The sequence below is a fragment of the Podarcis erhardii genome (assembly GCF_964252035.2).
Source record: "Podarcis erhardii genome assembly, chromosome: 5".
NCBI classification, from domain to species: domain Eukaryota; kingdom Metazoa; phylum Chordata; class Lepidosauria; order Squamata; family Lacertidae; genus Podarcis; species Podarcis erhardii.
In genome coordinates, this window is record NC_138509.1 from 74,367,758 (window position 1) to 74,488,632 (window position 120,875).

The following is a 120,875-nucleotide window of genomic DNA, read 5'->3' on the forward strand; positions in this document are numbered from 1 at the left end:
TCTAGACCACATGTTGAAGTGTCCTAGAAGTCATAAGCTAACTAACTGACCAAATGCTTATTAGCTAAAGGTCTGTCTGATGGTCTTGAAACTAGCTATTGCTTTTTCTAGCTATTTCTCACTTCATTTTTTGGCAAAAGGTTTGCTACCCCCTGCAGCTGCTCAGTCTCATAGAACAATGCTGATTGAAATCAATTATAGGAGTTTGACATGCTATATTCAGGATGAATGGCAGTTGTAGAATAGTCACCTTAAAGAGAAACATGTTCTTAACATCAAGGCAGACTCTGATCATTGCTTTACATGACCTAACCTTTTACTTATGTCTCATTCTCTACACACCCACAAAAATGCATCAAAGCCAAAACCATAATTAGATGTGGGTTGAGAACTGGCATTATGCAGGGAACATTTTAGCATAGTACTGTACAAGTATTTTGAAAACAAAAGTTGTTGGGAAAACCAGAGAGTTCTCTAACAATGCCTGCCTTTTTTTGCACCAGCACTAAAGTCTACTAAGTACCGCAATGAGCTAGAGGCCAACTGGCAGACGTACTTTGGATTCTTTATTCTGGAAGGACTATGGAAATAATATTTTATCTTCCTGGGCTCACAGTTTGCCTTTAAGCCAAGCCTTTAGAATATGGGGTCCACTTCTTAATCTCTTTCCCCCTCCCTCAAATTTGTCTGTTTTTTAAGGATAGAAAATGGTGGACGTGCCTTGGTGTGACTCTCATTATTTTAGGACCCAGCCCAGCTGTGGGTCATATATTTTAGCCTGACATGTTAATAGCATGTTTAAACCTCATTCTTAAAAAACAAAGAAACCCCAAAACAAAACAAAAAAACCCATGCCTGCATCAAACCTGGCACTGTGGGTTAAAATATTTTATCTGTACCATTTCCCTGCTGAAAATTGCTCCTAAAGCTGCTACTTGCTACAAGAAGCATATTTTGAAGGAGGGTTAACTTGGCAAGGAAAATTATTTAGAATAAAAGGGTTAAATCTCCCATCTGGATCAGGGCAACTTTTATTCTTGAGTGTTAAAATCTTGCCAACTTAAATTAGAAAATTGGGGTTTGGAATGTCTGGATTTCTCTAGACATTACCAGGATTTCAAAGGCAGAAATGACGTCTGGGGGGAATTTCCAAAATATGGCGCTTTGTCCTGGATCTTAAGAAAGTCAATAGAAAAATCACATTATTATTTTTTTGGCGTCTTTGTAAAATAAAAACTCAACAACCTTGGGATTTGTACAATAAAAGCCCAACAACTTTCAAGATTTCCTTAAGAAAAGCTCAACAGTTTTGGGGGGTTTCCTGTCTCTTACTTTTTGAAATATGGCAATGCTACATAAAGTCAGATAAGGGTTTGGGTTTTCTTAAGCGACAAGCTTGTAATTGGAGTACTTCCAATTGTTTTGAAATTTCAGAGGGATAAACATGTTTCAATGCCAGTAGTACATGTGAAAAAGGTCTAGGGGTCTTAGCAGACAACAATGTTAAATGCCAAGAAAAGGAAGGAAACTAATTGGAAGGAAATAACTCTCATAGGATTTTAAAATGGGACAAGACAGGTGTCCCACATCTTATATGTGTGCAGCTAGTCATTCCTGCCTAAGTGTAGAACTCAACATTTTGTTTCAGCCCAGTTCCCCAATCTGTTAAGGTCATCTTGAATCCCGATTCTGCCTTCTGTGGCATTAGCTATTTGATCGATATGCTGTTCCATTATAGTAAAATCAAACTTCAATTGCTGGAGGAAATTGCTCCTTTTTAAATGCTGCCATTTAGATAATAACAGTTCTTTTCGCTCCTCATCTCAACACATTACATAGCAACAAACCTGGGCTTGCCACTATGTGCACATTCAACAAGGAACCACAGCCCAAGATCAGCTGCCGACCAAGGCTATCTGTATAATATGTGTGTTTTTGAATACTCATTTTGTCAGTTATGTTCACGCCTTACATTTTTAGTTTTGCACCTAAGAATGTAATGTTTGACACCAAAGGACCAGATTTCATATTACATTAATAGTGTGTTGAAACATGCTTGAGACCAGCTTCCAAAACTAGAAACAGGAAAAATGCACATAAAATTACCAAGAGTTCCACATCTAAAAATAAAATATTATAATAAAATCAGCTGGAATTATGCCCTAAAGACTTGTTGAAAAAGCTAAAGCTTTGTGACTGCTGATTGATGTTTTCATGCTATGCTTCTTTCGCTGCAGTTGCAATGTGGAACAGAGATGTTGCATCCAGCCTAAATCATTTACATTGAATCTGGACTTTCCAGACCGAGACAGGAAAGTTTCTCTGTAGCAATCTTCCATGCCACAAGCGCAGTGGAAAAAGTACCTTTCACTGTTGTAAAAAAGAAAGTCTAGATTCTCAGGAGTCCAAATTCTCCGTCATGTTCTCTGCGAAATCCCAAGAAAGAACGGAATGGTAGGGAAGGGGCTTGGAGGGAAGTTGGAGACCACATACAGACAGTGAGGCACTTTTCTTACTCTGCACATTTTTAGGTCTTGCCCTGCTTACTGCTGGAGTGGAGCTCCTGACAGATTCCCACAGAGGTAATTTAAACCTTGGGCTAAAAAAGGTTCCCCAACCCCAAACCCTCCAACATTTCTCTGATGAAAATAGGGACATCCCATTCCATAATGATAATTTTACTATTTATACCCCACACATCTTACTGGGTTGCCCCAGCTACTCTGGGCAGCTTCCAACATATACAAAAGCATAATAAAACATTAAACATTAAAAATCTTCCCTATACAGGATTGCATTCAGACAGCTCAGGGGTCAGATAACTCCATTCCCTCTAACATAGGCACGTCCAACAGGTAGACATTTCTCCAATGAAAATAGAGAAATCCTAAGGAAATGTGGATCACTGCAGATGGTGACAGCAGTCACAGAATTAAAAGAAGCCTGCTTCTTGGGAGAAAAGCAATGACAAACCTAGGCAGCATCTTAAAAGGCAGAAACATCACCTTATCGACAAAGGTCCGTATAGTTAAAGCTATGGTTTTCCCAGTAGTGATGTATAAAAGTGAGAGCTGGACCATAAAGAAGGATGATCGCCAAAGAATTGATGCTTTTGAATTATGGTGCTGGAGGAGACTCTTGAGAGTCCCATGGACTGCAAGAAGATCAAACCTATCCATTCTGAAGGAAATCAGCCCTGAGTGCTCACTGGAAGGACAGATCCTGAAGCTGAGGCTCCAATACTTTGGCCACCTCATGAGAAGAGAAGACTCCCTGGAAAAGACCCTGATGTTGGGAAAGATTGAGGGCACAAGGAGAAGGGGACGACAGAGGACGAGATGGTTGGACAGTGTTCTTGATGCTACTAACATGAGTTTGACCAAACTGCGGGAGGCAGTGGAAGACAGGAGTGCCTGGCGTGCTCTGGTCCATGGGGTCACGAAGAGTCGGACACAACTAAACAACAACAAAGGAAATGTGGGACATTGTGGGTTCAAATCAGAAAGTGGGATGGCTTCTCTAAATCAGGGACATCCCTGGAAAATAGAGACACTTGGAGGGTCTGCAAACCTAACGTAAGCTTGTCATCTTTTAAAAACGTGTTATTGTGGTTACCCATGCTCAAAGGGTGTAGCAGAAAAAGAGAAGACAGCAGTGTAGGCCTGGCCACAGGATAAAGTGTGGGAACAGACTAAATAAATGTAGGAAATGTAGGTTATTTTTCTGGAGCTCATAATACAGTATTAAGTAGCTTAAGGACTGGTAGCACAGTAAATATTTACACTGACAATGTCTTATGGTGAGACAGATGCCTTATTCCTCTCTCACACATGCTGCCACATTACTGCAGAATTCCAAGTGTAAAACATCATCTAAGAACTAAATTATCCATTAATTTTGGAGTGATATCCTGAGGCAGGGGCGGGGATGAAGGTTTTTAGCTCATCATGAAAAGTTCTTTTTAACTGAGATTTCACAAATGAGTTAAAGCCTCTCAGTGACAGTTCAGTTCACTGATGACTAATGCATCTGTTCTGCCATTCGTCTGGGAAATTTATTTTGTCAAAAGCAGGGACTATTATAGCATATGTGCATTTAAAATACTGGTTCTTTTGCATAAGTGAAATTATTCTCCTGTCTTTTGCTCCTAGGGATAACAAAAAATAGAGCATTTCTTTTTCTCAATGGGGGAAAAAAGCACCTATTGTGACAAATGTCCCTGCATTAAAAGCTTAATCGCAGGGTTCTGAGTACTTGTGTGAAAGTGATATTTTATGTATTGTCATGTAGAGTTACTAAGAATAGGTGATTAGATGTTATAGTGATTTCCAGTTTTTTCTTTAAGGGAAAACATTGTATAAATGCTGCATTATCTCTTTTTCAAAAGCTCTCCTCTCTACTCAGAAATGTGAGTCAGAGCATCCTTAAAAACATTAAGGTAACATGTACATGGATTAATGCACTGGTACATTTTAGCCTTTACAGAAAATTCAAATGAATGCTCAAGACAAGCCCTGGTGAAGCACATTAAACATTGAAATCTCAAACTGTGTTTTGACACAGCAAATAATACTGTGGTTCAGGGATGAGGGACCCTATAGCCCTCCAGTTGTGGTTGAATTCAAACTCCTGTCAGTCCAAGCTGGAATGGCTGATAGTAATGGATGATGGTAGTTGTAGCGTCACAATGTCTGGAGAGTCACAGATCTCCAGCCCTGCTCTAGTTTCTTTGCTGAATCATGGCGCTTCTTGTGTACCTTGTCATAATTATAGTCTCCACCTCAAGTTACGTCACTCATCGGTTACCTCAAGTGACTTTACCATTTGTTTTGGATACTCTTGAAATGCTTGCTTCTATTGATTTCCTCCAAGGATTTGAGGCAGAATAAACATCAAACATACTGTAAAACAAAAAATATTGAGAAACATGCTTTTGAAATCTTTCCATTAAACAGAATTGCTTACGCAGAGCTTCCAAGGAAAACACAAGGCCACACAGACTAATATTTCAGAATCAGATCTGTTGTCAGGTTTGGGGGGCTCGGTTTGTTTCCTCACCCCCTGTTCCTTTGTGTCTTCCACTTGCCACAGCCTGGTTCACTTTAAGATGTAGGCCTTTTCCTTCCTGCCACTGCCAGGGTTATAAGCAACCTTGGCCAGTCTGAAGGAAATAGCTCAGCGGTAGAATAATTGCTTACATGCCAAAGGTCCCAAACCCACCCACCGACTCACCAGTGGGTTAACTAGCCCAGTGGTTGATGAACTTCCCACCTTTGTGGAACACTTTCTCTTATGTGCCAAAGAATCCCTGGAAGACCCCTGGAATTGCACAAATGGTATTGGGGCATGCTGTAATTTTATTGATGTGTTTTGTGTTTGTGTATTGATCTTACTAAAGGATTTTATTATTGAATTTTAGTATGTCAGCCACTTTGAGCCCTGGAATATAAAACCCATACACACTGGACTATAACACACACACATCTAGGGGGAGCGCCTATTTTACACAGGTCACTAACCAACCCTGCAGATGGAGCTGGGCAGATCTGTCATTGAGTTTCTCTGTTTTCCATTTCTTTTCATTTCATTCAATCTTACATTCATCTCTCTTCATCTCCACATCAGTTTGTGAATTTATTTCTCTAAAGCCCTTGAAAATTGTATGCATTTTCATGAGTGTTTCAACTAATAGACAGATTTTTGCAAGCTAGTGTCCCTAATATAATGCATTTTGTACATTTTTTTCACCAGTATATGCATTCTTGTGCACATGTACCCCCAAATAAATGTTTTATTATAGACAGATTTTTGACTGGAGAACTATTGTTTTATGGTGTGCTTTTTTGGTTTTTGTTTGGTGAAATCCATAAAAGAGCATGTTCCAAAGGATATCTGTTTTGATTAGTGCATTAGTTTGGAAAATATTAAAATCTGAACTAAAAATATTTCTGCACATCCAGAGAGCGGGCTACAGAACACACTCGACACTTCCCTGTGGCTGCTCATCTGTGGATTAGTAGTGGTAGATTAGTACCTTTCAATGAAGCTTATTGTATTTATTATGATTACAGTGGTACCTCTAGTTATGAACTTAATTCGTTCCGGAGTTCCGTTCTTAACCTGAAACTGTTCTTACCTAGAGGTGTGCTTTCGCTAATGGGGCCTCTGGCTGCTGCTGCATCACCGGCACACAATTTCCATTCTCATCCTGGGGCAAAGTTCTCAACTCGAGGTAACTCTTCCAGGTTAGCGGAGTTTGTAACCTGAAGCGTTTGTAACCTAAGGTGTTTGTAACTCGAGGTACCACTGTATTACATTTATATCTGCTTCCTTCCATGATGGAACTCCAAGTAGCATGCATAGAATTCTCAGCTGGTCTCCCATCTGAGAACTTATCAAGTGCAGGCCTACTTAGCTGCAGCAAGGGTTTTGCATTATGTGCCTTTAAGACCATTCATTGATAACCCCCCAATAAGCTTCCATAGATCCTGGGACACAGTTAGAAAGTCACTCATGTATGTAGCTTGCCTGCAGTTGCTCTAATGCAGCACATCTCCTTCTGATACACTTTCATGTGATGTTGACAAACAAATAAAGCAGATATAACTCAAGAAGAAGAAGAAGAAGAAGAAGAAGAGGAGTTCGGATTTGATATCCCGCCTTTCACTCCCCTTCAGGAGTCTCAAAGCGGCTAACATTCTCCTTTCCCTTCCTCCCCCACAACAAACACTCTGTGAGGTGAGTGGGGCTGAGAGACTTCAAAGAAGTGTGACTGGCCCAAGGTCACCCAGCAGCTGCATGTGGAGGAGCGGAGATGCGAACCCGGTTCACCAGATTACGAGACTACCGCTCTTAACCACTACACCACACTGGCTCTACTTGAACTTTAAAATTGACTAGAACAAACAAGCAATGGCCAACTGCGCATACCTTTCAAACAGGATGGAATTGGTCTGTGGCAGCTTTCCCCAACCTGCTGCCCTCCAGAAATTATTGGATTCCCTTCAGACCCAGCCAGCAAAGCCAATGCTCATGAATGATGGGAGCTATAGTCCAACAGCATATGGAATGTATCAGATTGAGGATGGCTGATCTGGTTAGCAGGCTGCTGCCGATAGCAACCTGTGAGATGCTTTGTTCCAATATTGCCGATGTGGTTTTTAAAATGGCTTCAGGGCTAGTTTCCTTAGCAGGTAAAGTCAGGAGGCTAGAAGCATCATGGAAAAGATGTCAAAATAATGATGTCACAGGTTATGCGCACAAAACACAGCTTAGATAATGCAATCCAATCAAGAGTCTAAACTTAATTATACCAGTGCCCATTTGTTTGTTCCACTTGCAATAAGTTTTACAAAAGCAGGGATAGTAAAACATTTCCAGCAGTTGCACTGATAGTGGCCTACAGTGGCATATGGACAGGTTTGAAAATGTATATTTTGCACAGCTTTATAGATTTTTTTTTTAACCAGACAAATATTTCAAATACCCAGATTATTCGAGCTTCCAGCTATCAAAACCAAAATGCTATATTTATATGAGGTGCTTCACGGGGTAGCACATAATGAATTGCACAGATCAATATTCTCTAAAACTTCAGACAGATGGGTTACAAAAATACTTATTACCATTATCATCATCATCATTATTAACTTCATTAGATCCACATTGGATGGCCAAGCTGACAACCCCCTCTCCTTCCCAGCTTCACTCACTTAGGGAACTACTATCTCTGGGAAGGCTTCTGTATGGGGTAGAGAGGCTAAGACAGTGCTATCAGTAGTAAGTTGGGCAGCTAGCAACAAGTAGGCCTGTGGGAAAATATTCTTCTTGTAGCTTTTCCATAAGAATCTGGCTGGTCATGTTAGATACGGGATGTTGGCATCAACGATCTAGCAGGGTTGCCTTTGGGGATATATTTTTTCAGTCTTGCAAGTTGTGAGTCACTTGAGCATCTTCTAAGATCTTAAGCCACAAATATCAATGCATAGCAACTAGTGTTTTTTTTGAAAGGCATCCCTCTTAATGCCTTATATTCTGCCAATTTAAACATTTCTGCTACGAAATTTTCTACCCCATGTTTCTGGAAGTCTGCCAGTTCTAAGGCCAGGCAAGAGAGCAGAAGTTTGTCCAGAAGTTTGTCACTCCATCTCCTACTGAGTTTAAATCCCAATCAAAGGCCTCGCTGTTTACTATTGCATTGGGTTGATAGTTGATATTCTCTGTGAGATCGGGATCCTTTCCCATCAAATATGAGCTTTGATTCACTTTCTTGAATGGCATTACAAATTACACAGTTGATAGCAAGGTGACTTTTTACATTTATTCTTTTAGTCTAGTTAAGATCATTTATCTTTTTATCCTATTATTTCTTTATTTCTAACACTGGAATCTTTATTCGGTTCAGGGAATAAATTAATCATCTCAGGCTTTAATTGATTGATTCATGGTCAGTTTTAGAGCTAAAATGTTAAAATGTGAGGCTGCAAGTTGAGGGCACCCTTGTTTGTTTTGAGGCTGTTTTGGTTCTAGGGTGCTAATGTAACAGGGGATGAAAGAGTAATATGGTATATTGGTAGGTTGTTTTTTTTTTGTTTCCTTCTTAGCAAAATAAAATTAAAAATGTATTTTCATTTGTTGTTAGCAAATAAGTAAACAGGTGTTACCCCTACCTCAGTATGGGATAATTATATTATCCCAAGCGACACTGATGCAGTTCTGCCCCTGTACCACAGGTTTTTTGGAACACTGTGGACTCTTTCCATTGACTTGTATAGGAGAAGACATAGATCAACATGGAAAACAGTTTTGATCCAAATCACTGTAATTGGAGTGCCCTAAAAAAACCACAATTCACTCAGATTAAAAGCTAGACATGTCAATCAAAGTGAAAGATCTCCCCACCCCCTTCTTTCAGTCTCTGGGCATTTCCCCAGTCAGCTGGGTTTCATTTCTCGGGGAGGGGGAATAAACAATAGCCATGCATTTTATTTTATTATTGGACAGCTAGGGTCACAGAGGAAACTGGAAGCATTGGGAGTCCTGATCTACCTTGAGATGCCTTATTAATGGGGAGATCTGACTTGAGAATACAAGAACCTTGAATTATCCCTGATTTGCCACGTAATTCTGAGTCACAAACAGGACCAACAGGACCCTTATTGCCCTTTATATTATCAAACAGGTAATTCACCCCACTTCTTGCCTGCCAGTATTAGGCCCCTTCTCACACTCTCTCCAAGGATTATCCTTGGGCATCAAACACCCTCAGAACAAAGGACTTTGTGAGCTTCACATCCAAACAGCAGCTCTCTAGGAATACTATGAGCTCAGTGTCTTTCTCCAAGGGAAACCAGATTTGACACCACAAGCCATCATCTTCACTGTCCCTCAAGGTGAGAGCAAGTCCCCAGAGATTCATGGGCCAGAAAGACAGTCTCAAAAGGGGAAGGGAGATTGGGGAAGATGACCCAATTTTTTTTCTTTTTTCTGTGCTGTGCATGAAGCATTTTTAGAAGGGGTTTATTGAAATGCAATTGTCTAACAATGGAAACGACAGCTGATATATTGACAAAGACTTTATCAAAAGAAAGCTTTGAAAAGTTATGTGCTAAATTAAATTTGATTAATTCAAATTAGGCACAGTGAGAAGGGGATTTTTAGAAAAACACTGGGGCCTAATTGGAATAGTAGAATGTCTGGCATCTGGTGGGCGGAGCTCTTGTGTGGTGCTCTGGAATTGGCCCCTCCCTTTGGGTGTTCAGTTAAGTTCAGTTAGAGAAACCAATTATCATTCTTGCCTCATTCTTACCTCATGATGTTGTTTTAGTTTCTCTCAGATAATATGTTATTGTGTTACAATTTTCTTTATTATTAAAGCTTTGTTTGACATATACATGAGCCGCTTACTTTGCTAAATGAAAAGAAACTGCTGAAGAATGGTGGAGTATCCTAAACTGGGTGAGTGATATTCCTAATTTTACAGGAGGATTGCGTTTTTTTTTTAATCACCCCACCCTCCACAACACTTTTTCTTTTATATAAAGCTTTTTAATTATTGTAATTGGTAGATATTTGGTTATTGAATGGCACCTTGAGCTCCAGTTATGAGGAAGAGTGGGTTAAAATGTTTATTAATTGTTGCTATTATAGGGAATTGCACAAATGCATTATTATTATTGTTGTTGTTGTTTTCATTTCTATACTGTTTTATATTTTTAAGAAAACAAAACTCAAAGCATTTTACATCCTACATTAAAACATCAAATAAAACAGTCCAGAACAAAACATTAATGAAGAAAATCAAATATAAAACTATATCCAAAGCAACATAATTAACGAGAAACGAAAATATTATCCTAAAGATTTCAAAAAACAAAGAAACACATTGCAAAGGTCAGCTACAGAATGCACATTTAACACAGCAAGTTAACAAAAAAAAAACTTAAACATTTCAAAAGAAAATATGACTCAAGGAGGTCAAGTATAAAATGCACAACAGCATAAATAGTCTTTTTAACTATCTTTTTAAAGAATTGTTTTAATTTACTTTGACTATGACAGACCAACACGGTTACCTACTTGAATCTAGCATAATTAGCAAGAGAATAAAATATTATCATAAGCATAGAACATACCTGCTGCTGCTGTTGCTGCTGCTCATCCTGCCACTGGTGGTTCATTGCAGGTGGTGGCTGTGGAGGCTCAGGCTCAGTGACCTGACTCTGCACTAAGAGACAGCCAAGATGGCATCTAGCCTTATCAGCAGCCTCAGCTTTTGTAGCTTAATCACCCCTTCCTCGTGTGCACCCTGCACTGTCCCCAAATCTGTTCCAGATTTAGGGGGTGCTTCGGAGAAGAGGAGTGGAAGAACAACCTGTTGTGTAATGAGAGATAGGCTTAACACTACATTGAATACAACCCTATATTAATTAAGTAGCAGAATTATATTAGTGGGACGCGGGTGGCGCTGTGGGTTAAACCACAGAGCCTAGGACTTGCCGATCAGAAGGTTGGTGGTTCGAATCCGCGTGACGGGGTGAGTTCCCATTGCTTGGTCCCAGCTCCTGCCAACCTAGCAGTTCGAAAGCCCGTCAAAGTGCAAGTAGATAAATAGGTACCGCTCCGGAGGGAAGGTAAACGGCATTTCTGTGTGCTGCTCTGGTTCGCCAGAAGCGGCTTAGTCATGCTGGCTACATGACCCGGAATCTGTATGCTGGCTCCCTCAGCCAATAAAGTGAGATGAGCGCCGCAACCCCAGAGTCGGCCACGACTTGACCGAATGGTCAGGGGTCCCTTTACCTTTACTTATTATATTAGTGTAATAATAATAAATCCTGTGAGGTAGGTTAAGTTTGCACAGAATGACTGGTCCAAACTCACAATGTGACCTGAACAGGGCTCATTGCAACCTGGATATTCCAACTCTTCTCAGTCCAACATTTTACTCCCTGTAGCACACCAGGTATTTTTTGTGCTTTTGTTTCCCTTGAGTAATAAATCTGAGCACATCTACTGTGTTTTGTGTTGCTACAAAATCAGAGCAAACTCCTTTCTGCTAAAAACGATTTGTCTGGAATAAGTTTAAAAACTAAATGGAAGGTTTGGGCAAAGAAGGAGGTAGCAACCAAACGAGATTTATCGTTTGCAGTCATGAGTAATATGCAAGTCTCTTTAGCAATTCTTCTGAGTGGAAAGGATTATATAGTGTTTGTGCTCCAGACTTGAATGTAGTGCTTCAGTTCTCCCATAATTTCTGATGCTGGAAACCAAAATAATGTTCCTCACTCCCCCCTTCATCCTTAGCATACGGCGTGATCTTGCAAAGACTATTTCATGGTCTGCTAGATCCTAATGGAGGTTGCAGGTAATGAGATAACATTTATTTATAAAGAAAAACGCATTTACTACCACTACCTAAAACATGCCAGGAGCTGTAAGCAAGCATTGCTTTTATTTTGTTAGTATGTATAATGTCTTTGGAGATGGTATATCTGATTACAAAGGGCTAGAGACAAACCACAGGGATACAAACTGGTATAAAGGGCACTAAACCAGTGGCAAAGCTTGGGAGGAAAGATTGCCAGGTTGTGAGAAAGATGTCTTGCACCAGCTGAGACACTAGGCTATGTTCACCCAGTTTCTCACATGCACAAGTAAGCAGTGGGAACCAGTGCCAGAGCTACAAATTTTGTCATATGAGGCAAAAGTCTGCATTGCTGCCCCCTTCCCTGGTTGTGAAAGCATCCCTCACTAGTTTATAACTATTTCACATGCATCCCCAGAAACTCCCCTGTTCCTCCATAGACAGTGCTGAGTCTAGGAACACTCTTTCACATGTCATGATTTTTAAATTTAACATGTTCCTCAAATACTTATCCCATTGCTAGAACACTTAACAATAGGTACAGGTGGTAGAGTCTTTGTGTGGTGTTCTTAGAAAGCTCTGGAAGTGACCTTGAGATCAGACTATGTCAGTAATATTTCTAACTAAGAATCTGCAATGATTCTTGCCTAGAGCCATATAGTGAATTGCTTCTGCAATGTGGGTTATGGTTTAATTCAAACACTAAATCTCTAGTGGGGCTTTCAAGCAGAGCAACCAATATCACTCTCGGCAATCTATTGTCAGCATTGGGAAAGTGTTGTCCTTGTAACAAGAAGCATATGCTATTGTAGAGGCCCAGTGAATGTAGGGCAGAAGTCCTGTGCATCTTGTGTGGTGTTCTCTAATGCTGAGGCATCCATTTTCGCCTGACCTCTGTCAGAAACAAAGTCTGGTATACCAGCAAAGGTATCAAGTGGAATGTGCTCCTATTGTAATGCGATGTTTGAAGGAACAGGGAGTTGGCTGGTCTGAATGATCGCTCAAGGATTACATGACCCTCACCATGCGACTCTGATTGCTGAAGAGGTCAGAACAAATGGACAAGTTTTACCTGGTTGATTCTTGGCTGTTTGGGGAATTAGCTGAGTGATGGCTGTCCTCAGCAATGGCTGTGGTCTGTTTTGGAAGGGGACTACCTTTCTCTCTTCCTACTTTCCCATGTGCTGATTTGGTCTGTGTAGGGTGTAAACAAAGCACTCAGCTAGGCAAAGTTGCAGCTGGAGTCAGACAGAGCTGAGCCTGATGCTCTAGAAGCACCTTTAGAGCGATGTTTCCCTCTGTACATGCAATGGAGAAACAGTATCTGTATGACAGTCAATGTGGGAAACCTCCACATTATGTTCAATTTGTATATTTGTAAAAATATACATAACTATTACCAAATGCCACAAACCTACCTCAAAGTAAACTGAATGACTGCTGTACCATTGAAATGTCTCACTGCTCTAAAGTGGTCAGAACATGCATAGCACTCTTTTTCTCTGATCGTTGGGTGGTTCAAAATGATTGAACCCCTGCCCACAGCCACTCCAACATTTGACCAATCTAGCATATTCCACAAGTTTAAGTGCAACACTTCCAGAGGCAAAACTTAAATACATATGCAGTATAATAATCCGAGGCAGTAATGTTTTGAAATCTCTGTTGCTGGAAAGCACAGGAGGGGAGGGTGCTCTTATACTCAGGTCCTCTTGCTTGAGGTTTGTCCACAGGCATCTGGTTGGCCCCAGATGGGTCATTGACGTCATTCAGCAGGGCTCTTCTTAAGTTCTTGTAACCCACAATTTCTCTACCTAAGGGCTGGGAATTTTTGGAACTAGGTATACAGAGGATGTGGGGTCAATATAAACAGCCCCTTGGTTACATCAGATGCTATAAATCATGTAACTCAATCACAAAGCCTGTAAGTTAGGAGCAAGATGTGGTAGGCAAGCATGCCAACGGTAAGGGATAATGGGTTTGTACTCCAGCAACATCTGGAGGGACAGAGTTTCCCTAGTCCTAGACTACATAGAGGTTATGGTGGCAGAGAGAGAGAAATGAATAATACTGTTGGGCAAGGAGTAAAATGGACCTACTGCTCAGAATAGGGGACGCGGGTGGCGCTGTGGTCTAAACCACAGAGCCTAGGATTTGCCGATCAGAAGGTCGGCGATTCAAATCCCCGCGACGGAATGATCTCCCATTGCTCGGTCCCTGCTCCTGCCAACCTAGCAGTTCGAAAGCACGTCAAAGTGCAAGTAGATAAATAGGTACCACTCCGACGGGAAGGTAAACGGTATTTCTGTGCGCTGCTCTGGTTTGCCAGAAGCAGCTTAGTCATGATGGCCACATGACCCGGAAACTGTACGCCGGCTCCCTCAGCTAATAAAGCGAGATGAGCACCACAACCCCAGAGCCGGCCACAACTGGACCTAACGGTCAGGGGTCCCTTTACCTTTACCTTACTGCTCAGATTGCATGGTACTGTATATGTTTTAGTCCAATGAGGGCTGCTAATTATATATATTAGCAGCCATTTAAGCTACACCCCTAAAAACAGTTCATTAAACTGGACAGAATCCTAAAGACGCATGTCACTATGGCATGTTTAAGAATTTTAAGCAATGGAAATGTCTATTTTCTTTAACTATGCTATAGTCTGTAAGCCTTTCCCTTTGATTTATAGGTGTGTGTCCTTGTGCTTGGCATTTTGCTTGAACTACAGCATAAAAATGTATTCTACCCAGCCATAAATCAAAACAGCTTTCGGGGAATGCAAACTGCGACATGTAAAAGGCTTCCATGAGCTACTGCTCTAGACCACGCAGGGAAAAGAATATCCTTAATCTATCCTCTATTTCTTTGCTTGACTACCCACCCAGCAATTCGGTTGTTTATATACTATTTAAATGCTTTACATGATCATTTTCACTGTGGACCTCTGTAATGTTTGGTTTTTGTAAAATTTTATGTCACACAATGATAATGTGTATAACTTGTGAGCATGTGCCCTCATCTTAATCTAAACAACAAGAAACATCTGGAGAAGGGCCATAGCTCAGTGGTAGAGCATCTGCCTTGCAAGCAGAGGGTTCCAGATTCCACCTCTGGCATCTCCAGGTAGGATTAGGAGAGATTACTGCCTGGACGCTTGTAGCCAAAACATCGATTTGGCCTTGTAACTTTCCCAAGCATCACAACTCTGGTCTTAGCAGCAAATAATATTGTTGAAGCTGATAAGGATTTGAAGCAGGAAGCCTATACAATTGGACAAATAGAGAAACTTGAGAGCCATGAGAATATGGAGAAGGAGACATATGTTGCCCCGAAGAAAAGGAAGGAGGAGCTGTAATTTCGCAGATGCTAAAGGAGAGCTGCAATTTGTGGCCTGCCATGAAGGCAACAAAGGAGAATAAAAATTTGATGTGGAAAATCTGGCTGGAATTGGAGAGTGCAAAACTGAGAGATCTCCTCATGTGGAGATCTGAAGACCGAAGGATTATAAATTTGACCAAGGTGGAAGTTGGAGCTTTGGGGACATTTGGACTTGAAAGGAGTATGAAACAAGATTTGGAGTACCCCATAGGCTTTACCTTTAAGTATGGAGGGCTGGCTTGAAAAAACATGGATCCTGTTGGGTCGGAGCCTCTCCGAGATTTGGGGTTTAACATTAAGGACTATCAAAAAGGCCGGCAGAGAGGAACTGAAAGAGATTTAAGAGCCTCGGATGTGAGATCTCCAGGCTAAACAGTATATTAGACTGATGAACACTTGTTGGGGACTGAAACCGGGAAAGGGGTGGGTGGAGTCTGGGAATCCAAAGGTTATATAACTATAACTTGCTTTGTTTTTATTTTGTTTTGCTATCTGTATGGAATTGGGGAAAGCCGTGGAAGGGAAATTTTGGCCGACTTTAGGAAAAATGTTTACGAATGAGTAACGATGTATAAGTATGGATGTTTAAATTTGGATAAGTTAAATTGGTTTTCAAAATGGTTTAAATTAAATGAAAATAAGGTTAAGGATTTGCTGAATTAATATTTTAAATTGGAATACAAGAAGGGGAGGTGTGAGAAACAAGTTAAATAAAAATAAGTAATTGAAATTTTATGTGTTTTTAAATTGTTTTTTAAGTTTTGGATTTTTGTATTTCTGTTATTTTTTTTGGTCTAATTTTGTTTTTGTGTGGTTTTTGAAAATGCCAATAAATATTCATTAAAAAAAAAAAAAGAGATTACTGCCTGGAAGCCCAGTGTAGACGGTATTGAGATAGATAGACCAATAGTATGATTTAGTATAGGGCAGCTACCTATACATTTTGGTGAAGACTCCTTGGGGGGAAAGGAACCAACAGCCTGTGGTTATTACTTGGTTTGAGTATTCAGGATAGGCTTAGTAGTAGGGGAGAGACTCCATCAGGCAAGGCCTCTTTCCACCTGCCTTGCCCCACCCACTGGCCCTAGGAGTCCTCATAAGGAAACTGTGCATGGAGGAAGAACTGTGAGGGGAGAGACTTCGTCAGGCAAGGCCTCCTTCCACCTGCCTTGCTCCACCCTCTAGTCTCTGCTTCTCAATTTGTATTGTATTATTTTATGTACTGTGGCTTGCCGTTGTTTTGTTGGTTATAGTTTAGAAATTATTTATTGTAACTGTTGAATGGATTTCTGTTTAACTTTTATATGTTGATATTATGTTATACTACTCTAATTGTTGAATGTTACTTTTTGATGTAGGTTGCTTATTTTAAAGTTTTGTTTTATTATCACATTTTTGCATTGCATTAGATTGTTATAAGATGTACATTTTTTGTTTCTTCAGCTTGTAATCCGCCTTGAGTATTGTAAGATAGAAAGATGGTATACAAATAAAAAAACGATGGTGATGAAATGATGAAAGAAGCTACTGAGGACAAGGGAAACTTTTATTTAGCGAACTTGTGTAAGCCAGTTTATCTTAGGATCCAAACTAGAATAATTATTCCCAAAGCTTGATGGCAGCAAAGCTACTGAAGCCCAGTGCTAGATTGAAAAGCGTACAGACATTCAATTCCACATGGATGATGAATTTCAGACACCTCTGCAGAATTCTTCCATAGAGTTCCACTGACAGCTAAACTTCATTTTCTTGACTGCGGATTGCTAGCGTTGGGAACTGGCAGTCTTGAGGAAGAAGGAGCCAGAAACATGAAGAAGGGAGTGACAGGGACTTACAAGGACTAAGCTACTCAGGGAGTGACATCTGTGCATACAGTATATGGTAAACACCAGAGGCCTTCTGGGGAGATGGAATTCTTTGAAGGAATCATGTCATATTTACTGCAAAATAAAGTCAGCCAGACTTGTCTGTCAAATTGCATTTATCTTACTTAGCTTTCCTTGGTTTTTGCTGGAGTCTTAGGCATCTTTTTGTTTCCTTTCTTGACATCACTGCATGTCTGTTGTTAAATGAGAAATTTCTCATAGAAATATGGCTGCCTAGCATTTATTTTTATTTTTTAGAAATTCGGTCTGCAAATTGGAGCATTAGTGGAAGCCTCTTAATCAGTCCACTTCACACATCTGATGAAACAGGTTGCAGCTTATGCGTTGACCAAACATAATAACAGTTATTTCCTAAACTGCCTCTTCTCTTTTTTTTACAGCACAGTCAAGGCTCCTCTTGTGTAGCCCTGCCTAGATTCTGAAGCCAACAGACCCCCAAAGCCATATTCCATTCTTTTTCCTGTCACCCACAATAATATCAGTACATTTTCAATGATCGAGAGGTTTCTGTCCATCTTCTCAGCTTAGCCTGGCATTAAAAAATAAATAAATCACCAGAGTCCTACCTTTTTCTCCAAAGGAGAAGAAACAGCTGAAGAAACCCCCCAAGCAACTATCTCACCAGCTACAGAAGAAAGGCAGATAGGCCTTTTTATCCTGCTGTTTGGTCCCTCAGAAACCACTTCTCAAGGCCCCAAGAGATAAACCGCTTGCAGAGCTGTTTGGTCACAGCCCTCTTTCTGCCACCACGTGACTGCTTGCTCTGTTTTGTCTGCATAGATCGTTCTCTTCCAGCAGAGTGTGTTATATATGTGTGTGTGTGTGTGTGTGTGTGTGTGAGAGAGAGAGAGAGAGAGAGAGAGAGAGATCTGTTTTTATTTCTTGTCTTATGTGTAGGACAGAGGACTTGGGAAGAAGATAATTCTATTTTTCTCAACTGGGGATGGCAGTGAGGTGAGGGCAGAGAATTCTGGAGGCATGTGTTGAAATTGCAGGCTGTCCTATAGAATTGCAGTCTTTATATGTTACCTATGTAGCATTTGAACATATATGGCCTCCTTGATCCCTGCCATTGTGAAATTAAATACTTTGGACACAAAGGACATTCTCTTCTGCGAATTTCTCCTGCACTCACCTCAGTGAAATTGGGTTTGCACAGCAGTCATTCCCGAAGGGTGTGCCCTTAATGAAATATTTTCAAATGTTTTAAATGTGCTCTATTAAATATGTTGTGAATCTTCCTATTTCTCCTCTCAGACAGTATCAAGATACAGAGCACATCTTGATACTGTGAATAATTTACATGATGATGTATAGAGTAGGATTAAAACTTCCTCCTTTTGTTCACAAGTTCCAGTCCTTAATTCAATAAGAGAGAGGAAAAATATGCATTTGCCTTTATGTGCAGGAACAATCCCATCCTCCTCCACCACAAGGTACATTATTTTGCTTAAACCTTTCTGGATGTAAAAAATCAAAAATGCATTTTAAAAAGTTATTGTAGGGCAGAGATTAGCCTAATACAAGGTTTATGTTTACCACCTATTAATTATAAGTGCTTTCTTGCTTTTCTTAATCAATACCTCAAGGACAATGCCTTCATTCCATTTAAAACTAATAAAAGCATCACAAAAATAAACCCAGGAGTCCCAGCTAATGCATGCCTTTGACTTTGGCTCTGCACTAAGGCAAGCTGAAATTCTAAGCAGGGTCCTTTGAAAGTCCTTATCGAGTTAATTAATCTCAACTTTCATATTATGCAGGCTTTTATTAGAAAACCACAGTCACATGTGCTTCCTTCCTGCAGGTTGATGATTATGCAAGCACAGGCAAGGATGTGTTATTTACTCTCTTTGGGATTCAGTACACCTTTCGCTTACTCTCTTCTCACCTTTAGAACTGGCAAGAGGACACTCAAACCCATCAAAACCCCACTAGCCATCTCTTCAACATAACCTTGGCTTGTGATTAATTATGCACCAAGCCTGTTAATGAATTAAGCCTCAGGACATCCTACATAGATCCATCTCCTCTTTCATGGGCTTGTTCCCCTTGCACAGCTTAAGCATAAATCATCAGATTTGCTAGATGCTCCCTGAGCACTTTGGGAAAAGCAATCAAATGTAGCCCACTCCAAACTCAATCATAGGAGATGAGGTTCTGTGATTGGAGGGCAATCAGTTGGCACAGCACAGATGAACTCAGCATCGCACAGAATCAAGTCTGCCTTGAAGCTTCAGCTATAACCCCAAGGTATTTTTTACAGATATTCTCAAGCTTTAGAGGTGGCAGGTGGAGGAAATGGCACCCTCACCCAAAGAAATATAGCATCAAGAAGGATAAGAGTGAACTAAATCAACATATGATTAATATATGTGATCTTTGGATGAAGAATAGAGTATAAATAATAATAATAATAATAGTCCAGAATTGTTTGTACACACAAAAGCCAAACATATAGTTGTGATCAGTGCTATTTTTTCTAGAAAAAGGGGTGCCGGAACTCCCCATGAAGACCTCTCTTGTTCTCTTATAACAGCATTGGTAGCCACTTGAGAGGTGCAGGAACTGAGTTCCAGCAAGTTCCAGCTGAAAAAAGCCCTTCACCCCCTACCTGTGAGCTTCCTAAGAGCTTCTACTGTAAGAAACAGGATGTGGTACTGGATTATTATTATTATTTTAATGTGATCAAGTAGGCCTGGGATGGGGAGCCTGCTGTCCTCTAGATGTTGTTTAACATCAACATGGCCAATGGCCAGAGGTGATGGCATTTGGAGCCTCCAACATCTGGAGGCTCCTAGACATCATGTCCCTGCAAGAGGCCTCTTCTTTTATGCACTGTTGTCTAAATAGAAAATGTGTCCCCTGCTCAGCCCCACTCTGGGTTTCAGATTCAGCGTTAGGCTTAGAATTGGATCCCTGCAGTGTTGAGCAAGTCAAAAGTTAGGAACATTCTGTAATTTGTATCTTCCATGGGCCCTAACCACAAGATCACCCATTTAATTGGATGGTATTTGGAGACATCACTTTCAAGATGTGGTAGTGCTGAAGATGTATGCAGTGAATGCCTATGGTTCAAGATGCAGAGGTGTGCAAGGCTTTGGTTGATCCTAACCAGTGGTGAAGCATGTGGAGCACACAGGGGCAGTTTTCCCGGGTGCAAAATTTCAACATCCAGTGCTGCCTCAATGCAGCCATGAACTTCCATTGCTGGGCTCTGTTGAAAATGGCTTCTCCTTTCTATGCCACTGATCCTAACTTTTCTCAAAATGAGCACTCACACTGTTAAGTTATGGGTGAACATATCAGACGACACAGCGATTCTTCAAACAGCTCTTCTTTATTCACAGGCCAGAACAGAACTGAACTGAAGGGCTCAGTCAGCCTGCTTATATAGAGCTCTAGTACAACGTTACTGTAACAACTTTCTAAAACTATCCAATCACTGAACGTCACTTTCGATCCCTTATTTGCATAACAATCTACAGTATCCCCCTGCTGGCCCAGGATGAGAACTTCAATACATAACACACACTATATTGTGGGTGCCTTTTGTGGGATCGCTTGCGGTGCTACAGTTCCCAGGGAACTTGCTAGTAGAAATGGGCTGGCCTGCTTCTCAGTGTATTATTCAGAGGTTCACGCCCAGCCTCAGCTTTAAGTTTCGTTTCCTGGGAAGTAGGGCCAGACCCATTATAAATAGGGGGAGGAGCCGGTATTAGCCAGGCAGTCAGCTCTGGAGATTAACCCTCACTTTGTTAATGTTTCTTGTTTACAGGTTAACTTTTTCTTCCTGTTTAGTGGGCACTGCTACAGTCTTTGACTGGTTGTTGTTGAAGGACCAGGAAGAAATTTTCCTGCATTGCCAGGTTTTGTCTTCCCCATAGCAATTCATCACAACTTTGGCAGTTATGGCCTTGGATGAAATCCTTTAGTCTCTTCTTCCCTATAATGGGGTGTGTGTGTGAAGTGGTGACTCACCCCCCTGCGGCAGCGATTCCAGGGTCCTCTCTTAAAGGGGTTACATAAATGGGTGTCTGTTAAGTTGTGGGTGAACATATCAGACGACACAGCAATTCTTCAAACAGCTCTTGTTTATTCACAGGCCAGAATAGAACTGAACTGAAGGGTTCAGTCAGCCTGCTTATATAGAGTTCCAGTACAACGTAACTGTAACAATTTTCTAAAACTATCCAATCACTGAACATAACTTTTGATCCCTTATTTGCATAACTATCTACAGTATCCCCCTGCTGGCCCAGGGTGAGAACTTCAGTACATAACAGTGTCACTGGCCATACACTGAAAGGTTTTCAGTGAACTACCCTGCATGCGGGGATATGGGCTCGCCTGCCTGTCTACACTTATGTCGTGCAGAGCACCCCCAAATCCCATTTACCCTGATGTGCCCCAGTTCCCCAGCTAGGGGACTGGGAGGGATACACGCCCAAGGCCTAAGCCAAGGTCTTCCTACATTCAGAAATTTAATAAAGTTGTGGCCTAATTTTAATTCCATAACATTGTCAGAGTCTTTATTTCCTTTCCCACGTTCCCTGGGGCTGGGGCTGTCGTGCCTGGTCACGCAACAAATTGTGTGTTTTATTCTGCTTTGTGAAAGAGAAATTTATATTGGGCCTGATAAGTTATGCTTTGAGAACAAGGTATACAAAATGTTAAACGAAGGCTGGAGCTGATTGCCAAACTGTGCTGGCAATAAAAGTTTTAGCATCAGAACACAGCCAGCAATTTGATTGCTGATGTATGAAACAGAATAAATTACAGTTTAGTCTTCCACAGCTATATTGACTCTGGAACACTGCAAGCAATAAAAGCATGTTTGTAAACTAAGGGGCAGATTAGAAGTTACACACAAATGTGTAATGAAGCCCTAACAGGTGTTGTTGTTGTGATTTTTTTTTTTTTTTAAGGAAAGCAGCCTCAGGAGGCTGCAGGTTTTTTTTTTGTGAGCAGTGGAGGGCTGGTGGTTGTGGGAGAAAAAGGCTGCTTCATCCTTTTCTTACTGGCCATTTTCCTATCCTTGATCTGCTTTCCTGTGTGTGTAGCTCTGAAGCTGCTTTTTATTAACAATAGAAAATAGTAGAGACACACACATGTAGACATTTTGAATAGATATGGTCTCAGCATACTGCATCCAACTGATCAATACTAGTAGCAATCTGTGCTTCCACTTGGATGATAAATAAAATGATACTTGGTTTGATCTTTTTTGGCATTCCATTCTAGTGCACTTTTAGAATATTTAACTATTCTGAACCCATTTTTTAAAAAAATCTATTTGAAATATTTTTTCACCTCCCTTCTGATCTCTACATGTAGGACATCTTCACTTACAGAAATCAATTATAACCAGATTTACACCTCATTGACTTTGAAGCATCTCTGTATTGGTCTATTGAATTGGCACTCCATCAAGAACATTCAGTTATCCATCAGCAAATATGTAAGTTTCCCAAACTAACTTACTCCTGCATGCTGACAAATAGATTTGTAACAGGTTTTCCCCAGTAAATATTCTGGCCAATACTAATGGCTTGAAGTTATCATTTGTAATTGATTTAAAGGACAATAAAATATAGAAATGAAAATATATTCATGAAAATAATGCACTTTATGTGACATTACTTGCATTGTAAAATTGCGCTGTTCCAGCAGACCTGTGAGACAATTCTATAATAAAACACTGGAAAGAGTTACTTAATGTGAAACATAAAGCGAATGAAAAGAGGAGAAAGCCACATATAGATGTCTTAGTGTGAATAAAAGTGTGCCATTTTGAAAGCATTTTAGTATAAATTAGTACAAGCCTGCTTTCATACAAAAGAGGAGACTTCCAGCTCAGGACCAGTATGTAATTTACAAGAACTGGCTAATAAATAGGCATTTTAAGCCATTTATTCTGTCTCATGTTGCTTAGTTCCACAAAAGTCAATGTGGCTATTCTCTATTAAAGACAGGAATATAGGCTGAAGTGATGTGATGATTGTACAGATCAATCTGTATACATGCAGGAGGCCTGTAACAGAGAAATATTTTATGCCTGCTGAAAGCCCATGAATACCCAATGTGATTTTCGGCCTTACAATTTAGAAAATAATGCTTAAAGCTGCATTAAAATGACACGCTCAGAGTGAATTTGGATGACATTTTTGCCAAATGGACAGGGGAGTTGGTAACATTACATCAGAATTGAGTCTTGCACACTGTTACCTTAAATGGTCTGAAGGAGGAGGAGGAGAGAGAAGAAGAATTTGGATTTGATATCCCGCCTTTCACTCCCTTTAAGGAGTCTCAAAGCGGCTAACATTCTCCTTTCCCTTTCTCCCCCACAACAAACACTCTGTGAGGTGAGTGGGGCTGAGAGACTTCAAAGAAGTGTGACTAGCCCAAGGTCACCCAGCAGCTGCATGTGGAGGAGCGGAGACGCGAACCCAGTTCACCAGATTATGAATCTACCGCTCTTAACCATTACACCACACTGGCTCTTTGTCCAGGACACCACTATGTGGAGCCTTCCTACAGCCAGGGTCTCACATCTGGGTGGGTATCTTTAGTGATTCAGGTTACAAACCTATACAGTATTCTAAACATAGAAGACCTGTGGCTCTGTAGAGAGAGATGTTCAAGATCAGGCTGTAGGGCTCCTTCACGCATGCAAGAACATCACTTGGTTTCTCAGTGAAAGCAGGACCTGAACACAGGAGTGGGCTTTCCTTCTGTGATTTCCAGCAACTGGTATCCAGAAGCAACACAATTACCCTGTCCCCACAACGAACTTATTTATTCCAAAACAAAACAAATTCCTTCCAGTAGCACCTTAAAGACCAACTAAGTCAGTTCTTGGTATGAGCTTTCGTGTGCATGCACACTTCTTCAGATGTATCTGAAGAAGTGTGCATGCACACGAAAGCTCATACCAAGAACTGACTTAGTTGGTCTTTAAGGTGCTACTGGAAGGAATTTGTTTTGTTTTGACTATGGCAGACCAACACGGCTACCTATCTGTAACTTATTTATTCCATTTATTTATTATTGTATTTTAGTGCTTTGAAAAATAGCTGCTCCTCTATCGCGGTGTGGGTGTCTCTTCAAAATTATTATTAAGTGGGTGAACAATAGTACATCAATTCACTCTCCCATCCATTATCTGTGGGATGGAGAGCAGGCTATTAAAACTGAAATACAACTTGGGGAACTATTATGCAAAGATTAAAATGCAATTTGGGAAAGCATCTGAATCAGTCTTAAAAGGATGCTCTGTGGCTCACTCTCTGCATCTTCCAACTTTCGAATCAGCACTCATTAACCACAAACCAGACACAATGGGTGGGTGCTATATATGACTGTAACAAATGGAGATAAGTATAAAATGGTCATTAGGAATGCAAATGGTTAAAAGCTATGCCCTGTGAGATACGCTGCTTTTTTCAATGGGCACAGCTTTGTAGAAATGCTTGCTGGCAGCCCATTAGATTTTGCTGCTTGGAGTGAATGACAGGATTGTGACCCTACCAACCCACCTCTTTTCCACGTACAGAAAAGGAAGTTCTTAGTTCAAATCACATGACAGGATAGCATTCTCACAGCACCTGAAGGCAATAGGGCTAGCTTAGGGGATGGAGGGCGGGTCATATGGCGCTGCCCTCCAACACCTTGCCACCATTCCCCATCACCAGAATCTGCTGCCGACACTGGTTACCTCTGTAAAGGTAGGGCTGGCACAGATGCTCTGTACTGTTGAGGAAGGAGAGAACAACACAGGAGGAATTGACTATTCATAGTCACCAGGGCTCTGATCCAATAAGCATCAAGTCGATGGAAAGTTTCTCATAACACATGAACTAACACACCTTCTCGACTGTGAGCATTCGAAGCAATAAATGTGCCGAGTTTGCTCTGCTGTGATTCACAGGGTAATTCGGGGGGGGGGGGTGTTTGTTTAGCAAATGGTTCAGTAAATTTGTCCCTCTTTCAGCACTCACTTAGAAGGCAGGTTCTGTTTTCCCTTCCCGTGTTTATCCTTAACCGTGGCACACTGAAAATGCAATATTTGCACAGCATTAATGCACAGAGCTACTTCTTATGCAGCTTTGAGGTCAGGTGGTATGGAAATCTCATATTGCTTTCACTGCCTTAAAGTTTATTAACACTGGGAACATTTTTGTGCTTCCTAACCCACACCCCATAGTGCCACCCAAGGTCAAGAAGATCTTATAAGATGGGTCGGGGAACCTTTTCCAACTGGCGCACAAGATTCTCACCTCCCACAACCCCTACAGGCCATTTTGATATGTGGATGTGAGCAACTGCCTACCGAACAACTGGCCTCACCATGGCATCAAGTGATGAATTTTTTTTGCTCACACAATTTGATCGGCAGTGCCTTTACCTGCCCCACATCTGATATATTATTGTATTAAAGCATTTAAATGCATTGTTTTATTTTGTGTCATTCCAACATAATTTCTCAATTGAAGTATTAAAGTTTGTTCATTCATCTCTTGACAATATTTTAGCAGTGGTACTTTTCAGTTTTTATCCGTGCCCAACTCATTGATCTTTTCTAGTTTTGGAGGTTAGAACCAATATCTCTTGTTTTGGTGCTAAATTAAGATCCATGCTTGGCTCATTTAGGCCTGTGGGTTGGAGGTGCCTGTTCTAGGAACAAACAGTGAGCAAACTGGGTCAAAGGATCACGTCATACGCTGCAACTCAAGCAGATTGTTCTATTTATCTTCCAAGTGTTACATTGGGGTGTTAGAAACTGGGCAAGAGGTTGATTGGGAGATTTCTGTGCTCTCTGTGGATTAAGACCAGAGAAAAAGCTTTAAACATAAAAGGTATTTCATCATATAAAAACAGAAAGGCACCCACAGGCACAGCATACACATTGCATGCCAATGGTTCCAGGTTCTATCTCCTTCCAGTTATGACTGAAAAAGTTTTTAATGTTTGAAGTTTTTTTTTTTTAGTGTTCTGCTGGGAGCTGCCCAGAGTGGCTGGGGAAACCCAGCCAGATGGGTGGGGTATAAATATTATTATTATTATTATTATTATTATTATTATTATTATTATTATTAAGACCCCTGTCTGAAATCTGGAGAGCTGCTGCCTTTGTCAGTGTACACCAACCTTTGTCAACCTGGTGCTCTCCAGATGTTTTGACCAACAACTCATATCAAACCCAGCCACGTGTTTTCATCCACAACACCTGGAGAGCACCATGATGTCATGGCCCACCTGAGTCCTGCTGCCGAGCAAGCAGGCACTAGGAGTCTCCAAGGAACTCATGCCTGAGAGCAGAATCCACATATGAAGTCAAGACAGTCCAGAGGTCAGGGAATCCAGAAGATCACAGAGCCAGGGGCCCAGTCCAGAGATCAGGGAATCCAGATGGCAAGCAGCAAGGTAGGGCTGGAAACTACAGGCCTTGCTTCCAGCATCTGACTGCTTCTGAGAACTGTTTAAGATGGCCACAGCCAGCTGGTTCTCATCAGTTTCTTCTCCTCTGTGAAGGTTGATCAGCTGCTGGTGGAGTCACTCTGCCTTATCCCCCTTCAGGCTGCTGTTCAGGAGGCAAAGCTCATTCCTGTCCCATGACACATGCTGGTGAATGCTGGCACAGACAGTACTGAGGTACAGTGATACCTCGGGTTACATACGCTTCAGGTTACATACGCTTCAGGTTACACACTCCGCTAACCCAGAAATAGTGCTTCAGGTTAAGAACTTTGCTTCAGGATGAGAACAGAAATTGTGCTCCAGCGGCGTGGCGGCAGCAGGAGGCCTCATTAGCTAAAGTGGTGCTTCAGGTTAAGAACCGTTTCAGGTTAAGAACGGACCTCCGGAATGAATTAAGTACTTAACCCGAGGTACCACTGTACATGGAACAGTGGTCCGACTCTCTGTTTCTGTTTGATTTCTTTCTTTTACATGTGTTCAAATGCATCATAATTACTGGGGTTGAGTGGGGAAGGAATACAACTAAGTAGTAGTGTAGACTTTGTTCTGATTACTGTGATGGGTTCATCCCCTCTCACCCTAGCCATACTTTGTTTTTGTTTTTTTATAATAATATTTATTAAATTTTTAACAAGAAAAGGGTTACAAAACAGTTAAAAAAGAAATACAATAAAAAATACAAAAACCAAAATTAAGCATAAAAATAAAAAATAAAAAATAAAAATCCCTCTTTCTGATATCTTACCACTCGTTTACTTGTTTTCATGACTTCCTCACACCTCCCTTTTTTTTATTCCATTTAAAAATTTGTTCAGCAAATTCATACCCTCCTAGTTTACCCTTAATTATTTAACCTCACATATTATAACTTCAAATTTTCATCTAATATCAATCCACTCTTACATATTCTTATTTTACCTTATTTACTAGAACCACTTCGTTTCATTCCAACATCATTAACATTCAATAATTTTACAGTGTTTCTGTAGATAGATTTTAAATTTCTTCCAGTCTTCTTCCACCAACTCTTCTCCCTAGTCTCTGATTCTGCCAGTCATTTCTGCCAATTCCATGTAGTCCATTACTTGCATCTGCCATTCTTCCAAGGTGGGTAGGTCTTGTGTCTTCCAATGCTTTGCATTGAGTATTCTTGCTGCTGCTGTAGCGTACATAAAGAAAGTTCTATCCTTCTTTGGCACCAATTGGCTGACCATGCCCAGGAGAAAAGCCTCTGGTTTCTTCAAGAAAGTATATTTAAATACCTTTTTCATTTCATTATAGATCATCTCCCAGAAAGCCTTAATCCACCCTAGCCATACTTTGAAGTGGGACTTGCCACTTGTGCCATGGCCTCTGTGAAGGCAGTTTTCCCATCTCCAGTTTCTGTCTATGGTGAGTGGGTGTTAAGAATTGTACCTGTCAATGGTCTTGACTCAGGTGGTGAGTTCTGAGTCCAAGGGTGGGAAACTTGCCATGGGAATGTGCAAAAGTAGTTTCTAAAGCAGTAGCTAATCCTGGTTGCCTTTTAATAATGTCAATTTTAGTTGGGATCCTTTTGCCTGTTACCTAGCTTAGACCAGGAATGATGATGGCTGAGTAAGAGACACTGATTTTCCAAATTCAAGAGGTGGTAGCTGTGCTAGTTTGTTGCAGCAACAGCAACACAGAGTGGCACCTAAAAAACTTAACAGATTTATTGCAGCAGCAGCCAGTTTTTCCTGTCCACTAAAGCTTATTTCACAATAAATCTGTTAGTCTTTAAGCTGCCACAAGACTCATTGACCCACTTCATATGTCATGGTGAACTGGAGTGAATGGTTTACTGTAAATGTGCCTAAGAGGGCTTTTTTCACTCCTGCTTGCTTGTGCACAGAGAAAACAAACCGCAGCCCTCATATTTGTGTTACATCTGAACCACGGGTCATGGTTTGTTTTGCTCCCAGCAAACCATGATATGTAGCCAAGGTTTGTTCTTGGCTTACTGACTGTGATTTGTGATATAAACCACAATCCCTGATTCAGGCATAATACAAAGCTAGAGATTGCAGTTAGTTTCTTCCCTGTATGCCCTCTCAGGCACACGCACAGTAAACCATTAACCATGGCTTATTGTGATATACCTGTGCATCCTATGCTGGTTTTTTTTTAATTATTGCTAGGCCTAATCTATACATGAACCAAAATTGAAACACAACTTGATGACATGGATCTCTTTGTAGATGTCAATAGGCTACTGTGGGGTAAAGGTACAAACTATTAGGGGGTTTCACTCCCCCCCCCAAATATGGCATATTGTTCAGCTTTAAAACAATAGAACAATAGTGGAATGTTGGTTTGGAAGTTTCAGGGTTGCTCCTTTCCTGTAACCATGTTTTTAGTCTATGCTTCTCTCATCCTGGGATGTTCTACCAGAAGCACCTATGGGGATTTTGACACATCTCTGTCATTACTTTTAATGAAGGAGCATGTCTAGATTCCCTGGATGGCTCTGAAAAGCCTAATTACATAACTACACAAGCTTGGATGTAGTATCCATTTGCAAGCCTGGGTAATTATTGCACCCAAAAGGAAAGTCAAGGAAGAAAAGGAAGAAACTTAGAAACACTGGGCTGCATCTTCCGAAAATGAATGGAATCTCCACTCTCAGGAAAGTTCCAGCTTGACATATGAATCCTATGTTTTCCTCCACTTTCTTTGCCTTGTATTATTATTTTTAATACCATTTCCCCCCAAAGGAGCTCAAAGTGACAATACATGGTTCTTATCACCTCCACCATGTTACAGTGGTACCTTGGTTCTCAAACACCTTGGTACTCAAATAACTTGGAACCCAAACACTACAAACCTGGAAGTAAGTGTTCCAGTTTGCGAACTTTTTCCGGAAGCTGAACGTGCCCTGTTTTGAGTGTTATGCTGAGGTCTATCTGTTTTTGCTATTTATTTTGCATTTTTGTGGCTCTTTTTGTTTTGTTTTTGTAACTGTGTGGAACCCAGTTCAGCTACTGATTGATTGTGTGACTACAGTACTTTGCTTATAGCTTTCATTTTATGGATCAATGGTCTTGTTAGATAGTAAAATTCATGTTAAATTGCTGTTCTAGGGGTTGTTTTTAAAAGTCTGGAATGGATTAATCCATTTTGCATTACTTTCTATGGCAAAGCGTGCCTTGGTTTTGGAACGCTTTGGTTTTGGAACGGACTTCCGGAATGGATTAAATTTGAGAACCAAGGTACCACTGTATTCTCACAATGGAACTGTGGGACAAGTTAGGCTATGGTATCATGACTGGTCCAAGAATACTTGGTGGGCTTCACGGCTGATTGGGGATTTGGACCTGGGTTGATTGGGGATTTGGACCCAAACAAGAAATGGTGCAGTCAACCATTCTCAGATTACTTCCTGTTTAGTTTTTAACTCTTATGATGTCCTGATTTCACCTAGTGTACATGAGATGCTGCTAGAGCTATAGAAAAATGCAGTAGCGTCCATAGATAAAACCCAGATTAGTATCTGTGGATTCCCCCCTCCCTTGTGTTTTATATTTGTGTGTGCTTTCCAGGAGAATCTTACTATGCTTGGATGGAAGTGTGTGCACTAGGTGTTCCTTGGCTGCTGTCACCATCTTGATTGTAGTGTGCTGTACAAAATAAGCACCTTCAAGGGAACAGCAGCATGAAAAATGCTCATGCTGCAGGAATGCCATAAGAACCCAATAAGAGCTTTCTGGATTAGGACACTGTCCAGTCTGGTCCAGCATCCCATCTTCGCAGTGGCCAACAAAATACCTATTGGAATAACCTTAACTTTGGCTGGAATATGACATAGGTTCAAAGGACATTCTGCATGATCGCTGCTGAATGAATGAATGAAGGGATCAGTTCTGTAGTGCTGATTGCTTTTGTTCTGACCTTGATAATGTCCTGTGAAAACACTCAGTCTTGTTTTAATGTGCATTTTTAATGAGCATTATTTACTTTTGGACTGTAATAAGAGTTGGGTAAAGTGCCTTTTTTATTAAAGAAAAAAATGGCTTTGTTTTTTAATGGCAAACTTAGAAACTGCAGTTGGTGCAAAAGCTGAAATGCACTTTTTTGCATCTTGTAATGTGGCTTTTAGCACACTTCCCCCGTGTTGTTAAGAAGGTTAATTAGAGGGTTCTTTGGATTTCCCATTCCCTTGCTGTGCCACATTGTTTCCGTATCAAATGTGCTCACTTTACAAGGATTTTCATCTGTAAAATCCTGTGTAGATTATGTAATTATATAGAATCCTAGAATGTGGTCTGAAGGCACGGGATGCCATCTTGCTGACACTAAGAAGGTCTGAGTCTGATCAGTGTTTGGCTAGGTGACTTCTTGGGAAGCCCATAGATGCCAAAAAGATGCCATCTGGATGTGATATATTTATATGATATATTTCCCTGGTCTGTTAAGAGGTATAACCCACCCCCTAAAACAAATGGTATTTTTAAATGCACTGCTTTTGTGCTTTCATCTTAAAGTACATATCGGCATTCCTTGAGCCCCTTGATAAGTCTTCCTACCCCTGCCTGCATGTCTTCTCCCCGCAAACCTAGAGTGGCATAGCATAGCATTCCCACTATTTCCAAAGTTCAGGCTGAGAGTACCATTGCTTATGAGACAAACACAGCATCTCCCCCATAAGAGGTACCAAGTGAAGGTTTCTCCAAGGTTTGCAGAAGTACCAAAAGTATTTAGGAAAAATGAGGATTGAATATGCTCAGTGAACATGGAATACTGACTGACTATTAGGGTAAAACCAGGAGAAGGAATAGAAGAGAGAGGCTGAAATCCTGGACCCCAACAAGCCACACTGCCTCCTTCAACCTGTTGCAGGGGCCCATCGCATATACAGAACAGCAATGAGAAAAGGGGTTTTGAATAATCATATTGTTAAAAGGGGCTAAAGACAGGTGCACTTATTCATTTCAGTTTCTCCCAACTTCTATTCTCCCCCCTCTTCAATTCAGCACTCCATATTTCCACATCAGTTTCCAAATTTTAAATAATAAAATTCACCAGTGTTTTAGTGTAGATTTCTCTTAATAGTAAATTTTTAATGCATTTTTGTCAAATATATACACATTTCCGCAAAACATATAATGCCTTTTTATGCCTCATTTTCAGTACTATATGCATTGAAATGCACACTTCACCATGGTATATGTATTTTTCTACACATTATTTGGCTTGAGAACTCGATTGGATAATTTGGAAACAATACAGATATCTAAGGATGGCTCCGTGTCGGTTCTTGTTTCGTTTCAGAAACTGCAAATTAGGGCAGTCTGCCTTTAATTGTGAACTGAATCAAATTCCTCCCCCATCTCCTAGAATTGGCATAGGGTTTTTCCTGTGTGTTTCTTGAATTTCAACAGTATATTTCAACAGCTTAATGCTGCAGTCTCTAACCAGTGTGCAATAAAGGTCCAGAACCGGAAGGCCTTTTCCCATCAGACTTAGGCTTTATAATGGCTTTGGCAGTGCTAACCACAGCTTGTACCATATACAGCAGCTACTGTGTTGCTCCATAAAAGGAGACTCTTTAGAGTAAAATGATATTTGGAGGAAATGCAGAACCCTCTATTGGCTGCCTAAGGCACCAGCTTGAAATCTTTTAATGCAGCCATCATTGTGCTCCTCAAAATAGCGCAGCTGGAAAGTGTCCTCTTTAACAAACTGAAGCCTCCTTCTGGGTCGAATGCATTTGTTTAAGTACATGTTTGCCTACAGCTGACAGGATGCTGTTCATTATCTACACATTTTGCTCTATAACCTTGGCTATTTCTTTTGACAACTTTCAGCAAAATCACTCTTAAGGAAAATATTATATTCAGACATCTACTGGGGAATATATGGAATGTAAATAGCAAAGAGATACTCCCTCAAGGTTGGCACAAGATCTTCTTTTTATATTGTGTCACAAATTGAAGGCACCTTTCTGCATCAAAAAACAACATCATTTTACCACTTGACTCAAACTGAGAATTCTTCTTGTTTGGATGTGGTCTCCAAAACCAAGGCTCACTGTTCTGCGTAGCTTTTTCATTCTACACATGCCAAACAATTTCAAATCCTATGTTTTATTTTCAAAATCTGAAATAAAACATAATAGCCACTAAATAAGTCTACAATCCTATGCCCTCTTACCTGAGAGTATGCCTCAATGGTCCAGTAGGACTTACTCTGGTGTAAGGATATAACTAATGCTATACATGTCTACTCAAGACCAAGCCTATTAGATTGAATACGACTCACTCCTGTCCAGGTAAGTGTGTACAGGGGAGAATGCTCAAATCATGCTTGTGAGTTTCCCATAAACACCTGGTTGAACAATGTGAAAACAGGATGCTAGACTAGATGGGCCTTTGCTATGGTCAAGTAGGGCTCTTTTACTGTTGGTAGATTTTGCTGTCAGTAGATCTCTCTTCACACCCCAACTTCCAGAAGTAATTTCTGTGTAGCCATATAGATGAGTTAGGTATTGACACAGTCAAATATGGAACACAGTTGTACTTGTTTCTCAACAATTGACAAAATAGGAAGTGCTGCTGTTCAATATCCCACCCATTTCCCTCCTATCACCTTCCAGTTTCATTTTCCCCATCCTGTCCCAGCAGTCAGCATTCTATGGCCATTGAGCATGTTGGCCCCATTGGCCTGTTTTGGGTGGCTTTCTCTCACACCCCTAGAATTCCACCCTTGTTATAAAGGTACTTTTGCAAACCTGGGGGTTTCTCCAAGCCTACTGTTTCCCCTTCTTTGTGTATGCTTGGTGAGGTTTTGACCACATAAGCACTCGCAGTCCGAACAACAGAATTAGAAAGAATGATAAATGGGCAATCTTATGATCAAGAAGACTAAAGCCAAACTATGTGTTACAGTGGAAACCCATAACTCACAATTCCATGTTTTCCTTGAATTGCTGATGTGTGGAGCTCACATTATGGAATGCTCCTCCCAGGAAAGACTGCCTCCCACCAACCTTGTCACTGTTTGAGTGCCAGGCAAAGATGTTTTGTTGTCATGGTAATTAAATATGTTTTTAGCATGCATATCATTTTTTACATTATTGTATTTTTTTATTCAGTTGTATATCCCTTCAGGATATTTTTTGGGTGAGGTTTAGCAATAGGTTAGGTTTATTAAATTTATCTCACTATTGCAGGAGAATATTGCCATGTAGGAGGGAACTTCTTAATCCTTCACGATTAAAAGATTTTTTTTTTTTTGCAAATCCCTTTCCCCCCATGTTTTTTCTTAAAGTCCAGTCCCCAAAGGCACTTCAAAACTAGAAATGAACTTGGTTGAAAGAAAATGGCACCCGGAGATCAATTTCAGGGGAGAATTGATGTATCCAGGAGGAGTTAACCCTCTCTTTCTCCCATGGAGAGTTCCTTGCAAATATCCTTTGCATTTGCTATTATCATGGCAAAAATGAGGATGTCCCTATTTTCACTGGAAAAATGTTGGAGGGTATGGAGTTACCCCACTCCTGAGCCATCTGAAAGCAATCCTGTATAGGGAAGGTTGTTTTTTAATGTTTAATGCTTTATTTTATTATTTTATATGTTGGAAGCTGCCCAGAGTGGCTGGGGCAACCCAGTAATATGTGTGGGATATAAATGGTAAAAGTATCATCATGGAATGAGACGTCCCTATTTTCATTGGAGAAATGTTGGAGGGTATGTTATTATTTGAATTGCTTGTTTCTTTTGGCACATCCTTCCTTTGCTTTGAGCCCCACCCGCCTTGCTATTATGCAGAAGGAGAGTCAATGTATTCTAACTACCACCTCTAAACAGCTACAGTTTGCAACATTGTCTTTTTTGGGTAGGAAATGGATGGCTCCATTGTTTGTTTTTGGTTTGAATACGCTTCTGATGTTCTGATCTGCCAGTTGGCTTCATCTAGCTGATTGGAGACCATTTCTACACTGTGGGTTTTAAATGCAGCTTTTAACCATGATGAATAATGCATTGTGCTGTGTGTGCTATAACTCTGATGAAGATCTCTCACAAAAAACGAGGATGTCTATGCTCGGATAGAGAATGAGAATATGGGACTTTAGGTTCCATTTGGGATAGTGTGTGTGTGTGTGTGTGTGTGTGTGTGTGTGTGTGTGTGTGTAGTGGTCCAGATCCAAATCTTGCCTTGAGGTTCAGCCCAAAGGACCTGATGCCAGTTTCCATTTTCCCTGCCCATTATCATGGTGATTCAACAGCAGCAATGAAAAACTCTTATATGAACATTCTAAAGTAACACCATGGATGCGGGTGGCACTGTGGTCTAAACCACTGAGCCTCTTGGGCTCGCCTATCAGAAGGTTGGCGGTTCGAATCCCCGTGACAGGGTGAGCTCCCATTGCTCGGTCCCAGCTCCTGCCAACCCAGCAGTTCGAAAGCACGTCCAAGTGCAAGTAGATAAATAGGTACCTTTCCAGTGGGAAGATAAATGGCATTTCTGTGTGCTGCTCTGGTTTTGATGTTCCGGCCACATGACCCGGAAAAACTGTCTGTGGACAAACGTCAGCTCCTTCAGCCTGAAAGCGAGATGAGCACCCCAACCCCAGAGTTGTCTGCAACTGGACTTAACTGTCAGGGATCCTTTACCTATGCCTTTAAATTAACACCAAGTGGGACTAATGGTCTATCTAGCACAATATTGCCTACTGTGAAATGGACAGTGGTTCTTCAGTGTCCCAGGTAGAGCCTTTCATAGCCCTTACACTTCAGAGCCTTTGACTGGCAATGTCAGGGATAGATTCTATGCATGCCGGCATGTGGTCTGATACTGAGCTATGGCTCTTCTTAGAGCAGCAGGTCACAGAGTGGCTACATCACCAAAACAAGAAGGCAAGACAGGGCACGGATTAGAATAAAATGTGCACGTGCTGATTTTAATATATATACATATGTGGTATATATTTGTCTCGTAAATAATGGCTGCAGTTTAAAACAGAAATTGAACACATAGTGGTGCGGCAGTAAAACTGCTAGCACATTTGCAAGCTGAACAGAGTCCGGTATGGTTTCAAATTGGGTGGGGGACTGTGTGTTGAGACTCCTAAGTGCAGGGAGTTAGACTAGACAATCCTCAAGGTCCCTTCCAATTATTTCTTCTGTGTTCCCATCTGGTGACCTGTGCACCAGCTCAGAAGTGTAGCGGCTGGTGGAAAGGTGGTGGCTCAGTGGTAAAGGACATGCATTGCATGCAAAAGGCCGCAGGTTTGATACACAGCATCTCAAGGTAGAGCTGGGGGCATCCCTTGTCTGAAACCCTGGAGAACCACAGCTGATCGGCATAGACAGCACAGAGCTAGACAGACCAATAATTGACTCAGTATAAGGCAACTGCCTGTTTTTCTAGACTGTACTCAAGTAATGCAAGATGCATGGACATCCTAGCAGATCATGATGTGACATGATAGAATTCAAGGGGAACTGAAATACAGAAAACTCATAATTGCAGTTTAGGCACACCCAGTTGCTTAGATTGGGACAACCTAGAGTATCTACAGTGGTACCTCGGGTTCCAGATGCTTCAGGTAACAGATGCTTCAGGTTACAGACTCTGCTAACCCAGAAATAGTTCCTCGGGTTAAGAATTTTGCTTCAGGATGAGATCAGAAATCGCATGGCGGCAGCAGGAGGCCCCATTAACTAAAGTGGTACCTCAGGTTAAGAACAGTTTCAGATTAAGAACGGACCTCCAGGACGAATTAAGTTCTTAACCCGAGGTACCACTGTATTCACAGAATCTACTCAGGGTTTTGTGGAGGAGGCAGTTATAAATAAGCACATCCTTGGTCACTCAGCAGAGTTTATGCTAGCAAACTAAAATCTCAGCAACAGTGCTGCTCTACCTTCTGTTATAAACTCATGTAATTCAGGCCGCAATCTGATATCCCATGTCCCTGGGATTAAAGTCCCACTGAAATGAATGGCAATTACTTCTGAGTTGTCACATTTAGGGTCACACTGTTTGTCTTCTCCACATGGGGCTTGCATTTATGAAGGCTCTGGTAGCTAGTATAGTCTAAATGTAGTTTCTGAACATTGGATCTGTTTCAATGCAACACTCCAGTCTAAATCTTAATTATAGAAGCAATACCCAACCACAATTGTGAACACCCTCCACAATAAAAGAAAGCAAAGCTAAATAAGGATCTTAGTTGGACATTTGCCTTAATCCCACAGTTAGCGCTATTTCTGTACTGGGAAATCTAAGCTGTCCCATTTCTCCCATCATAAAAAAGAAGGTGGAGGACTAGAATCAGAGAGAAAGAGGAGACTGGGGAGGAGATTGCTTTCAGCTCCTTAACCACACTATTTCCCTAGTAAACAGCTTTGCTCATTAAGTGGAGCTGTGTAGAAAAGGTAAGTGTGCCTGTGGCAATTCAGCGGGCAGTGCAGATACAAGGAGACTGCCTGAAGATGTGCTGGGGAGGAGAGAATGCAGATGCTGTGATCCATACAACTATTCTGAATTCAAATGAAGCATCTTTCCCTAAACCCCCTGCCCTGTGTGAATGCTTCAGTATGAGTCAAAAATAAATTAAATATCATTCTGTTGTTGCACATGGTTGGGGAGACATCTGAGTGATTCCCACTTTGACATGCATGCTGACAGGGCCGGATTTAGGTTTGATGAGGCCCTAAGCTACTGAAGGTAATGGGGCCCTTTAGATGTCCAGCTGTCCTTTGTCAACAACAAATTGTTGCTGTTTTTGTGTGTTGAATATATGCTACATGGTAATCTATGGACCTAAAGCCATTTGCACATAACAAAAGATGTATTCTATCAAAGTAATTGTTGAACTGAAATACAATTAAGAAGAAGTATATTAATAGTGAAATAATTATTAAGCTCTAACTTAAAATGTTTTTTTTTATCCACAACAAACTTAATAATGCAAACACTTTTTTCCTTTGAATTTTTTGGGGCCCCCCAAGAGAGTGAGGCTCTAAGCTATAGCTTGTTTAGCTTATATGTAAATCTGGCACTGCATGCTGACTTTGAGCATTGCATCAAATCATATTGTTACATACAACTCTAATCTCTGAGTGGTGTGAGATTGAGGGATTCTAGGTGCTTGCCTAAGATCTGTGTTTCTTTTTGGAAATGTGGCACAGTGGAGACTGTGGTGGTGTATTTATGAAATATTGTGTGTGTGTGGAGACAGAGAGAGTGAGAGCGCCTGCGATAGAGGGGCTCACAGCACTCACATGCCAATAGAGTCCTGCTTCTCCCATAGCCACATGGACCTTGGTTTCAAACAGAAACCAACCATCTCTCTCTTTCTCTGCTTCCAGTTTGCTGCCTTTAACTGTCAGTCCCTGACACTCAGCCACCTTTGGGCACCTGTCAGGTGTGCGTGCAGAAGCCAGGCCCTGTGACCAATAGGACTCTGCAGGACTGGGGCCTTCCTAAGTTTGTTCTGAAGAGGCAAGGTGCGGCCAAACAGGTGAGGACGATTGGTAACTCACAGCACCTGGTGGCAAGAGCCGGGAAGGGATATAAGGTCAGCATTTTCCCTTTGGCTCTTTTCCAGAGCAACACATTCACTGCCTTGCTGCGTTTGACTCCTTGACTCCTTGCTTCTTGATTCTTGGACCCCTGTCTTCGTGACTCCTTGCTTCCTGACCCTCAGACCCTTGGCTTCTTGACTCCCAGCTCTCTGACCCTCGGACTCTTGGCTTTCTGATTCCTGGCTTCTGGACTCCCATTCCTGTTCCCACCCTGCCATCTTGCCCCCGGGCCCAACGTCCCCAGCCGGGACTTCGATCACCCATGAACTGGACCGTGACAGCATCTTTTCTGGAGACACATTTCCCTTTTTATTTTATTCATTTCAGAAAAGTTATATACTACCTGATTGTAATAAAACCTTTCAGCAGTTTATAAGAAGTATTAAAATGATCAGTAAATGCAGTGAAAAACATAAAACATTGGAATCAACAGCAAAAGGATTAAAATGTATCAACAGCTACATGACTGAATACGCTTTTTCGGGAGGCGGAGAATGAAATGTAACCTGAGATGAGCCCAAAGGTTAAAATTTAATGGTAGATTTAGCTCGTAGTCAAGCCAAAAGGATAAATGAAGGGTTTAAAGCTAAATGGATAACTCAGTACAGCCAAGGCAAATTGCATTGCACCACAAATCATAGGTAATGGTGCTTAGATGTGGTTTCTGTTGTTGGAAGTATCTGCCAAGGATCTGCTTTGGCACTGGGGATTGTGGAGAATTTTGATTCAGGTTGCATTTAAAAGCAAACTGCATCCACACTTGTCCAAAATTTCAGAATTTGCACTCGTCCAAATTTTGCATTGTAGTACTCCTGCCAATAACATGTACAAAAATGCACCCACTAGGTGCAGAGAAATGCATATGTTGGTAAAAATTAGATATAAAATGTATGTATGTTTGCTTTTGGAAAATATGTGTCTATTAGGGGAAATTGCCTATAAAATGAGTCTAGGAGGAGGTATTTGCACAAAAGTGTTGACAAAAAATTTTGAGAACTTTTTTTTAACGCAAACTGATGTGGAAATGTGGAATGCAAAACTGGTAAAAGGAGAAAAAAGGAGAGAAACTGAAATTGACAGATTCACTGACCCCTAATTTGGCACTTAGCCGGGAACAAAGTGGTGGTTCCTGAGGATCTTTGTGATGATGCAATTTGTGCTAAGAACATGAGAATTGCCTGCTAGATTAGGCCACCAATTCCAGCATCCTGTTCTCACAGTGACTACCCAGATGCCCATGGGAAACCTCCAAGCAGGGCACTCCCCCCTCCTGTGATTTCCAGCAACAGACATCCAGTAGCATGATGGAGGCAGAGCATAGCCATCATGGCTAGTTACCCCATCCCATTAAGCACATTGGGTGTGAAAGAAGCATGGCTGCTTAGGGCAGCCTTATAGCCTAAGCATCTCAAGCTGCTTTTTACAGGGCAGCATACGATCTGAGAATTGCACTGCAGCATCTCTGTGCTGTCGCAAAAGATCCATGGGGAGTCAATTTCCGACTGTGCGCTGCAACAGCATGAGCCAAGCAAATGTATTGGACTTGACCAAGTCTCTGTAGGCCCCTCCTTTTAACTGTGTGTGTTGTAGCAATCAGGCACACAGAAATAAGCCGCACTGTGCCTGGTGATGTCTTAGGCAGGAGCCTCCTTTGAAGGGAGTTAGGTGCCTTTCTGATAGCATGTTTGCTTGACATCCAACATCCTGGGAAGCCAGAGTTTCTTTTTACAAGCCTTGTATTCAAAGCTCACGGCATGATGGTACATTTTTTTTGCCTCCCTTCTCCCTTCCTTTCCAGCGAGGAAGCCACAAACACAGTTTCTTTATTTTTGTTTTTCCAACTTTGAAAAACAAAGACATCCAAGTGCTTCTTGTATTCCATTGTTTGCTCACGCTTGACAGATCCCGAGATGTTGTACTCATGACAATTTTATGCTGGGTTTGAAGTGTCTGTATAGCAGATCAGAAGGGGAAGAGCATATAATCTCACATTCACTTCAAGGGGACAGGGAAGGCTCATGATTCTTTTTTAAAAATAATATTTTTTATTCATTTTCCAACAATTTTTTATACAATCAACTCACATTTTATCACACATTCATTTCTTTTTTGACTTCCCTCAGCTCCGCTGCCGATCTTTTGTTTACATCTATATTATTAACACATTTCTTAACTTAGTATTGCCTTTAGATATCTCCTTCCCTCCTATTATTCTCTTTTTTTACAATATTTCTCTATTTTTCACAGAGTCTCTTGAAAACTGACAAACGTTATCTGTTCATCACATATGCCTTTCAGATAATCTTTAAATCTTCCCCAGTCCTCGGTGAACTTTTGGTCTCATTGATACCGAATCTTCCCCGTTAATTTGTCCAATTCTGCATAATCAGTCAATTTCAATCTCTGTTCTTCCACCGTCGGTATTTCTTCTTGTTTCCATTTTTGGGCCAGAAGTATTCTCGCTGCTGTAACTGTGTATTGAAAAAGTTTACAATCTTTCTTACTTATCTCATTTCCTACCAATCCCAATAAGAAGGCCTCTGGTTTCTTAATAAACGTATATTTCAACATCTTTTTCAATTCATTATATATCATTTCCCAGAAGCCTTTCACCTTTTTACACTCCCACCACATATGATGGAATGTCGCTTCTTTTTCTTTACATTTCCAACACTTGTTACATGTTTTATACATTTTAGCTAGTTTTACTGGCGTTATGTACCATCAGTATACCATTTTCATTACATTTTCCTTTAACGCAGTGCATGCCGGAAATTTTAGTCTCTCATTCCATAATTTTGACCACTCATCATATTGTATATTATAACCAAAATCTCTGGCCCAATGTATCATTACTGATTTAACCTCTTCATCTTTTGTATACCACTCCAAAAGGCTCATGATTCATTTCTCTGACTTCATTCGAATCCCTTAAATAAACAGACCTTAAATAAATTCCCGGCTCTGGCAGTTCAAAATGCTGTATTTTATTCTCAAATTTGGGGGACCAGATGCAGCAGATGACTGGGATCCTTCACCAATTTGCCTAAAACTTGCCAGGTCTCTTACCCAAGGACACCACTCACTCTCACTTCTGCTCAACATAGTAGGAGAGAGTAAATACTTCCTTTTTTTACCCACCCCAAAACTGGAAAGGCCAGCCTTGTGGGAGAAACGTCTGAATTTTGCAGCTTTCCTTCTGAAATTTGTCATGAGTTATCTATGATACCTTCAAACATTTTCAAAATTTGTCAAAAATAGGTTAAAGATGCTTCTTTGTTTTTTTTTAAAAAATCAAACTTTAAAGGTGTTCAGTGTGTACATGCACACACACACACACACACACACACACACACACACACAACTTATTTGCCTGTAAATGGATCCACTCTGGAGGGGCTGCTATGCCTGCAAATGTCCACTTCTGTCAAAAGGGGGGGGGGATAGTAATTTTTTAAAATGTCCCATTACTGAATTTGGGGTATGTGTAGAGGTATGAAGCCCTGATTTTCCCAAAGCAGCCTTGGCTATGGACCCTGAATTGAACTGAGCTGCTTCTGAACAATCTCAGATCGATATTTGCTGTTTTCCAAAGCACCAAATTTTGGTCCAAACCAAATCCTGTGTTTGGCACGCACTCCTTGTATACACTCATTTTTGGATGGTTCTGTTTAAACTGCTGATGCACTGGATATCTCATATTCACAATGTCTTAATTTAAAATTTCCCATTTCATGTTCAAAACATGTTTGCTGTGTGCCAGCCAGCAAGAACCATGCAGTCCATTGGGACACACAACTATCGGTTTAAAAATGACCTGGAATTCTAGCAGAAGCCACTTTGGTTTTCCTAAAAACTGCACCTGAGTTTCCCATGTAGCCTTCTTAGACTTTACCAGTCTTAAAGTGGTGGGGTCTGCGTTGCTCCCAGAAGGGAGAAAGGAAGTCAAATGACACTGAGGTTGATTCAGAGAAAGAGTTTATTCTGCTCTCCGGATAGCAGAAGGCACTTGCATGGTCAGCTCACAGCAAATCCAAAGAAATGAGAAATTTAATGCAGTATATATATCCTCCAGGCACCCCCCACTTCCCCAGGAATCCAACCACGTCAGCTTATACATGCAAGTTGACATCACAGATGTTCCTGCTCCGGTACTCTTAACCATAAAAGGGTGTTCCTCTTCTTGTACTCTTGACCATATAAGGTTGTTCCTGTTCCTATACTCTTATCTTGGGGCAGGAGGTCACCAACTCTAAGAACACTCCTGGCACCATTCCCGGGTCTCTTGTCAGACCTGACAAGGTCTGTGCGTCTTTGTGATCAGGATGTAAGCTAAGACCCAAACATGCCATCCCTGCTCCACTTTGGAATGGGCAAGGCCATTCATTAGGCGTCACGGACTGATAAAGGAGAGAGCTTTGTTTATACAGCTGTGTTCTTGTTATGCATTTGCTCAAGTTAATGGTTTTTAGCTAATGCACCCTTGGAGAAGGAAAAATGGATTTTGGGTCCCGTTTCAAACTGACTGCACAGAAACCCATTCCTTCACCCATGGTAGACTTAGGTAATTTTAGACCCTAGACTTAATGATCTTATAGAGGTCTCTTTCTTTAGTTGATAATGCTGATTCAAAATGTAGAGTTATTTTGTGGAGCGTGGGAGGGTGTCCCATCTTGCTCATTTTTCTGAGTGGGGCCCTGGACTTGTGCCATAAAGTTGTGTCTTGATGGCACCATTTTCTGTTTCTTGTAGGCAATTTTTTTTTTTTTTTATGTTGCCTATGCTATGTTGCTGGAAACTACAGGCGGGGAGAGCGCTCTTGTGCTCAAGTCCTGCTTGTGAGTTTCCCACAGACATCTGGTTGGTCACTGTGAGAACAGGGTGCTGAGCCAGATGGACCATTGGCCTGATCCAGCGGGCTCTTGTTATGTTCTTATGTTCACCCTCCTCACAACTACACTTGTATGGCTAGGTGTAAAGATCTCTCTCTCCCCTACCCCCATGTTTTTCCTCCTCTCGGCTCTCCTCTGCTCTCCCCGGCCCCAATATCCAGGCTTGATTCTGTCTGCTCCACTTCCCCCTGTCTCACAAAGCTTCATTCTAATCTCAGCGCCTCTGGCGATATTAGTGCTGTTGTCTGGCTTTAATAACATTGCCAGCATCCCAGCAGTGCACTCATGCAGGGCTGACTCGCAACTTGCTACGGTGACTCTCAACACATCAAGGTCACTCAGCCGCCCGGCTCACTTCCTTCTTTCCCCTCCTCCTCGGGGAGAAGGTATATTGCTAAGATCTGGAAGATTGTCACTCATGAAGATTAATGATTTCTGACCCAGCCAGCAGCACTTGTGGGTTCTAAACGTCACTCGCAGTGCTATATTTTACAGGCACCATTTAAGTTCTTTCTTTAAAAAGAGGAAGCAGGCACTGTAAAGAGCACTGAAAGGTGGAGTAATTGAAATTGTCCTTCATTTAAAGTTCTTTACAGGTCAAAGGAGCCATCAATAACATAAATTGTCTTTATCTAATCACTGTTTTTTCGAGTGATTTGTATGGGCCCCTCAGGGCTTTTCTTTTTCTTTTTGGCAGGAACAGTAACAACATTAGTTCTTCCACGGAAGGGAAAAATGACACATTGGAAGTGGCAACTTGCACAGAAACATATCTATTTTTTTCTTCCAAAAAAGAGTTTGCATTTTGATTTGATTGTCTGTGAATACGATCAGGAGAGAGGTTGTGCATCTATATTTGTCATCTGAGTGCACACATAGCCCAGTTTTATTGTAATCAGTACTTCACATGACTAAAATGAAAGTTGCAATAAAGGTTAGGTGGAGGCTCTAAAAAGCTGAGATCATTCGAATACATGCTTGTGATTAAAAAAGAAAAAGCTGCAAGTATATGGGCAATGTCAGAGAGGGAGGAGTGAAAGATAAGTTTGGGAAAAACTCAGAATGCTTCTTGTGAACCCATGTAGTTACTTGATGGGAAAACACTTTCTGTTTGCAAAATAGCTTAAATACTGCAGGTGGAGTCCAGAGAAAAAATGAATCCCAATAACTGAGGAAAACTGAACAAAAACAGTATATAATTTGAGGAGAAAAGAACAGAGAGGTTGTGTTTATCTTACTTCAACCAGACAGAGATGTGACTTGCTTCTGCCCTCTGTATGCAAAGCCTGAAGGTCAACAACCTGCAGAGGGTCATTCATGGTGGCCTCTACTCAACTTAGGACCTCTCTTCCTCTTAGAGGGTGACAAAAGCAAACCTGAATGATCCTTTCAGGGGGAATGGGGGGGGGGATTTTACGATGTGATGACTACTGGCTTAGATGGCTTCAAATGGGGATTAGACAAATTCATGGAAGACTGGTGTGCCATTGGCTCTTAACTATGGTGACATTATGCTAACAGACAGTTGACAGGAGTCAACAGAGATGAGGGCTACTGACTGCTTGTTCACTTTTTGGAACAACAAACAATACAAGCAACTCGAAGACCAGTATACTAGATAGCACTGCAATTCTTATTGCAGGATATACATGATTTAGTACAACAAAAACAAAATGTGTACACTTGTAAATTCTCTAATGTATTGGAAATCAAATGAACACACGTCTGTCAATCTTTGAAAGTCCATAGAAGTATAATAAGTCTATAGTTGAAACAAAGTAATAGATGCTATCCTGTGGGCCCTCAAATATATTAGAGAATTTACAAGTGTACACATTTTGTTTTTGTTGTACTAAATCATGTATAAGAATGGCAGTGCTATCTAGTATACTGGTCTTCGTGTTGCTTGTATTGTTTGTTGTGTTAAGTTTGCAACACAGGGGTTTGTTGTTCTGTATTGTTCACTTTTTGGAAGCAACTGTGAGAAACAGGATGTTTCCACCCTGCAAAATATCTACTGAACTTATTGGAAGCAGTGCAACATCACCACAGGGTGCTATACATTTTACACATTCTTGATTATTGATTCTAAATGTGTTTCCTGCCCAAAGCCTTTGGCAATCATACAGGCTAAAACCCCCGAAATAAATAAATAAATAAATAAATAAATAAATAACGGCATTAATCTTTGCAACAACATGGAAATGCAAGGGATCTTCCTCTGAATTAATACTTAGCATTTACATAGCAGAATTCAAGCTTTCCTATTTTATCTCAGTAAGCCTGTAATATTTGCTGGTATTATTATGCTCAGACTGGAAATGGGGCTGAGCGGAGAAACAGCTATTCCTCCTATGCTCCCCTAGCCTAGCCAATGTGAGATTTGTACCCGAGTAAATTCACAGCTCACCTACGTAGTGACTGCTCTGTCAAAACTGACTGTGGGATAAGGACCTTATGTAGTGAGTCTGTTAGAAATCCAAATAAGTGGATTTGGCAGTGATTGCTTGATAATCTGTTAATGCAAAAGATGTTGGCGTTACCTACTGAAGAAGAAAAATGACAAATTAAACATCCCTCCTTCCCCTTGAAGGCATAGTTCAGATCTAAATAATAACAATACAGTGGTATCTCGGGTTAAGAACTTAATTCGTTCTGGAGGTCCGTTCTTAACCTGAAACTGTTCTTAATCTGAGGTACCACTTTAGCTAATGGGGCCTCCCGCTACCGCCGCCATGTGATTTCTGTTCTCATCCTGAAGCAAAGTTCTTAACCCGAGGTATTATTTCTGGGTTAGCAGAGTCTGTAACCTGAAGTATCTGTAACCTGAGGAATTCAAAACTTGTTAATGTCAATATAAAAGAAGACATTAATGCAACTATATATTGTGGAATGTGGCAGGTAAACCTTATCCACTGTAGACAGTACTGAGCTATAAGGTCCAATGGACTGACTTATCAATATAAGGCAGTTTCCCATGCTTCTGTCCTGTGCCCCTGAGGGTAGTCTGCTGCCCTCAGGCACAGTGGATGATGCTGTCCAATCACCAGTGCTGAAGGAAAATTCTGTGTGTAGAATCATGGAAGCTGTAATCCTGTCATTTGCCCCAGGCAAGAAAGCATCTTGAGCCAGCCATGACTTTAAGATCATCATAAGAGCAAATCTACAAAGCAGATCAATCATTAACAATGCAGCCATTTTGTTAGTCCCAATGGATAAAATCCAAAACGTCAGCTCTTAAATGAAACTTTACAGTCGACTGCACTTGGTTCTGTTCCACTTTACTTTCCATTTCATGAAACACACTCTAACTTTCTTTCACTGTGTTTATTATTGTACTGTTTAATTCCTAAACTGTTATGACGGCAATTTCACACTCCTTCAGAGGCTGATTTTCTGGCTGGTAGAGAGTGAAGGGCAAACTGTTCTTAACTTAGATATTTTTAAGCAGTGTCATCGTGAGCCTTCAGCAGCAGCTTTCAGAAATCAAGAAAAAAAAGCTGTGGTGGTCTTAACACATAGAACTGACACTCTGATCTGGAACACATTTACAGGAACTGAAACCTGTTGTCATGGACTAGTTGGGCACAGAGGAATGGTGTGAGGAACCAGCTGGAGAACCCCTAAGAGAAGAAGGCTCATAATCAGGGGATTAGTAGAAGGACGATGATGAGTGGTCAGAGGGAGTAAACTGGGAGGAGGTGTCAGAAACTGAAGAGGTAACAGGGCTTTGAAGCAGGGGAGGAGGTAGGCTAAGAGGCAGAGATGAGTCTGGCTGGTGAAGAGGCATGGGTGTCTGCTCCTCCTGCTGTGACAAACTCGCCTCTCCCTTGGTCTCCAGGAGATGAATAAAGAAGGCAGAGGAGACGTTAGCTCTAATAAGTATTTACTCCCCTAATAGTAGCCACACTATGAGTTTTCATAGGTAGCAGCCTCAGCAAACTCCAAACTTAACAAATAAGTGTACCTGCATAAAATTTATCTGTTTCTCCTAGTATAGAAAAATCTCAATATAAACATGTCAATCAATACCAGGGAAAGAAAAGTAAGGAGCAATACAGGCAGTCTTCTTAGTGCTCCGCTGAATGAATGGCCTTGCAGACAGACTTAGTCACCTATAATGAAAGTCGTCTTCTTGACTCTGCTTTACCTTTCCAAGAATTTGTGTGTGTTTTAAAAACATATTGCCTTTGGCTTAAGGAAGAAAATAATCATTTGATTGCTTCTGGATTGTAAATGAAGAAGACTGTGCAGCTCCTAACCATTCCTCCCCGAAGTGTATTAGAAGGCATTTAGTCGGCTCATCTCAAGTTTATAAATGTGAACTTTTAAAAAGTCTTAGCCCAAGTAACCTGAAAAAAGTGTATTTGTTTTTCTTTTGCAGATTTCAGCTAGGCAAAAGGACGTTGTGGGGGGGGGGGCAGGGAAGAGTACCAGTGAAGGGTGTTGGCTGGGAGAGGAGGTGTAATCAGTGGAGGGTCATGACTTAGAGTGAGCCCAAGGGCCAGATAAAAAAGTCCTGGAGGGCCACATCCAAGGTTCTTCCCCTATGACATAATGTATGAAATGGGCTCTGATGTGTGTTGTTTTTGGGGAAGGAGAACCTGTACATACTGGTGCTTTCAGTGTTTTGTATGAAATCATGCACCTGACTGTTTTGCAGGGTGTCATTTTGTTGGCAGATTCCCAACAAAATGTACGCCCACCAAAAGAGCATGGTGCATGGTGCTGCCATTTTGTCAGGAGGACAATTTGGAGGTATGCTTTCTTCGCCTTTGGCTCACTCATCGTTCTTTATCCAGATGAAATCCTGACCCAGCTTTCTTAAGTCCTTGTTTGCCACAGCATGTTTTCAAATTGGGTGATTTGGGCGAGCTTCCAGCCCACATCTGTCAGCTTGAATAAAAGGTCCACTTGTTCAAACTTGCCTGCTGAAAGGAAAGCTGAGGGAAAGAAGGCGAATCTTATGCTCTCCTTCTTCTCTTCAGGCTAGGGCAATACATAGGAACAAAGGCTCCATTATAAGGCAACTGCTTATGGCAGCCTGATTAGAATGAGGAGAAGCGCTTTAGCTCAGTGGTGCAATATCTGCCTTGCACTCAGAAGGTCCCAGATCCAGCCCTCAGCATCTCTAGTTAGGGTTGGCAGACACCCCTGTCAGAAATGATGGCAAGCCACTGCTAGTAAAGCCACATTCACACTAAACATTTAAAACACTATCATACCACGGTATGTAGCCATGGCTTTCCCCAAAGAATTCTGGGAGCTGTAGTTCATTTAAGGTGCTTAGAGTTGTGAGGTGGCTCCTATTCCTCTTACAGAGCTACAGTTACCTGTGAAGAGAGATTGATTGCTAAACCTCTCTGAGAATTGTAGCTCTGTGAGGGAAATAGGGGCCTGCTAACAACTTTCAGCTCCCTTAACAAACTACAGCTCCCAGAATTCTTTGGGGGAAGCCATGGCTGTCTAAAGTGGTATGACAGTGCTTTGAATGTATGGTGTGAATGTGGCCTGATATCTCAGTGACAGTTAAATAATCCCTAACAGATGGCCATTCAACCTCTGTTTAAAACCTCCAAGGAAGGAGAGTCCATCACCTTCTGAGGTAATCCATTTGAGGCTACAGGAAGCTGGCAAGAAAAATCTGACTAAACTAGATGACGTCCAAGGTCTCTTCTTATTCAGTAAAACTATGAATGCAGATAGGTGCCACGAGAATATGCAGGTGAATGGCAAATCTGTGGAGTGGAAACCTCTGGAGTAGTGTGAATCATTGAGAAACACTATTGGTCTGTGATATTTTTTGTTTCATGCACATTTTTGGGGGGAGGGGAGGGGGAATATACCGAGACCCTTTGAGGACATGCTCATTAGAATGTTTCAGAATGTGAAATTAATCATTTACTATGACAAATAGTTTATCTTGCCTTCTGGGTGGTAGAATTGCTCCTGCCTTTTGCCTCACTGTGTTGTATCTTTGTGGGACTGCAAGGTGGTTTTAGTGGAATTTGTTACAGAACCTTGAAAGAGAGTCTATGACTTTTTCAAGAGGAATGTGCTGCAAGGGTTCCCCTGCCGCCCAGTAACTGAAGCTTATAATGTGAGGTAAACAGTAAAACAAGAACTAGCTTGTTTGGCCCAACCTATGTCAGACCCAGCCTACGATGTAAAATGAAGCCATTTCCCAAGAACATCTTCCTGTAATCCTGAGAAAACTGTGTGTATCTGTTCTTTCCCATTTGACTTATTAAAAAGGGGTTTCTAATCTAGGCAGCTTTGCAAATATACATCAGTTTGGACATTTGGAATGAAAGAAAAAGGGGAAATTTCCGAAACACTATAAGTATTTCCATTTTATTTTTCAGTTTCTGAAAACAACTTGCACTTAAATATAAGACTTCATGACTGCTTTATGTTAAAGCACAGATTTTTCCATCTTTCATGTACCAAAATAACCTCATTAACAATGTAGTCCACCCGTATTTCTGGAACAGATGACTCTCAATGAATAAGAAGAATATGCAGATATTTATAATCCTAGAGAAACCCCTTCTTATCTTACTTTGTGTCAAACCCTCGAAGCACAAATAATTAACAGCGAGGAATAATCTTATTAAACCATACACTGAGATCCCATCATTTTTAATGCCACTGAAACAGAATTACCATATGGCAGTAACTACAAAATAATTAAGATTAACTTAGGTTTCTATTAAGAAGTACCTTTTAACTTTTGCTGCTGCTACACAGAATCAAATATACAAGTTCAGCATTGCAAGCATGGTGCTATTTCTTCCACTTTTAATGTGTTTCTTAATTAAGAAGAATGTGCCTGGCACCTTGATGGGGGAAATTACATTTATGATCACCACAGGGCTACTACTGAAAACAGCATCTCTGTGTTGACTTCTCTTCCTCCCTTTCTATAACATGGAAAAGCTGTGCACTGGTTACTGAACTGAATCAGGCTGATGCATGTAAATCCAGGATTCAGTCGGCTTGGGTTGAGGCAGCCCCAGATCACCCCAGGTCGAATCAGGTTCACTTGGAGTGATGTAGGGCTGTCAAAAGTGAGGGACTCTTAAAGACTGATTAAATATGTGGTTGGGAGTGCGGAAGTACATATGCATGCAGACCACCTGCATGTCTCCATCTTCCCCCTCTCCTAGCTGCCAGTCCAACCCTTTCTGATATCTCTCTCTCCCTGCCCTCCTGCCCATAGGTCTGTGCAAGGCTTCCCCCATCCAACAGTCTGGATCTGATTTGGGTTAGCTCCATCTCAGATCAGGACCACTCTGTGGCACCTTATAGGGTCTCAAATTGGAGCAGGGCACCCATGCACCTTAAAAAAGGACCCCTGACCATTAGGTCCAGTCGTGACCGACTCTGGGGTTGTGGCACTAATCTCGCTTTATTGGCCAAGGGAGCCGGTGTACAGCTTCCGGGTCATGTGGCCAGCATGACTAAGCCACTTCTGGCGAACCAGAGCAGTGCACGGAAACACTATTTACCTTCCCGCCAAAGCGGTACCTATTTATCTACTTGCACTTTCACGTGCTTTCGAACTGCTAGGTTGGCAGGAGCAGGGACCGAGCAATGGGAGCTCACCCCATCATGGGGATTCGAACCGCCGACCTAGGCTCTGTGGTTTAACCCACAGCGCCACCCATGTCCCTTTTCCCATGCACCTTAGTAAATTACTAATCTGTATTTCATCTTGTATTTAAACACTGACCTGGTTGACCTTTCTCTGCCAGCATCCAGCAGGCTAGTTACATATTTGTTGGCTAAAAATCTTTATGCCAGGCCGGCCCAAAATATTTTGCTGCCTGAGGCTAAGGACAAGATGATGCCCTCTCTTCTCTGCATTCCACATATAGAAGCTGACTGGATTGACAGTTTAAACTTAATTCTACATTGTGGAGAGGATAGTGTATTCCACCATACCTACGGCAGCAGGCCATATTAGGAGCAGCAGCAGCAGAGGCTACATGGTAACAAAGCAGAATGGCTGGAGGGCTTAAAATGAACATCCGGGGGTCGCTGCTGTTCTTCTGTATATGCCACCTTAGGCAGTTGCCTCCTTCTGTCTAATAGTAGGGTTGGTCCTGTTTTATGGGATTATATACAAGGCTAGGTAAGTTTACCTGTGCCCTCATGTCACCACATCTCTGCCCACACCACCAGTAGCCCCAACCACTAGTGCAGTGTGGGAGCAGGGAAACATGACCTCAGCTCACAACTATCATTTACTCTATCCAGGGGTCAGTAAACTTTTTCAGCAGGGGGCCGGTCCACTGTCCCTCAGACCTTGTGGGGGGCCAGACTATATCTTGAAAAAAATAATGAACAAATTCCTATGCCCCACAAATAACCCAGAGATGCATTTTAAATAAAAGCACACATTCTGCTCATGTAAAAACACACTGATTCCTGGACTGTCCGCGGGCTGGATTTAGAAGGCGATTGGGCCGGATCCGGCCCCCTGGCCTTAGTTTGCCTACCCATGCTCTATGCTATAGAATGGGGAGGAGAAAACTCAACCCCTGATTTGCCCTTTTTGTAACATGTAACTTAGTCTCTTATCTGAAGAATCTGAAGAAGTGTGCATGCACACGAAAGCTTATACCCAGAACAAACTTTGTTGGTCTCTAAGGTGCTACTGGACAATTTTTTAAATTTATTTATTCTCATGGGTATTTATTGCTTTGGTTTGAGAAACCTCGCTTCTTTGCAGAACAGCATTTATTCATTTATTTCATCATTCTCAAAGAAGTGTGCTGTCCAAGGTTCCTCTGGCTGTTATTGGGTAATGCATTGTTGTGTGTACAGTATGTTATGTTGTGTATGTTGAATTGCGGGTGTTTGTATGAGAATGTTAATGTTTTTTAATGGTACAATGAATTTATGTCTTTCAATATAAGTCACTTGGGTACCTTTTAGGCAACAAATGACTACTACGACAACAAGAACAATAAGAACAACCATAACCAGCAAGCCTCACAGAGAATAGAACTAAGAGTTTCCAGGAAAACACAGAGTTCATAAGCCTGCTATTTCTTGTAATACCAAAGCAGTTTCTGGGAGGCATTTTCAGGTGGGTGAGGAGAAAGTGCTTAACCCTCATATGACCATTTTTATTCAGCAAAATGACATACAAATCCTTGCCTTCTAGGTGACAATCCTCCCTTATGTGTGTTCAATCCTAACATTTCCATTATGTTGGATAACCAGGGAGTGGGAAGACTATGCCTTTCATAAGGTAGCTTGACGTGGAAGCCACTTTCATTCCTAGTTTCCATGGCCACCCCACCCCCCACATAGCAAACTGTTTGCATGCAGCTCCCCAAAACACCAGCGGATTTCCTTCACATCCCTGCAAACCTCTGTGGCATCAAGAAAAGTCCCCTGATCTGTGCAAGAAGCTCCTGCTTATAAATAGCTTGCTGGTGAGAAACAGCTGTCACGGAGAAGAATTTAATGTGATCTCTCCCCAGTGGCCATTTTCTCTTAACAGGCCTTAAGAGTCATTGCACAAACCACCTCCTGGGCTGGAGACATAGAAATATGACACTTTGTGGCACACCCATTCACTATAAAATGCTCTGGCTATCCCAAATTATTCTGGAGGACCTATTTCAAGAGGTGGGATCACATTACCTCTGCTGATGTAACCTGTAGCAAGTAACCCACGCCTGCTAAAAGGGATGGGGGCAACTAGCTGGGAATCTCCATGTTTATGCATCCCACCCATTCATGCTGAGCCAAAGGACCTTGTGTACCTTTGACATCCTTGATATGAGAACATTCAGTTCCTAGAAGACAGTGGGCGGAAGTAGCTCTGCAAAACCCCAGCCCTAATTCTCACAGTGCCTTTACAGCAGGCACTGTTAGTACTAGCTAAGGCAACGAGTAAACTCACTCCTACCTCCCTCAGATTCCTTATTTGCATGGGGTTTCCTCTCCCTTGTCAGCATTCGTTGCTCATGGGCCTTTGTGAGTGCAACCATCCCACGGTGTCCTACTCCTTCCTTCTTTTTTTGCCCTTCCTTTCCCACAATTAGGTATTGGAGTGAATAATGTCAGTAGAGGTAGCCAGCTTATTGTGTCTTCATTAAGAACGTCAAGACATGGCCATGAAATTAGGGAGCTAAAGTAGGACAATTTGAAGGGCCAGTATTTATTATTATTATTTTATAGAGCCAGTGTGGTGTAGTGGTTAAGAGCAGTAGACTTGTAATCTGGTGAACTGGGTTCGATTCCCCACTCCTCCACATGCAGCTGCTGGGTGACTTTGGGCTAGTCACACTACTCTGAAGTCTCTCAGCCTCACTCACCTGTTTGTTGTGGGGAAGGAAGGGAAAGGAGATTGTTAGCTACTTTGAGACTCCTTAGGGTAGTGATAAAGCAGGATATCAAATCCAAACTCTCCGCCTCCTCCTCCTCCTCCTGCCCTTCACCCTGAGGTCTCAAGGTAGGTTACAGCATTAAAAACAATATTCAAAACTATTCAAAACAACTTAGAGCCATAAAAATAAGGTAGCATTAATATTAATTCATTCATACATACATACATTGCATTAAACATATTCCTTACAATGTTCTGGTATCACCAGGTGTGGTTTACAGCTGAAGTTTATAGTTTGGTTGTCCTCACAGTGGTACTTTCATCATCTGACTTGTTTCACAGCACATAGCTGCTCAGGATACCAGGTAGCCACTTATGCTCTGAGGTATCAGAGAGGGTGCTCAGGAAGAAGAAGAAGACGAGTTTGGATTTGATATCTCGCCTTTCACTCCCCTTCAGGAGTCTCAAAGCGGCTAACATTCTCCTTTCCCTTCCTCCCCCACAACAAACACTCTGTGAGGTGAGTGGGGCTGAGAGACTTCAAAGAAGTGTGACTGGCCCAAGGTCACCCAGCAGCTGCATGTGGAGGAGTGGAGACGTGAACCCGGTTCCCCAGATTACGAAACTACTGCTCTTAACCACTACACCACACTGGCTCTCAGCATTTGTACCAATGGCTCTCCACATCTTGCCATTCCACAGGGAGACAAGGCTTTGGCAGGACAGCCAGCTCTACCCAGCAGAAATTCCTCCAGAGCAGGTGTCTGCAACCCGCGGCTCCGGAGCCGCATGTGGCTCTTTTATACCTTTGCCGCGGCTCCGGGGCGGATACTAGCGAGGGGAGGAGGCGCATTGTGCGCCCTGACACTCCCCACTGTGGCGGGCGCTGTACTGGCTGTGATGTCGCATGGGGGCGGTGCGTGCGTTAGTCACGCACCGTCCCGGCGTCACCTTCCCGCCCGCTGTCAGATCGCGGCTCCGGAGATATATTTGTTTTAAATGTCGCAATGGTTTTGCGGCTCCCAGGTGTGTTTTTTTCTGCGGAAACGGGTCCAAGTGGCTCTTTTTGTCTCAAAGGTTGCAGACCCCTGCTCCAGAGTATTCAGGCATCCATAAGTCTTTGGGGTAGCACCATGAAAATCGATTCTCTGACGGAAATTGGAAACTCTGACAGAGGGTAATCTTACCATGAACAGGGGGGCACAGATCCCCTCTCCTTATTTCCAGACCACTAAACACAGCACCAGGGACCGAGTAAAATTGAGGGTCAGTCCTGCTCTATGTGTCTGGTCAATGATTCATCAAGACAGCCCCATGGTTGCCATGGAGGCCATGTAGTCCCAAATGGGACTGGTGAGATAATACAAGAGTGCATCAGTGTTTTTAAAAAGTGGCATATTGAAACTGTCCTTCTGCCCCCTTATAACTATTGCTTTCTGCCTGAAAAGTGCCTCTGAAGAGGTATTTTTAAATCAGCTGGAGCGCTATTGCTTAGGGCTTTAGTTGTTGAAGCAGGATCAACCTGCTATCATTGATCCCCACCTCTCACCCTGGGATTCTGTCTTCTTCTCTCATGTCACCATTTTCTGTCTTGGGAATTGAGATTCAGTTTATGTGCACTGAAGGAGAATCGATTTATACTGAGCAGGGGATTTGGGGGTAGGTGGGGAAAATCCCTCAGACAGATACAACATTTAAAAAGAAGCAAACTGAACAAATGATCTTTCTTAACTCGGGTTTGCTTTGAGAAATTTCTTTGTTAATGTGTGATGATTTTTGGTCTTAGGAAACTCAGTTACCTCTAAGTTACATTGAGAATGCCTGTTTTAAAGAACTGCAGGTGGTGGCGATGAGGACACCACTTTCGAGTGCAGTTTTCATTTAGGGTGGCATATCTGGACTGATGGAGCAGACTGGTGACCAAATCATACAGATCTATCTATTTGTATTTTCTGTGGAACAGTTAATGGGTGTTTTAGTTGATGAATACAAACAGTGTGGTATTATTATTAAGACTGCTGGTCAGTGTTCTGTGGGTTTCTGATGAAATTGTTCTGGCAAGGAGCTGAAAATCACCTAAGGCATTGATCCTTTGATTATGGAGTAGTTAAAGAAAGCACTGTGCATTACTGAAATGGAAAAGTTGGCTAGTTTAATTCAGTGTTAAAACAGTAAAGAAGTGTAGGGCCAATTCATGATAAGTGACACCAATTTATTGATATTTATTGCAAAAGGATACTAACAATTTTGTACTAGTAATTTGCCATGAATAAGTCCAAATTACCAGGTAAGTCCCACTGTTTTCAATGTGGCTCACTTCCTAGGAACAGTATTAAGGACTGCAGCTTCTCTTCTTGGATCCAAATATAATATGGAAGAGGCTTTTCAGTTATTAGCTTTGGATTTATTTGTGCATCTTTCATTTACTTACTGCATTCATACCCCACTTTTGTAGACATGATAACCAATTTGGATTGCCAAAACAATGAAACCACATATTACATTTGAAATTCACAATTCACAAAAGGCCAACTTTGAGAGGCCACATCTCTCACATCTTCCGAATCCCACTGTTTCTGTGAAGAAGTATCTCTCTCCAGGGATGCAGAAACTGTGGCCCTCCAGATGCTGTTTGACTAGAATGCCAACCACCCGGACTATTGGCCATCAACTCAGCACCTATTTGATCCATTTACCCTGGATTTACCATGGATAAAACAAAATGCTGTCCATATTAAAGGTAAAGGGACCATTAGGTCCAGTCGCGGACAACTTTGGGGTTGCGGTGCTCATCTCACTTTATTGGCCGAGGGAGCCGGCGTACAGCTTCCGGGTCATGTGGCCAGCATGACTAAGGCGCTTCTGGCGAACCAGAGCAGCACACGGAAATGCCGTTTACCTTCCCTACTTGCACTTTGGCATGCTTTTGAACTGCTAGGTTGGCAGGAGCTGGGACCAAGCAATGGGAGCTCACCCTGTCGTGGGGATTCGAACCGCCAACCTTCTGATCGGCAAGTCCTAGGCTCTGTGGTTTAACCCACAGCACCACCGTATCACTAATTTGGCAAAATGTAATTGAAAAGCTGTGGCATGCAATTTCTTTTGCTTCTTGTCCAAATATTGCTATTTTCTACCCTTCCAATTTTGGACCTTCCTGTTTAAAAATTAATAAAAGGAATATATATTTAATCATTTCCCCCCATCCTTGCTGGATCTCCAAATGATTTGTGGAATGTTCTTGCACTATCTGTCAGCCACCTGCTCTTTTGGTCATAGATTAATAACACCTGAGCAAGCATGAAGGCATGCTGAGGCCATCTGCCTATCCAGATAGGAGGGTGCTTTTCGGCTTTCTTACATGGTCCAGCACTGAGCTCACAACTTGCTTTAAGAACTAACTTGTTTGCTGCATTTATTTGGTAAGACATATGTCTAATAAAAAGCTAAATCCAGATGCACAGGAGCAAGATTTACCTCAGGTGCTATTACAGCTCCTCAAAGCAATCTATTCTTATGTTAAGAAGTGCTGCCAACTAACATTATTTAAAATTGTCTGTTGCTTGCTACATAAATAAGGTCTCTAAGTGATTTACAACATATTTAAAAATGTAAACTTAGGTTGAAATGCGTTATAATAAGAATACATGAAATTTGTTGTATCCATCAAAGCTGTATATTATTTGTGAGCATTCAAAACATGATTCTAATAACAGTTCTAGTTGCATCTTAATGCATATCAGTTATACAAAATGAGAATTGCTGGTAGCCCATGAATAGTTTGATTCAATATACATTTGGGTCAGGATTAGGACCTACTTAGCTCCATGGGATTTAATCTTTGATAAATATGTTTAGGATTTCAGTTATATTTTCTTTATTTTTAAATCAAAGCTCTGTTTTCTTCCACCTACTAAATATTTTCAAAAGCGTTTTGTCTTTCTGCCTGTCAATTTGTTCATTCTCTATATGTTTGGACACCCCTCAAGATATCATCACCAAACTTGGCACAAGGCTTCCTGAGGTGTGTGTGGCAGTCTTCATTGACATTTGGATGTGGCTGCAATTTAGAATCAAGATGGCAGACCAAAACATCACTTTGGCATGACTTTGCCAGTTTTTTGACATAGGTTCGGTCACCTCTTAAGTTATCATTGCCAAATTCAGCACAAGGTTTGCCAAGGTGGAGGGGCAGTCTTTGTCAAAGTTTGGATGCCAGGAACCATTTTGAATCAAGATGGCAGACCAAAATATGGTATTAGATTGATATCACCTGATTTTGGGTGTGACAGGTCCAACTCAAATCAACAACATTTTTTGGTTTCGAAAAATACCTGGGCAGTGCCAAACACTCCTTGCTATTGACTATAATGGGGAATCTAAAAACAGCTGTAACTTCCTTCCTTCATAGATGTGGATAGAATTTCATTATACAGCTTTCGGCACCAGACAAAAATGTTCCTCTTCTACTAGGCTTTTGGCTGATTGACATCTGATGCCCTTTTAAATGGGATTATCGGTCTGTTGTTGTTCTTGTTTTTACTATGTATTTTGTGGTCTTTATATTGTAATTTTATTTTGTGATGCCCTGAGCTCTATGGATGAAGGTGGCATATACATTTTGTTGTTGTTGTTGTTGGTGGTGGTGGTGTTGTTGTTGTTAATTTCTAGGCAAAGGGCACCCTCATCTCCCCATGGGATCCATGCAGGGGTTTTCATGCAGGAAACCTTTCAATGTTTTGTTTTTAAAAGAAAAAATCTCTGACTTTTAATTTTCTGCCAGAATTGGATACAATTTTCAGGCATGGTTGTCATTTTTGAGGGGATTAATTCTGCCAGTTTTCTGCATTATTAGTGCAATCCTTCTCAAGCAAGGGCAGATTTTGCCATTTGCGGGTGAGTAAATGCCTATGTTTATGATTTCACTATGCACAAAGGAGGCCGCCAAAATCTGCTGTGCATACTGATTGAATATCTTAATTGATCTTGGAAATGAATGTGATGTTTTAAGGGGAAGTGCTTTTCTTTTCTATGCTTCAATAACTCAGGTAGTGATTATTTGGTGTTAGGTATTACTTGCTGGTGGACGGGTTTGCTTTATGGATTCTCCTCCCCCTTCAAAGTAGTCATTTAATTTAGCTGTCAACTGTGTGCTAATGGAAGGCTTAATCCAATGGGACAACTCAGATACTTAAAGTTAAAAATGAGCTGAAGTGCTTACTGAGTTTGACTATTTTCAGTTGGCATAAGCCAGGCATTTTAGGAATGAATATAATATTGAATTAGCATACAGTTTACAACAGAGTTCCCCAACCTCACTACATTCAGGGTTTGTTATTATACCGATTTGTCTCAGAAGCTCAAGGGCTAACATAAGTGCGACAAGAATTCCCATTCTCCCTCCCTCTGCAAGTGACCTTCACCCTCCTCAATCGAGATCTCCAGATCACATGGAGGCTTCTACTATTTTTCAAGGGAAAGTGGGTCTAAGTCCCCTTGATAACCTTATTTGTACAACATGGGATAGCCTGACAATGGGTGGACAGAGATGACGTTGTTATTATATATGAATTTATAGCCCACCTTTTCCCCTGACTGGGACTCAAGGCAGCTTACAGGTAAAAATAAGCTAAAAACACAGGGGGGAAAACAATAATGAAAACTAATTAAATATAACACACCCACATACACACATCTATGCCTAGCACCAGCAGTCAATTCTCAAAGTCTGTTGGAACAAGGAAATCTTCACCTTTCCTATGGAAGGAGAACAAGGGAGGGAGCCAGTTTAGCTTCTCTAGGGCATGGGAGCAGCCATTGAAAACGCTCTCTCCCTTGTCTGTATCATACATGCCTGTGAGGGTGGGGGGGGGGACTTAGAGGAAGGCCTCTCCTAAAGATCTCAAAGACCCATATCCAAGGACATGAGCACACGACTAGCACAGTCCAAAAAGAAGCTGAGCCTTGAGCTGTAACATCTAAGCCTAATTTATTGCGCACAAAATCAAACGTAACAGAACAAAGAAAAGATGGCTTTTCCCTCTGTCTTTCTTCCTTGGAGAGAGAACTGCAAAAGCAATAGCTATATTGAACAGCGTATCTCAATTTTCGCTCACGAGACTCCAACAATCAGTGCTGGAATGTAAACAGACATGTGACTTGTAAGAATCCCACACATCTGCAGCAAGGGTGGAATGGAATTCCCAACATCAGCTTGGACTGATATTTCCCACTCTGCCATGATGCCCAGTATGATTCATACAAATGTGCAACATTGGATGAGGTCTTATTGTTTAGTTACTCAACAGAACTTGATGAGTTGCTGACCCTTTCATTTGCAAATACTGTGTTTGAGATGATGTTAGGTGACAGGAGGACTCTGATATTTGATCTGTAATGACAGCTTCACATATGCAGGGCATTTTAATCAATTGATGAACCTTCATGACAAAATGAAATTCTTTCAACTGCAGAATGACAACACGGCATCTGACAAGGCAGTCACAGAGTGTGAAAGGGAAGCTCAGAGACTTCCGGGATGTCACTATCCCCAAGTTGTCTGTAGAGTGCCCTCTGATTGACCTGCATTTCTGGAATTCCCATGTGAATATCAACATTCCATACATTCTGGACATTTACTTTTGAAACTACATTAAACAGGTGAGTTAGATCTTAAATTAGGCATTTGGTATGACTCATGCAGTAGGAAGTTGAAATCATTTGCCTAATTCTAAGAAAAGTCATGAGGCATCCCATATGAGTGACAGGAGTCTTATGAACTTTTCTCAAAATTAATTTATTGGAAACATATCCCTTCCACTGAAAGTCAAATAGTGAAGGTTGCAATGCTTTGTCTTTTATTATACAAATGCCTACACATTTATGCCATCCAGGACTCTATGCTAATACCTGTATTATAAATCTTTTTTCGACTCCTATGGCTTTCTCCAATGAATCCTCGATTGAACTCACTGGGACTTACACATGCATGGGATTGAACTGTGAGTCTTTCTAAGGTCATTAAAACAGGCCCCTTATATTTCACTTAGATTTTTTTACTCCAATTCTGTATTTTAATTAAAATGTACCTTCTAGACCAAAATGTCTAAATCAAAGACTATTAACAAACAATAACCCCCAAACCACAATGTAGTACTACTGTACAGAAATTTCATTAATCGGATTCCCTACAGTGTGTGTGTGTGTGTGTGTGTGTGTGTGTGTGTGTAGGAAATGCAATGTTGCGAGGGTGGTAGATTGGTGGGAGATATGTGGAGAAGCTCTTAAAGTGAGTGGCAACATTTTATGGAAGCTGTTAAGGGGATGTTTACTTATGTCACAATGCAGGAAGATTTTAGCAGAGATAATTGCTATGCCGCCTTCCAAATTTAGGATCCAGGAGGCTCACATGAAAGGATATATTTGGAAGTATTCTTAGTAACCTATTAGCAAATGAGAAGCACAATAAGCTGTAGGGTGTTTAAGGACAGGCACATTTGAGGGTTCAGATATCTACTGCTGCAGCAGAAATAGCAAATTAGGGCCATTCTAAACCTTGATAAAGGCCAAACTGGAGCCCCCACACAACATTTCTGTACAACATACTTTTGATATACTGTATTGGCCCGAATATAAGCTGCACTCCCCCCCTAAATTCTGAACGTGAAAAGTTAAACTGCGGCTTATATTTGCAACCTTATTCCGCCAGCAAAGCAGCATGGTCCCCTCCCAAGAGCAGCCCGGGAGCGCGGGGCAATGGCGCATAGCCTGCCTGCCGCTCCCAAGCCTCCCCCAAACTGCCAGAAAGAAGGGGGAAGGGGGGAAGGCTGCTGGCAAAGCGGAACGCCCCCCCCCCAGGAAGCAGCCCAGGAGTGCGGGGGAATGGTACCCATAGGATTTTCTTCTGCATTTGCCAGTTATGGGTGTGAGTGTCTGCAGAATTTTAAGGGAATGGCTTATATTCAGTATTGTCTCCTCCCCCCCTTGAATTTTAAAGGTGTGGCTTATTTGTGGGTGTGGCTTATATTCGGGCCAATACGGTACAACATACATCATTGACTGAATAAACATGGCATGTAGACTGCAATTCTATGCATAACTTACTAAATATGATTGTACTGCTAGGCCCTTAAAGATTTTATTTTATTACTTTAAGCCTTAGCTAGTTTGAGGGTGATAAACTTCCAGCTAAAACAAATAAATGTGACCATAGGTAGATGACCGTATGAACCAGCCCAGAGATATATTTGTTTGGAAAGACAGTCGATTTGGTTTAGCACTGGCTAGTGACGATGCTAAGATGATTGGCAGGTTAAGCAGGGTTTAAAGGATATGAGCATACAATTTATCAGTGATAATTTCTGCAGAATCTCCCTCCACCCCAGCTATGCGTTTCCCTCAACCTTTCTCTCTCCAATTCGCATCATCCTTGGCCTTGCTGACTGATGGAAATTGTAGTTCAAGACATCTGCAGGGTCACAGGTTCCCCATCCCTCATCTAATACTTTTGAAAATTATATTTGAGATGGCCTGCTGGCAGGCTCCATAGAGCTTGCCAGCATTCAGATCTCATGTCATATGTGATGCGATACTTGAAGGCAATATGTGTAAGCCAACTACTTCCTGTGTCATTGAGTGTGTAGCAAGGAGATTGTGAATTGCCACATTCCCTTCTAAACTTCAATTTATACAATAAATTAGAGAAAAGTTACTTGGTTCCTTGTCTCCTTCCAGATTTCCTCATCTTCATGAACAGCAAAAAGTTATACAGTGGTTAAACAGAGATAATTCTGTCCCTTGTAAAGTCTGTAAGTGCTGCAGATAAGAGATACAGTGTTTAAAATGCCGCAGGCTGCAACTGATAGATGGTGATGCTACCCAAATTGCATATATATATATATCTCCTTAGCAACTTAAGTGGCCCTATCTCTTTTACTACGTTTTATTTGTATGAATGTCACCCATAATTCTTGTTTTTTAACCACTATGACCTAAGCCCTTAAGTGGTAATAAATTACTGTTGTTGCCTGTTTGCATTCCAAGCTGCTAAAACTGTGTAACGGAGGTGACTGGAAACTGTTTTTTGTTTGTTTATTTTGCGTAAATACCTGTATACATGTCTAATCTATTGCCTCCTGAACACCACTTTTGTTTCTAGTCCCACAATGCTTTACTTTCAATATGGCAACAGTTATATTAGGATGTCCCTGGCTACCCTTGTGTGGATCCATGGGCATCTGTAAACTCTCTGTGGAGTCCTTAATCCCTAGCCCTTTCATTCATTGAATTGTCTACAAGACCTGCAGAATCAAGAGAGGCACACAATTCACTGCCTTTGCCTCCAGTCTAGTCTATTTCTTTTTGATTCAGGAATTGTCTTTCCATATCCCCATTGCCCATTTTGGAGCTTCCTTAGGAGTAGGTTTGCATGGACCATACGTCCCTGTCTTTCAAAGAGAATTATGGTCTCTATGCTTTGCTTGTATGTGTTTTATATTTCTTGCTGGCCGTAAGTTAAATCAGAGCCTGATCTGCACTGTTCCTCCTTTCAACTGGTTCTCCGTATTTTTCATTTTTATTTATTTTAACAAACTCTGATCCTACTGGCTGAGGAATTCAAGGCAGCTAACAAGTCACAATACAAAGCAGTATTTCAAAATAGAAAACAAAGGCCAAAATAAACACCTTAATTAAAAAGCAATTAAATGGGGGGAAAACACTATAGCAATAATTCTAGCACTAGATCCCACCACCAAAAAAAGCTTAATCAGCCAAAGACCATTTTGAATAGTCATATTTCTATCAGCTGCCTGAAACCATGTAGTGTCAGGGATTGACGTACCTTATTTGTTGCTTTCTCTTACTTGTCTTACCCAGATAGTGATCCCTGATGTACACACGTATATCAAATCTTTCTCATTGTGTGGCTATGTAGTGCAGTGAAGACTGATCAGTGACTGACACTTTCAGAAAGGGAACACAGCATTAAGACATCAACATTTGGATCAAGTTGATCAAGGTGAAGTTAATCAAGGTGAGGGTTCATTAGGTTTTTAGCTCTGGAACCTATGAAATAACAATACAGAAGAGAGTATTTTTGAGACTGTGAAAAGTGTCCTCACCATCCCACTGAACGACCATAACAAAGCCCCATATATTGAGGAATGAAATAGAGGCCCCAGACAAGGGTATTTTGACTTTTAGGTAGGCTCAACAGTGTCCTAGGGGCAAGGGACCCTTGGTGATGCATTCTCTTGAATTTCTTTAGGCACCCTGGGAAGATTACATTGATCAGGTTTTCTGGGATGCTACCATAGAAGTAGTCAGTTCTCCAGGGGGAAAGTGAACTGGCTTGGATTATGATCTAAACTGGGAGGGAGGCAGACTTTTTGTGGGATGGACAACACTTGCTTCCTTTTCTGAAAATAAAAGTGAGCTACTGTTGAGGAGGTAGACTTTGCCTGCTTTATAGCATTTGTACAATGGTTTGACCAACCTGAGTTGCTCTGGAATAAAATTCAAGGTATCTGTGCATCTTGTCCTCCTATAACGTTTGCTAATTCAGATAAACATTGGGCAATTTGGTATTCCAAGCCAGGTGAGTAAGAACATCAGTTAGTACCACTAACATTTGCACAGTGATTTTCAGAGCACTGCTATAAGGAAGAACAGGGTTGTCTTTTTCCATATTAGAACAGGAAGCATGAGCCTGACTAGCCAACTGAATTTGTGGCTAATCCTTGCTTTGCACTGGAGACATTCTATATTACATGTATAACTTTTCACCACCTTGTTGCAACTGCTATGCACTGGTGGGCAAATAGTAAAACTATAGGACTTGGCGGGCAATTGGTGATCATATATGACAGATGGTGATTCAACCCCTGCTTAAAAACCTCCAAGGAAGGAGAGTCCATCACCTCTCATGGGAGCCTGTTACCCTATCAAACAGCTCTTAATGTCAAGAGTTTGTATTAGCATGCACAGGATGGAGCTGGGGGGCATTAAGAGAAGGCTGGATGGAGAGGACGTGGCAGAATGACAAAGCTGGAAAAGAGAAGGTGGATCCAACCCTTTGGCCGCTAGTCCTCATTGCAATGCAGGATGGGTGGAAAGGGACTTCAGATGATTTCAAACAAACCCCTCTTGTTTTGCCATATTTTAGTTGTTTTTGTATACTGCAATATTGCTTAGAGAGAGAAGACCTGCACGGAGAAGGCCTTTGACAACATTTCTTGGAAGTTTATGAAGAAAAATCTGGAAGGGATGGGAGTGGGACGGGGATTTGAAAATGGGATAGACGCAATATATTCAGAACAAAAGGCTAAATTGATAGTTAACAATGTGGTGACAGAAGAGTTTAAAATTGAAAAAGGAACACGACAAGGTTGCCCTATTTCCCCTTTGTTATTCATTTCGGTCCTGGAGGTGCTCTTGAATATGATTAGAGGGGACCGGTTGGTGGAAGGAATTCAGGTCGGAGTGAAACAATACAAACTTAAGGCTTTCGCAGATGACCTAGTTTTGACCCTACAGGAGCCAGAATCTAGTACGAAAAGGGCATTACAATTAATTCAAGACTTTGGTCGGGTGGCGGGTTTTAAACTAAACAAGCAAAAAACCAAGGTACTGGAGAAAAATTTGACAGTTTAAGAGCCAGAAAGGTTTCAGAAGGAGACAGAGTTGAACGTGGTTAAGAAAGTAAAATATCTAGGGGTGAACATAACAGCAAAAAATCTGAGTTTATTTAAGGACAATTATGAAAAGTGCTGGTCAGAAATTAAGAGAGATCTAGAAAGTTGGTCAAGATTGAAACTTTCCTTGCTGGGTCGAATTGCTGCTATAAAAATGAATGTATTGCCAAGGATGTTGTTTCTTTTCCAGACTTTCCAGATTGTGGATAAAATGGAGTGTTTCGGGAGGTGGCAAAGAGATATTTCTAAATTTGTCTGGCAGGGCAAAAAGCCCAGAATTAAGTTTAAAATATTAACTGATGCTAAAGAAAGAGGGGGGTATGCCCTGCCAGACTTAAGGTTGTACTATGAATCAGCAGCTTTTTGCTGGCTGAAAGACTGGCTGCTTCTTGAAAACACTGATGTGTTAGACTTGGAAGGATTTAACAATGCTTTTGGTTGGCATGTATATCTGTGGTATGACAAGGTCAAGATTCATAAGAATTTCAAGAACCATATTGTAAGGAAAGCAGTGTTTAATGTCTGGATAAAATATAAAGACTTACTAGAAAATAAGACCCCAAGGTGGCTATCACCTATGGAAGCTAAGGCTGTGAAAAGACCCAATATGGAGGTCAAATGGCCGAAATATTGGGAAATACTAGAAAGAGATGGAGACAATTGGAGATTGCAGAGTTTGGAGAAATTAAAGGATAAAGTGCGAGACTGGCTACATTACGCTCAGATTAAAGAGGCTTTTAAATTGGATAAAAAGTTAGGATTCCAGGTGGAAAAATCGAAATTGGAGACAGAATTGTTAAAACCTAAGAGAAAGGTACTTTCAAGAATGTATAACTTGCTGCTGAGGTGGAATACACAGGATGAAACGGTTAAATCAGCTATGATAAAGTGGGCACAGGACATTGGGTATAATATCATGTTTGCTGACTGGGAAAAGTTATGGACCACCGGTATGAAATTTACGGCATGTAATGCCTTGAAAGAAAATATTATGAAAATGTTATATAGGTGGTACATGACCCCAGTCAAGCTTGCAAAAATATATCATCTGCCAGACAATAAGTGTTGGAAATGTAAGGAAACTGAAGGAACGTTCTTTCACCTCTGGTGGACTTGCCCCAAGGTTAAGGCCTTCTGGGAAATGATATATAATGAGCTGAAAAAGGTATTCAAGTATACCTTCCCTAAGAAACCAGAGGCCTTCCTTTTGGGCATTGTTGGCCAGAGGGTGTTAAAGAATGATCGAACATTTTTTATGTATGCAACAACAGCAGCAAGGATACTTGTCGCTAAACACTGGAAAACTCAAGATTTGCCCACGCTGGAAGAATGGCAGATGCAACTGATGGACTACATGGAGCTAGCAGAAATGACTGGCAGAATTCGAGACCTGGGAGAGGAAGCAGTGGAAGAGGATTGGAAGAAATTCAAGGACTATTTACAAAAACACTGTAAATTACACGAGTGTTAAGAAGGATGAGGGATTTGAAAATAATAGGGCACCATAAAGGTTGGTGAAAGGACTATGAGATGGAGTGAAGTTTATGAGAAAAATAAATTTTGAATAAATATATGGTAAAATTAGATATTTAAGATCTAGATAAAAATATTCAAAGTTAGGGACAAAACATTGGAAATGTGTACAATAAGAATGGAAATAAGGAGATAAATTGCTGATCAAAGTTTTATAAATTTGGAAAGTAGGAGCGAGAGGCGTGAGGAAGTCCAAAAATGAAGAACAGTCGGTCATTATACGATGATAAATTTTATGTTTGTTTTCTTTTTTGTTTGTTTTTTGCTTATGCTATTTTTCTCTGTTTATTGTATTAAAAAACTCTTAATAAAAAATTCTAAAAAAAAAAAAAAGAGAGAGAGAGAAGACCTGCTCGCCAAAACAGCGCAGGGAATGAGTTGACATAGATATATATTGTTAAAACTGAAAACGTATATTCTGCAGTTTATAGATGGGAAAGACTACTGAGTGCTTTCTTGGCTCCTCTGCCATCGCTTGAATGGAGGCCAATAATTATCTGGAGCGACTGAGATGATCTACACATAATTCAAGCTGATGAGAAAGCGAGATGTGCCAAATGATTTGGCAAAAATGCCAGGTAGCTCTGAACATGACAGTTCCTGCTGACCTGCTACATAACATGACATAATGTGGGATGACCGGCGCTGCATAACATTAGGCGGCATCCAGGAAACGAGAGTGAACACTGTTCTCAGGGCCAAAGAAATATGGGTTTGACAGGTGTTGGCTTGGAAGTGAAACTGCTGACTGCTTCAAGTCCTCCTGAATGGTGAAGAGAGAGCACAAGAACATAAGTTGCCTTCTACCTTGGTCTAGTGTGCTTAGTATCATCTACACTGACTGGTCTCAGCTTTCCCGCGTTTCAACTGGGGTCTCTCCCAGCCCTAACTGGAGATGCTGGGAATTGAAACTGGGATCTTATGCATACAAAATGGATGCTCTACCACTGAACCGGAGTCCTGCCTCAGATAAGAGAGAGGGTGCTATGACGCTACTACCTTGAGGCAGACTAAAGAATCCAGCAAAGCAAAGGACCCAGCCTAGCCAATCTGATGGCTGTGTGTTGTTGCCTCTTGCTTCCCTTATGCCAGCATGTTTTATTTATCTATTCAATTTCTTATAAGATTTCTTACTAGCCCTTCACCGTATGGTCCCTGGATGGGCTACAGCAATAACCATACACTTAGAAGTAAGTAAAAGAAGCAAATCAGGTTATATACAATTACAATGAACAAGTGAAACAATTCTAAGCAAAAGTAGCACAGTTCAGAGTCAACAAAACAGAAGAGGTGGGGCTCACTACACAAAATACCTTGGCTGTCAAAGGCCAGGCTAAAGAGGTACATCTCCAGCATACGACAGAAGCTCTACAATGAAGATGTTACATGGACTTCTGTGGTGAGGGCATTTTATAATTTAGGGGCTGCCATACAGAATGCCCTTTTCTAGGCTGCCATTCCGTGCATTTTTGAGAACAGTGTAACCACTATTGTCGAGTGAGGCTTAATTTTCTCATAAACCAATTTTCTGTTTTGCCAACCTTCAAAAAATGTTGGACAATTTCTTCTCCAGCCCTTACCCCCATTAGAGAATATTTGGCAAAATGCTCTCCCCCAACTTTCCTGTCTATGAATAGGGTAGAAAATTTCAGATAGGATTGTGGGTTCAAATATATATAGGCTACAGTCGTTTCAGACTCACCTGTGAGTAAGTGTCACACAACACAATGGAGCTTATTTCTGAGTGGTCATATATAGAATTGTGATGCTAATGTTGCTGAAAGAAGTAATGGGCTTGGTTGCTATTCCTTCCAGTCCTCCTCTGCATAAACCAACAATATCATTTCATTGAGTTTTGCCTGAGCTAAACTTTCCTAGACAAGAATTTTGTGAGATTTTTCTCCCTCCCCCACTTCTCCCTCCCCCTTCCCCCCCGTACCTCAAACTGTTGTGGAGGAGGTGAGAATGCATCACACAAAAAGACATGAGAATATAAGTTTGGATAAAATTTGCATAGCCTGATTTATATAGATGCAAATTGAGAAATAACTACTTCAAGTTAAATTAAATAACCAACATTTTAAAAGAAAGAGAAATCCATCATCATCATTTTTATTATATTTATATATCACTTAATGCCAAAACAGGCCTTGAAGCAGTCTACAAAATATACAAAAATTCTGTTCTGCTTTGTGCAAGCTCCTTAAAACTTTTGCTGAATCACAAGCGACAGGCGATAAGAACCTGATGATAACATTAAAGAAGAAGAAAATCAAACCTGATAAGATGCTACAGAGATAAACAATGGTTTCACTAGGGGTATGGAATTGTAAATGTGGTTGGATTGTTTTGAAAAAAATATTGGAATGTGTGAAAGTGACCATGATCATAATAAATTAATGCTGGAATAGCAGGGTTCTCCATCACAATTTCCACTAAGTAGACACGCAGAGTCCATATTGACACTTTAATCCCATACATGTTTACTTGGGAGTATGAGCCACTGTGTTCAGTGGAATTTGCAGCTTAAATCTAGGAATATTGGCATGCCAGTGAGATGCATAGTAAGATTGGCTAATCAAAGAGAGGGAAGACATTGAGGATTAAGTGGTTTGCATATACAGTTAAGAGTCTACATTTAGATCGGCTCTGTTGGGAACTGCACAATCCTTTGTGCTAATGCAGGACCAAATAAAATGTATGCCATAATTCTTACTAATATAGATTCAGTGCTCAGAAGTTAATATTTGCCACTTCCAATTACTGTGCATCCAGAATATTTGCATGGACATAATTGATGACAGGTAATTTACTTTTAATTTTTTCCCTCTTCAGCGTAGATGATCCCAGATATCTCAAAACCTCACACATCATTTAACTGTTGGTCAAGGAGCTTTACCTGTGCATGTTTATCACCCTTCCATCCATCCATCATCCCAGATGGGTGCCACAGAAGACACTGCTGGCAGATGAATGTAACCTTACCTAACTAGTTGATGTTTAAACAGGAGCATTTTCCTGTTTTAAAAGGTGGTGTGTGTAAATAGTCCTTGCATTTGCATGTAATATCTAGTTTAGCCCTAAGGTATAAGAAGAATATTTGAAGCTTGACATTTCCTTCCCTCTTTGTTCTCATCCCACCTCCCCACTTGTTGTTGTGTTGCTTAAAATCTAAACTGCTTTTTAAATGACTCAGTAAGACTTAGTGGTAGTAATAACCATAGGATGGCTTTTTTCAGTTCTGCTGTAAGTAATTATTGTCGATTACATTCTTTCTGCCTCAAGTGCTGTGTAGTGCTAATTACAGGATGTCAAGAACTGGCTTTTCAAGGAAACAGAGGGAGAGACAAAGCACAGTGGGCAAAGCCCCTTTTCTTAGAGAAGGGAAAATAAATTGCCAAGAGTTTTTGTCACTTGTTATCAACTTCTACTTTCCACTCCTCAAATCAAGAGTTTGATCTTTCGGATTTTGTAAAGCACCTGTCCTCTTCCTGACTTTAATATTCCCAGACTCTCAATATGTCATTTAATACTCTAGGGTGGCAAGGTGGCTTAAAGCTTCTTGTGCAAAAGGCTGGAATTATGACTTTGATGGGATGCCTTCTTTTTCCTCCTTTTTCTTTGTTAACAGAATGCAGTTACTGAATCCAATATCTTGATTTTCTTGAAGGGTAGGCATAGGCCATTGGAACTGAGAAGTGAAATCAAGGTTTTTCAGCAAAGTAAAAAAGACAGAATTGCACTTTCTTTTGTTGTAGACCCTTACTTATGGGTTGAAAGAACATGGGCACCATTACACATAATGCTACCTTAGCAGTTCAGCTTCCATTGTGGTAGGTCATTCTTTCATAACCAGGGAGGTTGGGCATGGTACCAATTACCAATTAACAATACTGATGATGAAGGGATGGAATACAGGGGCTTTCTTCTAAGAGTAATGTATACGACACGGTTTGTAGTGGAGCAATTATGTTTACTTTGTTGCAGCAGACATGAGAAATTAACTTGTGACTTCCCAAAGTCTAACACATTTATTATGATATAAGCTAGGGGTAGATGCCCTATGGATCTTGCTAGACTACATTACCCATCATCCTTTAATATTACCCATGGTGGCTGGGGGTGATGAGAGTTAGAGTCAAATAGTATCTTGAGGGCACCACATTGGCTTCCCTAGTAGAACCTTTTTTGGACTTTGGATTTATGGAATGTTATACTAAGCTGGCAAGTATACACACACATGGATGTAGAGATTGAAAGAGGGGGAGAGAGACAGGGAAGGAGAGAGGAGTGTATGTAGTGAGGTCAGAAGGAAAGGAAATGCAAAAACAAAACACACAAACAAACCAGACTATGCCAAATAACATTAGAGCTAAAATGCATGTAAGGTAATTATAGTGACCAGTCAACTGCTTTCATAAGCAGTATGAGTAGCTGATGGACAGCGACAATCCATCATGTATTCAATAGTAATCCTCCTTTTCCTTTGTTGGTTCTGATAAGACACATTCAAGGTCAGCGTAATGAAAAGCCAGTCTCCCTCTGCCATCCCCTGAATACCATGTCTCTGCCCACAGACTGTCTTCAGTTGCAATCCCCTAAGACACATAGCCATTGTTCTCCCCCCCCCCCCTCTTCTGAATACACACAGATATGTTTGCTCTTTGGCCTGATACAGGAGGCTCTTCTTATGTTCTTAATATCTGACTCCATGTGCCTTTGGATGCCAACAACTGAGGAGGTATAGTTTTAAAGTACTAACAAAAATAAAGAGTAAGATTAAATCAATACAGTTTAATATCCCAGCTTATCACCACTCTCTTCCCCAAATACCTCATAGCTGCTAAATACTCATGCTTCTTAATCTCTTTTTCATCTTACAAAGTAACTCTTTTTAAAAAATCTTTGTCTTGTGTCCAAAATGCCAAGCAGTCAGTATCTCCTTCTTCCTAGATCTTTTGGCATTTATTCCTTAAATATTTAAAGACTAGTGTGAATATAGCTGGGTTTCCTGTTTCTTTTCGAGTTCAAACGAGGCATACAACATATGCCTCATCCTCTCTGAGTTCTCTTTTGGCATGGCTGGATTCTCCTGAGAGTTCCCCACAAGCCCTTTCACTTCTCACTGTCGACTGCACAGGGCATGGCTTCAATTATTTATTTTACCATTTTATTATGGCAACACCCGACACTGGCCGGTTACTTCTGAATTCTAATCTAACATGAATAGAGAGAGGCATCACGTTTTGCTAATGACAGAAAGGGGCGTTGGGTGTTTTTTGTTTGCCTTATTTGGTGTGACCTGCTGCTATGTATTGGATTTTATCCATATTGTTTTTATAAAGCTAATTGTTGGAAAGAGCATAGAAAGTGTACCTGCCCTCTAGGCCAGAAATGAAGCTGTGGGGTGAGGCTATGGTATTTGAAACCTTGTGGCGCTCCTACAGGAAGTGACAAAAGAAATGTCATTGCTGAGTACGTGGAATACAAGCAGTAGGGAGCAAAAAGGGGAAACAAGCATTAGGGAAAGAGAAAATTGAGCAAGAAATAGGAAAGGAGAAAGGAGAGGGTGAAACAGAGGAAACCCAAGAGGGGATAGCATTGCCTCTGAAGAAACCGTGATGGGGGAGCAGTCCTGAAAGAGGAACTACAGTAAGTAGAGTAAGGGCTCTTAATCCTAGTTGCAAACCAGGAGGAGGGTGGGAAGGTGGAGCAAAGGGAGAGTGAGTGAGGGAAAATACACACACCTGTAGGGGTATCCAAGCTCCCAGAGTAAGGATCCAATCCCTTTGAGAATCTGAGGATCCTTGGGGCTGATAATGGGGAGAAAAAACTGACACATGTTGCAGTTAAAATGCATGGCTCTGATCCTGCAGAGGCTCATTGAAAGGCTTGGGATGGATGGCAATTGTCAAAGGCAGTGCTGGCTTTCTGGATAAGGCAAGGAAAAGCAAAGTAAGGGAGTCTGCGTGGCTACTCACTGCACACTGATGAACCAAGTGTGGACCAGTGGTTACACAGAGCAACCCAGACCCGATCGGGCTGGGCTTAGGTGCAACACCTTCTCCTCTGGCCATGCAGGGGCAGCACAAATTGGGGTGAGACCTCTGCCTGACAGCTTCCCTTGTGGAAAAGTTGGGTTAGGCACATGGGACCTGGTGCCATAGTACCTGGTTTAATCCCCCCTTGCTCTTACCTATCTGTGCCTTCCTCAAAGAAAGCTCAGATTTGCCAACTCTGAGGTCATTTTAGTATCAGGCAAGCATCCTTTTTCTTTGCCCTGGCACTTCAGCACATACCATGAGCTAGTCTTGATCATGGCTTTATCTGTTCTGCTGAATTTAATTGCTACTTCTGAAGTCTAATTTTTGCAGTGCTTTTTTTTTACTGTTTTTTTTTTTTAATGGTATGCCACCCTGAGATATTTTTAATGGAATGGCAGCCCACCATAGGTCAAAAATAAAATAAATTCAGTACCTTAGAGATCTTTAAAAGTACACATTCTAGTTCTTCTACATTCGGAGTCTGTGCTGGAGAATCCATGTGAACCTTTTTAAAAAAAGTTTTCCCCTCAACTGATGAATTCTTAATAATGTTTTGACTTTTTTAAAAAATGATTCGTTAGCCACAAGGACAATGCTGTGGAGAAACAACAACCCCACAAGCTCCTGTTGTTTAAATTAAAGGCGTTATTTTCCCCACTGTACATTATCCAAACAATAAAAGCCTGCATTAATGAGTTTCGGTTGAGTTAGAAGCAGAGGCATTTGTAGCAAAATGAAAGAAAGCATTATAATATAATGACCGCAATCCAAAAGGGCGGCCATGAACCCAAAGTTTTTTCAGAGTTTACTTTTTCAGAAGCTGCTCCTACAGAGCTCCCAAAACATCTATTGAAGGCTCTTGCAAGTATAAAAAAGTGGTTTGGGAATTTGGTGCAATAATTCAAAAAGAAATCCAGCTGTGGTGGCGGATTAAGGGGGAGAAAAAAATACCACACACATGATTCCAGCCGTTTTTCCTTCCAACCGCTCTATTTAGGCTGGTCTGTCAGTGTTTCTTTGAAGTGGCTGTTGAGCAAGTAAAAGCTGAGGCAAGTGAAGAAATATTTTCAGGCACATTTCATTCTCAGCCTATTGCTTTTCTCTCTGTACTGTATAATAGGAGTTACAGCTGAGAAGGGCAGAGAATAAATAAGCCTCCATTTATTTACTGGCAAGTATTTTATGTGAGCAATCCAAGTCTTGCAGCATCTATAAATGCTGTTGAAATCATTGGTTGCTACTTCTCCCCTGCTCCCCCAACTGTAAAGAAAGCAGGGCCTTTCTTTGGGGCATATTACAAAACCTTTCGAATGAACTGAAAAAGAAGAAGAAGAAGAAATTCTCATGGGTTTGGAGTCAGCTCCTGGCTCAGTCCTTCTCAGAAATGCATGGAGAATAAGGATGGTGGAGAATTTTGCAATCGCTGAACTTTGAGGCAAGCTCTGTTCACTCATCATTCAAGCAGATTGGTTTCCATGCAAGCACCAGCAATATTTAACAGTACCAATTCCATTTTTAAAAAAGTATGGACTTGGCAACCATGTTTTTGAAGCCAGGCCATTATACTAATAGTATCAGGGGTACCAACTTGAATAAAATATTTTTTGGAGGGGAGCTAAGCCCTGCCCTGCATAATGGATCACATTACATGATGCTTGCACACCATTTGAATGGCAATGCGCATCAACCGGGGGGGGGGGGGGGCTCAAATATTTTATTGCAGGGCCAAAGCCCCCAAAGCCCCTATGAGTTGGCTCATGTAAATAGTACTCTGTTCATTGCTTTTCTTTTGGAGTTACTATCACATCCAGTGTGCTAAAATCTGTATTCCTTTGAACTCTGTTTTATTTAGGCAGCTATTAACATTTGTGCTTATGTTTGTTATCTTGTCTCCCTAGCTCTCCATGACATGATCTCCGTGTTTGTGTAAGGTACAAATGCTTAATGATATTAGTATCTTTATAAATTACATGGGCAAACAAATTTTAAAAGAAGAAAGAGTGATTCTCTGAGCTTATCTCAGGGTCACATGGTCTCATTGTTGTACAAAACTGAGGTCATTCTGAATGACACAAGTTTTATTTCGTTTCCTCATCCCTCATCCCTTCCTTCTTAAACTCCATCACTCATTGTTTCCTGTTAGGCATCTAGTTGGCCTCTATGAGAACAGGATGCGCTCATGCTCCTTGTATTACTTCTTTTCAGGTCAATGCCTATTTCCCTCCCTTCTTTATTTCATTCTGTCTCCTGACCCAACTTCTCTGACACTGCTCTCTCCATCAGGCACTCCTCAACTAAACTCTGAATCCACTCTCTCAATAGGCAATTCCTGCCTCCACCCCCCTTTTCCTCTAGCCTTTTCCTTAATCATTGATTGTTGAAGATTCATTCCCGTGTCTGCAGTCATGGGATTGTTGTCTATCACATGACTGTGTATGTTTTCATTCCACAGAGTGGGAAGTGACGGAGACAGAATGTTTGTGTTACTGTGTGGCGTGAAGTGGGGCTATTGTCCTTTGTTCTTTCTCTTTGCTGTCTGATGCGAGAAAGAGAGGGAGCCATGTTGCAGTGCTCCGTGTGTGTACATTAGCCAAAATGCTGAGTTGCTGAGGTCTGTTTTGCAAGTTGCGCAAACTCTGCGGATCCCTAAGTGTGCCAGTGTTGGTTGGCATCGGTCACTGTGATGTTCGGGCTGAAGAAAGCTTTTGAAGCTCCGATCGATCGACCAGGAGGGAGGGAACATGCCAGTCAGGCATGTGTCTCTGCCAGGGTCCTACTTGAGTGTAGGCTGAACTCCTGACATTGATATCTACCTTTCCTCCAGGTTCCTTTCTCAGTTAATTGCCTATTCTTTGTGTCCTCTGCCCCTTAGCTTCCCTATGCCCAGTACCTCTGCATCCCCCAACTTATCATGCCATCATACCACATCAGTGAGTGTCAAATGGACTCGATTTTGGCCCCCCTCAAGGGGGTTGGACTCGATGGCCCTTGTGGTCTCTTCCAACTCTATGATTCTATGATTCTATGAAATGCCTCTCTCTGACACATACAGTATAATATCAGTAACCAGGCACCAATGTGAAGGCTTTGATCTTCCGGCTTTTATTTGTACTTCCAGTTTTTGTGGTTGTTCTTTTTTTTCAAAAGAATAAGATCTGACTTCTAATTAGTAGGGGGAGACAATACAAATTTACCTTCCATCCAAAAATATTAAGAGTGCTAACGACAACTGTAGTCTTGCATACAGGGATATGGAACAATTACTGCTTTTGGAGGACTGCCAAAGACATCCGAGTTGGTTGTTAGCAACCCGAACTTAGTGCCTGATGAAGTCTGCTTCTGTCTTTGGAGCAGCAGGAAGCTAAGAAACAGAAATGTTCAGAAGAGAATGTAAAATAGAATTCTCAGTGTGTTCTTTTTAAAGTACACCACTGCTGCAGAACAAAGGCTAATACACAGATGTTCTCTTAAAAAAAGAGGTGGAGAAATTATTGTTAAAAAAAAACAACCCCAACTTTTTAATTATATGGGTGGAATCCCTCCTGAGCTTCCAGTATTGAAAGATGAACATTGTGGTTATACATTATTTATGTAGCCTCTAAAGTGTGCTAGAATTAGTCTTCCCCAGCCTGGTGCTCTGCATGTTTTGGACTACAACTCCTCTAGCTAGCATAGCCAAAGGTCAGAGATTATGCATCATTATTATGTTCAGCAATTTATACATTACTTAATAACAATTCTTTCAAAGTGGTGTGCAGGTAACTCAAAGAAAAAAGAAGAGGATCCAGTTAAAACTATAAATTCAGAATTCAGTTAAAATGCCTACTGGATGATGATGATGATGATGATGATTAAATCTGGAAGTTCAACCTGCCTGACTTCAACTGAAAGTGAGTTCAATAATATTTGCACAACTTTTGGTGAGCCATACATCTGAGACATGGGGGGCCATCAGCAGTGGCTTCCCCAAAGACCTCAATCAGGGGTCAGGGATATAATGAATATGGTGGTCCTTGAGGTATCCTGGACCCAAGTTGTTAAGGGCCTTGTGAATTAATACAAGAACCTTGAATCTGGGTAACCAGAGCTAGCTTCTGAGTACTGGAATTACCTGCTGGCAGGGGCACATTGCTGAGTTCCACTGGAAGTCAGTTTCTGAGGCTGGGGTGTGTGTGCATGCAACATCATGGCATCATGTCACAACATGACGTCACACTCACTGGGCACCCATAGCCTGGGGCCCAAGTCGACTCCTCTGTCTGCTGGTGATTGTGATTTGCCCCCATCAGCAGTCTTTCATATCCTCTGGAGCTCAGACAACTTGCAAATCAAAGCGAGTACATATGCACAGAATGTAGATACAAGCAGCAAGAGCAACACAGTATTACTAGAATGTTTATACTTAAGCATAATCACAATATAACTATCATTTCTCTGCAGTAATAAACTTGGAGGGCTGATCAGTTCATAAGCAAAGCAGGGCCATCCAAAAACAAGGGACTGGTTTCGACATACTCAGGGACTCTCTCAGTATGCAGAGGTATATGTTTGCAAATTAAAAGATGTATTTAATTTGTGCACACACCGTAAACATGATGAGGACATGTGAGCTCCTAGAATGTATGGAATGTCAAGGTGACAGCTGAAAAAAAGACAGAAAAAGAAACCAGAGACAGGGAAAGAAAGTGGGGTGGATAGAAAAGAGGTAATTGGCTTGCTTAAGTCCATAATTGCTTATAGTAAATATCCTGGTGGCAGGGATTATGGTTGGGGGCAGGCCTGACAAGAGATTAAAAACCTCACCCCTGGCACTATGCAATAATATACCCGAAGAAAGATTTTATTTTAAACTTTCAATTTCTCACTCTCCAGAACAATGCCACACACCGTATCACTATAAATGCTCAGATTCAAGGCTGCCTACCAGTCCCAAATATGATCTCTCTAGCACTCCATCACCTCCCTTCTTCTCTGTCCCTTACTTCCCCAGGAGACCAAGCTTGAAGAGTGCTATAAGGTTCCAGTTCCAGCTAGCTGGAGATCTGAATAATGGAACTCTTGTAGGGTTGCCAGCAGGGCACCTGTACCCTTAGGGAAATTATCTGGTGCTCACAGAGACCTCTCTCCCCACTGAAGTTAGGCTTGAAAATGTGGGGGTAACCAGCCTCATATAACCAACCTGCTAAAGTCTAATTAGCACATGAAGGGGTTAATACCATAGAGTAAGCTGTCCTGCCAGGCTATATCCACTTCACTCACATTGGGAGGAATTAGGTAATCAATGCTTTCTTATGCCCCAGTCTACCAGAGAAGCTCAGCATGTGAAGAGGTTTGTGCTGGTTGTTCCCCACTTTGCAAAGTCAAGTTCTACTGCCTGTGCAACTTTCTGATGCACACAAATCTGACCTATGTAAGCAAACCAATTTTTAACTTACCAAACGTGTGGTCTTTTCCTATTCTGGGGGAAGAGTGAAACTTTGGAAATAAACTTTTTAAGGGGACATTTTGGAACTCACTTTAAAGGGCATATTTTAAAGGTCCAACACCCTATATTTCTGTGCTTTACTTGGCTGCATATTTTTGCGACTTTAAAACTCTGTTGGGGTTCTCTCACCAAAGAGTATTTGCCCCAAATTTGGATATTGGCATATGGAAATTTTCCATTCTATAATTTTTGTTGTTGCACCAACTGAAAGAAGTATTCTATTGAAGTCAATAGAAGTCAATAGAATAAGTTGCCGTAGAAGTTTGGTCTGTGCTTCCAATGCCATACTAAGGAGATTGTTCCTTCAGGGCAAGCATTTCTGCTCATCTGACAGGATAATCTCCTTTCTCTCTTTTCCCTCCTCCCCTGTTCTGGGGTTTCTTCTGACCATTTAGGGAAGGAGATAGGTGAAAACCCTGGTTTATAGATATGAATTCCCACCCACCCTCTGTTCCTCTAAATATTTCCGCAGATCACAGTATGTTGCAAAAGCTATTGTTTAAGAGCTACAGTTCAAAAGAATTGTTGACTAAATTGCAGTGTTCCTCGCCCCCACCATGGGGAAAAGCTTTTAGAGCTTTTGATATTTCTAAATCTCTACAGTTTCTACCACAGCATTCCTCTTAGTGGGGAACTTCGGGCGTTTAGTGTGCAAATTGCATTTCTTAAAAAGACTGCTTCTTATAATTATGTAAATGAGCAAATTGGAGGAAACAGCTTCAGTTCCAATAGCCACTGGAATGCGCTGCATGTGGACTCACTTTTGAAAATTGTCTGGAAATCACAACAGGTCCAGACTTCTGCCTATCGCTGCCTGAAAAGAACACAACACTCTAGTAATCAAGCCATTGCTTGGGCTACCAAGTTGGTTTAAAGGTCCAAGTTAAGGAACTGGCATTCCCTTTAACAGTCCAACGTTATCTGGGCCCAGCATATCTGAAGATGAACTTTTTTCAAAGTATTTATCTGCTCTTGTGCTCTTGTGCTGAGCTTTCATTTGGTACTTAATAAAATAATGATTGACAATGAAGATACTAATTCATGTTTGCTTTAGTCATAGATGAAGACATTGAATGTTGTTCTTGTCTCAGTAAGTGCATATTTACTTGTATTTACTTGCAACACTCCAGCAAGTTCAGAGATGCTGAAATGGAGTTTTATAATCTGTTAATATTTGAAAACCTAAACTCCTCAGGCTATTCATTGAAAGAAACTTACGTTCACTGAGTTCTTTCCCATCCATACTTTGCAAATATGTAATTAGGGGTTGGGATTAACGTGTCATTCGGGAGATCTAATTAAAAAAATGAATCTTATGCAAGGTATATCTTGTGACATTTAATGAAGTGGTTTTTTAAAAAAACTGCAGCCAAATCAATGTGCAAAATTGGAAGAGGGCAGCCATGTGTCCTGCTTAACAGAGGACAGCCCTCTAATTGAAGGAAGCCTCTTTTTGAAGGGCTGCCCAATCCAAATCCAGTTTTTTTTAATTGAAGAAAGAAACCAATAAGGGAGAGAAAAAGCTTTGAAGTTGCCCATCAAAAATTAGCAGCTAATTCATAGACCCCAGGCAGCAGACTCAGAAGGCCCACAGGTCACTTGATCACAGTCTTCCCTACTATATACTCTGTGTGTGTGCATGCACACACGTGTGTGTGTTTTTATATTAAAATTATAGCAACTAACATGATAACAGGATCAATTTCCTACTGAAACCCCATTTGTTCTGCAGAGTGAACAGTGTTTAAGCTGCAGTCATATACAGAGAGAGATGTTTGTAGGAAAGAGAATAAAAGAAATGATTTTAGGAAATACATAACTTGCATAGAAAAGTTTCCAGTTCCAGTCTAACTAACTAATCTAGAGAAGAACAAGGCAACCAGGCTTGCTCCTTTGCTCTCTCAGAGGATAGTTAAATATCATATTGAGACCTCTCATCTTGAGGTCTGAGAGAGAAGTGTGAGAAGGAGAAAGATGTAGTAAGCAGAATGTCACATGAGAATATCAGTCTAACATCAACAAGATAGAGAAGTAAGTTGATAGGTTAAAGATACAGGGGTAGTCTGGGAATCTGGAAGTTCCTAACTTTGCCTGTTTTAAACCATGTGAAACCCCTCTTCTGCAAGCTGGAGATTAGACAAATTCATGAAGGATAAAGTTATCAATGACTACTAGCCTGTTGGAGGCAGCATGTCTCTGACTATTGCTGGCAAGACTGCTGTTGTGCTCATCGTAGACATCTGACTGACCACTGTGAGAACATGATTCCAGACTAGATGGCTCTTTGGTCTGATCCAGCAAGACTCTTTTCTTTAAAATTCATCCAAGTTAATATGCTCTGTGCTGCATGGAGCGCACGCGCGCACACACACACACACACACACACACACACACAAGAGACTACTGGAAGAAAAAAATGCTATGCTTATTGATATATATTGTTTCTTCAGCATTCTTTGGTTATTTAGAATTTCATACCAGTTGTGCCCATTTAGTCTGGTTGGAAAAACACACACACAAAGTTGGAATAGGGACAGAGCCAGGAGTGGCATGGGTTAGAAAAACAACTCATGTGGCAACATTTTTCCAAATCAGCACAGCTGTAAATGTTGTCTGGCTTTCCATTTAGATGATTGCAAAGGCCCCCCTTTTTTTGCCAATTTTTGTTTATTTTGGGAGAAGTCACATTTTACACTGCCACTTAATTTAATACCTCTTTTGTCAATCTCTTTATAATCAAGAAAGTGGTTGAGGAAAGCATAAAAAATGCTACTGTGCAAAGTTTCAAAAATATCACTTCCAGGATCAAAAGTCTGCTGCGCTTATATCTGAAGCAAGTCTTATCTCATATGCAATCATAGCATACGCTTAAGGGCCCTTCCTTAGCCAACTTATGTTCTTGAACAGGCTAAATAAGGTCACTTGACACAAATTAGAAAAGCCTCAGACTCTGCGCATTTTGAAATACACTGATGAAATATGGAGGCTGCAGGTTAAAATGAAAAGAACAGTTTGTGCACAAGTGGCTCACTCACCCCTGCCCTAGGGGCATAGCCCTGAAAGTGCTTCATTGTGATCCACCAAGAAGTGTATGATTCCTGCAGATGGCTGGCGCCAGGTTCAATTCTCAACATCTCCAGATAAGGATGGCAAAGAACTCTGCCAGGGTCCTGCTCTGGGGTAAAGGCAGAATTCAGGCTCGGTGCAGGGTGAGGTTTAGACTAGATACAGGGCCAACTGAGGCAAGGTAAAGCCAGGCTCAGGTTGAATACAAGGCTCAGGCTGTGGTCTAAGCATGCAGCACACCAGTAAGGAGCAAACTAAGCTTCAACCCTGCGACAGCTGCATCCCAATGGTCAGACCCACCTGTGCTGGATGGTGTTGCTCTGATTAAAGGGGCCCAGCACGCTCCAAAATCTTCTACTGCAACAAAGCAGAGAAGCTTCTTGCTGGGTCTTCAGTGGATGTCAGCCAAGTCTGAGGACAGCAGTGCCATATTGTCTGGCTGGAGGGGACACCGGCCCTTCAGACTCATTGGGTAGCAGCACATCTGGAACTTGCCTTACATTCCCTGTTCCTTCTGGTTTGGACTCCTCTGCTCCGGCACTCGATGAGGAATCTATTTCCTGGTCCCTAACACTCAGAAGGGGAGCTGCTGCCAGTCAGTGTACATCATGGATGCGGAACCTGAGGTCAGATGCTGTTGGGCTCCAAATGGTCATGGATGATGGGGAATGTATCCCAACAACATCTGTAGGTCCACATATTCCCCATCTTTGGTATAGAAAATGGAGCTAACAAAGGAACTTAAGAGAAGCCTGCTGGATCAGGCCAATGGTCCAGCTAGTCCAGCATTTTGATTTCTCATTGGCCAGCCTATGGGAAACTAAGAAGCAGCATTCAAGCACAAGAAACCTGAAGGAGCGTCTCCACCCCCATTGTTCAGCCCAGACACTGAGATTCAACTCCGAGGGCCTTCTGGTGGTTCCCTCAGTGCAAGAAGTGAAGCCACAGGAAACCAGGCAGAGGGCCTTCTTGGTAGTGGTGCCCACCCTGTAGAATGCCCTCCCATCAGATATCAAGGAAATAAACAACCACCTGGCTTTTAGAAGACATCTGAAGGCAGCCCTATTTAGGGTAGTTTTTAATGTTTGATGTTTTATTGCTTTTTTATTATTGTTAATATTCTGTTGGGAGCTGCCCAGAGTGGCTGGGGAAACCCATCCAAATGGGTGGGGTCTGAATAAATTTATTATTATTATTATTATTATTATTATTATTATTATTATTATTAACCCTTCGGTGGTTTCCTGCAACTGGTATTCAGAAGCATTACTGCATCCAACTGTGGAAGCAAAGCAGCTAGATGGATCAATGGTCTGACTCAGTATGCAGCAGCTTCCCATGTTCCTAACTAATTATGTCTGATAATAATACCTGCAATGATCATACCTGATCCAACGGATGCATAAACACAGATCACTTTTTAGCTCATAGCAGATATAAAGAACAGTAAGAAATAACAAGGTCATTTATTCCTTTGCACCTTCCCTCATAAAATCACCAGTGTATATTTTAAGGGTATTTGAGAGAATTTTATGTTTTCTACATCAAAGATTCTTAATTGTCCTGTTTTGAAACAATGTAAATGTACAACATGCAAAATTAGAGATTTACAAGTGTTTCAATGCCTATGGTGAACTAAACCAAAGATGTCAGTATTGAACATGCAGCTCTATGGTAAATCCTTTGCTTAATAAGATTAACCCAGATTCCCAAATCTGCAGATTTGTCTTACTCTCCTAATTTTAATATTGCCTAAATAAGGATTGTCTGTAACTAGAAGAGACAGGAATAGTCAAGGAACAGAACCTGAGCTTTCCAACAAATTCTTTCTGTCAGAAACCTAAGGGCATCTTTGAATTGCAGCACTGCAAACACCTAAGCATGCTGGAAATAGATCCAGTCCCTTTTTATTCTCTTGAGTACTTGTTTGAAAAATAACCCTGCCACCTTGTAATCTGCAAAAGCAGTTTGTTATGCCTCAGAATGCCTTCCCACTGCTGATGGATGAAAGTAAGTATGCCATTTGCAAAATGTAAGTAGAGTTGTTGCATGGCTGGTTCTCACCCTCTTTGAGCATTTGATTTTTAATTTATTTTTTGCCATCTGGATGTGATAATTTTTGGTGCTAAGCAAATTTTTATTGGAGGAGATAGGTAGCCGTGTTGGTCTGCCATAGTCAAAACAAAAAAATTCCTTCCAGTAGCACCTTAAAGACCAACTAAGTCAGTTCTTGGTATGAGCTTTCGTGTGTATCTGAAGAAGTGTGCATGCACACGAAAGCTCATACCAAGAACTGACTTAGTTGGTCTTTAAGGTGCTACTGGAAGGAATTTTTTTGTTTTGATTATTGGAGGAGAGTATGTGATAACCATAAGCAGACAACCAGTGGCTATAGTATTTACCAGCATTCGATTGACTGTCACGTGACAGCTACATTTACATGAAAAATGAAGCTGCAAGTACATTCACTCTCTGCCTGCCTCCCCCCAAAGTTTAATTTTCAAATGCCTAAAAAGCAGCCTGAGAAACTGCCACACTGACATCCTTTAAGTAAAATGTCGAAAGTTGTGCTTTACTTTGGGACAAATTACCCTGCAATTGCATTGTGTAATTTCATCACCTGCCATCTCTAATCAAAGCAGAGCCTGTTGTCCTTTCTTGTCCCTGGCCAACACATTTGAAAATGGGCATTGACAAAGTTGAGCATGACCACTGGAGAGGTCTGCAAACCAAGTCATATAGTTGATGAATGGCTGAAAGAGCCAAGTATGTTCAGTCCAGAGTAGATTACGGAGAGACATGATAATAGTCTTCAAATATGTGCTGCCATGCAGAAGATGGAGCACATTTATTTTTCTGTTGCTCCAGACAGAAAGCAGGGCAAGGACTGGTGGATTAAAATCGCAAGGAAGCAGATTTCTGTGAAGCATTAGGAGTAACTTCTTAATGTCAAGAGCTTTTGAGAGTGACACAGACTGTCTTGGGAGATGCTGGGTGCTCTTTAGCTGCAGGTAATCTAAGCTGAAGCCAGACAGCCATCTGTCAAGGATGCTGCAGCTGCATTGCTGATTGGTTCTTGTACTGAGCAAGGGGATGGGCTGGATGGCCTCCAAGCACCCTCCAGCAGTTCTATGAACCTATAGTTAGTTTCCATGCTAAAACGATACATTATCTCCTGTTCTCTTTACTGCTGACTCACAATGTCCCCATAGTGGCAAAATGCAGTCTAGAGCCTGGTGGCTAAACTGTTCATTTTCTGGCTCTCACATCACTGCAATCAAATGAAAATATAAGTTTAACAACCAGTCCCTCTTCCCATGTAACTACGGGAATTGAGAGGAATAAAAGACGTACAGATGGTATTTAACACCAACTAAATTAGCCAAAATGTATAAGACAAGAAATAAGGAATGTTGGAAATGTAAAGAAAAGGAGGGAAATTTTTACCACATGTGGTGGACTTGTAGTAAGGTAAAAGCTTACTGGGAAATGATATATAATGAGTTAAAGAAAATGTTTAAAAATACCTTTGTGAAAAAACCAGAGGCCTTTCTGTTAGGAATAGTAGGGGAAGAGATTCCAAAGATAAAACTGTTTATGTACGCGATAACAGCAGCAAGAACTCTTTTAGCCCCGAAATGGAAGCAACAGGAAATTCCATCGTTAGAAGAGTGGCAGATGAAGATGATGGACTATGCAGAATTGGCAAAGCTGACTGGGAAAATCTGAAACCAGCATGATCAAGCTTTCCAAAAAGACTGCAGTAAATTGGTACAATACCTGAAGGACAATTGTAAACAATTAACAACGTCAGCAGGGTTGTTGTAAGAAAATTTGAAATGTTAATGATTTGTACCTTTTTATGTTCATTTAAAAATTTGCGATAAATGGAGGGAGTGAAAGGTAAATTGGAAAATGTATAAATGCTGTGAAGTAATAAGGAACTATGAAAACCATGAGCCGGGAGAGAGGGAAGTCGAAGCTTGATTGAGCAAATATGTAAAGAGTATAATAAGGATGTGTTTAAATGTGATAAAATGGAAACTTAATAAAAAATATTTTAAAAAAGAGAGGAATAAAAGTAACCTATGAACTTTCAGCATCCTAAACAAACTACCGTTCCTTTGGGGGAAGCCAGGACTGTTTAAAGTGGAATTGTGGTGCCCAGTGCAGATGGGACCATAAACAAACCAAATAAACTTTGTACAGTGACTACCTTTGATGGACATGCAGGATCTTTATGTGTGCACATTGCTCAGGTAAGACAAAATGCTGCACCTGGTTTACGCACACGAGAGTCCCATCATAATCAACAGAGTTCACTCATGGCAGGTTCATGAGAGCCTGTGTGGTGTAGTGGTTAAGAGCGGTAGTCTCGTAATCTGGTGAACCGGGTTCGCGTCTCCGCTCCTCCACATGCAGCTGCTGGGTGACCTTGGGCCAGTCACACTTCTCTGAAGTCTCTCAGCCCCACTCACCTCACAGAGTGTTTGTTGTGGGGGAGGAAGGGAAAGGAGAATGTTAGCTGCTTTGAGACTCCTTCGGGTAGTGATAAAGCGGGATATCAAATCCAAACTCTTCTTCTTCTCCTTCTTCATACACCATATACAAATCCTGCTGGACGAGAGTTGTAATGCGTAGGAAATAATACATCTTCCTGGAGGCAAAATACATATGACTATATAAGAGCCTAATCCTTAAAAAAAAAAAAAAAGCCCTGTGGGTGCATTGCAGAGAGCCACATATTAAAGATGAACTTTGATCATTTGAGACTCTGAGTTTGCAAAGGTGTTGCACAATGGAAACCTTGAAGTCCTCACCCAATCTGCCACCCCACTATAAATATATGCACAAGCACAGAGTGATAAAGGAGAGGTGCAGATGAAGAGGTAGTCTTGTGTTTCATCTTCCAGTTCCTTATTCTTCAAAGGCTCCCCCCCCTTACTGCTTCTTTGCACCTTCTTTTAAACTGTTGCAAAATGTGTGTGCTAGACAAGGAGAAAAGAGCTCAGTCTGCCTGCAGAGAAAAGGGTTGGCTAATGTAGAATCCTGTCGCTGCCTCTCCTTCTCTAATGGGTTCTTCAATTCCTGCTAGATTGCATTCCAGAGAAGCAGAATAGGGGCTCGCTTGCCAGGAACTGCATGAATGGGTAAGCAAGTGAGATACCACTCTTCTGCTGATCGCCTGATAAGAGCTTGATGCACTTTAAGAAAAGAGGCACTTAATATCTGTCTGAAAATCTACAGCTTTTAAAATATATTCCAGTGCTTAAGTCTGATCTCGGAATCAACAATGCTAAAGAATAGTCCAACACTCAGAGCAAATGTGCCAAAAGCAATGGGGGAAATCTGGTCCAATTCAAGCACCCTCCATTGAGGGACACTGATCTCTCCCCCACTGAATTCAAATAGGACTTAAGTTCATCTGCACAGCTGTGGATCTGCAGTTACTGCATCATTTCATTACATCTACCTCACACCTGGATTTGGAAAACAAAACTTGAGCTGACTTCATACAAGGACTGGCCTAGATCTTTGCCTGATTGAATAATAATTCTAAAGGAACAGAGAGAGACTTCTGTACATGAACCATCCATTTTAGCACATTTTCTACTTTTTGGAAAGTTTGGTCTGTGTCTCTGTGTGTTTGACAACAGTCAGGTACCACATAGCCCTCTTTAGGCACCTTCAAGCATGTTGCCGAAAGGGTACAGTAGCTTAATTCTGTGGGCTGTATTAGGCCCACCAAGTCTCTCCATTTGGGCCATGAGGCTGCTTTGGTCAAGCCATGTCTACCAACCCTATGACATCAGGTGTGGGACAGGTAAGGTCCATTTGGATGAAAGGGCCTTTGTGTAGTGCTTCCCAAGTGTGGACTTATCAGCTGATGATTGGTGCTTAGTCACTGCTGCATACAGGGCTGTCCCAGAGCTGACATTCAGTTGATTGTTGGCACTATAGAAGCACTGCACACATACTTTTGCCCACATAATTTGATTTCAAACTGGGCAAAAACAGGCCACCTGATGTCATTCTGAGGTCAGGTGATTGCAAGGTGGGTGGCCCTGCCCATCTGTCAAACTTGGGTTGCAAGGTGTGTCTGGAGATATGGATCTGGCCCACTGTGCTAATGGCAAGGAGGAGAGCAGGGGACCATCCTGCCCCTTTATTGAGGCTGCAAACACTAGGCACACACACTCTGGCCATGAACAGAGTTTACAATCCGAGGGAGAGGCCCTTCTCACAGCATCACAGATATGAATGGCTATGATGGTGCAAAAACTGTAGAGAGCTTTCTCCACAATCGCTGTTACTGTTCTTTTCCTCCCTTCCTGGCCACCTTCCTAAAAATATCCTGGTCTCTGATATACAAGCCAAAAATGCTGACCAGCTTTGCAGCTTGCAAAGGAGGGAGTGAAAGTGCTTTCCATGGGATTTACTTCCAGATAAGGGAGCTTAAGTCTGTAGCATTAAAGTACCAGTAGGTAGTTTAGCATGAGAAGCAGAATTTTATTTCTGTTTTAAGTCAAAAGCAGGTAAGAGAGAGCCATTTGATAATATGGGTGTGTATTATCTATCTGTCTATCTATGTCTATATCATCTATATAAATCTGGAAATGGAAGAAAAACACTTTGGCTGTCATCAAGGACCTGAATGCTTCCACCATCTACTCCTCTGGGCTGCCATCTTTCTCTCTGCTCCCGGCCAACAAAGCTTCTGAAATACCTCAACATATCAGCTTCACTCAAACAAAAGCATTGCAAAGGATTACAGGCCACCAATTTCAGTATGTTTAAATAAAGTTCCAGAAAGAAGAAGAAGAGTTTGGATTGGATATCCCACTTTATCACTACCCTAAGGAGTCTCAAAGCGGCTCACAATCTCCTTTCCCTTCCTCCCTCACAACAAACACTCTGTGAGGTGAGTGAGGCTGAGAGACTTCAGAGAAGTGTGACTAGCCCAAGGTCATCCAGCAGCTGCATGTGGAGGAGCGGAGACGCGAACCCGGTTCACCAGATTACGAGTCCCCCACTCTTAACCACTACACCACACTGGCTCCCAGTTCTTACTGCCTCCTCCACCACTTATCATGGAAGTTATCCCCACCACGGCCAACATTAACATTTTTAGAAAAAGAATTTATCCTGTTCCCTGATATACAAACCAAAACACAAACATATGCCTTGCCTTTCTTATCAAGCCTAATTGGTGAACTGTTCCAATAATCCAGCTGTCTTGCAGAAATTCCTGGATACTTATAGATGGGGTCCTGTCTCATTTCCCTCAAACTAATAGTCTCCTTGTATTACCAAATGAAGAGAGATGCTGAGTTTTTCCATAAGGTAGCATATTTTGCTTGGCTGAACAGTTTCATCTAGTGTTACTTGTAATTTCAATAATTGGATTGCCTGGCACCTCTTTCCAGACCTTTGCACCAAAAGGCTGAAGAAACCACCTAAATCTGCATCCCCCCCTTGTTTACCTGATGTTAGCAAAACAAACAAACAAACAAACAAGTAAATCAGAAAGGTATCTTTCGCATTTCTTCATAGCTGCCCTTTGCAAACTTCGCTAAAAGCCCCTAGGAAGAATCTGGAATTGATATCCAAAGTGTCGGTGCAATGGGCTCTGTTTGAGATATGCTGAGTGACTTAAAGTGACAGATGTACTGAAAGATAGAACATACTTATTTTCTAATCATGGGGACAGCACGGAAGGCAGAAAGAAACACTGAGAATAAGAAGCTTACAGTAAGAGTCACTGCTTAGCTGGAGCAAGAGCCTCTGAGGCTTCTTAATCTGCTAGGGGAATTGTTGTGCCGAAACAATAAATCTGACAAGGCAAGTAAGAGAATCTATTAAGCTGTGTATATGTGTGTGTGTGTGTGTATACACTTGAACTCCAGTTTTTATTTTGGTATGATCAAATATACCTAATTACTGACTTGGTGGGTGGATAATTGGAATGTCTGGGGCCACTGAGTTCTCTGCCTCTACCCTGGAGGTCCACATCAGCATCTAGGACTAATACTGTCATCTTGGGCTATTTTTTTTAATTAAAAAAACCCCCAATTTCTTTGGGCTTAAGAGAAAGAGACTAATGCCTAAAGGGAAGTTTTATCTCTAGCGCTTAACAACCTAGTCTTCTGGCCCTTTCTGCATCCTGAGGCCATTCAGTATGCATTCAGTATGCAGTGAAGCAAACAGTATGGGATTTGCAATCCTTGCTTGCTACTTTGGGAAGGGATATTTATTTCTCCTCAAATCTGCTGCCTGTTTCTCATTCCCCCACCCAGCTGTCCTTGCAGACACATTACAACATTGTGCTTTGTGTTTCTAGATGTTGGCATCAGGACCAGATTAAAAAGTCGTAACGGTAGCATTTTATTATGGGCATCCTCATCTCCTGGATCTACAAGCCACACTTTGTCCTTGGTCAGCACCAGATTAGATAACACTTTGTATGCAATCTTTCTGCAAAAGAGTACAATATAAAAAGGTAAGCAAATATTAAGAACAGCAAATAAGCATTTCAAAATAATTTGTAACGTATCAACATTTCAATGATGCCTTGATAACAATTCATAAAAGAAAAAAATCTCTCACATACCACCCAGCCTCTGCATAAGTATTAAACTCTAACTTGGCCTTCCTCAGTTGGATGCCCTTTGTATGTTTTGGACTACAACTCCCATCATCCCCAGCCAGAGCAGGACTGGAAGGAGTTGTAGTCCAAATCCTTTGGAGAGCAACAGGTTGGGGAAGGCTGATCAGCTAACTATCAAAAAACACTATCAGAAATCAACCACGTAATAAGAGTTGTCAAAATCCAACCAACTGCTTCGGCAAGTTAACCCTCATGCCACCCAGATTAATTCCCCCCTCATTTTTATTTTTCTTTTTATTTTTTTTTTTTTAAAATAATTTTTATTGGGTTTTTACATTTTATAACAACAGACACACACACAAAGACAAAGACAGACAAACACACAAATACAATTACATACCCTAAGTTTCTTTACCCACTTTCATTGACTTCCCCCCACCCCCTCCTCTTACATCCCAATTCCAAAATTAATTCAGCAAGTTCTTACCTAACCTCTTAAAGATATTCACATTGCTTTTAAAAATTAAATTCTTTTGTTTATCTATATTCAACTATCCAATTCTCTTATAATCATTAATTTCTTTTTTTTTTTAAGGTCAATCTAACTTCCCCTTCACAAATTTTCCCTTTATTATATTAATTATAGGTCACATTGACCAAGTAAAACAAAACATAACATTTTATAATTCTATTCTCTCCCCCCCCTGCCCCGGTTTCTGTCCCTTCCTAGACAAATGTCCAGAAAACAAACAAAAAATATTTCTAGCCCGGATTCCTCACGTCCGAGGCGTCTGATTCTCTGTCAGTCCCTCTCTGCCAGCTATATTGGTAGTCCTCTTTGATGGTCCTAAGACCCCGAAGGAGTTCAGTCAGAGTCAGATCATATTTTCTTTCATTCAGAATGTTGAAGAGTGTTTGCTGCGAAAGGCCATCTAGTTTTCCATACTCAAGAGAAAAGTCCCAATCATATTGCTTTGTTCTTTCTAGTTTTAATATTCCAAGTACTCCAGGGGCTTCTCTCTTCTTCTTTCTCATCTTTCGCAGGTCTGTAATCCAAAGGTCTTTTTGCTCATACTCTAACGCTGCAGATTCCTGGTTAATATTTTCCACTTGTAGTGTCTGAACTCCTTCTTTTTTCTCTGTCAATTCCAAAGGCATCTCTTCCTGCTCAGCTGCAGAATTTTTATCATACATCTCCTTTGTGCATTCAGCAGAGTTGTTTGTTTCAGGATTCAAGGTCATAAAAACTTTACTTAGAGCCATACTCTGCTCCTGCAAGATTCCCACGAGAAAGAACATTTTTTCTATCTCCGCCAGTAATTTTCCCTCTGCAGCCATTGTAATCTCACTAATTCCCCCTAGGGGGCTTTCAGTTATTTAGTAGTCCTTTTCCAATAATCTGTTACTTTGTTATTATCAATACTTTGTTTCCATTCGCCTCAGTCCAAATGTATCAGCTTTAATTCCAAGAGTTATTAAATAGCAAAATTCTTTACTTTGTCCGCCCGTTTGACAGCTTCTTTGACAGCTGTCAAACTCCTTTCACTTCTTCCTCCGGGACCCAAATAGGACACTCCCGGGTTTTTTGGGGGGGATACACACAAAGTTCCAAATTCTCTTTCTCTCCAGCACAAAAATCTTGTTCTATCAAATTTGTGAGAAACTTTTAAATCTTCAAAACAGTATTCATTCCGCCTTAATTCTCCGTTCCTTGCTTTGAAACGTCTATAAGTAGAGGGGGTGCGGACTTCCCTTTAACACATCCCCCGATCGTGCCGAATTCACAGGATAAAATTTTTAAAGTCCAAATTCCACTACTCACGGGTCCTTTGTTGTCCAGTCCAAATTTTGGGAAGAAAGTCAGCGCTCTCCGGCCATGGCTTGCGGCTTCGCTCTACTGAGGTAGCGGTCTACTCTCAGCACCACGCCACTCTCCGTACCCTCTCCGCAGCCTTTAAAAAGGCTCTTCGTGGGTCGGGGAGGGCGCTTAAGGTGCCCACCGAGTCACCAAGTCCGCAGGCTTCCGCGCCTGCGGTTTCTGAGGGTCCCCGTGTCGCCGGCACGGCAAGACCCGTCCTCAGCAGAGCCGATTCCCTCCGGAGCTCGGAGGGAATCCGCCATTAGCCGTTCGCGCTAACCCGGAAGTCCCTTTATTTTTCTTTTTAAATTATATCACCTGGGGTAATATTGCACACCATGCTGCCATCCTGACAACAAAGGCATACACAAAGTATTAACCAATCAACTTTCTCTTCCAAAGACCAAATGGGATGGCACTTTTACCATTTATCTTATGATGGTAAGAAAGATTTTCTCTCTGCTCCTGCTGTTCTTCCTCTTGAAGGCTCCTGGGCTCTTCCTTGTTGCCAATCCGTCTTTTGAAGTCAAATGTGAAGAAGAAGAAGAAGAAGAAGAAGAAGAAGAAGAAGAAGAAGAATTTATTATTTATACCCCACCCATCTTTTATATGTTTGTTTCATGTAATAGCACTATGACCACTGCTCCAAACACATACAGTGGTGCCTCGCAAGACGAAATTAATTCGTTCCGCAAGTCTCTTCGTCTTGCGAGTTTTTCGTCTTGCGATGCACGGTTTTCCATAGGAATGCATTGAAAATCAATTAATGCGTTCCTATGGAAACCGCCTTCCCCCGACCTCTTCTGGCGGGCGGCATTTTAAAATCGCCCGGGACAGCGACTTCTCCGCTGTCCGGGCGATTTAAAAGCCCCTGGGAAGGCAAGCAGGGGGGACAAAGACTTTTGCCCCCTGCCTGCCTTCAGAAGAGGTCCAGGACACGCTTCGCGGCCCCGCCGCCCGGCTTCGGGACATCGTTCCGATGCCAGGCGGCGGGGGGAGGCTTTCCCGCCCCGAAGCCCGGCATCGGGAGGATGCCCCGAAGCCGGGCGGCGGGGGGAGGCTTTCCCGCCCGATGCCGGGCGGCGGGGGGAGACTTTCCCGCCCCGCCGCTCGGCTTCGGGACATCGTTCCGATGCCAGGCGGCGGGGGGAGGCTTTCTCGCCCCGCCGCCCGGCATCGGGACGATGCCCCGAAGCCGGGCGGCGGGGGGAGGCGTTCCTGCCCCACCGCCCGGCATCGGGACGATGCCCCGAAGCCGGGCGGCGGGGGGAGGCGTTCCTGCCCCACCGCCCGGCATCGGGACGATGCCCCGAAGCCGGGCGGCGGGGGGAGGCGTTCCTGCCCCGCCGCTCGGCTTCGGGACATCGTTCCGATGCCGGGCGGCGGGGGGAGACTTTCCCGCCTCGCCGCCCGGCATCGGGGCATCCTTCCGAAGCCCGGCGGCGGGAGGAGGTGTCCCCGCCCCGCCGCCAGGCTTCGGAGGAGGTCCGAGGACAGCGGGGAAGACGAGCTGCGCTTCCCCACTGTCCCGGAGATTTCCCTATGGGCTGTCGTCTTGCGAAGCAAGCCCATAGGGAAATTCGTCTTGCGAAGCGCCTCCAAAACGGAAAACCCTTTCGTCTAGCGGGTTTTCCGTCTTGCGAGGCGTTCGTCTTGCGGGGCACCACTGTATATTTCATATCACATTCTGGGCACCATTCAAGATTAAATCCAAGGTTGATACCCCTCTGGTCTGTTCCAAGACCAACTGTTCTAGGGCAGTCATTTTGAGTATCTAGATTTTTTACCTTTTGTCATGACTGGAAGACATACGCAACCAGTCTATGTGTGGGCAGTTGAAGTCACCCATCACCACAATGTCTCTTCTTTTGGATGCTTTCTTGACTTCATCCTTCATCTCAAGATCTAAGGTATTCTAAAAACAGAAAAGCCAGTAAGAACAGGACCCAATCAGTTAAAGCCTGGGCAAAAAGATACACGTCTTTGCAAGATGTCTTATGCAACGGATGGACAGTGCTTCATGTATATGAGCTCATATTTAACTATCTAGTACACAGCAGGTGCGTTAATTCGGTTGCTGTGGCATTTTTACCTGATTTTTTCCTTTTAACAAAAGATTTTTGTCTGCATAGTTCATTTGCCTTATTTTTTTAAATAATGCCCTACACTTATATAGTAGTAGGACATATAGAGGTGACCTCCCAACACTGGTGTCAATGCTACTTTCCTGGATGGAACAGAGGTGGCATGTGCCATCATTGCATTTAAATAAGGCAATACATTATACATCATACATACAAATACAGCATACACCAGGTTCCCATGTGGTCTTCCATCCAGTTACTGACTAAACCCTCAGACCACCCCACATTGATACTTGTTACTCAGGAACCTTATAGAAACTGAATTTCATAGAAGTTTCCCCTTCCAATGCCTTAAAAACCAACAACAAAAAACCCTCTATTATGTTAAACATGCTGTATTACTCTTACTGCAATGAGAGCAGCTGTGGTTTCTAAGGTCTGGTAGCTAAAATGAAACTGATAGCATGAACCAAACATGGTTTAATGTTTCCTTTTTGAGAAACAAAAATCAGTTCTATAAATTGTGACATAGAGCTCCGTCCTTCCTGAGCTACTCCCGCTTTTCTTATTCTGAATAAAAACCTCAAAGCTATAATCAAAGGTTAGAAAAGAGTGACAGGCAAGGCTGAGCAGAATTCTCTACAGATGTGAGTCAGAAGAGATTGCATTGCAAAAAAAAGTAAAAAGTAAAAGTTTATTCAAAGTGAGTACTCCAATACCAGGGACCAGATATGGGGGCTTTATGTGAATGTCAAGCAATGCCTCTACAAGAAGATTGTGCAGGCATTCATAGCACCAACCATAGTGTTTGCAAGTACAATACGGAACATGAATTCTCACAAATGCCGCCTCTGGATGACCACTGCTCAGGCACAAGCCAGACAGCAGCCCTTGCAACCTCCTAAGATGACCCTATAGGGGTCAACCGGCCCCAAGTGATCACATGCACGTGTAAATCAGCTTCATCATAATTTTTCTGAGATGTTGTAGTATGGAGTTTGCCTTGTTCATTATGTTTATGACAAGGCCCCACAGGTTGGTGTATGGGAGCTAGGCACATATGCGCTAATTTAGTCCATGAGTTCCCTGTGTAAGCCATATTGCATACTAGTGGAAACAGTGGTTGACTTGAGCACCCGGAAGCACAATGTGAAAAGGATAAATAATGGAGAGATTCAACTAAATCTTACTCAGAGTTGTTGTTATTTAGTCATTTAGTAGTGTCCGACTCTTCATGACCCCATGGACCAGAGCACGCCAGGCACTCCTGTCTTCCACTGCCTCCCGCAGTTTGGTCAAACTCATGCTGGTAGCTACGAGAACACTGTCCAACCATCTCGTTCTCTCTCATCCCCTTCTCCTTGTGCCCTCCATCTTTCCCAACATCAGGGTCTTTTCCAGGGAGTCTTCTTTTCTCATGAGGTGGCCAAAGTATTGGAGCCTCAGCTTCACGATTGGCCGTGGTGAAGGGGCTTGAATAACTCAGAGAAGCTATGAGCTATGCGGTGCAGGGCCACCCAAGATGGACAGGTCATAATGGAGAGTTTTGACCAAACGTGATCCACCTGGAGCAGGAACCAGCAAGCCACTCCAGTATCCCTGCCAAGAAAACTCCATGGGCAAAGACAACAGGCATACTCAGAGTAAAACCACTGAAATGAATGGCCTTAAATTCCCTAAGGCCATTGATTTCATGAGCATGGCTGTTTGTTTATTTTAAATGGCCATCTATCAGCAAAGTTCCATAGACTGCTGACCAAAAAAAAAAAAAAAAAAGCAGCCACAAATACACTGAAACTCACAAAAACAAACAAGGCAATTCCAAAGTAAGTTAAACATGTACAATTTCAGAAATTCAAGTTGAAACCCCCTTTGGCTTTCAACACTCTGCAAAGCTTGCAGGCATCCCATGGGTGTCTGGTCGGCCACTGTGAGAATTAGATGGATTAGATGGGCCTTGGGAGAATTAGATGGATTAGATGGGTCTTGGGCCTGATCCAGCAGGGGTCTTTGTAAGTTCTTATGACTGTAACATTTTTCATCAAAGGTATCTAAAGCTGTCCTATAGGCAAGAAATTTGTCTATATCTGACAGCAACCATCTAATTTTGAAATCACGACTGACTGACTTTCTAGAAAATTCTGAAATGAATAGAATAAAAAAAGATATCACTTGCTGAATTTTATAAAAGGTTAATCAAGGATATAGTGCACAATGTCTTCAATTTCGCCTAATCTGCAGACACAAAGATGGTCATTTGCTGACCTATTAAAAGATTTGCTGGTCAAATATTCTAAGCCAAGTAAACACATGTCTAAGAATGGTGAAAGTTAATTCCCACAGATAAGCAGCCCTTTTATGGCCAGATTTAATTTTAATATACCAAACTAAGAGCTAAGATTTTTTTTCATATATTCAAAGTCTATTTTTGAATCATCAGCACAATTTACATTGTGGATCTTATGGTCAGAAATGTCTTTAGGTGACATTACAGAGGAATTGAATAACTCAGCATTAAACTGTTACAAAGTTGTGCCCTGCCTTCTCTGTTCTGCAGGTCCAGAAACATAACTTTGTGAAACGCTGGTCTGATGTTAGTGTTCTTTCTTCCGGTAAAGGATCACAGATTTATGAATACATGCTTTTAGTGGAAGGAGACCTACTTTCGTTCTTAGTAATGCATGAGGTGTAATATATGGAGGCTGTAATGCACATAGGAGCTTATTTTGGATTTTATCCAATTCTTCTCTACTGGAGCTACCCCAGATGGCTACACCATTATCACAAGCAAGTTAAGGGTTTTGAAACTAAAAGTTTTATTGTCATTTCTAACAAATGATGACCTGGAGTATAAAGAAGCATCTTTATGGTCCCCAACAAATTTGGCTGTTATAACATTTTCTATTGTTGGGGGCAACAATATTGTTGGAAGGACAGATCAATTGTTGGAAGGACAGATTGTGAAGCTGAGGCTCCAGTACTTTGGCCACCTCATGAGAAGAGAAGACTCTCTGGAAAAGACCCTGATGTTGGGAAAGATTGAGGGCACAAGGAGAAGGGGACGACAGAGGATGAGATGGTTGGACAATGTTCTCGAAGCTACCAGCATGAGTTTGACCAAACTGTGGGAGGCAGTGAAAGACAGGAGGGCCTGGCGTGCTCTGGTCCATGGGGTCATGAAGAGTCGGACACGACTTAACAACAACATTGTTGTGGGCAGATGCTGTCAGGAACTAGGATGGGTCACATCACAAGATTACTTTCTATGGGCATAAGATCATTTCCTAGAGGTATATCCATGCTGAAATCCAACCTCTGTGCTGTTAATGTGGTTACATTGAATTACTTTGGCGTATCTGGGATTCTGCATTGAAACTGGGAGCTGGCCGGAGTCCTGGAAGACCTGCCTTGCAGACCTTTTTCCACCTAGGCTGGGGGAGCAGGGCCCTGAATGACTCGAGCTATAAAAGCTGAGGCTGCTGAACAGACTTTGGGACTGGGGGTTGTTGCTGTTGCTGCTGCTGGCTTTTTGTGTCTTTATTATAGATGTTGCTATGTGAGAATTGTTCAGTTAGGTTCAGCAACATAGCTAGCCGCTTGGTTGCCTGGTGTGGTGTGCGTGTCCTGCAGCTGGGGGCGGGGCAAGCTGCCCATGGGGGCAGGGTGAGGCAAGGCAGGGCGCGCTGCGTGGAGCCTCTCTGCAGCCGCCCCCTCAGCTATAGGCATAGCTGTCAAGTGTCCCTTCTCCTTGTCCCTTATTCCAGCGCCATGTCCCGCTGATGTCCCTTATTGATGGATGTCCCTTAAATGTCCCTTAAATGATGTTATGAAAATGATGTATCGATGGTATATAACCCCCGTAAAGTTAGCAAAAATGTATAAGACAAGTAACAAATGTTGGAAATGTAAAGAAAAGGAAGGTACTTTCTTTCATATGTGGTGGGAGTGTAAGAAGGTAAAATGCTTCTGGGAAATGATTTATAATGAATTGAAGAAAATGTTGAAATATACATTTACTAAGAAACCAGAAGCATTTTTACTAGGCATTACAGGGAATGAGATAAATAAGAAAGAGAAGAAGTTGTTTTTATATGCAGTGACAGCAGCAAGAATATTGATGGCTCAGAAATGGAAGCAAGAGGAGTTGCCTACAATAGAAGAATGGAGAACTAAAATGATGGACTATGCGGAATTGGACAGAATGACAGGAAGGATCTGGAATCGACGAGATCAAAGATTTACAGAAGATTGGGAGAAGTTTATTCAATATTTGCAAAAACTAAGTGATAACCAGATTACGTTTGTAAGTTTTAAAGAAGCTCTGTGATGTGAAAATGTAACAATAAGTAAAAGTAATGAATTGAATCTAATAGTTTTAATACAGTGGTGCCCTGCAAGACGAATGCCTCACAAGACGAAAAACCCACTAGACGAAAGGGTTTTCCGTTTTGGAGGTGCTTTGCAAGACGAATTTCCCTATGGGCTTGCTTCGCGAGACGAAAATGTCTTGCGAGTTTTTCTGACTTCCCCCCCTTTCCCCCCTTTTCCTAAGCCGCTAAGGCGCTTATCCAGTTATCCGCTAAGCCGCTAAGCCGCTAAAAGCCGCTAAGCCGCTAATAGCGCTAATCTGCTAAGCCACTAATGGGCTTGTTTCGCAAGACGAAAAAACCGCTAGACGAAGAGACTCGCGGAACGGATTCTTTTAGTCTTGCGTGGCACCACTGTAACAAAGGGTAGGAATGTGTTAAAAGTGATAAAATGAAGGAAGCTCAGACAAATTGAGGGAAGTCAAAAATGGGATTAAGATGTAATTAAGAAGCTGAAATGTACAATTTTGTTTTTTGTATTTGTAAACCAATAAAAATATAATAAAAATAAATAAATAAATGTCCCTTAAATGATGTCCCTTAAATTTCAAAGGAAGCAGCTCCTCTCCCTCCCTCCCTGCCAGCCAGGGAAGAGGGAGGCTCCAACTGTGTTGCTTGGCTGTGTTGCTCACCCAATAAGAAGTCTAAGAATGACTGGGGGGTGGAGCTTGCATGCCTTCTGCGTGGCTAGTTAATGCAAGCTGAGGAGGTTTTTGAATGCTGGACGCCATTTTGTTGCACGTGCTGCTGCAAACTTTGCAGTGCAAAGCTAGGCCGGGGAGCCATCTTAAGTTGAGGCTGCATAGGCCTTGTGGTGCATGTGATTTAGATTCTGTTCAGTTGAACCTCTGGTTACAAAGTGTTCTCGAAGCTACCAGCATGAATTTGACCAGACTGCAGGAGGACAGGAAGACTGGAGTGCCTGGAACAGGTGAGGCTGCAGGTCCCTTATTTTGGCTGCTGGTCCCTTATTTTCAAATCTGTAAATTGACAGCTATGGCTATAGGGTGGCTGAGACGGTGGGCAGATGCAAGCCCCGCGCTGCTTGAAAGTAGTGCAGAGCTTGCAGGCAGTCCGCCCGCCACTGTTAGTATGCCTTTCAACCAATGTCAGCGACTGGGCTCAATAACTGGTTCTGCCCCGACTGGGCTAGGTGACTGGAGCACTTTCAGAGACCTTCCAATCCTGGAAAGCAGATCTCAGTGCACTGGACCCACAACTGTGCATTTTGAGCACCAGACTCATGCAGAGTATAAATAACGCGGAAGCTAGCTGTGAAGCATAACTCCTTTTATTTCTAATAGCTACTACAAACTAATGAACTACTGGCTTGCATGAGTGTTAGTTACATCTTCCACTCAGCCATCTGGTTACTATATAGATAAGACTCTCTCCACACACAGAGTCAGGCAGTCAGTCAGGAGCGGAAGAGTAGAAGAGCAGTTTCTGCCCCCTCCTTTCTCAAAACATCAGATCAGGAGATTCTGTCAATGGGAGGGGTGAAAATATCAACAGCCACCTCCCCCTCAGGAGAGACATGTGGCTCAGGCATGTTGCAGGCCCTGCGGTGTGGTGCCCAGTGCCCCCAGCCTCACCTAGCTACACCTCTGGATTAGGCAGATTCATGGAGGAGATGGCTGTCGAAGGCTACTAGCCATAAAGGCTGTGCTCTGCCTGAAAAGTTGGTGGCAGCGATGCTTCTGGTTTCTGGAAACCACTCAAGGGGAGAGTGCTCCCGCAGTGGCATAGGAAGGGGTTTGCGGTGGGCACAGGAGTTGTTTTTTATCACCCCTCTCAGTGATGACACCAGGGGCGGCCCGCATCCCCCGCAACCCCTTCCTATGCCACAGGTTAGGTAGTATATTTATTAATGTTTTTATAATTGTTTACGACTACTTTTCTTATGTATTTTTTGTACTGTAAGCCACTTTAACCATGGTTAGAACTGTGGAAAGGCAGCACACAAACTGAATTGTGTATATATGATTCATTCTAGTTCTTTTGGTTCTAGAATATTTTCGTAATCTTTTGGGGAAAGGAAAACAAAGGCAAATACTGCCTTGAAAACACATTTCATCATAGCCGATGTTGATGCTGGTATGCTTCCTAAAATTTTGCTCAGGCCTTCTGAATAGCAAGAGGCTTTATTATTTTGGTATAGTTTATCTGGGACAAAATCTAAACCTCATCATTCTTGTACAGCTTCATTTTGCATAGCCAAAATGAATGATGCAATGAGCAGGGCCTGAAGTGAAGGCTGTTCCATTTTACATTCTGATATGATCTAACACTTTGAAATTCTATTTCAGAAATTGATGCCATGCAGGGCAAAGTTTGCAGTCGTAAAAGCGACTTCTTGCTTCGTCTTTGCCTTTGCTCTTGTTTACTATGCCAAAATGCATTTATTTTTATTTCAAAATAACCAATCTTCATTAAAACTGATATCTCTAATATGAGTTTTCAGTTTTCAGTTTTTATCAGTATTGCATGAATCGCACGTGCACACCCCAATCATGATGGACCAATATGTGGAAAACATAGAAGTGGGGCAGCCATTACTAACCTTTCTCTCAGATGGCCACCCCACTTCTATGTTTTCCACATATTGCTCCATAATGGTTGGGGGGGGGTGTTGTACAGCAGGGGAACATGTGGCTGCTTTCTGCTTAACTTGTCCCTGGTGGACTTCATATCTAGGGTAATGGACAGATTATGCCTCTTCTCAGTTGAGTCTCAGAGTACAAGGTATTTAGTTTCAATAGAGACTATAAACATCAAAGCCATCCATGTGTGCATGCTCCTATCCTGGATTCTGTTACAGTCATCCTCAGGTTACAGCCGCTTCAGGTTGCGTTTTTTTGGGTTACGGACTGCCAAAACCCAGAAGTACCGGAACAGGTTACTTTTGGGTTTCGGCGGTTGCACATGCACAGAAGTGCTAAATCGCAACCCGCGCGTGCGCAGATGCAGGTTTCACAGACGTGGGTTGCGAACACTGCGGGTTGCGAACATGCATCCCACATGGATCATGTTCGCAACCCGAGCGTCCACTGTACTTGATATAATATTAAAAGCATGATGGAATATTAGGATTCTAAGAGTGTGACAGAGAATGTTGGGGATTGGCTACGATATATATCATAAGGCACACCTCACATTTATGGGCCTGCAGGCTCCACAGACCAGCTCCTTTGCTGATGCAAAATATTGAAGCTCTAGCCATTTTCAGAGATGAGTGACACTTCCCCTATAAAGAACAGTATGAAACAGTGTGTGATGGTCTGGGATTTGGACTCGGATGCTGAACCTGAGGGATCCCAGCCTGCACAGGATTCTCCACCTCCAGAACCAGCTGAGCTGGGGCTGGGGCATGAGCCTGAAGGGTCCTCACCTGTGCTGGATCCTCAGGTGCAGGTATCAGCTGAGTCTGCTCTGGCTCCTGAGGTGATGGAGGACCCATTGCCTGCAAGTGGCACACTCTCAGCCCCGTCAGAGGAAGCTGAGGTGGCTTCTGGGTCCAGTAACCCTCCAGCCTCTCCTGAGCTGCAGAGGCTCAGGGCAGAGAGGCAGAGGGAACTAAGTTCCCGCGGGAGGAGTGCTCGCCTCCAGGCCAGGAGAGGTGAGTCACTAGAGGATCGGGGCCACCCTATGCCTCGGGGCAGATAAAAGCCAGCCAGCCCCAGTCCCAAGTTGCAGGAGCAACATTGTTGGTTCCTGTGTGGTATTGAGACCCAGTGTGGTGTAGTGGTTAAGAGTGGTAGATTCGTAATCTGGGGAACCGGATTTGCGTCTCCGCTCCTCCACATGCAGCTGCTGGGTGACCTTGGGCTAGTCACACTTCTTTGAGGTCTCTCAGCCCCACTCACCTCACAGAGTGTTTGTTGCGTGGGAGGAAGGGAAAAGAGATTGTTAGCCGCTTTGAGACTCCTTCGGGTAGTGATAAAGCGGGATATCAAATCCAAACTCCTCCCTCTTCTTCTTCTTCTTCTTCTTCTTCTTCTTCTTCTTCTTCTTCTTCTTCTTCCTGCCTGAGCCCTGTCCTGCTTTCCTGCCTGAGCTCCTGACCTGCCCTGGCTCCCTGCTTGTATGCCTGTTCCTGACTTCACCCGACTCCCTGCCCTGCACCCAGCTTCAGCTACTACGGACTGCCTCCATGTTGCACCTTTAACCACGGACCGGACTTGTACCTCGCCTCTCGGGTAACCCACGGAACCAGCACACAGTGACACACTGCATCATATAAATCAATAGGTTTTTTTTCTATAGAGAGATAGTTGGTATCTCCCAAACTACCAGTAAATTAAAGAATCACATGGGAAAGCCTGGTAATGGAAAATGTGTGTATCTAGCTTGGTTTCAGAACCTAATCATTTTTTTTTTCCAGTTTAGGAGACACAAAGTTAAATTAATTCCAAATAAATAAATAAATAAATAAATAAATAAATAAATAAATAGGATATTGCTTACCTCAGTCCCTTCCAATCATGGGTTTGTTTGTAGTTAGGAAGTAACTAATATTTGTATTTAATAGCTTCTATTTTATCAACACTTAAGAAATGAAATCTATTTTGCTTTCTTTATAAGTCTTTGGGCTACTGGAAGTCTAGGAACAGGCATATGCAATGCTTGTGAGAGGAAGCTGCAGAATTGGTCTATATATTAAGCTGTCTTCAAGGATCAACAGCCTGTGTTGCATTTGTCAATTCCTTGTTCATACTTTTTTTGCACAGGTTACAGATGGAAGATAATTTTGATAGGTCTGGTTTTTGTTAAGCAAACCAGTATAACTCACACATCTAGGTCTAGGGATGTAAAAAGACATCATTTTGCATTCCACCCTGTATTCACTGCATGTAGCACTGTTTCCATTCCACTGCAGTTCGTATTCTGCCTTATTTGTCTCATTCTCTGCTGTGGCAAAATTACGTAACTTGTGTAATGTACAAAATTGTTAATCCATCCCATTCATTTTAGTGCAATGGAAATGTAATGCAAATGGGATGAGTTGGGGGAACCACAACCAATTATGTATCATTTGCTGACTAAAACAACAACAGTAGCAAATACCAATAATATTCACTGGATTGATTTTCATTCTAAACATAGGGAAAGTAAGTGAATATTGGCAGTTTTCATCAGAATCCTCTGACATCGCTATCCAGGACTATTGCACACATTGGAATGCAGGTATACTTTAGACTGTTCATATCTCCAAATTTTGTGATACCACTCTCTGCTTGCCCCCACCCCAAAAGTTTACAAAATTCTTATTTTAGGGGAAATGCATAAAAATGTTATTTTAGACAGTAAAAAAAATAGTCACCGAATATTTGCATGGATGGAAGGCTCACTGATTGTATTCCTTCCAGCAAAGCCTGATGGATATTCCTGAAATGAGTTCTTCCAAGGGCACAGAGGACGCAGCTTTGAGCCAGTCTGGAATCCATTGGATCCCAAGACAATCTCACAAGTGGTGGTGACCAGCATCAGGCCTGATATGCCTCTCATCCCTTCCATTGCTGTCTCTGAGAACAGCAGGGCTGCAGACTTGAACATGGCTCCACTGCTCCACAGAACCCCTATGGCAGCAATGGGGAGTTGGGATTTCACCCTAAATCTCCCCATTCTTGGTTCCGCAAATGTTTACCGCTTTTAGATATGTTGTCTTTTCTTATGGTGTGCCTAATGCTCTGTTCTCCAGCAACAATGTCCCGAGTTGTACTCCTCCCTCGCAAGGCAGATAAGCTGATGAAGCAGTTCTTAAGATGTTGACACTGGCTAAGATACTTTAAGCAGATTAAAATGAATGAGCAGACCGAGGAACAGTTTGGAGTTATAAAGAATCCATTATTTTCCAGGCATTTCCCGCAGCAGGACTTGGATGATGCTGGATGATGGTCTTTAACCTGCCTCCACCAAAACTCTCTTGAATACCATTAACTTCGTTGTATTAAACCTACAGCAGTAATTATAGTCGGGAGCCCTTAAAATACTGATATATTAAAAAGCAGCGGAACACATGGTTTCGGGCTTTAAGTGCTCCTAATTAGAAGGAACATTGGAGTTTATTGAGTAGGGCCACTCTGTTAAAAGACTATAAAATAATCTGCTGGTACTTATTGCTGGTGGAGTTATGGCTTTTAGGCAGCAAGGGGTTATATTTGGAAGGCAGATCTTCTGAGCCATCCACATTAGAGCATGCATTAGTCAGTAAAAAGAGGGTGCTTGCCCAGAGCAAAGCCCATAAGGAGACATGCGCAGATGAAAAGGGCAATGTTTAAAAGTAGTTCATACAATAAAGCTGGCCAGCCAGGCCATTGTAGGCATGGATTATTGGATGAACTATTGTACTGTCAGATGGATTGGCCTTGTCAGGCATGTTTGAAGGTTCTAACCCAAATATCAGGTCCAAAGAATTCGTACGTTTTCTCTTATTGGTGGCATGGAATGACATTGCTAAGCACTGGAGAAACTCTCATTAAATGCATGATACAACGGAGTGTAGAACGTGGCCTTCCAGAGAGGCTGATGAGTCCAGTAAGCATTGCTGAAGGACAAACAGAGATCTGCTCACTTACAAAGAATGCGATAGCTTTGTTGAATCCACCAACATTGGGAAAGATCTGGAGGGATTTATTCTGCCAATAACTATTTTCCCCACATTGTGGCTGGCTAAATTGTAGGCAATTCCACCGTATACGAAGGGACAGGGGTAAAAGTGCCATGCTTTTGCATTGGGCAGATACACTTTTATAAATCTGTGACCCAATTGCTTGCTAGTTCTCTTTATTCTGTTAGCTGTTGTATTGTACTGTATTTGTTAAAAAAAACCAAGCATAGTAGAAAGATCAAACAAAAATGTGCTTCTTAGCTTAATCTTCATTTACATTGTGTGTGTGTTGCTAGCCTTGGTTCTGGGCACAAAAAGTATAGAGGACTGATACGTCCATAGGGATGGATGAATGCATCATTTAAAACTTCTCTCTGTTTCTCATTTTCTCACTCTTCAATTCAGCTCTCCTCATATCTGCACCAGGACTTTAGTGCGGATTTCTCCTAATATACAGTTTCCCCAAAGCAATTATCCCTAACACAAACCATTGTTGTATTCTGTTATAGTCATTTTTATGCACATTTTATTCAACATTTTCCTGCAATTTTGTACACATTACGGTACTTTGCTGCAGAACTGCATTGCAAAATTCAGAGAAGAGTAAATTTCAAAAGATGGCTGCATTTGGTTCACATATTGTTTCAAAAAGTTCAAAATAGGTAGATTCACTGAGGTCCAGTGCTGAGGGCCTTCTGGCGGTCCCCTCACTGTGAGAAGTGAGGTTACCGGGAACCAGGGAGAGGGCCTTCTCGGTAGTGGCGCCCGCCCTGTGGAATGCCCTCCAATCAGATATCAAAGAAATAAACAACTATCTGACTTTTAGAAGACATCTGAAGGTAGCCCTGTTTCAGGAAGTTTTTAGTATTTGATGAATTATTGTATTTTAATCTTTTGTTGAAAGCTGCCCAGAGTCAGATTGGCAGGGTATAAATAAATTATTGTTGTTGTTGTTGTTGTTGTTGTTGTTATTAAATGGAAACAGAATAAAATTTCTCCCCATCCCTGTGTATAGTTTGCCTTCCTGACTTTGTGTAGGTTGCCTTTATATTTGTGGTTAATGTATCATTTGACATGCTTGCTAGGAGCAAAGCTGTTATTTAGGACAAGCCAGACCATGTTGGGGACCCTCTTCTGGGCACCCCAATTTCTTAGGTAAGTCTGATGTAAGAGGGGGTATTTATGGCCTCAGTGCCTTGTCTTCTTCTGGGGGTGGGGCTCATCTGGCACCTATTCTCATCACCGGGTGAATATCTTTTTGTCCTTCAAGGCCTTTACAAATATTATTTGTACTGGTCCTCTTGCCGTTGGTAAGTTTTTATCTGAGCTCTGTGCAAAAGGCCCCTCAATACTCTTCACCTCATTTGTGGGCAGAGAAACAGAGTAGGGTATCATTTCAATGAATTTATCCAGGGAGAGGAGACGTGTATAATTCTTTTAGAATTGAGCGCCCCATTATTGAGCGGTAAATTTCCCTGTTCATGGTTCAACAGGTATGGTGTCTTTTAATATATTCTATATATTTTTTTGTTTTGTTTTGTTTTGAAAATCTTCCTTATGAAGGAAGGCAGACAGAGAGACCGAGAGGATTTTGTCACTTTCTATTCTGTTGCTGGGGCTAGCTAGGTAAAACTAGCACAGAATCAAGAAGAAAAGGTCTGGAGATGCCTCTTGCTAGTTCCACCTCATTCTGGTGGAAGAGCTCAAAGTTACAAGGAATTTTTAGGGGGGCGGCAAGTCTTGACATGCAACAATCAAATAGAAAATAAGAGCTTTAGGTTGCTGAGTGCGGTGGCCAATACTAAATCCCATATCTCATCAATACCTGTGCAGAATTGCATAATACATATAGTCCTTCTGATAGAGTAAATCCTTTTCCAGAGTGCTGGCATTCTCTATTTGTTAAAGATGATTAAATGTTACCAGTTTCACATATCCTCTGTTGGTTCCTGGCTTTAAGTCTATAACCTCCAGTCCTACAGTTGATTTTAGACGTGTTTGGAAAAGGTGCTTTATCGGGGCCACTGCAAACACACAATTATTTGTTTCTTTCCTTTTTCTGTCTTGGTCCATTTCTGCAGGAACAGAGCAAATGAGTTTCAAGGCACACTTAAGGTTACCCTGATGAACGGCAATCTCTTTTGAGAAAGGCAGCCATGCTTAGGATATTGTGTCATATCACAGAATGGGGACATCCAATTCGACATGTTTCCTGGTTACTTAGGCAACTTTCCACCCCCACCCCCACCACACACACACCTTGTGCTAGTAAAGATTGACGCAATCCCATTTCATTCTCCCAAGAGCAATAAGTCAGTCTGAAATCATCCAGTATCTTCTTGAAATGGCCTTTAAAATTGGCTTGGGGGAAAAGGGATAACTTAATGGTAGCAAAAGACTAAGCAAGTATGAAAGCAGTGTTGGGGTGAGTGTGTGTTTGTGTTTGTGCGTGTGCATTGCAGAGTTTGAAGGGAAAGACACAAACTTACAGTAGTCCATTATGGACCAGTTTCTTGGGCCAAATTGAAATACCTTTATCATTTTTTCTTAGATTAGCTCCTTAGCCTTAAGGTTTAGCATTCTGTGATATTTTCCCTTTGATCTATGAAATGCACCTGCTGTAATGAGATCTCTTTCTTCACACATTCCGGTATGTTCTATTTAAATTCTTTGCAAGGCTTTTTACTTTTTATCTGATGTCCAAGGGAACATTATACTCTTATCTGAAGGGTTAGCACTAAGCAGACAGTTTGTTTTCTAGAATTGCAGAGTTGAGATAATAGAGCTCTGATTCCTTCAGAGGCTTGAACTTGTGCCAGTATGCTGAGCATAATCTCGACTCATTTGTGAGACTTGTCCTCCCCCCTCCAAAAAAAACATTCTGCTGCCTCTAGCATGAGCAGAGTGTGCACGAACTGGTAGTGATGGTAATAAGATACTTAAGAATTGGGGAGAAGTGAAAGTGACGTGGATTTAATATCTCAAGTGGATAAGAAGACAGCCAAGCTGGTTTATACAGTGGAGAGAAAAGCATATTTAATGTAAGGGAATTGCTGCTGTGATTTAAAAAGTTGTGTCTTCTGGGTGCACTGAGAATTCTTTATGTTTTATTCCTTTAAGAGTGAGCCCCTAATCACAGTCCCATTTTGCATGGGCCTTTGGAAAGTCAATATTCCCACACCTCTTTACCCTGACATTTGACAGTTAAGGTATTTTGCTTTGTAGGACCCACTTCTGTTTTTATTTGAAACTTTTGTTTGTTTTCATATTGTTGTAACCCTGCTGGGGAACTTATGGTGACAGGTGGACAAAAAAAGAGTATTTCAATAAATTCCTCAGTAAGTATAACCTCTTTGCAGCCATCCACCTGCCCCTAAAGTATTCAGAGCTCTGGGTAAAACAGTATTCGTGGTTTCTTATCTGGGTGAAACCATACACAAACCGCTAGAATTGTCTGCTGCTGTTTGTAGATGGGGCCGTCACTGAAATAGAATGATAGTTATTTCCCATCCCAATATCACTTAAGGGTTCTTATTTCCTGTTCTACAGAGGCAAAAGTGTGGACTATCCAGAGGGAGTTTTCACAAGGGAAGTAGAATGTCCCAGGTTGGATCCACCTCATCTACAGGTAAGGCTAAGGAATAACCTTGTCTGGAAGCCCAGAGAGCCACTGCCAGTCCATGTAGACAGTACTGAACTGGATGGACCAATAGTAGCTTCCTCTGTCCCTCCAAGAGAGCCTTAGTGAGAACTGCACCCGAACTGCCTTCAGGCTCCTGGTGTAAGTAGCCTGAAGGTCCTGCCCTTGAATCTCCTGTTAGACAGAGAACCAAATATAGAAGACTTGTCAAGGCATTTGTCAAAATAAGAGTACCTTGTGGGGCTGTCTTTCTGAAATAATTGCTGATCAGTGTGAATAGTCAAGGCTGTCAGGGGTACTGAGCCTGCTATTAATATCCAACAGACTGCTTATAAATGTACAAATTTGATAGCTCAGGCTGTGCTTTCTTGGCTACCTTCGACATATTTCAGGTTCACAAAGCCAAGTAGGAATATGCAAACTCCTCCCTTACGGCTCCTCATTATAAATTTATCATCTTGACACCTTGTCTGTTCTATGCCTGAAATCCCTTTACAAATCTCATAACTAGAAGACATATTATACTATAACTTTAGGAGCTCTGCATTCCAAAGGAGAGCTTTATGGAAAGGCTTCCCTGAGCAGTAATTACTGGACTATTGCAGCCATGAAATATGGTATTTTGAAAAACGGTGAGGAAAAACTAGAGGAGTTGTTGGGATTTAGCTGGCATTAACATTTCTCTGTGGGAGAGAAAAAGATATCCGACATTGCTGATGCCAACTTTTTTTGGATTGTTGTTTTGCTTTACATAGCCTATTATAGTGTCGAGGGGATGAGTACTGGCTACTTGTTTTTCAGCTGAAAACTTGACAAAATAATTTGGAATTAATTATATTCTGAAGAGAGCAACACAGATCCGGGTGACATTATTGTACATAATGTAACATACATAATGTAATAATGTAACGCAAATATGAAGTAGAAATCACCGGTGACTAATTAATTTTCAGCCCACTCCTGCACCCCAGGGTCAAATCCACATCACACATTTATTTATTTGTTAAATTTATACCATGGGCTTTCTCCCAAAAGAGCCCTGGGTGACCTTATCAACCCACTTCAACCGTGGGAACTGTCATTTGTAAAGGGTGCTGAGAACTGTTAGTAGAATGTGCTTGGCCCTCCAACCTGCCCCAGGCCCTCAATCCTCAGGAGCTCTGGGAAATGTAGTGAGAGGAATTGGGTTCTCCCCAAAACTCTTAGTACCCTTAACAAACTACAGGGTTCTTTGGGTGGAAGCCATGTTTGTTAAAGTGGTATTATAGTGTTTGAAATGTATGGTGCTGATGTTGCCTAAATGTTAATTGTCCAAATGATATGTTAATTGCCTGATTAGGGCTGAGCTGGAGGACATCATTCTTCTGTTTGGGAATAAAACCTGCAGGTGAAGCTACCAACCTTTGGTGCTGGGTGGGAAACAACAGCTGGGAAATTTATTCACATTCCTTTCTCAGCAACCTTCCAGGGGCCACATTCCAATCATTGGCAGGACCAGAAGCAAAAGTGAGCAGATTGGGGTGGAGTGGGGGAACTGGTGAGGACACAGTGATGACGCAGAGTCTCCCTTATGCAATTGTAATTGCATGAGGAATGCATAGCCAAATAGGGCTACTGTCTTAATGACAGTAGGACTGTAAGTACTAAGCACTACATGCCAATTGCTGCTTCCCATAGGCATCTGGTTGGCCGATGTGAAAACAGGGCAGGGGACTAGATGAGCCTTTGACCTGTTCTAGCAAGGCTTCGGATCTATTTGTATGTCTTGAGCCATGTAATTTATGTGCTGATGCTTACTGACCCGATGGCATTATGTGCCACAGTGCAACACCTTCTAAGCCACAGATATCCAGCAGGATGCCCTCCACATGTGGTTGGACTTTTGGATCTCAAATTTCAGCGGTGCCCTGTGTGACACTAAAATTTGGCAACCCTGCCTCTCATGCTCCATTCTACAGCATTGTTGTGGCAGGCAGCTTGGTGCCTAGTGTGGATGAACCAGTCATGCTACCCCAAAACTGCCTCTGACTCCAAATCCCATCAACCCCAGGCAACATATCCAATGCTCAGGGGAGATGGGAATTGGAGTCTAACAACAGCAAGAAGCTCTCATGTTGGCTACCTCTGGCCTATGCTGTTTGGTAATGGGTTACCATATTTGCCATTAGGACTGACACAATGACACAAAACATCTAAAGCTTCTTCACTTACCAGCCTCTCACTGCAAAACCCCAAACCCACATGGGCTTTTCAGACTTCTCATTACTTTGGACATCCAGTTTCTGAGGCACAGAAAGTAAACATCAGGAAATGTAAAAAGGGCAAAGAAAAGCAGCTCACCTTATCAAGGGGAGCTATTGTGGAAAGGAGAAAAAAAGAGAGAAAAAGCCTAGTTGATTCAGAAAGCTTGAGATTTGTTGACATGTGATGTCAGCAGAGGGTGAACAAACAGAAAATGTCATATGCAATGAAGCACCAGGAATGTTGAAATGAGCATTTCTTCTTTTATATGGGGATGCTGTGCTTTGATTGAAAAAATCTCTTCCAGAAAGGCATGCTTAGAGTGAAAATCAAACACAGTGAATATTCAGTGCAGCACTGAACCTTGGTATAGCCAATGACAAGCCAAGCTCACTTTAGCTATGCGAGGCTATGGATTAACTATGATGCCATATATTAGACTCTAATGACAAGATTCACTGCATAAGAAATTGTTTTACTCAGCAATGGGCATAACTTTCCAAGGGTGACTGAATTCTTGCCAGAAAGTTAGCTGGAGCGCTGTGCTCACTGAATTAATAGGAGTCATTTTGTGTAATTTTCTTTAAGAGCTTTGGAGGGTGAAGACATAGTAGCTTTGAAAGCAGGGGCAACTTTTTTATTCTTGTTTGTTCTTTAAAAAACGAACAGGAAAACATGACTTTGCTGTAGAAAATATGTCTGTTATTTCCCCCTTTCCCTTTGCTTGAGAAAATAGCCTCCACAGATACCAATAACATGGTTTGATTATTATTATTATTATTATTATTATTATTTAGATAGCCTTAAGGGAGTCACCTCATCTGTCTCCTGAGAAATCTCTATGTGGGGCAAGAAGCTAGAGTTAGAACTGGATATGGAACAACTGATTGTCTCCCTGTTTATTTAACTTATATGCAGAATTCATCATGTGAAAGGCTGGGCTGGATGAATCCCAAGCCGGAATTAAGAATGCCGGAAGAAATATCAACAACCTCAGATATGCAGATGACACAACCTTGATGGCAGAAAGTGAGGAGGAATTAAATAACCTTTTAATGAGGGTGAAAGAGGAGAGCGCAAAATATGGTCTGAAGCTCAACATCAAAAAAACTAAGATCATGGCCACTGGTCCCATCACCTCCTGGCAAATAGAAGGGGAAGAAATGGAGGCAGTGAGAGATTTTACTTTCTTGGGCTCCATGATCACTGCAGATGGTGACAGCAGTCATGAAATTAAAAGACGCCTACTTCTTGGGAGAAAAGCAATGACAAACCTAGACAGCATCTTAAAAAGCAGAGACATCACCTTGCCAACAAAGGTCCGGATAGTTAAAGCTATGGTTTTCCCAGTAGTGATGTAAGGAAGTGAGAGTTGGACCATAAAGAAGGCTGATCACCAAAGAATTGATGCTTTTGAATTATGGTGCTGGAGGAGACTCTTGAGAGTTCCATGGACTGCAAGAAGATCAAACCTATCCATTCTGAAGGAAATCAGCCCTGAGTGCTCACTGGAAGGATAGATCGTGAAGCTGAGGCTCCAATACTTTGGCCACCTCATGAGAAGAGAAGACTCCCTGGAAAAGACCCTGATGTTGGGAAAGATGGAGGGCACAAGGAGAAGGGGACAACAGAGGACGAGATGATTGGAAAGTGTTCTTGGAGCTATGAACATGAGTTTGACCAAACAGTGAAAGACAGGAGTGCCTGGCGTGCTCTGGTCCATGGGGTCATGAAGAGTTGGACACAACTAAACGACTAAACAACAAAAGGAAAAGATGCCTGTTGCCTATTATGTCTTTCATTATGAACAGTGCTCAGTGGCAAATTTATAGGTATGCATAGTATGTCCAGATTTAGGGCCCCCTGAGATGGAGGGCCTCCTTAATTATGAGTATACATTGTTCATAGAATCATAGCATTGTAGAGTTGGAAGGGGTCCTGAGGGTAATCTAGTCCAACCCCCAACAATACAGGAACACTGACCGAGATGATCCTTTTGAAACGTGACTACAAACAAAGAACTGACATTGCAGAACTCTAGTATTTTAGTTTGTTGCATTACTTCCACTTTTCATTCTCCTTGCTCCCAGATTAATATCATTAGAGACTGATCATTAGGCTGGGGATCACCAACCTGATGCCTGTGCAGGCCTTATTTGACGTCCTAGAACAGGGGTGCAAGACTCTGAACCTTCTTCTTCTTTTTAAAGGAAGTATATAGCCTTTCTAGAAAGAAAGTTATGAAGCATAATGTACATGCAGCCTTCTAAGCAAGTTCTGTTAAAGTAGTCAGCCGGGCTGCCCTCACTTTTCAGTGTTTTTAGCCAATGAGGAAGTCAGAGCTGTGACTGATAAGTGAGTGGCTTGGAAAGCAGGCAATAATATTTCAGCTGCCTGCCACTGATGGTATTTAGCGAAACATCCCCAAAGCACCAAGAAGGCATTGAACTCAGACAATCAGATGCCACCTTTGGGGTTGCCAGGTCAATGAGGGTACCAGAGTGGTGAGAGAGGTATCAGCAATCTTAAATTTTATTGACTGAGCTCACTGCCACTCTCGGTGTTTTGCGAAATTTACTTATATTAGAGTTGTGATGCAGGGCTCCAGCCTCTGCTGCCAGCACAGCACTTCCTAGCATGTTATGATTTGCCACCACTGGCCTACTGTTACCTGTGTGGAGGTCATTTGGGGTAGAGGCTCCAGACTTATGACCTGAAATCTGTGGCACCTCTCTCCAGACTTTGAAGTTCTAGTAACTCTGAGAAAAGAGCTGAACCCTGCACAACTGCAACAGCTCTAATAACTCTTAATACCAAAAGATTAACAAGGCATACTGAAAAAGCAAAATTAAGGACAGTGATTTAGCAGGGGTGGATACTAGAAAATAAGGACAGATCCAGATAAATAGGGAATAACAAGTGGGACCTGCAATGATACATTGTACTGTAGAATATCTCTGATGTTCAGAATTCAAGTTAATTCCCCTATGAGGAAAGGGTTATAACATTTGGGAGTTTTCAAGTTTAAAAGAAAGGTGAATAAGAGGAGAGGTGTATAAAAATTCTGCATGGTGCGGTGAAAGTAGGTAGAAAATAGATTTTCTCCTTCTCTCATAGCACTAGATCTCACAGACATCAAATGAAGCTGAATGTTGGACGATTCAGGATGAATAAAATAAAGCACCTCTTTACAGAACACACAGTTCAATCTATAGAAATCAATTCCCACAAGGGGTAGTGATGACTGCAAACTTGGATGGCTTTAAAAGATGACTGCCATGTAAAAAAGGTAAAGGTAAAGGACCCCTGGATGGTTAAGTCCAGTCAAAGGCGACTATGGGTTTGCAGTGCTCATCTCGCTTTCAGGCCAAGGGAGGCAGTGTTTGTCCACAGACAGCTTTCTGGGTCATGTTGTTAACATGACTAAACTGCTTCTGGCACAACAGAACACCGTGACGGAAACCAGAGCACGTGAAAACGTCATTTACCTATTTATCTACTTGCACTGGTGTGCTTTCAAACTACTAGGTTGGCAGGACCTGGGACTGTGCAACAGGAGCTCACCCTGTCATGGGGATTAGAACTGCTGACCTTGGGTGACTGGCAAGCCCAAGGGGTTCGGTGGTTTAGACCACAGTGCCACCCGCCTCCCATTGCTGCCATGAAGTGTCCTTTAAGAGTCACATCCATTGGACCACTGACTTTTGCCTCTGACCGCAGCAACCCCTGGCATGTGGTCTCTGGAAGGCTGCCCACCAGGAAATCTGGCCCTCAGGCTGAAATAGTTCCTCATCTCTGCATTACATCTGCACCCAGAGATCCCTCTCTGGACATCTCTGGGGACAACAAAGTACAAATATATTTAACAGGCATTTAAAACCAGACAATGTCAAAATCAGCTCTGGTTAAGTGAGGTTACTTTCCTACTTTGGTGTTCTAGAGTGTGACTCTCTGGCAGCTGTAGCTTCGGATCATCCATAACGCATGAGGGGCTGTATCCCTGGTGGCTATCTCAGAGAACAGTCATTTGGGTTGAATAAATAAATAAATCACAAGTGTGTATTCTGCTGCTGGAATATATGTGTGGAACCAGATTTGTGCTCTCACCCGTTTAATTAAACCCAGGATAAAATGTCAGTAAGGTAATGTCATAATCACTCAGGGTCTGCCAGACAGCACCTTTCCTGTAGAAGGACATTTGTGAAGCTCCATTGATTGCAGCCTTTTAATCTGTTTTGCACTTCATATATAAGCTGACCTTAAACAGAATGTGCATATGGTGGGAAAACGGATGGTTTGCAGAAGAGGGGTTTTGTGCATTTGTTCTTAACTGATGCTTCTTGTTGGATATTCTATAAGCAATTTGTAAACAATGTAGCATATTTAGGTAAGAGGATAGTTATATTTTACTGCCATGTTGTTGTTTTATTGTGCACTTCAGTGTGCAGTCCATTGCTTATATATACATGCTCCATTACCTCCTCGGTGGAAATCATTACCTACGTAGTTTCGGTGTGAAAACTCAAGACGCACCCCCCCCCCCCTGAAAACAGTACAGTGTCAGAGACAATGTCAAGAGGAGTCATGAGAAGAGGTGCTATCTTATCAATGTCACGATGAAGTTGGTAGGAGACAGGAAGAAAAACTTTGTGTTCAATTAGTTGTTACAAGTGTGTTCCATTTTCTTTGACAGAAGCCTTTCCCCGGGAATCAAACTGAACAGTAAATGAAAATTGGGTACAACCTTTTACTTTTTCAGAAAGCACACATGACCTAAACATTATTCAATGTTCTATAGAATCATAAAATCATAGAACTGTAGAGTTGGAAGGGACCCCAAGGGTCATCTAGTCCAACCCGCTGCAATTCAGGAATCTCAGCTAAAGCATCCATGATAGATGGCCATCCATTCTCTGCTTAAAAGCCTGCAAGGAAGGAGAGTCCACAACCTCCTGAGGGAGTCAGAAAGTTTTCCCTGATGTTTAGTCAGAATCTCCTTTCTTGTAACTTGAAGCCATTTGTTACATTACAACGGCATCAATGTGGGCCCCACACTAGGCTGCCCAGCGTGCCCCACCCATACCATGTCGTCATGATGTTGTAGCTGTTAGAATTCCTGCTCCATGATTTCAGTCATGTGATTTTTGTCTATTACATGATGGTGTATGTTTTGACTCCACAAAGTGGGAAGTGACCGAGACAGGATGTTTGTGTTACTGTGTTCCGTGAAGTAGGACTATTGTCCTTTGTTCTTTTTCTCTTTGCTGTCTGATGCTAGAGAGAGAGAGAGAGCCATGTTGCTCCGTGTGTGTTTATATGTAAAGTAGATTAGCCAAAATGCTGAGTTGCTGAGGTTTGTTATGCAAGCTGCGAAGACTCTGTGGATCCCTAAGTGTGCCCGTGTCTGTTGGCATCGGTAGCTGTGATGTTTGGGCTGAAGAAAGCTGTTGAAGCTCCCGAACGACCAGGAGGGAGAGAACATGCCAGTCGGGCATGTGTCTCTACCAGGGTCCTACTCAAGTGTAGGACGAGCTCATGACAGTAGCATGGGGTGGGGCACGAGCTCCACTCCCTCTCTCTTCCCCAACTCCGCACTTCTCCGCATTCTCTCTCTTCCACCACCCCCATCCGAACTCTACACTCTTTGCATGGGGCATGGTGCCCACAAACCTGCCCTTGCATTTTGTGGGTGCCCAGCCCCTATATGGGAATTTTTGTGGGTGCTTGGGCACCCAGGCCTGTGGGGAGATGGCGCCTATGCTACATTACCACCTGTAAGGACTGGCCTTGGGGATTTTACCACTTGAGCTTGGTGTAATGGGGTTTTGGATTATTGCAGCTCCAGACATTCATCAAGCATTCAGATAAAAGTGTTTATATGCAAATGAGAGAGGGAGGGATAAGTGGAAGAAAACAGAAGGTTAACAATTGACCCTCCCCACCCATACAAATTTGTATGGAAAGAAGTCATTGAAAACACATAGACACACAGATTTTGTTTTTGTTCATTGCATTGCCCTGTACAAAAAGTTTAACAATAATAATTGAGGGATGAAAAATAGACAAAAGTGCAATGCATTAAAAAATGTCATGGAAAGCCAGAATAGGTTCTTCACATAGCAGACACCTCAGTACAAAACTATCTCCCTCACTGTTTTGCAGCACTCAGCAATTGAAGTGCTGGTATGTATCACTATGTCCCAGTCTTGACAGCTCAACAAATCTAAAAAATAAAAATCCAGACGCAATTCCCCTACTCTTTAAAAGACCTTGCTTCCTTTTCATGCTTCACCATGAAAGATTGACCGGTTAATATTTAAATCCCATATGCAATGGCCAGCATTTGGGAAACAAATAAGAACTCACCACGATGCATCTTAGGAGCTGCACAGTCTTCGCACAGCATTTAATACGCTTCTTTTATTGTTAACATTTACAATCCTACAGTTAAGTGCAGCTCCCTTCTATGTTATGGTGACATAAATAAAAGATATCATCTCACAGAGTTGCCCAAAGACATTTATTTGTTGGATTAGTTATGGGAGCTCTGGACACATTTATTTCTATTCTTCTTTGGGTTTTTAGCTCCTGCATTGTTTAAAATAGCTAAAAGATTCCTGGATGTACATATTTTGGGTACTGTTTTATCCTAATCAATTATTGTTACACTGAATAGATATTTAAACAAATATTTGGAAATGAGAGCAAAACTCAAAGGATTTGCTATTACGTGTTTAATACAGTACTGTTATTTAAGGGAACCATTCCTATATATTATGCAAAAGTTCAGTATATTGTAGTGCATGAAGGACTTTTGTGGTGGTAGCGATGTTGAATCCTCTGGAGAAGATTGGCTGAAGTGATGTGTGAAGGAAATGGACTGTTTAAAAAACTAAAAATCCAGCTGGTCTGGGAATCAAGGGGTTGTTTTGTAAAGCTATGGCTGCCCAGGGATCAAAACTGGAAGTTGGTAAGATCGTTGGCAATGATGTGGCGGATTGTGAACCTCTTGAGAGGAGCAGAACAGGGAAGATGGAGATAGAAAGGTTAGGAAGCTGGTGTTATGAACTCTGAAGTGGTGATGGGGCTTGGGCTGGCAGGCTCTGACAGAGAAGAAGGAAGGAACTGGAGAGGGGTGCTGAACTGGAGAACCTGGGTTGAAGGGCAGGAGATATCCACCCCAAATTCAGCCAGTTTGGAAGGGGGAGCATAGATTCTGGTTGTGCTGGTCCTGGGGGGAGGTTACCGTGAGGCGTGGTCAGAGTCCGGTCCTGGGTTGAGGGTCTGGAGACTGTTCACCAAGGGTGAAGCGGGGTCCAAAGCGAGGAGCCGGGCAAGGTCGGGAACTCTGGAAGAACAGGTCTGGGTGCTGGCAGAAACAGGTTTCCAACCTGGGACCGGGCTGACTGGCCTTTATCTTCTCTGAGGCCAGGGGCGGTCCCAGCCCACAGGTGACCCGCCTCTCCTGGCCTTAAGGCAAGCACTCCTCCTGAGAGAACCCAGTTCCCTTCGCCTCTCTGCCTTGAGCCTCTGCAGCTCAGGAGAGGCTGGAGGGTTACTGGACCCAGGGGGAGGCTCACCTTCCCCTGAGAGGGCTGGGAGAGGCGCACCTGTAGGCAATGGGTCCTCAATCGCCTCCAGAGCCAGAGTGGATTCATCTGGTGTCTGCTCCTGAGGATCCGGCACAGGTGCAGGCGCTTCAGATTCAAGGCTCTGCCCCTGCTCAGCCGGCCCTGGAGGCGGGGACTCCTGTGCAGGCTGAGATTCCTCTGGTTCATTCCTCTGGTTCACCCACTCCTAGGCCATCACACTGGTTTCCCCCTCTGTTTCCCCCCTCTGCTATGGAGCAGGAAGCGTCAGTGGATACTGGGGTCTTGATCAACCAAAGGAAGAGGTTGAACAAGAGGTGCAGCAACTGAACAAGAGCCCAAGCAGGAGAGGGCAAGGAAGAAGTAAGGTTGAAATTCATTTGCAATTTTAAATAACCCGTCAAATATTTGCCTGCTGCTGCCTAGCTCATGTTTAACTCCCTAAGTAGTATTTTATATTTACATGTGTAGCTCCGATACATATACCAACTTGTATCTTTCTTCTAAAATGGCAAATATGAGTTATTGGTAAATTGCTACAGCAGTAGTGTGCTAAAATTGCAGTTACTGAAAAATATATATATACCTGTGTGGCTGCATTTATAGGAGAGATTTCAAGCCACACATTTGCTCTAAGTCTCTATTGCTCTTATCCTTGTTTTTAAAACCTCAGGCCATTTTTGCTACCGTCATCAAAAGTGGTTAGGTGGTACCCCGTGGCTTCTGGTAAATAGTTTGTTCATGATGTAGGGGCAAGTAATTTCAGAGAGAAAGGCCTGAAGTGAAAAATAATTTCTTTTGCACTCTTGCCTAAATGCTATCAAAATTATAAACAGAATTTATGGCATTTGTTAAAGCTAGACCCAAATTGCTCTAGCTGCTAAAGTTAAGGCTGGCTGCAGGCTAGAGATGTGCAATTCTATCAATTTTTGGTTTCTGTCAGTTTCTCCTTTTTTCAATCTTAAGTTCATTTTGCCACATTTCAGCATCAGTTTGTGATGTTGTTTAATTAACAGGGTGCTCATGGGAATTCATCAGCATTTTAGTGCTCATTTCTCCCATAAGACAGATTTATGTATGCAATTTTGCCTAACATGCACATTTTTTGAACATTTTTTTTGCAAGGACTTTCCCCTACTATGATGAATTTGAGAATACTTTCACTTGTATGCAGGTTAATGCACATTTTCCATTAAATTTTCCATTTTGGTTTGTGTGTTGTTTTGGAAAGTGCAAAAATGGGAACCCAACCAAATTTCCTGCTTCTTCCTACTGCATAGTTCCTACTCCACAGTGGAGCCAGCATTGTGACTCAGATCAGGTGTGTTCATTCAACTTTCCATTATGCTAATTCTGTAAGCGTATCTGACAGAGTAATACTAGACTCATGTTCCACTGTGGGGAGGGGGGTATGAGAAAAGGCCACCACTGCATTGGTGAAACAGTTGATGTATCCAATGCAGGGTCAGGCCAGGAGAGGCGTGGAGAAACTCACTGCCAGAAAATAGATAAATGGCAGGTAGATTTAAGACACCCCTCCAATGATTGTGAAGCAGCCCCGATTCCCACCAGTCAGTGACTATGCTGGCAATAGATCACAGATGCTGCTGATGTACAGAGAGAGCCAATGAACACATGATGGTAGGGACCCACACCCAGTACATCTTGGCATTATGCTGGCGCAGTGCTTTTTTCTGGGGGTACGCATACCCCTAAACATTTGCTGAATCTAACGGGATAAGAAACTATTTTTTTTAAAAAAAAAATAGTTTCTTCTCTAGCACGGTGAATCGTCAGTTCCGTCGCTACCCCTGATAGTGGCCTCATTTCCTGTCGCAATGTTTCATGAGTCTCAGATGGAAGTGAGCGTTTAATGTGTGAAGTAGGAGTTGGAATCTAGCATGTTGATTGGTCAGTTTCGCTGGTACCACCTCAGATGGTGGCTTCATTTCCTTTCCCAGTGATTTTCTTGAGTCAAAATGAGAGTACCCCTAAACATTTTTTTTTTAGGAAAAAAGCACCATGCTGACATATCTATCATTGTTGCAGAACACATTCTTCTGAAGAGCAGAGTAACCTGCCCTGGACTTCGTGATAAAGGGTGGGTAAATAATAATAATAATAATAATAATAATAATAATAATGCTACCTACTACCTCTGTCTGTCTGTCTGTCTGTCTGTCTGTCTATCTGTCTATAGCTGGCAGTTCTGCAGTACAGGATTTCACCTGGCACCTATATTAACAAGCCCCAGAAAGGCTGCTTTTTACACCAGTCAGTGTAAATGCACATTATTTCATCATCACCGAAGCGTATTTGTGTAAATTTTAATGAGATGTTTATTTTTCCTATGAATTTAATTGGGACACACTGTTAATACAAGACATGCAGGCATTAGGATTCCAGACTGGTGTGAGGGCTCCAGCTCATCCTACTTTTCATTCCTCCGACCAACGACTCCCCTGTCAAATAGTCATTAGCAACTTTTTCAAATAGTCTGAACTGCACTACAGTGAAAGAATGTGGCTGCTCTTGCTTATGAAGGCAAAATGATTTTTAACCCTGGGTCACATCAGGCTGCTGTGAGTGGCTGCGAGAGATAATTGTCACTCTAAAGCATTATGTGACACACTGAGGACAAGAGAGAATGACTTCCTGTTA

General features: G+C 41.9%; 1 long non-coding RNA gene across 1 annotated transcript; it reads right to left on the reverse strand.

The window, feature by feature from the left end:
* Window positions 1-1,315: 1,315 nt before the first annotated feature.
* On the reverse strand, window positions 1,316-112,273 carry LOC309342448. The gene is made up of 2 exons (XR_014156825.1): window positions 111,900-112,273; window positions 1,316-2,973 (listed from the first exon to the last, which is right to left on the reverse strand). It is a non-coding gene; the product is annotated as an uncharacterized lncRNA (long non-coding RNA).
* Between the last annotated feature and the right edge of the window lie 8,602 nt (window positions 112,274-120,875).